The 126876-nt window shown below is 46.4% G+C and overlaps 9 protein-coding genes and 2 long non-coding RNA genes across 25 annotated transcripts in view; 5 read left to right on the top strand and 6 right to left on the bottom strand.

Annotated features, from left to right (window-relative positions):
• Positions 1–3385, bottom strand: part of LOC111850875 (E3 ubiquitin-protein ligase RNF152) — a 21944-nt gene extending 18559 nt beyond the window's left edge. The window contains exon 1 of one of the 3 annotated variants that reach the window (XM_023825226.2): positions 3342–3385. The gene's annotated coding sequence lies outside the window, so the exon portion shown is untranslated. Of the gene's footprint in view, positions 1–1801; positions 1971–2409; positions 3308–3341 lie in introns of those variants that run through there. The other 2 variants (XM_023825225.2, XM_023825227.2) reach the window with 2 other exon arrangements.
• Positions 3386–21461: 18076 nt separating this feature from the next.
• On the bottom strand, positions 21462–27217 carry LOC111850880 (uncharacterized). Of its 4 annotated transcripts, none has more exons than XM_072710479.1 (6): positions 27104–27217; positions 26003–26242; positions 22503–24392; positions 22172–22279; positions 21971–22063; positions 21462–21579 (listed from the first exon to the last, which is right to left on the bottom strand). In XM_072710479.1, the coding sequence occupies exons 2-6, from the start codon at positions 26238–26240 to the stop codon at positions 21566–21568; spliced, it is 2343 nt and encodes a 780-aa protein (XP_072566580.1). In that variant the 5' UTR covers positions 26241–26242; positions 27104–27217; the 3' UTR covers positions 21462–21565. The 4 variants fall into 4 exon arrangements, with proteins under 4 accessions (XP_072566580.1, XP_072566579.1, XP_023681002.2 ...); XM_072710478.1 differs by lacking the exon at positions 27104–27217 and adding an exon at positions 26367–26517 and having other exon boundaries at positions 22019–22063; XM_023825234.2 differs by lacking the exon at positions 27104–27217 and adding an exon at positions 26367–26517.
• Positions 27218–28568: 1351 nt separating this feature from the next.
• LOC111850881 (bucky ball-like) lies at positions 28569–32385 on the bottom strand. Its single transcript, XM_023825239.2, has 7 exons — positions 32155–32385; positions 31996–32065; positions 31549–31710; positions 29757–31358; positions 29344–29454; positions 29159–29263; positions 28569–29074 (listed from the first exon to the last, which is right to left on the bottom strand). Exons 2-7 carry the CDS (start codon positions 32000–32002, stop codon positions 29043–29045), a joined length of 2019 nt encoding a protein of 672 aa, XP_023681007.2. The 5' UTR covers positions 32003–32065; positions 32155–32385; the 3' UTR covers positions 28569–29042.
• LOC111850882 (kelch repeat and BTB domain-containing protein 2-like) lies at positions 32355–41775 on the top strand. Of its 3 annotated transcripts, XM_023825243.2 has the most exons (5): positions 33033–33249; positions 34950–35607; positions 38336–38501; positions 38720–39957; positions 41053–41775. In XM_023825243.2, exons 2-5 carry the CDS (start codon positions 35435–35437, stop codon positions 41252–41254), a joined length of 1779 nt encoding a protein of 592 aa, XP_023681011.1. In that variant the 5' UTR covers positions 33033–33249; positions 34950–35434; the 3' UTR covers positions 41255–41775. The 3 variants fall into 3 exon arrangements, with proteins under 3 accessions (XP_023681010.1, XP_023681011.1, XP_023681009.1); XM_023825242.2 differs by lacking the exons at positions 33033–33249; positions 41053–41775 and adding an exon at positions 32355–32375 and having other exon boundaries at positions 38720–40906; XM_023825241.2 differs by lacking the exon at positions 41053–41775 and having other exon boundaries at positions 38720–40906.
• Positions 41776–42358: 583 nt separating this feature from the next.
• Positions 42359–59266, bottom strand: LOC111850883 (late secretory pathway protein AVL9 homolog). 4 transcript variants are annotated; one of them, XM_023825246.2, is made up of 17 exons: positions 59174–59266; positions 58623–58925; positions 56130–56250; positions 53897–53982; positions 53262–53333; positions 52504–52593; positions 52291–52357; positions 51679–51719; positions 51529–51567; positions 51356–51425; positions 50378–50838; positions 49663–49797; positions 48947–49166; positions 48738–48855; positions 48299–48352; positions 43927–44015; positions 42359–43829 (listed from the first exon to the last, which is right to left on the bottom strand). In XM_023825246.2, the coding sequence occupies exons 2-17, from the start codon at positions 58704–58706 to the stop codon at positions 43714–43716; spliced, it is 1863 nt and encodes a 620-aa protein (XP_023681014.2). In that variant the 5' UTR covers positions 58707–58925; positions 59174–59266; the 3' UTR covers positions 42359–43713. The 4 variants fall into 4 exon arrangements, with proteins under 4 accessions (XP_023681014.2, XP_023681012.2, XP_023681016.2 ...); XM_023825244.2 differs by having other exon boundaries at positions 59048–59181; XM_023825248.2 differs by having other exon boundaries at positions 58807–59181.
• Position 59267: 1 nt separating this feature from the next.
• lsm5 (LSM5 homolog, U6 small nuclear RNA and mRNA degradation associated) lies at positions 59268–61177 on the top strand. The gene is made up of 5 exons (XM_023825255.2): positions 59268–59417; positions 59936–60031; positions 60185–60212; positions 60593–60665; positions 60919–61177. The coding sequence occupies exons 1-5, from the start codon at positions 59372–59374 to the stop codon at positions 60949–60951; spliced, it is 276 nt and encodes a 91-aa protein (XP_023681023.1). The 5' UTR covers positions 59268–59371; the 3' UTR covers positions 60952–61177.
• Positions 61178–62730: 1553 nt separating this feature from the next.
• LOC111850879 (E3 ubiquitin-protein ligase RNF31-like) lies at positions 62731–76263 on the top strand. 2 transcript variants are annotated; one of them, XM_023825231.2, is made up of 24 exons: positions 62731–62871; positions 63837–64036; positions 64225–64371; positions 64585–64740; positions 65161–65232; positions 65500–65650; positions 65868–66017; positions 66140–66293; positions 66451–66596; positions 66730–66881; positions 67277–67504; positions 67979–68245; positions 68348–68533; positions 68634–68840; positions 69133–69306; positions 69427–69525; positions 70738–70827; positions 71169–71283; positions 71807–71919; positions 72127–72237; positions 72945–72993; positions 74101–74197; positions 74285–74450; positions 75631–76263. In XM_023825231.2, exons 2-24 carry the CDS (start codon positions 63839–63841, stop codon positions 75679–75681), a joined length of 3279 nt encoding a protein of 1092 aa, XP_023680999.1. In that variant the 5' UTR covers positions 62731–62871; positions 63837–63838; the 3' UTR covers positions 75682–76263. The 2 variants fall into 2 exon arrangements, with proteins under 2 accessions (XP_023680999.1, XP_023681000.1); XM_023825232.2 differs by having other exon boundaries at positions 65871–66017.
• Positions 76264–76861: 598 nt separating this feature from the next.
• Positions 76862–88500, top strand: irf9 (interferon regulatory factor 9). Of its 3 annotated transcripts, none has more exons than XM_023825250.2 (10): positions 76862–77003; positions 77406–77536; positions 77668–77790; positions 77923–78103; positions 81266–81387; positions 81500–81581; positions 82621–82674; positions 82864–83250; positions 83661–83776; positions 85980–88500. In XM_023825250.2, exons 2-10 carry the CDS (start codon positions 77477–77479, stop codon positions 86109–86111), a joined length of 1257 nt encoding a protein of 418 aa, XP_023681018.1. In that variant the 5' UTR covers positions 76862–77003; positions 77406–77476; the 3' UTR covers positions 86112–88500. The 3 variants fall into 3 exon arrangements, with proteins under 3 accessions (XP_023681018.1, XP_023681021.1, XP_023681019.1); XM_023825251.2 differs by having other exon boundaries at positions 76888–77003; positions 77451–77536; XM_023825253.2 differs by lacking the exon at positions 82621–82674.
• Positions 88501–97350: 8850 nt separating this feature from the next.
• On the bottom strand, positions 97351–99430 carry LOC111850892 (uncharacterized). The gene is made up of 2 exons (XR_002839901.2): positions 99158–99430; positions 97351–98685 (listed from the first exon to the last, which is right to left on the bottom strand). It is a non-coding gene; the product is annotated as an uncharacterized lncRNA (long non-coding RNA).
• Positions 99431–99486: 56 nt separating this feature from the next.
• Positions 99487–108471, top strand: LOC111850891 (myelin-associated glycoprotein-like). Of its 2 annotated transcripts, none has more exons than XM_023825258.2 (8): positions 99487–99795; positions 100035–100113; positions 100482–100838; positions 102111–102425; positions 105407–105673; positions 106433–106541; positions 106913–106949; positions 107415–108471. In XM_023825258.2, the coding sequence occupies exons 2-8, from the start codon at positions 100068–100070 to the stop codon at positions 107634–107636; spliced, it is 1353 nt and encodes a 450-aa protein (XP_023681026.2). In that variant the 5' UTR covers positions 99487–99795; positions 100035–100067; the 3' UTR covers positions 107637–108471. The 2 variants fall into 2 exon arrangements, with proteins under 2 accessions (XP_023681026.2, XP_023681025.2); XM_023825257.2 differs by having other exon boundaries at positions 99488–99795; positions 100038–100113.
• Positions 108472–112586: 4115 nt separating this feature from the next.
• LOC111850887 (uncharacterized) lies at positions 112587–114371 on the bottom strand. Its single transcript, XR_002839897.2, has 2 exons — positions 114198–114371; positions 112587–113726 (listed from the first exon to the last, which is right to left on the bottom strand). It is a non-coding gene; the product is annotated as an uncharacterized lncRNA (long non-coding RNA).
• Positions 114372–126876: the final 12505 nt, after the last annotated feature.

Below are 126876 nucleotides of genomic sequence, written 5' to 3' on the forward strand. Positions count from 1 at the left end.
GCACATCCCCCCCCCCCCCCCCCAGCCCCCTGATGTACACGCTGAGAGGACATCGACATGCCTCACTCTCCACCTAGTGGCCAAAGCAACAGTATCACCTCATACACCCAGCAATTCCACTTGGTGAAACGCGATCGGCAAACCCGGAGGAGGGTAATACTTCCTACGTGGAAACCAGAGCATGTCCTGAGACGATAACAGCTGGCATGTCTTCCAGGGTGAACCCCAGCCTTATACTGCCTAAGATGGGCTCCAGATCCCGCGCAACCCTCGCCAGGATAAGCAACTAGAAGATGGGCAGATGGATGGTCAATACTAACAAAAACAACAACAATAATAATAAGGACAATAATAATAATAATCAAACCAAATCGATTCATGATTAAGGACAGACTGAATACTGTCAGTTTGCGTCCAATAAGAATGTTCATTGTGTCAATGAATAACAGGATTAAATTATTTCTGTAAAAAAAAGGGAACCATCACACATATAATCTAAAACAAACACAGACATTTTGTATTTTTAAGGTTGATACCGCCCCAACCCACCCCCCAGGATCAGAGGCTGGTCAAGGGAGTTCAAAGGAAAGGCACCGCTGAAGTGGGACCGCGACCGCGACCTGAAGATTACCATCGACCAGGGTCGTTTTGGGGCTGGGTTAGGGGATCGGGCTGTCCTTGGTACGGTTTTAGCTTTGACTTTGCAGGGAGACGGAGGAAGCGACGACACGCATCATTAGCAACGGTCACCCACACCATGGGCACAGCGGCTGATGTGGCCCGGGCTAACTGTCCCCAGTCTAGAGTAGGGATGCTGACCCATTTGGTGCGCTTTGTGTGACCCAGTTGAAACCGACGAGTTGTTTACAGAAAGCTAATCAAGGCAGCGAGGTCGATCGCAGTGCCACCGTTTGTCACACGCACACAAGTCGCTGTATAATAGCTAACATGTGATACACTTAATTGTGGGACCTTCCATCATATCTCAATAAAAGGGAAAAACATTAGGATACACAATACATCTAATAAAACCCATAATCAAAACTAGGACGGAAAAGGGAGGGAACTTGTGATTTTTTTCCCTATTGTTTCTATTATATGTCTTAATCGGTAGACGTCAGAACGAACAAGTATCAGACATCTAGGGAGGTTTCGCAAAGGAGCCGCAAAACACAGACAGGTGGCGCTATTTCGCGCTCGGACCTTTGTGACCCAGGAGACCCCCCCCCCCCCCCCCGATTATACCCGACGGTCGGAAATTTTGATGGGTCGAACATGGACGGAGCCGCCGGTCTTGGCATGTGCTGATAAGGTGAGAAAACAACCCCGCATATTCAGTTACCATTCGAGGGCTGCAAAAGCACACAGTTCTGCCCTGATCGGAGTCGGGTCCGGCCAGGTGAAAGTGAGATACAGCCAGCGCCGACCACCGAGGTCCTACAAGCGAATGCCCTACTCTACACACCCACCTCTATTAAAGGGGAAACGTGCACCTGAAGAGAAAATGGCCTCGTAAATGTTTTCCTGAACTCCAAAAATGAAACTAAACTGCGAAGCTGGCAATTAAAAACAGACTACAGTCTCGCAATACGTAATGACATAGTCGACAAAATATTATACTGACTTCCTACCAACCAAGATTACCCAGGTATCCTAGATACATTCCCATGAAAACCGCACGGAGACGATAAACAGTAGAGTGTTTCGAACCAGGGCACCGCTGCGAACGCCAGTACAATGCAATGCAGCCCCTAGCCTATGCAGCCCAGTGCATACGGAAAAAGGAGGCTTGGTTTGTCACCTGGTTATGTCATTGTTTGTCCTACGTCGGCTAGACTGAGGAGATGTTCAGTTTGGTCCTGCAGACTGGGGGGGGGCAATGACAATGACAGATCCCCGCGTCCCCGATACGCCACACAAAGAAAGCTGCACCACTGCTGTTGCTCTTTCTTCTGAGACATTTCAGGCGACTTGTCACACGCGATTTCCCCCCTTACAACAACGAAGGGGGGAGGGGGTACGATACAGTTGCACTCCCGTTTGGTCGCAGCGTTCCCCTGCGGTTCGTCTTGGTAAAATAACCAGGTCGATACAAAAGCCGCACGTTGCGGAAGAAGAGATGACAGGTTGTAAGTATATACAGTTGCAAACGGGTGCAACTCGAGGCAGTAACTCGCAACACAAAGACCTACAGGCAGGGGAATAAATCACAAGTGACCAACGCACCGTGCACTTCGTTATTAGCGTTGCGGGTAACGTGAGTATGACGCTTCCTTCCACAACACAGGACTGCAAAAACACTTGAGGACACGTCGAGGCAACCTGATGTGAGTGATCGGTTGACTACATGCACACCGGGGTGGGGAGATCCGATTCGGATCTGCAAGTTAAGCCCAAACGCAGGCTTACCTATGAAGCGCTTCAGCGTGCATGACCTGCGGGTCCACCTCCGACGCCGCTCTGCTCCGCTGCTTTGTCGCTGAACACACGCTCCCTCCGATGCTTAAACGTTTCGTTCGTGTTCCCTCTCCCTCTTTCAATCCATCCACAGCGATGCTCTCCCAGCACCAAGCTCTCTCAGTCCCGGAGCAGATGGACTTTAAATGGGACCGCCCACGTGGGCAGGCCACGCCCCCTGGCGCTACACGAGCGCTATATCACGTCCTTACGTGCATGTGGGAACTTATATATCAAACCGATTACACATAATAATTAGCAGCAGTTGGACATATGCAAATTTGAAACATGGTGTTTATGGATATTATAATATGAAACGAGGTTCTTTTTATTCCAGGTTATTTATAATTTAGTTTCTTTGTTAAGGGGATGTAACTTTGGAGATTTTCATATTTAATGGTACACCAGCGAGTTCCTTCCAGATTTTGGCAAGATAGCCTTCGGGATTCAGCACTATGCAGCAAGCTTTCTCTTTGTTTTTCTAACACGATTCTGCATCATTTCTTTTTGTTTCCCCTACTGCCGATACATGCCCATTATTCCAGACTAGCTACAGATACCTGATGTTTGCATTTCCCTATACGCACATCATTTTTTAACACGAGGACATCTGCCCATGCATGCAATGTATGGTCGTAGACTGTGATTAAAATATAGGATCTAAGTAGCAATCCATCCCAGTACACAACATGCTCACCGGCTCGTGTGCGACTGAAATCTCAAACAATGGGAAAGAGATGCATGGCGTTTGCGAATAAATTACGCATTCGTTACCCGAGTGCACCACTTAAGCTTTTAGGTAAACTTATTTTTTGTTTTTAAAATAAGAATTTGTTTTATAGGCGTTGCATGTTAAATAAGGAGGCGATAGCCACATTATTTACCCGTTTCAGTCTTATCAGATGATCGGCACAGCACTGATTCCTATTGCAAGTGGGAAAATGGGCACAAAATGCAAACGGCGTTTCCACGTCACACGATTTGCGTGTTCCAGCAATTATCTTTCTTGCTATTATCGACGGTTTATGCCTATAATATTATAAAGATAGAACTACTACGGATGCATGTTCTATGGATGTATTAACATAAACAACACTTAGTTGTTCAATCATGTAAATCTGGTGAGTTTATTTAGATACTGTCGAGTTTATGTTCAAGGTTTGTCTCAGAAAGAACACAAATGTATTGTGGGTAATCTAACCTTTATAATCCTCCCACATTCCCGGTTATATCTTAGATAGAAAAATACCAAGAGAAATGCATGTAAGGGCCATCGGGGCTGCCACGGCATTGTACCGCAGTTCGTTCCCTATTAAAACAGAGAGGCACTATGGTATTGATTTATTTATGATAATTAGGCCTATTTATTATCATGTGGTCGTGCGATATGTAAGGCGCCTGTTTGTGCCACACCGCCGACAGCTCTCTGCGTCTGCGCGTGTGTGGAGAAACCTGTCAGACCGTCATTCATTCGGCCCAATTACCGGTCGGGCAAATTGGCATTTGGGGCAGAGTTCACCCCCACCTCCATGCTTCCCTATTCTGAATGCATCTGGGTCTATTCCTCTGTATTCAGAAGGGGGCACCTTACCTTCCACTCCTTAGCGAATCGTTGTTAAGGGCCAGGAGGATTAAAGTTGCAACAAGCTCTATGTCTCAAAACCTTGAGAGATTTATCAGATTTTATTATAGAGCCCGTGCTACCAGCCACATAATGTCTCATGAAGTATAGTGACTAAGGCTGGTTTTATATTGTGTTATACACGGAGCCAGGGCTGCAGATGGATTAAAAAAAAAAAACAGCTCTGGATTTTGGGGGTCACATGGTAAATCTTGTTGAGCCAAGTGGTGGTGGGGGGGGGGGGGGGGGGTACACAATTTATACTGAGAAATAGGCATTTTTGTAACATCCTGTAATAGGGTGAATGAATTCTTGTTTTAACCACCCACAAAATTGGGATTCTTTATCAAGCAAGCTGTGGGATGAAAGGCAGGAGGTGTAATACATTTTATCAAATTCCATTCATGGTTATGCGTCCCACAGACTGACTATGCTGGTATCACATAGCAAAATCCGTGTGTCCCCATATTGCGACGTGGACGTTAAAATCGCATGTGCTGCCACCTTATCGCAACAACCACATTTGCATTTGGCCGCTTTATCGAAAGCCACTTAAGGTTTTTGCCCAGATATACTGCCCTGATTCATGGGAGCACAACCGCACAGCCTGAATATCAAATCCAGTGCAGTTAAGGGGACAGTCCCTTGTTTAAAGTGACACTTTTTTTTGGGAATCGAACCCATGAGGCATGCCTCAAGATCGAACTGCATAGTTTGCACTTTTTTGCAACCAAGCCAGTGAGGGAGGGGGTGGTGGTGATGCCTCTGTATCAGTTGTGAGTGGGGGAGGTGGGGGGGGGGGGTTGGTAATGCCTCTGTATCAGTTGTGAGTGGGGGAGGGGGGGGGTTGGTGATGCCTCTGTATCAGTCGGGGGGGTGGGGGGGGGGGGGGTTGGTGATGCCTCTGTATCAGTCAGGGGGGGTTGGTGATGCCTCTGAATCAGTTGGGAGGGGGAGAGGTTGGAGCAATCGCCCGTCTGCCCACATCACATCATCAAGTCGGGATTGAGGCGGCGCAAGCAGGGATCACGACCCCAGGCTTCTGTGGGCATTCCAGCTGGCTTTTCTGTGAAGTCTCCATCACAGCAGAAGACATTGAAGCGAGTGGCAGGAGATTTCCAATGAAATGCTGGGAAAACTGGCCAAAGTATCAAGTGGATTAAATACATACTGCTGGATCAGTGACGTCAGCCTGCAGGACTGTGCCCATAAAGAAGACCGCCCCGATCCAGCCTACAGCACCATTCTCCTCCTCGGTCGTAGCGACGCCGGCCGGGGAGATCCTGAAAAAGTACTTCCATCCTCCTCAGGAGACAATCTGCTGCTTCCTTTACATTTTCATCCAGAGTGACTTCATTTTTTTCAACTGGAGGAATTCAGGTTAAGTACCCTTTTCAAGGGTATAACAACTTGGCCCCTCCTGGGACTCAAACTAGCAACCTTCTGGATGCAGGTCCCCCGTCCTGACCCACTACAGTACCTGGCGCCCCAGTAAGAAAAGAAGCACACAATCATTTTCGGTCTGGCGGTTCACTGTTCCGCAGATTAGCTGTCGGCTTCATCTGAAGCGAGTTCCCACTTTTACCTGCCTGAAGCTGCCCACAGCAGGATGGATTTATTTTTAATTCATGAGGACCTCGGTCTGCCCGTATCAACGAAAGAGCTTGAACATGAGCAGAGAACCTGCAAAACTGTGTGCTGGGCTAAAAGGCAGCCCAGCCCCACAATACGACTTGTTACTCAGGGGAACAACATCGATCTGAATGTTTATGTGAGGAGACTCTAACTGGGCGTTTCGCTGTTTGGTTTAGATGGCGACTGACCTATCAGGGGGGAAGGAATAGGGTAAGCAGCTGTTGTTTTTGACGCGCGGTTCTTCGGTGAGGTTTCACGTGAACACCTTGTTTTCCTGGATCCCTCAGAATGGCTTTCAGTCATCATCTGCCACATCCCAACTGGTCATTTATTTTAAACTGGGGGGGAGGGGGGTATGGGCCAGGACCATGCAGAGGCGACGTGGTAAGGGCCATCATTAAGAAGTAAGCAGAATGGAGAACGGCAGCACTCCCAACCCGAATGGCCTGATTGGATCTCCCGTGCAGTTGACAAGCTGTCATTATCGCCGCATTCTCACCTCTTCTGAGCAGGAAAAAAAACACACACACACAGGTGCTAAAAACAGGCCACGGTGACAATACGCCAGACGGATGAGCCGCCCGGTCGACACGACCCTCGTAATGGCTGGCCACCTGCAGGTCCGCCTCCTGAGGACATTCTCACAGAAGCTACCATCTGAATGCTCTAGGTCAGTGTCAACGTGCCTGCGGCAGCCGGGGAGGGAATGAGGACAAAGAAAACCAGCCGCGGGAGCCTGTCCTGCGATAGGCGGCATTGTTCACAGGTCCATTTCAACACACATCTCCTTACAGTGTCTTGTTAATGGCCCCTTGTTATGCTTTCTCATCAATGCCTACCTCGTTACGGTTTTTCGTTAGTGCCTACATTGTTACAGCTTTTCGTTAATACATTTGTTACGGTTTCTCATTAAAAGCCACCTCATTACAATATCTCGGTAATACCTATCTCGCTATGGTTTCTCATTAATACCAAACTTATTAGGCGCTTTCACTCTGCAGGAAGCTTTTTCCAGAACAAGGAACTTCTGTCGTGTTCACACTGCAGGAACTCGGTCCGATTGTAGTTCCTCCCTTTTTAGTACCTACTCCAGTTAGGCACTTTGCGTTCGAACACGAACTACCGCGGAGGTGTTTACAGTGACAGGTTGTTAATTGGTTGACCACAAGCACCAGCACTAATTTAGAACTTGGAAGTGCGGTGAAAAGAGATATAATTAACAGAGCAAAAATTGAGTAGTTGAACTTCAGTTACATTTGTTTGCCATATTTCTACATCAGAAAATTTGCTCGATAACTAATATACTTTTGTCTGATATCGTCGGTGCCGGAGGTGAAACTTGCCAGAGCATATTAGCGGAATAACGTTACACCGTTTTTTTCTTCCGTGAAAAGTGAAAGATCGATATGCTGGCCAGATTTAATAATGAAAAATGAAAACATGTTGTGGGTCTTATGAATAAAATATGAATAAAGGCTGTGTACTATTTTTATCACAATCACCCCCAATCCCCAATGACTAACAAATAACAACAAGATAACTTGTTAATTTTCCATTGTTATGAGGTGGCAGTGTAGTTTTGAAGTATGTGTGAAGTTAACCTACGAGCTTTTTGCGTTTCCCATGCTTATTTAGCATAAAGGTCATAGTTCTGTACAGTGTTAAAGAAACACTTTAAAAGTCCCGTGTCAAGACAGATCGGAAAGATATGAGCAGGAACCAGGCTCTGGAACTTCGATGTGAAAGCACCTGTTATATTTTCTCGTTAATACCCACTTTGTCATGATTTTTTGTTAATACTCACATTCATTATAGTTTATCATTATTACCCACTTCATTACGATTTCTTAATACCCATCTGGATATGGTTTCTCATTAATAACCACCTCATTATGATTTTTCATTAGCACTAACCTTATTACGATTTCTCGTTAATACCCAACTTGATACAATTTCATGTTAATTCCCACTTTCTAACACAGGGGTACCCAATCCTGCTCCTGGAGAGGTACCACCCTCCAGAGCTTAGGTACAGCCCTAATCTAACACACCTGATACAGATAATCAGGCACTTCAGTATCACCTCAGTATTAGAGTCAGCTATGTTCTATGTTGAAGTTAAGCTGGTTCTCATACTGAGATATAACTGAAGGGCCTGATTATCTGTATCAGGTGTGTTAGATTAGGGCTGTACCCAAGCTCTGCATGGTGCTAACTCTCCAGGAGCAAGATTGGGAACCCCTGATCTAACGGTTTCTCTTTGATACTCTTGTTACTGTTCCTCATTAATTAATACCCAGTTCGTTATCATTTCTTGTTAATACCCATCTCATTATGGCTTTCCGTTAATATCCACATTCATTTCAGTTTCTCATTAATACCCACCTCACTACGGTTCCTTGTAATACCCAACTAATTAATATCCACCTCATTGCGGTTTCCTGTTAATAGCCAACTCGTTCTGGTTCCTCATTAATACCCACCTCATTATGGTTTCTCATTAATGCCGAACTTGCTGCTACTAACCTCATTTGGTTTAATAGCCAGCTAGTTACATTTTGTGGGAACAGAGAACAGCAATGGGCAGATAAGGCCTCTCCTACTACGACACACCAGAGGCCCGCATCACCCTCTTCAAGGTCGTTCCCCCCCCCGAATGCCGCGTTACAGCAAGCAGATGTGTCTCTAGCATTCAGGAATAGTCGATACATTCTGTCAGAAAACACACAAACTCCCAGCGGTCAAATAAACCCCAATCAGGGGAGTGGCTGGAAACCAAAGCATCCCTTCTGAGTCTATACTGGTTTGCAGTTTAGCACGGTAACCAGCCCAGATACTGTAATCATCTGCTTACCCGGCACCTCTGAGGTTCTCTAGCTGCTCTGAGTATCACTGTGTGTGGTACTGCTTTCATGCAATAAAATGATTGTGCTGAAAATGAGTAGAAGGCACAGCTGGAACAGAATTCGGTTCTGGACAGATTAGGGACAGTTTTGCCATTTAAGGTGTCTTCAGTTCCAGACAGGTTAAAGGCAGTGTGAAGAAGGCAGGGCTTACATCATGCCCTTTTTTTAGCTCTGAGGTAACAGCAAAGAAAAGTAGTTAACTAGGCCATCAGAGTGTGCGTTAAAATGTATATTTCAGCGTGTGTGGGGGAGGGCTAGCCTGGTTTGACGTAAATGAAAAATATGTAAATTACCTTGGAGTTTTTTTGGGGTTGGGGTTAGGGGTGGAAGGGATTGGGGAGGACATGGGGCGGACTGGGAAAAGCTACGTCAGTGGGGTCCCAGTAGGGGCAAGGACAAAATAAGGTTGTTATCAGACACCAGCTGATAACCCCAATCAATTCGATAAGGAAATGAAAAAGCCTGGCAAAGTGCATCGCCCACGCGAACATCGACATCCCCTCCCTTGCTGATTTGCATCCCCTCAGGATGAGTAATTAGATTAGACCTCCTATGCATCTTGAATAACAATGGACAAATTAACAAGACACCTGTTCCGGCACCACCCATGCTGTAGGGGACGCTGTTGCCTATATCTGAATTTTATTATTTTTTTTCCTGGGTCAGAGGAAGGTTTCCTGTATCTCAGTGTCTCCTGATGCACCTCAGTGCACCTGCCCGCTCTCTTTGTTGTCTGCTTGTCATAAAACACTGCAATGCAAGTCAGTCAGTCAGCTGGAGGTCAGCAAACAAGAAGCCCTTGGTCGACCATGCAAAGTTCTGGAAAGGACACATCCTTTCCTCAGGTGGTTCCTCTGTTGCCGTGGCAGTCGGAGCGTGATTAAACCAAACGCGCCGTCAAGTTATAATTAGAAGTGAAACGGTTTCTCCTCTGGCTCCAGCGCTGATAATCTTTTTACGGCAGTAGATTAATTGCAACAACCGAGTGAAAACACAATTAATAAGCGCAGCTGCTCCGAGCAACGTGTGACAAAACCCTTTAGCGGCAACGATGTCATTCAGGTTGGAGAGGACTGGCTGGCTTCTGATTGGCTGTTAAAATGCTGAGCCCGCAGTCAGGATCTTCGGTGAATGTTCTGACAGATCTAGTAAGTTTTGGACATCATGCTCCCGTACCTCCTCTCGGAATGCTTCCTTGAATTGGAAGACGCCATTCCATGAAATAGGAACCTGAAGTGGAAGGGATAAGGTGGCCAAGATCATTGATTAACACACAACAAAGAATGGGGTCAACGAGGAAGTCGCTTTTCCCGGTAAAGATGAAGCATTCCTAATCCAGTTTGTCCTTGTCGGAAGGGCCAGGGTATACCGGCCCATCTCTGATGGGATACATCCCAGGATCCTTATGGGGTTTCCGTGACTTTGGTGTCTGTCATTTCTGGTGTCCCTTCACTGGTCTTCACGACTTCTTTTTGATGAAGAACAAGCAGATTTTGTTTTTACGCCAGATCTACGATGCAAGTGAGACCAGGACCAGCTGCTTCCGTACTAACAAGCGATTAAAAGCACCTTAATATAGCACAGGAGTGACAAAATGACTCACCGAGTGTCACTGTCATCACATGGTGGTCGGTCTCCATCTGGATTTCAGCTTGATCCCTACGCCGCTATGGTCCGTTTGTGTTGTTTTGTGTCCTACATGTGCCCCAGTTTCCAGTTACATCATATGCATTGAAAGGGCACACGCAGTGGCCGGTTTAATAAGTACACCTGTTTACTAATGCAAGCCACCTGCTTCTCAGAACAGCCAGTTGCAGTTGTGGCTGCAACTGAATATATACAGCTCGCAAGCAATTTTGAACAAGGTGGGATCATAAACAGCCACCTACCTGGGACCTTCTTACACGCTACGTGGTGTAGGGTTTACAGTGAATGGTGTGATGAACACAAATGGAAAGAAACCGGGGGCCAGGGGCATCTCTCTGGATGAAAACACCTTGTTAATGAGGTCAGAGGAGAATGGCCAGATCGTTAAAGCTAACAGTAAGGCCACAAGTAACTGCTCGGTATAACTGGCGTGCAGAAAGGCTTCTCTGTATTTACAAATCACTTACCCTTGGAGTGGGTCTAGAGGCAAGTCACTATAGGTGCTAGCTAAGCGTACCTGATAAAATGGCCACTGTGCGTATATTCACGCGGACTGATAATTGAATTCATAAAATGGCCAGCTGTTAAATCTCAAACTGAAGATGTATTAAAATTTTAAATCCTTCATATGTCACTAAAAATCAGCAGGAACATCTAACGCTGTAGCCATTAGATGCTGAAATAAATCGAACCTGCACCCCCCCCCCCCCCCCCCAAAGACATGTGGAAATCGCTTTATCATACGGCTGAGGTAAGATCAAAGGCTGACATAATGATGAGCTTCAGCGGCTCGACTCGACCAGGTCGGGGGGGTGGGCAGATGCATCGATGCACGGGTTATGCAAAATCACAGAGATGATTTTACGCTTCACGCTTACGGTGAGTTCAACAAATAAATGGGCAAGTCTATTAGCGTGAGATCGATTCCATGCGCATTTCACTGGAAATACACTAAAAGCAGATAACTGGTATAGGATAAAAGAGATTACATCTGTGCCCGTCGCTGGTAGCTGGAGATTTAAAAGCCTACCGCTGTTAATGATTTTAATATAGCGCCTTTAATCACCCCCCCCCCACTGGCGTTTCCTTAAGACAGCACACAGTGGCTGGGGAGGTGGTACATGAGGCCTAGAAGCAGGATAAAGCTGTTCTGCCGTTAAATTCATCACACCCCACCCCGTATCTCACCAGGTTTCACACCCTCCTGCTCTTCGTGGGACGCTGAGGACTTTAAGTCCAACGCCCCGGGCTCCAAACCATCAACGAATGGCATTTAAAGAAAAACCGCAGTGGAAATTCACACGTGTGTGAAATTCGTGCGAATGGGTGGGGGTTGTGCATTTTAACACCTTGTTTTTGTAATCAATGGAGCAAATTGCCCGCAGGTCCCAGGAGAGAGAACTCCTGGGGTCAGACGGCCGGGACAAACTGGGAGGAGGCAGAGTCTGGGGCCTTTTCGGGACGCGCTGCACAGAAAGCTGCAGACTTGGGATGCAGCAGACGGGCAGGGATCCGGGAGGCAGTAATTGCACATTAAATCGTTTAGAAACATAACATTCCGGCACCTGTTTCCGATTAACCACGTAACAAACCATGTAATAAATGCGCATTACATGTTCGTAATGCTGCAGCCATACAGCTGTCATATGTCTTATTATACCGTAATTTATTGACAGTATAAGGCTACATCCTAACATATTACCGTTAGTGAGTTAGTAATAGCATGACGGCTTTTCTTATTTTATTTGCGTGATATTTCTTTGATATTTTAAATATTGTCTGGAGATGTGTCTTTTAGGAGTATTTATTATGCGTTTTAAATGTTTAGGGACAATTTATTTGAAAAGGAGCCATGCATTTTCTCGATTTTAGGGAGTCCCCAACAATACAGCTGGGACTATTCCCTGTATACAAATTAGTCCAGGTTCATTGGTGCTTTATGCAGTCATTCACCACATCCAATAACCTTGGCCCCACCCCCTCTTGACCCCACCTTAAAGAACATCACATGACACCGCACTCGATTAGCATAAGCAATTTAGCATAATACACAAATGAGGTAAATGAAGTTAAAAGCAATAACCTTGGAGCCATAATTAAGTACCATGATTACGAGTAGACACGTGGCACGCTGCGTAAACATTCGTTGGTGCAGTAGCTAATCGCTCAGGCAAGACGAGCAGTAATTGTTGATGATAATTAGCTTCCCTGGCTCTGCTACACTTTTCACTCGAATTGAAAATCAATAACAGGTTGTTATGAATTCACCGGTGATTAAACGAGTATCGTCCGCGGCAAGTGGAACAGGGGAGTGAAGGCGAGGTACAAATGAAGAACGGGACCTTAAACTAAAAATACTACTGAATTACCGAGGATTATCACTGTTACTATTTTTATCGAAGAATGTGGTACAAGAATGAGCAATGGGAGGAAAAAATTGCAGGTAATCGCAGTTTTTGTTGTTTTGATTTTATCAGTTTCGTCAGACCCATGATTCAGATGATTAGCCACATCGTAACCATATCGGCTGAAGCCTGAACATTTCCATGCTGGGGGGAGTGACTTAACCAGACAGAACGGAGGACCCCCCACCCTGAGCGATATCTGATCCTGGAAGGTCTAATTGTGTGTCCCAGCCCATTAGAATGTTGTGCCTGTGATTGTAAAGTCACTGGTTTAAATGCCTGGGTAAGCAGAGTGATGTCACTGCTGGGCCCCTGAGCAGGGGCGTTGCTAGAGATTTTGGGCCCCATGAAAGCATATCATATTAGGCCCCCCAGTCCAAACCAATCCAGTTATTTTCCTAATTTTTTAGGGCCCCTGTCACTCAGGGGCCCTTGGAATCGTCCTAGCTTTCCTCCCCCTTATGGCGCCCCTGCCCCTGAGCAAGACCCTTCACCCCCAGTTGCTCCAGAGACAGTCTGACCCTGCTTTCTCAAAATAAAAAAGTATAATAAATGTGTATAAAGCGTTATAAGTGAACTGTAATCTCTACCAGTAAGTTCTATCTATTTACATTTATATTCCCCTATTTGGGTAGATGTGTACATTTCAGAGCAGGGAAACACATTAGAGCAAGACCATCAGCACTATGACATAATTATAGCACAACTTGCTGTGCGGAACAGTAAGATATTACTGTACAACAGAATACCTGCAGCACCTGGGATCCGAGGTCAGAGGAATGCAGCCTTAGAATCCAGGTAGGAAGAGCACATGCCGCACTCTCCGAAGGCCCTAGGATGTGCACTAAATTCAGTGAGATATTGGAAATTTATTGGTCTTATAACACAAATCATTACTCTATTCATTTGTTTACAGAAATGTATCACATTAGAAATAACCAGCAGTTTTAAGTAAAACATTCATTTCAAGTACTAATAAATTGAAACCACCGCTTCAATAACATAAAATACCAAAGTTTAGTATCACTTTGGGAGACAATGAAATGGCAAAAACAGAACTGAATGAGTCAGTCAAAAAAAATTATGACAATAAAAAGAAAATGACTGCCGAAGATACGTACAGATGTAAGACATTGTTTGTTTGTTATGAAACTAATAAATGTGCAACAATTTTACTGAATTAAGTAAAGCGTCCCAAACAAACACACACACATACATATACACAGAAAAGAAACTGTATAGACTCTGGAATGCTGTCAGGTGGCTGAAAGCAGTTGAGTTGTGAGATCTTCAAGAGCAGCTCATTCCACACCATGCAGGATCATGAGGTCAAAAGCAGGGTTTTGATTTTCCTGACCCATTCCCACCAATGATCTACAACAGACAGCAAGGTCCATTGAGGGACGCGCCAACCTCGAAAAGGCTCCGGAATTCGCTGACATCTGGGAAGTGTGGAGGGCCTGTTCCCATGGCAACCTGCCACGCCAGTAACGAAGACTCAATGTGAGCTCGAACTGGTAGTCAGTGGGAGAAGAGACACACAAGCTTTCAGGGAGGACAGACAACGTTGGCAGTGCCATTGAATCAGCTATGGTACAGTAAAATTAGCATACATGTGGTCAAGTACAGCACAAGAGGGTATATAATTCCCCATAATTCATATAGAGGCCAACTTTATCATTAGCCAATGATACATTTTGAATTGGTGAGTGACTGGGGAAGGGGCACTCCAGGTGCCAATCAGCTTTCAGCTTGGGCCAGTGTGCCTGTTGCCCCGCCCCTGTGTACAGTGTCTGTGCTTGTGTGAACGTAAATGTAAAGAGCTAGCGTTCTCCTTCCTTGCCAACACTCGGTTTATCTTTATTGTTTGAGTCACCCAAGCAGACTGCAGAATGCAATAAGACACAGCACGGCCTCGTGGGACTCGACCCTCCGCATAAACAAAACCAGGAAGCGTTCAAGTGTATCGTGCACAGGCGAAACCAAACAAGGCGAGTCGCCCAAGTGTCCTCGGTCAGAACTTTCTATTTTTGTCTCACTTTCTGGGAACCAAATCACATTTCAAATCATCACAGTGAGAAACTCGTCCCGCGTAGCGATCGAGCCCAAGCACGAACACGAACACTTTATGAGAACCAGCCAGATAATATAGCCGTTAGGGGAAGAGGCACTTTGCAGAGCTGGTGTGTAGAATACACACCCCTGGGCGTTGGGGTCGATTAAATCCTTTCTGCTGTTTGTTCTCAGAAAGGGCACTAGGCCACACTCTGCCTGGCGGAGGTTTGCGGCTTTCCAAGCTGTATCGTCACAGATCGCGTCTGACTGCTTCTAAGAAACCAGGAGAGACACAGGGTGTGGACGAAAAAATGTACACAAATGCTTCCGGAAATACGTCATAACAGCGTCTACTGTGCCAAGTCAAATGGAGGTTTATTACGTCTCTAGGGTTCCGTGTTTTTTATTTTTAACTTTACATTCATCCATTTCTACCAGCAGAATATGTACTGAATCAAAGCAAGTGGTGAACATTATGGTTCAGGGGACATGCGTTGTTCTCCAGGGTAGGACGGCTTACTGCTGTCCCGTTACTCATGGACCTACCTCTCAAACTACTCAACTCTGGATTGGCTACTCCCTCCTTAATCGGCGAATCAGAGCCGACGGAGCTGCCTTAAGGGCCGTGTGGCGACTTTATCAGGGGTAGTAGCTTTCCTTGTAAAACCAAAACAAAATTCCCCGCCCAGTTATAGTGCGTCAAGTCAGTGACCATCGGTTAGGGGCACACTTTCAATCGCTTCAGTTTTTCAGGCAAATGGGGCAGATGTTCAGGGGCCCCCAGCCATCCTGCACGTTCCCGCCAATATGACTGCAGAGAAGAATGAAATGGTCCCCAAAAAGCTACAGAGACTCACAGTATAACCATATTCAATGGATCCCAACAAGATAGTTTCACATATTTTAAGGTTACGTTTAGGGAAGAGATTCCAAGTGCCAGATTTCTAAATATGATTTCAGAAACAAGAGCGGACCTCAAAACAGTGAGTAGAATATAGCGAAACTCAATGTTCTTGTTCTTTTTTTCTCTACACCGCTTGCATTTTACTAGTATTATATTCTACTTCTATTGTCTTGGATTATAATGTAATTCTTGTATTTGTACTTGTATTTCAGTACTTTTAAGCATGATGAGAGATATGCCATGGCACAACTTCCTTCAGGATAAATAAAGTTTTATACACTCACCTAAAAGATTATTAGGAACACCATACTAATACGGTGTTTGGCCCCCTTTCGCCTTCAGAACTGCCTTAATTCTATGTGGCATTGATTCAACAAGGTGCTGAAAGCATTCTCTAGAAATGTTGGCCCATATTGATAGGATAGCATCTTGCAGTTGATGGAGATTTGTGGGATGCACATCCAGGGCACGGAGCTCCCGTTCCACCACATCCCAAAGATGCTCTATTGGGTTGAGATCTGGTGACTGTGGGGGCCATTGTAGTACAGTGAACTCATTGTCATGTTCAAGAAACCAATTTGAAATGATTCGAGCTTTGTGACATGGTGCATTATCCTGCTGGAAGTAGCCATCAGAGGATGGGTACATGGTGGTCATAAAGGGATGGACATGGTCAGAAACAATGCTCAGGTAGGCCGTGGCATTTAAACGATGCCCAATTGGCACTAAGGGGCCTAAAGTGTGCCAAGAAAATATCCCTCACACCATTACACCACCACCACCAGCCTGCACAGTGGTAACAAGGCATGATGGATCCATGTTCTCATTCTGTTTACGCCAAATTCTGACTCTACCATTTGAATGTCTCAACAGAAATCGAGACTCATCAGACCAGGCAACATTTTTCCAGTCTTCAACTGTCCAATTTTGGTGAGCTCGTGCAAATTGTAGCCTCTTTTTCCTATTTGTAGTGGAGATGAGTGGTACCCGGTGGGGTCTTCTGCTGTTGTAGCCCATCCGCCTCAAGGTTGTGTGTGTTGTGGCTTCACAAATGCTTTGCTGCATACCTCGGTTGTAACGAGTGGTTATTTCAGTCGAAGTTGCTCTTCTATCAGCTTGAATAAGTTGGCCCATTCTCCTCTGACCTCTAGCATCAACAAGGCATTTTCGCGCACAGGACTGCCACATACTGGATGTTTTTTCCTTTGCACACCATTCTTTGTAAACCCTAGAAATGGTTGTGCATGAAAATCCCAGTAACTGAGCAGATTGTGAAATACTCAGACCGGCCCGTCTGGCACCAACAACCATGCCAAGCTTAAAATTGCTTAAATCACCTTTCTTTCCCATTATGACATTCAGTTTGGAGTTCAGGAGATTGTCTTGACCAGGACCACACCCCTAAATGCATTGAAGCAACTGCCATGTGATTGGTTGATTAGATAATTGCATTAATGAGAAATTGAACAGGTGTTCCTAATAATCCTTTAGGTGAGTGTATCTTAGTCCTGGTGCCCCCCTTGGTTTGCAGAGAGCACAGCTAGCGGGAGAGGCTGGAAAAACAGTTTAAAAACCAGTAACCGAAAACATAAACTTGCAGGAATCCCTTTAACTGGCCTAAAATCTCACAACAGACACTCAGGAGTGCTAGCTTGGGATTTAACTCACACACACTCATGGTAAATGAAGGAGCTATACAGGGACAGGACCAGAAGAAGGAATGACCCCAACTGAATGCTGATTGGCTGCTGCAGTGCCCCCTACTCTGCCACTCACTAATTCAAAACATACAACTGGCTAATGATAAGGTTGGCCCCTCTTACGTCACCAACCTTAAAAGATCCCAGCATCACCGCTGTAGCTGTCTCATCTCTTCTCCACATCCAAGCTAATTTGGCATCCCAAGGACAGGAGCCCACTGCACCATCCTCCCTGCACCGCGGGGCATCGTGCAAAGCGACGTGGGCTTAGAATGATGAGTCAGCTCCCCCCCCCCCACACACACACAAACACCAGGAGAAAAAAATAAAAGCACACGTATCCGAAGTCAGCCAGGATCATAAATTATATTAATCTTCACCAAATACGCACATCTACCCCGTGTGACCCCTGCAAACCAATCACTGTGATATAACAAATTAAAATCCTGCAGGCTAAGGGAGCTTAAGTGATGTCATTAATGAGGCAGATGGCCCTGCTGCCCCTCATCTGTGGTCCTATTCTAGGCCACGTTCTTGGATCTCTGTGTTACTGCCACCAAATAAGCACCCCCAAAATCCCACCCCCTCCTACCCATCAGCCCCTGGGTCATTAAGAACAAATACGAGTCTACAAGTCATTCACAAAGGTGGAAGCGGGTACCAGTATCGCTTTAATTCGAGCCATTAACGCAAAATACTTACGTTTTTTCGTAACCCTCGTCTACTCAGGAATGATTACTTGTTGCTCTTTCACATTATGCATCCCAAGATGGTGCTGATGGCAACAGTAAATTACGGTAAACAAATATAAAATGTTTGCTGGGGAGGATGGAGTGGGAACAGTCATTAACCCGCTAACCGCGTTTAGCATCGAAGAGGGAGCTTGCTACAGGCCAGTCTGCTCCAGGCACCTGGTACTCCAGCCTGGCAGACTGCTTCCTCAGACCATGAGGAAGCCATAAGACTCACTATGGGGTGAGAGCCATCAGCAGGGCCCGGCCCACACTCGGCCAAGCCCGGCCCGGCCCTGGGGGGAGTGCCTCCTTCCTTTCCCCGAATTTCAAGAACCTTCAGCTATCACCAGATCTTGGTTGTAGCCCAACAGGTTTTCCAGCATCTTCAGGATGGTTGGAAGGCCCCAGCAGGAATGTGTGATAGTGTGCAGCGTAAAAACAACATATAGAAACAACATATAGACAAAACAAAACAACATATAGAAACTTTACTGCGTTAAAGCTCAACTAACAGAAACTAAATAAACAGATAACCTCAGGTCATTTATAACAGAAATCAGTAACAGTACTGGAAGTTTCACTATATATTCACTTTAAATATTGCTTATTTAATATGGGCAAAAAAAGTGCTGCTGTTCCCAATCAAAATCTGTTTGGATCCTTGGTAATGAGCATTTCTGGTTTCTTTAATGATACACAATGTAATCATCCCACAGTGTATTAACCAACCGCATAATTCATTAGCTCATTATAGGGAAACCAACCACGCACACGCACACGCACACACACAGACACACGCACACACACAGACACACACACACACACAGACACACACACAGACAGACACACACACACACACACACACACACACACACACACACACACACACACGATGTTATAGCACATTCTGGTATTAAACTACCATGGTGCATTGAGCAGGTGAACAGGCCAGTTGTGAGTGCTATGCATAGACCCAGACAGAGACGTACTAGATTTGCACATTTACCATGATTTGTTTTGTGTATTACATGGCATTTGTACACAGATCCAAATTCAACTCCACGGTTAACGAGAACCATTTTGTTTTGTAAACATATTTTAAATTTTCCACGCCTTTGTCTTAGCGGCGCCTGTCAGCCCACTCTGATTACTGCATTGTACTTTTAATGCAGTCAATTATGCCCCAAATCCAATTAAATCGACTTCAATATGCTCTCATCACCATACTGCCAGATAAGACTAACACACGGCAGACGGCGGCCTTTCGGTGAGACGGTCGATGTTTCTGTAAATGTGGACACGCGGCCGTTTTACGCTTTTATCCAGTCACCAGTAATCAGAGACATAAAATGGGACAAAGAAATTCCAAATTGGACGACAGGTTGGAGAAAGGCAGCAACTGAAAAACACTGGTGTGCATACCTAAACAAACATCAGCTCTGAGAAGGCCACCTGCTCCAAAGCAAATGGAGATGGCCTGTCTGATGTTTCATCTATTCTTTAGGGTGATGTTTTATACATGGCTGGTACAGATCCTCAATAGGGCCCCTAAACACCAGCTAACCACACCCTAATCCAAGCCTAAAGTGACTAGATTCTTTGTGGATGCACACAGGCCAAAAGCTGACATCATGAATAAACAGGTCAAACTAGGGGAACAACTCCCATGGTTGGGCACCAACTGATGCAAATTACAGATCAAATTACATAAACAACCTGAGGTGCGAATGAATAGTGGATTTAATTTGATAGGCTTTCGGTCATCGAGAGGTGACTGAACATGATGCGCAGGCTGCGAGAGACGAGGGAACGTCTTGACCACAGCCAGCACTCTGGCAACTTCAAAGGAGAAGGCAAGTGTTTCCAAGCGGCACATCCTGGAAGCAAAACGGCTGTGTTACTGAGGGAGCCACAAACAATGTGCACCAAGTGACACAGCAGCCTGTCAATACCTACCTTTACTTTCAGAATCATCCCCAGCAGTTAGGAGGGGGAATTACGGTGAAGGACATTGTCATTCTGCTAGAGCCTCCCCCCCGCAAACAGCCAGGCCTGGAGAGCCAAGCTTCAAGGAAAGGAAGGAAAAAAAGCCGCCATTATCTTAGAGGAAGAAAAGAGGGGAAAACAAAGCTAGAGGCGCTTGTTTTCCCAAAGTGTACGAGCAGCAGGCCTCCGTGCCAGAGCTGCACTGTAGGGGAGAGGCAGACAGGCAGAGACACTGAGGACATGACAGGAAGTGGGCTTTCCAGGTGCCAGCTACATGCCCATAGAGCAGGACTCTTCATATCTGGACCTCAATTCCAAATCCAGGCCTTGTTTTCAATTCTCCCAGGTAGTTAGTTTAATAATTACTGATTCTGATTGGTCAGAGGCTTCACACCTGACTCACAGGTAAAGGAAGGCTGGAAAACCAGCAGTGCTCAGATCTCGAAGACCGTGATTTGAATAACCCTGCCATAGACTATGGACCCCCAGAACACGCAACCAAGAGAACCCCCCCCCCCCCCCAATCATAATGCATTGAATGGGAGGGTATTGGAAGATCTGTCAAAGTACTCTGATCCAGCTAAAATGCTCTGACACCTTAATTTTCCCAAAATCAATCATACAGTCAGCAATTCTTCCCATTACTAATTCCATTTCAATGTGTCTTGTTAGAGAATCCCCCCTCCCCCTATTTGCATAAAAAGACTGCAGTTTAGAATCATGGATGAAGTACAAGACCCCCACCCCCACTGAAAGTTTATTTCAAGGTCAGTCAATAAAGACAACAGCTGGTCAACAGAATCAGAGATTCTCAGGCTGTCACTAAACACGCTCTTAAGTGAGGCAAAGGACACCCAGTGCTAGAAGGAGCACGGTCCATCTGACAGCCAGGAACCGCAGGGACCGAAACCCTATTTGGTGTGGAAACAGCACCCCCTGCAGGAATCACACAGTATCACAAAACCCACACTGGCAAGACTGCATACTTTGCACAGTATCCAGTCTTGGTTACAGAAGGTCACACACAGGCCAGCTATCCAAAGGCTTAACACCCCCATTGCAGCCAAAACAAGGGGGCTGCTAACTCCCTAGATTAGTGACTGGAGGCCATTTTATCCCCAGCACTGATGCCAGCAGGAGGACCTACCAGGGTGAAGAATGAAGAGGAGTTAATGAGGAGGTACCATGTGATGTCACCTACAGCCCAATGCCCACACGCTTCAGGCTATTCCAGTAACATGAAGGTCCAGAACAGGACCATCGCAGCAGTGACCAGTTCAGATTAACCCAGAACCATCTGCTCACTCGCTGCGACTGGGTCAGCGAGGATGATCCCAACCTGGGATATTCCCGGCCAGCTCACTACTGCTTCCAACAGACCCTGACAGACAAAGGACAACCACAGCGAAACTTGACCAAAGCAGTGTTTATTCACAAAAAGGTGGTTGTGGGTTTAGAAATGGTGCTGAAAGTCTTCGTTTGTGTGTGTGCGCGTCTACAAGAACTTCAAGACAATCATGTGTAGCTTCCTGAGGAGAGAAGTCAAAAAGGAGTCGATTAGTGACAGCGTTTTTTTTTTTTTTTTAAAAACCAAACCCATCATCAGCACAACCTCCATTAGATAATTCATAACAAGGGTGATTTAAGGATTTCAGGTGGGGGGAGGATAATTCAGAGGCAACCTTGTCATTTGCTAATAAGAGTTTTGAATCAGTGTGAAATATGAGGGGGCACTCTGGGGGCCAATCAGCTTTCAGCTAGGGCCAGTGGCCCTGTGGCCCCGCCCCTGTATACACCCTTGATTCAAAAGTAATTCAACATTCGTGGAATACCCTGGCAACAAGTAGTAATGCAAAGACATCAAGCTACAGTCAACACAGATTCACTATCGTTCGACATGTAGACAACGAAGCGAAGTACCGGTGTTGATCCTGGTGAAGGTGCTGGAGTAATCCTCAGCAGACTTACTTTTGTGCGTCATTAATGCCGTGGTCTTGCTCAAGTGCAGTTTCTCTGTGGGAGGATGAAAATTAGCTTTCAGGGGCAAAACAGGCAATGAGCCACTATGAAGCACTTAGCAGGCTGGGGGTGGGGGGAGGGGTGTGTATCATATGATCCTACCTTGTGAATGTGTGCATTGTTTTTTCTGTTTAGTTGGGGTCCTTCGTCTAGCTGCAATCTCACTCTCTTTGTCAGACATCGTCACCGCTGCTCCTCTCCATGAGGTATCTGCCACAAAAGAATCTGTATTTGAATCACACCGTTGTCGCCACAAAACATGTAATTATACCTCTGCTCAGCAATTACATGGACCACTTTGCGGATGCTCTGAGATTTCAGTTCCTCTACAATTAAACTATAGATGACATGTTTTGCGAAGGCTGACAATAGCCACCACTGAATGAGAATTCAGCCTGGATGGCACAGGTATTCTGAGCAGCTCTGGCTGTACCTGCTTGCCGTCTCCGCACAGCACACCGTCGCTCTGGAGTTCCACACTTGTCCGAGGCAAGGCTCATCAAAGCCACGTTCTCCTCATTGTGTCTCACCCCATCAGTGTGCATCCACCAGTTTCCTTCATCGACCGGTGGTGCACTGTACTCCTTGCAGGCACAATTCTTCTCCTGAAGCTTTGAACACTTTACTGAGCATTTCTCGGAGTGCCTTCTCAGAGGAGCAAGGCCTCCGGTTCCAGCGCTGCGCTTGCCCTCACTGCCGGGCTGCCGCAGCATTGCTGAGGGGGCACTGTTCTCCATCTCCTCTCTGTTCTGTGAGGAGACATTAGGGCTGCGCCCCTTCCTGAGAACCTTCCCCACACAACATCTGCAGGATATGCGGGCCTGAGACTTCGGGTCACCAGTGGACAAATGAGTAACTCTGTGGCTCCTGCTGGGAGCTTTCAGGTTCACACCTAGAGAGACGTCAGCTTTGGCCTGACATCGAGGGCAATTCCTCTCTCCCTTGTCGGCAGTGCTGGACACATTTTCGAGCGACTGGCCGAGGAGGTTCTTGAGGTTGACGTGGCCTTTTCCTTCCATCCCCCTGACATGCATGCACTTCTTGGTCCTGCCACCCGTGCTGTGACCTCTGAGGTCACGGGTGGGCTTCTCTCTCACCGCTGGAGGCTCTGAGGAACTGCTGAAGTTGCTCAGGTGTGCTTGCATGCTCGGGGGCATCTTGCTGTAATAGTACACGTTACCGAAGTCTGCTAGCCAGCTGGCAGAGGGAAGGTAAGGAGACAGCGGGGTGGCTGGACAGCTTTCCAGAGGAGATGTTGGAGTTTGGTTGAGGTTTAGCCCCTCAGGTGCCTCAGTCTTCTCCACCTTCTCAGCTTCCGAGAACTCATGCTGGACCATCCACTCCACAGAGGGGACCAGTGGCTCTACAGACCACACCGACGACTCCACCTCCTGCACTTCCTCCAAGTAGTGCATCTCAAAGGGCAGTCGGACGATTTTGAAGCAGGCCTCCTTAAGGGTGCTAGCATGATCAGCCACTTCCCCGTCTACCTTCTCAAGTTCAGTGACCTTATTGGTTGCCATCTGCTCAGCTGAAGTCTCGCATCCCCCATTGTGAACAGCCTTGAGTCTCAAGTCAGTGCCACTGGTAGGGGATCCACTAACCAACAGGATATCCGGGTATGAGGGCAAACACTGCTGTTCTGTTTTTCCAGAGTCACATGTCACCCCTTGCCCAGTGGTGGTATTGTCATTGGCGGAGGAGGAGAATAGAGGGATGACGCCCTTGCTAGAGCTAATGGAGTCATCACATTGCACCAGCAATCCAGATGAATCTTGCACAGACTCAGCAACACTCTCAGATGAGGGGACAGTCTTGGAGTCCAATGAGGAACCTTCAGCACCCATCTGCACCTGATCCCACTGGAACATGTAAGCTCCCTTGGGCGTGGCAGAAGCTTGAGGCGGCGTGGATATCAAGTCCGCATCCACATCTAGGCTTTCTGCTTTTCCTGGATGGGAGCTTGATTCTGAGTCCTGAGAGGAGGAGGCATTCGTGCATCCACTTCCCTTGCCGGAATCAGATCCCATGGAGTGGGTTCCTGCAGAGCAGGATGCCGAGCTACAAGACAGTTGGGAGTTACTCGTTTCTTGGAGGAGAGGCTCCGTCTGCACCTCCGAGCTGACCATCTCCCGCGGGACCATGACATGCTGACACCGGAACCTGCGTGCATGATAAGCCACCGCTGGAGGAACCTGCGGGTTCAGCATCCGCCTGTAATCAGCCAGGTGCAGCTGGGCATGGGGCATGATGTATCCAGGGGCCTCCATGTATGGGTTTGGTGGAAAGCCATACAGGTTTGGTGGCATAATCATATTATAACCTGTAGCATGGGGGAACAGGAGTTAACCATGGGCAAGAGACAGGTACGGTACCAACATCTGCTTCATTCTCAGCATAGCTTCCAACATCACTTCATATTCCATAACCATTTATCCAGGAAGCAAAGGGCACAATGTAGGGGACACCTAGACACCATCAGCCAGAGAAAAAGGTGGGGCTAATCCACAGAAAACCTATTCACTGTGGACTACAGACTCAAACAGGTCCAGAGGCAGGAATTAAGTGCTACAAGGTATTTAATAGACTAAGGCAGGACTGCGCAACCCTGCTCCTGAAGATCTACCACCCTGCAGAGCTTGGGTACAGCCCTAGTTTAACACCTGAGAGAGATAATCAGGCCCTTCAGTATCATCTCAATATTTAGGTGAAACTTAGCTTTAACAAAACTGGTTCCAATGCTTATCTGTATCAGGTGTGTCAAATTAGGGTTGCACCCAAGCTCTGCGGGGAGGTACAGCTCCAGGAGCAGGGTTGGACAGCCCTGCATTAAGGTGCTCACACTCAAAAGCAAGCTTGCACTCCTTCGAAGCCGGCAAGTTTGTCTTTAAGCAACAGACGCAATGACACTCAAGCAAAAGCAACACTTGTGTTTATATCCTAGAGTTACGCCCCGCAGATGCAAGGGAAGCAGGAAAAAAAAAAGCCAAACCGAAGTCAGCAGATCGGCTACTCTGATCTGAACTGAAACATCATTCGCCTCCTTCATGGCCGAGAATACTTGGATAGGGGAAAAGATACCAGAGTCCAACATTTTGGCAACTTGTAAGCATCAGCAGCTAAAAAGTCTCACTGAAAGACCTACACAATGTAGCCCATCGCTAATCCCTTAAAGGCTGCATATTCCATCACAAAGCATGTCCAAAGTGCTCCAGTACTTTTGGCCGCAGTCCTATTAAGGGAGACAGCATTCCACACATACTATGGATCAGAGAAGTCTTAAAATCCTGTGTTTGGGGTGCAGACATCTATATATGGATGTAAACGCTACCGATCCTGCTTTGAATCATTCAAGACAAATCACAGCCACCCAACGTGCTTATGAATAGGAAAGTGCATTACAAGTGACCTTTAGTTATTTACTGTAACATGGAAGCCAAAACATGGTCCAAATGGACTAAGGGTATTCTTTAATGAAACGCAGAGAGCCTGGGTCAGCCTGAACACCTCTCGCCAACCCACAGTTAAGTAGCTGAACTCAATTAGAAAACCAGACACAATTTGATAGTACTGAATATTAATACCCTCATCTTCCATTTCAGAGCTCACAAGATCACGAAAGAAAAAAAATCTTGAGGAGACCATTCAAGCCACTGTATGTTAATCAAAAGCCCACACAGCACTGCAACACAAACCACATAGGAGAAAGTGCACGAGGATTTCCATAAGAGGCTCAGGCAACCTAGGAGCTGAGAAGGACCCGGCTACTCAGAAGTTCAGGTAAGCAGCAGTCCTCAGCAATCATCAGGGGACGAATACAGTCCCACACACCTAGGATTTCAAATTAATCAACACAAAAAGAGCTTAAGGCCACCATGCAGAAGGATCATCAAGTAACACCTTATGCCAATCAAGAGAAGTGGCATTCCTCACCGAAACTGGGTAATCCACAGTATGGGTTGTAGGGTAGAGGTACAGGCCACTGGTAGGGCATGTAGGACTGGGAGGGTTGTACATAGAAGAAAGGCCGCAAGTGAGGGGGGGGCTGATTCTCCGGATGAGTGGGACACGAGGCCTGTGCCAGGTGGGGCCCCTCAGGTGGGTCAGGGGGCCGATTGGGAGCATGCTGACTGCGAGATCCTGACGCTAGCGACTGACGGGCAGTTGCCATACCTAGAAAGGTAAGGCCAAGCAAATCTTAGACTCTACACATACCGTATTGGGCCAGACACAAGACCACCCCCCACTTTTTGGCAACTGTTTTTAGAAAAGATGTTTTTGGAATACCGAATCTTACCTTCATAAAAGAAAAAAATATATATTTTACCCGACGAGAACATACAAGTTAAACAGCGACCACAGGCAATCTTATCACGATAAATGTATTGAACGGCACACATTTAAAAAAAAAACAAACAAAAAAAAAAAAAAAACACACAAATGTATTGCTGGGGGGGGGGGGTACATAATGAATACTACAAACTCCACAATTGTGGAGAAAGGCTTAATAACCGGTTGAGCCATATTAATAAAAATACTATCAATAGTAATAGAATAAAGTCACTATCGGTTTAATACTAGTAGCGGCACAGCCAGGGAAGCCAACAATTAACACCACACTCAGGGACACTGGCTAAACACAGCAGCGTTACCAGCTCACGCTTTCAGACTCCCATAAGCTATCTTATGGCAAATTTATATCAAGGCAAGTCAAAGCACTCGTTACAAAATATCATATTTGGCGCCGTCTGTTTCCTTTTAGTCTAGACCGCGAATATAAGACAACACTTTTTCAGACATATTTTGAGGGGAAAAAACCCGTATTATATTCGTGTCAACACGATAATAGTCAAACTGCAATAATTTACACAATAAATGGGAGAGAAACCAGGGGAAAAACCAAACAAAGCCCGCCAAGTGAAAACAGTAGGACATGCCAAATAAGTACAAAAAAAAAAGCCAAACGCCACTATAAAAGTTCACTAATTAACCAACACAATAGATAAACAGCTTTTGTCAAAATAATTCACATACTTGCAAAGAAGAAAGCAAGTTACAAAAACGGAACGAAGCCTTCACAGCGGAGCTTAATTAACTGCTTGAGAAAGGCGGGGCTTTGTCGTGTTACCTGCAACCTATCCGCTTTCAGAATTTTCCAATTTACCTTAAGAATATTATAAAATGACCTTTAACTGGCTAAGACAAGTCCCCAAAATGCTAGGACCTATCAAACGTCTTCATGAATACTACGTTGATTCAGTTATAAGCAGTCGGAAGTCGTGAAAGCTGTTTCACCACGAATGTATGTGCTACATGTCAAATACCCGTTAACGTAAAAATTTTTTAACAGTACATAAATGATTACCTGTCGTTTACCGCAACACCATGCCTACCTATAAAAGCATTTTCAAGTACCTTTTTGTCACTGTATTGTAATGTGATGTAGGAGACAGCCATCTAGTGGTTAGAAGATGTATTACAAGACTATCTTGATGCATTTGACTTGACACAATGCATTTCAAGATAACCCAAAAGTACATCTATGGATTCTAATCAGATCCAGGCACAAGAAGCAGGCCACACCAGTCTTATTCACTGGCAGCCAGTAGAGCAGATCTATTAATGCTACTTAGTGACACTTACTAGTTACGAGACCAAACGCTCCATGATACTCGGTTGGTACTCCCAAGCTCTTAACGGTGACTAGCTTCTGGCTAAATTAAATGTATTATGCCTTGTATACTGAATAGTGCTTGGGGATTTGATAATTTTCTGCCAATCTACTAAGGAGAACCAAGCAGAGGGGGATTGTTCAGATCCAGAAAGTAAAAATCCAGACCAAGATTTACTCTCAACCAACCGGTGGAGTACTCTGTGACTGACTCCATATGGAATGGGTCGGTTGAAACAATTCTGGTCTGAACTATCCCCCTCTGGAAGCCAGTGTGTCACACTGTTACCTTACCCCACCATGGCTGGGAGATGGAATCCCACCAACTGCCTGTTCCTCCACTTTCCTTTCACAAGCCAAAATCCAGACCATTAGGGTAACTGTCCTGCCTATATGCATCTATGAGGAGTATGATTGTGTATGTGCAGTCTAATGAACAGGCCTACCCAAGCCAGGTTGCGCTTGACTCCAGGGCCTACCAAACCTTGTCCAAAATAGCAGCTGGAATATATATGGACAAGTATAGGAGAACGGTTTAATATTTAAAGAAACTTGGATTTGATTAGTGTGTGGTGAAGACACCAGGACGGACTATGGTTGTACCAGGCTTACTGTGTTCCTGATTGGTTGCATTGTGGGAGGGAGTAAAAGTGTCAACCCATGAGAACTGGGTTGAGAAATACTGGACTGAACAGAAATCAACACACTGGAAAAAGTGAACCTGAACATAGAGGTGTAACCACTATTAGCCAAGGTCCTTTAAAAAGGAAATGACAGCTCAATCATGGTTCAAGTCCACACAAACAAATGACATGGAATGGAGACCGGTTTAAGAGCAATGCACATATTTTAATGACACCGAAATCCATGTAAACATTGCAATGTGTCAAAACAGTTGCACTACAGTAAGACTGACCCAGTTAGCTGAAATACCAAACTAGAGGTCAGACCTTCACCATCAGGCATTGCCTGGACTTCCACTGCCCAAGAAGTGGCAGCCCAGATGCTAGTCCTCAGTGAACAGCCAGTCTTGACCCTGGCAAGTTCTGGAGCCCCAACAGCAGTAAGGCCTACACCTCCCAGACCAATGCACAATGGCAGAACCCCAGAGGAGGATCAAAACGAGGTCCAGTGAAGACAGCAGCAGGGATTAATGAGCCGAATGCACAGCATCCAGCAGGACATTGTCAAGCAGAGGAAGTTCAGGTCTATAGCCAACTCACCCACTTGTGTTATAGAAAAAATGTGTCATTACTTAATTTTCGGTCAAGTGCTCTCAAGCATTTTTAATGCAGTGATTGGTTAGGATCTGGTGCCTCTTCTCTTGGTGGACCCTAGAAGCAATGTCATCGTTAGGTCAGCAGTCTGCACATCAGGCCAATGAAAGTTGCAGGAAAAACACGAAAGCTTTACTGTACCTCTGCCCCTGTGAAATAGAGGGAAATCCCCCTCATCAGGGTCATTCCTTCGGGTTCTTTGATGCCCAAAATTCTTGCAGGAAGGCCTTTTGTGAGAGGATCTCTCTAGTAGGAGGGAAGATGACAGATGATGGTGTGTGGCTACTACAAAAGCAATAAGTACAGACAGCCCACCCTTCAGCTACCTTGTCCATGTGATGAATGATATCGTTTGCAGGTCTTGGGTCGTCCTTTAATGCTACAGCTCTCCCAGCTCTCCTGGTCAGATGCCACAGTGCACTCTTTCCACTGTCCTTCTGCAATTCAAAGGAGTTTAACCAGGGTATATTGCACACACAAAGGACTCCTAGTTCACTTCCTGTCTCCACTCCCATGCATTCCACAAGGGCTTTGAAACCATCTCTATATATATATATTTTACAGCTAGGAATTAACCATTTCCCACCCTCACAACAAAGGAGATGGGGGCTTGTTGCTCATTTTCATAATAGCCATTTAAAAAAATAAATAAAAAAACCACCACCAATCCACCAGTTGGTACTACTAAGCATTTCAAAGCAAAACGTTCAGTCTCAATCAATAAGAAATACAATGTTACCCAAGTGAGGTTTAGATTGAGCGCTTCTTGATTCCTGCTCCTTGTACTTCTTAGCTGGGTCCTCTGGTCTTTCACAACAGCCCTTCTTAGATTTCTGTCTAGAGGCCTGTTGGCCATGAGGCTGTGAGCGCTTAGTCATATGCGACTTCTTCACGGTAACCTTCAGAGTGTCAGGAATGTCCCTTTCACTGCCACAGACATCCCCCATCTCTTCATCCGTGTCCCCTTTTTCAGAACAGCGTCCAGGAGAGCACAGTTTGCTCCATTTCGTTTTGGACAGGGTAGTGCCACAGGTGGCACAAGTGTTCCTCGAGCACACAGAGCACTCCTCCTCAGATGAGCTCCCAAGCGCCAACTCACCTGGGGGATCCTCAGTGGAACATATGCCATCTGCCATCTCACCTCCTGCCATGTACACATGACCTGGAATCAAATCCATATCTTCCAGATCAGTGGAGAACACTTCATCCCGTGAGGAGAGCTCATCCAAAGATGGACTAAGGATACTCTGCCGCTCCTGGGCAGTTTGAGGGTAGTAGCTATAATAAGCATTATTAATCGAAGACAAATAACTAGCTGGAGGGATAAATGTTGTCAACTGGTCCACACACCATAATGGGTTGTCCTCCTGCGACAGCCCAATTGGGGTTACCTTGTCAAATGGTAATCGAAGGATCCGGTAAGGTAGATCTTCAAAGTCGAGGGCTGGCTGCCCAGCAGCACCTACATCAGCTGCACCTGCTGGAGGTGGCGCCTTGCTGGTCTCACCATTTCCCAGCAAGACCGCTGCCTTGTCAAGCCAGCTGGTAGTATGGTGGGACGGCAGGCATTCCGACGAAGGCCAGATAGAATCAGCACTCCGCTTAGCTGGGTCCTTGCAGCCCTCAGTTGTACTTTGTAACACCATGCGCTCACATTGAGCATTTGCCCCACAACCTGTCTGGTTGCACATGCCGAGTCTTTGTTCACAATCTCCTGGCCCAGCAGAAAGTCCAGTCTTTGCCAGGAGGCAGATTTGTGCTGATTCCGTGGTTTCTGCCAGCACGGCATCCTCACGAACAGAGGAGCCGTCAAAGGGCAGGACAGCAGCCGTCACGCACCACTCCTGCCGCTGCGCCACATTCTTCAGACCGCTTTGTCTCGACTGCATGTCACGGGCACCTTCCACGGAGTCACTGGGTAGTATGATGGGTGGTTGCGGAGGAGCATCCGACAGCTCCGTCACCATGGGTACATGCCCCTCATCCTGCCCAACACACTTTCGCCTGTCTTCCCAAAAGCAGATGTCGGAGTCAGGCGAAACCACACCAGAATCCAGTTGCTTCCCAGAGCCGACTGCCTCGCGCACCTCAAGTTTACCTAGACCTTCAAGCAGCTCGTTTAGCCTTTCACTGGTCTCTGTCTGGACCTCTGAGCAAGCAGTCTCCCGCCGCCCACGGCCTTCATCGTGGCAGAACCTCACATCGTAAGCTGCCGGAGGTGGCATGTACGGATTGGACATTCGTCTGTACTCAACTGGGTGTAAAGGTGCGTGAGGGATGACATATCCTGGATACTGCATGTATGGTATAGAAGATACGTACGGACGTCCAAAATGGAGACCTGTTGAATATTAAAAAAGTGTCCATGTTACACATAATGCTACGTAAGGCCCATTAAATATTGAGTCCCTTCAGTTTGCAAGCACACACCAAGTAGCACAGATCTTAATCCCATATCCTTTAGACCACTTAAAAGTTATAATGATCAGCAATAAGTCTAGTTTCCACATACACACAAGTCTCTATCCTACCTGATCCAGGGTAGCCAAACTGCCCGTACGGGTTAAACATATGCCACTGGTACGTATAATAAAGTTGAGGTGGTGGTTGAACATAGAAAAATGGTCTAGTGTGATGCACCGGGTTCTGTTGCGACTGCCCATTTCCCATAGTGTGTGGAGCATTATTTCCTTCTGGAGGAAAAAAAAAACACCATGAGGTGACAACACAAAAAAGGCCAGAATTACATGAATTTCAAAGCCAATAAGATTCCCCTGAGTATATTCAATTTCACTTCAAATTGTTAGAGCACTTTATCATCAGACACTTCTAGACCAGCTCAACATCAGAAACACACTACCATGCCACGCTAAAAATAAATTTTTGGAATACATTTGATAACGTTAGTCTTAATATACAGACCAAGACGCCACCGCAATACTTAAAATCGTGTAATTTTCCTCGGAGGGAGAAATTACCTTCCATTTTACCCACTTGTGTTTATCAGGACAGAAAAACGCCGCGCAGGATGCTCTGCACCGCGAAATACTGCGGGAACACAAAAATATCATAATTATACACGAATACTCGTCCCTACGATTGTCACACAGAAGTACGCAAACAACATAATTACCAACCGTGAACGTGACTATATAACTTGGTGTAAAATAGTAGACTAGTGCACCTAACTGGGAGACCTCGAAGAAAAAAAAAATAGTCTCTGACGTCATTGTCTCTATGAGATCTTTTATAGGCACCGTGTGCCTCAATTATCCAATAATTACTCTGTATACAAACACATGCTTGATGGCAATTATCTTCTCTGGGGAACAATGTAGGACATTTGTGGCACGACTAGGTAAACAGAAATCAAAGCTACACATAATAACGATTGTACTGAAGTTCAAACATTTAAAAAAAAAAAAAGTTTTATCACTATAGTGGGATAGCCCATTATAACGAGTCGACGAGGCGTATTTATCCGCGTAGCTTCGAGTTGGACAAGTTTCAAATCCAGACTGTTAAATGGATATAATGAAATACAGGCTGTTTGCATTTCATTTACTGAGCGACTGAGCGTATATTATAAAATGCACTGAAATGTTCAGAATCTCTTTGATCGTGCCAACCCGATACGTGTGAAAAGATTCAAATTACTGTGACAATTACTTGTCCTTCTTATTTTCTTTCATAATGATACTGAGCACGATGGGAACTTCTTAAGAAATCATGAGAGGATGAATGACTTTTGTCTTTGCGCATTTTGGTGAGAGTGTTTCTTATTGTTTATTGTTAAAAAATCTCCTGCTGTGACATTATTCTTGGAGCCTTACGACGCTGAGCCGACGATAACCGCATTTCCCCTGCAGAGGTCAAGCTTTCCCACTGGAAACATGTGAAACTTGGGCGCCTCTGCTTATACGCACGCGTAGTGTCCTCGGCTGGCCTCTGACGCGCACCGGCACGCATGCGCAATGTCCTCATCTGGCCTCTGACGCGCATGCGCACACGGCAGGAAAGCAAATAAATAAATATATTGGCTGAGGGAAAGAGAGAGAGAGAGAAAAACGGTTCGGCGCTGCTCGGTCCGCCTTGATTGTGTTGATTAAGATTCCGGACTCTTCGGTTCGTGTGACGGCCGGAGGATAACGCAGCGTTTCCGTGTCGAATGTATTAACGAGCACCGGGGGACACCGGCGACATTGAGACGGCCCGGCAGCAGCGCCCGCACGGTAATGCTCGCCGAGCTAGCCGGCTCACCGGCCTCGGCCCCGGCTACCCGCGACTGACTGTGCGACTGCGGACCGGCGGCGGGTCACGGAGATCCGGGGGGGTGCGGTGCGGACTGGCGAGGCTGATCCCGTAGGGGTAGAGGGGGTTAGTAGCCGGCATCTGGACTGATGGTTGGGAGTGGAGAGGCGGCTGGGGCTGTGAAGCTGAGATACCGATCCAGAGATGAAATCATATATCTGTATGGGCGGGGAGTGGGGATCGGGATAAAGGTACAGTCACCTCCGTGGGGAGACGCCCCCCCTTTTTGGGCAGAGGGGCCGTGATCATTTGGCAGCGAAAGGGCGGGGGGCGTTGCCGTTTCAGCCGGGTGCCGGGGTGGGGAGGCATAGGTCTGCCTTCGTTACAGGGCGGGCTGGCGGGGGCAGTGTGATGTTACTGTGCCGGTGTCATAAAACTGGTTTGATGAATAAAAATAATAAGGAGACCATTAACCTATAAAGGGTAAAAGCACAACAGGCAGTGTGTAGCTCCCCCCGTACATCAAAAACAAGAATTTGTGTCTGTCTAGTGACGCTGTATGCGTCACCTGCATCAGGCGGTTGAATTGCTATTTTCTTTACCTTTCACATACTCCGGTGTGGTTCTGATTGTTCCACGCTGCAGATATAAAATCCAGTGAAATAAACAGTACTAAAGTTTTGCTGCCATTAAAACAACAGGCTTGGTGGAGTTGCCCTCCCGGTGCTGACAGTTTCATAAGATCATTTGCTTTATTTGTAGGAGACACTTCTGGGTTAGTAATGCTGAAAAGGGGTTAATAACAAGAAAAGGGGGGCTGACTGGTCTGTTGTGTTTCCTGGCTGGGAAGCAGGGCTCGAGTGGTTGTAGCCCTGGGTGTGATTTGCATGTTGTGGTATGCCAAAAGCAGTGTGGGCCAGCTGCTTTGGGTGGGTGTTTGTGGGAAGTGCACCGCCACGATGATCTGGTCAGCATGACGGTGCCTCCTAAGGCCAGACAGCCCAGGCAGATGCCTCGTGGGAAAAGCAGACGGCCTGACACTTTCTTCTCATTTTCTCACACACAAACACACACATGGTGAATTGTGCCGCTAAGAAGTAGCTCTGCGTGGGCTAGGGTCAGATGCCAGTTGGGATGTTTTAGGGGGTGTGTGTGTGTGTGTTTGGGGGAGGGGGGGGGGTCATTTGATGAGCACTGATTGGAGTTCCTGCAGGAGGAAACTGGACTGTTGATGGTGCATGTGCGCTAGAGGATGCTGAAGGTGATGCTCCACTGATTCACTGCCTGGTGTTGTGCCGTAGAGGGTGATTCTGTGCCGTGAGCATTAGTCTGTGAGTCCAGAGCTGCTCTGAATGGGGAACAGAATCTATGAGAGTGATTCTGTCAGTAGCTGTAAGGGTGGCAGAATAGGGACCGGATTGGAGCCTGAAAGGAGATAAATACGTATGGGACGGAGTAGTTGATTGCTTGCCTGATTCTTAATGGGCCACAGACCTGCTCCTTCTCCACTGTGGGCAGACAAGCTGTTGAAATAATGACTTCAGCCAATTAGAAGCTGAAGCAGAGTGAGCACAAGTGTACCCTGTGAGTCTTGAGGCATGATGGACCCCCCCCCAGCTGGTCATCTTTTAACCTTGTCATGCTTTGCCTGCACTAACCCGCTCCTCCCTCCTTTTCCCAGCACGCCGGATGAGCACCGATGCGGAGACATCGCCGGCGGGGGCCCTGCATCAACTTCCAGCCACTTGCGGATCCCTAGAATGAGTCTGTGTTGTGCTGGGCGCCACCAGCCTCCCTCTGCACCCCCGGTGCCCTGGGAGGAAGAGGAGCTTCAGACGCTAATCAGCACCAAGTGACTGCGGAAGAGGAGCCGGCAATAAAGTAGGAGGAGAGAAGCCGACTTGCGAGTGTCTCGGGCTGCACCTCCCGGCAAACCCACAGACTGCTCCTCACAGTCTTTATTGGGGGCCACCAGAGTCCTCCAGCTGCAGATATTCTGGACTTCATATATACTTTCCCCTGCCATTCCTGACTGTGATTGGTGGGAGGGGTTCTTTTTTTACCCCTGGCTGGGGGAGGGGGGTTTGAGTGCTGGGTCCCTCCCCCCCCTTCCTTGATTCTCGGCAGGCTAAGTGACAACTCTGGATTTTTTTGTGTGATGCAAGCATGTCGGGTGGCGGCAAAAGTGCCCCCGTCAACACGGACTATGCCGTGTCACTGCTGGAGCAGCTGCGGATTTTCTACGAGCAGCGGCTGCTGACGGATGTGGTGCTTCTGGCCGAGGACGCCGAGTTCCCCTGCCACAAGATGGTGCTAGCCACATGCAGCTCCTACTTCAGGTGAGCGTTCCCTCGCAGGCTTTGCCCCCTACTGGCCTTTCCTGGCCAAAACTACCTCCTACTTCATGTGTGTCTGCAGCAGACGCGATTCCTTCAGCATCCTATGATCCTGGCTCCCCATACCTGATGTGTTTTAAATGAGGAACATTGCATCCACACAGGCACGGGCCAGTTTCACCAGAAGGCTGCGGGTTCCAGTCCCCTGGAGCCGTCCTGTTGCTGAAGCCATAAATAGAGCAGTTTGCCTTCTGTAATGTAAAAGCTTTAAATGTGTAAATACTGCAAAATGTGTAAGGATGTAGTTTTATTTGAGTAATGTCTCTGTCAGTGTACCTTTGGGTGGGGAAGGTTGGTCCCCACCTGACTGAATAACTGAACAGCATGGAAAAATGTGAGGTTGGGGGGATTTAATGAATATCTGAGTTAACAGAATTGAAGTAAAGCCTGACTTGCACCTGCAGCCTTCGTGCATATGATTGCCTAATGTGCCTTGTTTAGGTGACTAGATCTATGAAGATCTAGGCCAAGCTAGAGTCCATTTCATTTCCCACGCTCGACTTGGAGCTACACAGTGTTCTTATAACCGCATATTTTAAAAAAAAAATCCCCTAATGCTTCTCCAGGGCAAAAAAAACCCAAAACAAATTCACACAGGAACTGAACAATTAAAAGCAAATGTAATGCAGGGGTTTTAGAAAAGCAAAGGCGTTAGTTTAGAGATGTGGGCTACAGGGCGTCCCCAGACGGTGATTGGGAAACGGCCGCAGACTGAAGCTGCCACCGGCCTTGCTCCCCCACATCCTGCATTTTCCCACGTGCTGAAGTGCCGCGTACACACACACACACCCACCCCTTTGAGAGGTGTTTCCCGCCCCTTGCTGTTGGCTCCCATCCCTGGCCTCCCAGGAAAGAGGATACGCTGTGTCAGCTGAGAGCTAGAGGAAGGGAATCCTTCGCTTTGGGCAGCTGGAGGTGGGAGGAATCGCTTTGCAGAGAGCCCTGGGAGATGGAATGGGGGGGGGGGGGCAGAAGTCAATATATCTGAAAAGCTCACTCTGCGTGCGCGGCTATTCATATCAAACAGCACTGCAGCTGCAGTGGACAGAGATTGGGAGGGAGATAGGGGGTGTGTGTGTTGGTGTGCGCATGTGAAGAAAGATGTGCAGCAGCAGGAAATATGTGGGGGGGGGGACAAGAGAATGAGTCATCCCCCCCAAAAAAAATAAAGAAGGATGTGGGGGAGGATGCGTGGGCGTCCAGAACACCAGAGGCATGACGAGGCAAACGTGGAGAGAAGGCCGGATGTTCCAAAAGCTGTGCCACTGTCCTGTGTGGCGGACAGGCCAGCGTCTTCCTTTTCCTTCCTCGGTAATGGGATGGTTGAGCACAGAAGGGCACCCAAAAGCTCTGATCGGGATCCTAGAAAGCACTCTCTTTGATCCTGAAGGTCATTTTTATGCCTCCTTACCAATAATGCTTGAGTGGTCTATGGGATGCTGAAGCTCACGCAGACCTTTGAAAGGATGGGAAGGTGCAGGAACCTAGTGTCCTTCTATCGAACCTCATTGGTTACGTTTCCCAGTGGCCTGTGAGCAAAAGCAGGTTGGATTAAACGAGCATCTTCCCTGGGACCCAGAACAGCCCTCTGTTTGGACTGGCTACTCCATGATCGTAGCTCGAAGAGGCAGTGATTCCCACACTTGTATCTAGGTGTAAGCTCTGGTGTGGAGGCCCCATCACCCCAGAAGTTGTTTAAGCAGAGAAAAGAATCTTAATTTTTAGCAGCTTGAGACTTTTGACAGTGTGAATGCATGCAGGATGCATCCTTTGCTTTTATCCAACAGGTGTCTGATTTCACAGCATGACCTCCATCTTAGCATCTCATCTACCTGCCCGTTATCCTGTTATCCATCTTACAATCTAACATGGGTTGGGGTGCTCTATGAGGGCCATCTTAGCATTACTGGCTCTTAAGTGGTGGTCACAAAGTTCTCACAAGTCCAGAGGGTATATTTCTGGCACTTTTCTACTGCAACCAAGGAACTGAACCGAACCCAACCCATATCACGAACTGGCGCGTTTCCATTGTTAGCCAGACTGAAGGTTTGACTCAGCTAGTTGCGTCATTACTATCCGATTGGTTGAAATGCACAGAGATACCGGTGTTCTGCACAGGGATTATCTGAAGGAAAAAGCATATATTCTATATATGATTCGTAATTAATAGTATCGCACACTTGAAAATTTCCAACCTCTTAAATAAAACATACTATAGAATAGTTGAACTGAATGGATTCGTAATGCACATTTACACAACCGAATGCTAATCCTGCTGGCTTTTCATACTTGCATAACACAGTGAAATGTGCTAGTGGAAATTAGTGCACAGTAAAAAAAAATATAATAATAATTGCACATAGTAAATCATGATGTACACAGTGTGATCAGGAAATAAGCATCTCTTCAGTTTTACATCACTGTCGCTCTCCAAACTCTGTAACACCTTTACCGATCTGACCCTTCTGCAGTGGAAAACTGAAGTGAATTGAAACCGTGCTGGAACTAGTCTCAGTTTGGGGTATGGGTCGGCTCCTGGCTGCCAGTGGAAAAGTGCCATTAGCTGACTAGTTTGGTGTCCCCCGCGTTAATTGCCTTTGTGGCTGCAACCATGTATCTAATGTCTAGATGCAGAAGCCTTTTGACTAACGGAACCTGTCTCGTCTTTAAGGGCCATGTTCATGGGCGGCCTAAGTGAGAGCAAGCAGACCCACGTCCACCTGCGGAATGTAGACCCAGCAACCCTTCAGATCATCATCACCTATGCCTACACGGGCAACCTGCCCATCACGGACAGCACTGTGGAACCCTTGTATGAGACAGCCTGCTTCCTACAGGTACATCCTTCCACACAGGATCTGGGTTGAGGGTAGATGTAGGGTCTACCGCAAATGTCCGGTTTGACACAACATATGTGTCGGTCTTTGTTGATGTCCAGCCCAATCCTTAGTCTTTGCGACACATAGCAGCCATTACCTCTTGGGCAGAGCCAGTCTTTGAGGAATTTGAAACAAGCTTCCTAGAGACTAGCTAATGTCATCTCTGATCCTCGCAGGTGGAGGACGTGCTCCTGCGCTGCCGCGACTATCTGGTGAAGAAGATCAATGCGGACAACTGTGTGCGCATGCTGAGCATTGGTGACCTGTTCAGCTGCACTGAGCTCAAGCAGAGCGCCAAGCGCATGGTGGAACACAAGTTCCCAGCCGTTTACAAGCAGGAGGCCTTCCTGCAACTGTCTCACGAACTGCTGCTGGACGTGTTGAGCAGCGACAACCTCAACGTGGAGAAGGAGGAGACGGTGCGCGAAGCAGCTATGCTATGGCTGGAGCACGACATGGAGTCGCGGTCGCAGCATCTGTCCTCTGTGCTCAGCCAGATCCGTATTGATGCTCTATCGGAGGTTGCCCAGCGTGCCTGGTTCCAGGGCCTACCACCCAATGACAAATCCGTGGTTGTGCAAGGCCTCTACAAGTCCATGCCCAAGTTCTTCAAGCCACGCCTGGGCATGACCAAGGAGGAGATGCTAATATTCGTTGAGGCGGCGACGGAATCGCCCAGCGACGGACCCGCAGGGGGCCCTGCTCATGCCACCATCTGTTACAGCCTGCAGGCTGAGAAGGTCTACAAGCTGTCCAGTCTGCCAGGAGACCTCCAGAAGGTAGGCACGCTCGTCACGCCGGATAATGACATCTTCATTGCTGGTGGCCAAGTGCCGTTGAAGACCTCGGTGGTCAACCACAGTAAGGGCAGCAAGCTGCAGGCTGCCTTCCGCTTGGTGGACAGCTTCTTCTGGTTTGACGCGCAGCTCAATGTCTGGGTGGCCAAGACACCCATGCTGCGGGCACGGGTACGGCCCTCGTTGGTGCACTGCGCCGGGCACATCTACGCTGTGGGTGGAGACAACACGGGTGGTGAACTAAGCCGGCGCACCGTGGAGCGTTATGACTGTGAGAAGGACGAGTGGAGTATGGTGAGCCCACTGCCATGTGCTTGGAACTGGAGCACCTGCGTATCAGCACGTGATTGCATCTACCTGATGACACACGACCTGACGTATCGCTATACCCCGCGGACCGATGCCTGGGTGGAGATGGCTTCCCGGCCCACGAGCCGCTGCTTCGCCTCAGCCGCCGCCTTTGGCGACCTCATCTTCTACGTAGGTGGCCTGCACGTCGCAAGCAACTCAGGCCTCCGGCCGTGCACAGTGTCAGCGGACGGCTCCTCAGTCGACGTGGAGATCTACGACGTCAGCAAGAATGAGTGGCGCCGGGCAGCCGGTGTCCCCATCAAGCGGTATGCTGAGTCATGTGTGTGGGCTGCCGTTCTGTTGGACTCGCCGTGCATCTTTGTGCGCGAGACGCATGCCAATGAACGTGCCCGCTATGGCATCTACCAGTACGATGCTGAGGCAGACCGCTGGCACCCTCGGCAGGCTGTTTTTGAGCGCGTGCTCTGGGACCTGGGCAGGGATTTTCGTTGCGCCGTGGGAAAGCTCTACCCTTCCTGCTTGGAGGAGTCCCCCTGGAAGCCGCCCACATACCTTTTTGCCCCTGACGGCTCAGAGGAATTCGAAGTGGACGATGCAATAGTGCCCCTCCCTCATGTATAGCTCACAGGCAGCATCCCCTCCCCCCAAAAAACAAAAAGCTCCACAGCTTTAGGTTGCTCAGCACCATAGCGCCACGCGAAATCCCACAGCTGAAGTGTACCCCGCCCTCACCTCCTTTGCTACGCCACAGACTGAGTCAGACAGCGCACCTGCCTCTCCCTTTAACTAGTGCTTTTCTATTTAAGAACAATCACTTAGGTTTTTTTTTTTAATATACGCTCCCATCAAGCGCTGTTGCGCTGCGTAACACACACACACACACACACACACGTCAGAGACCCCCCTCACAGCACCAGAGGGTCCTGAACCCATATACCTTCTCTGCCACTGACTGCCGGTTTGTCATTCCACTTCCGGCATTTACATTGGAATGGTGGTTGGGGGTGGGGCCGGGGAGGCCCCGCATCCACAGAGGCGACTGCAGGTCCAGTCGGGCCTCGCTTAGGCTCCGCCCCCTCGGCTGCCACATGTCCCCAGTCCACCAGTCCCTGGATGCAGGTCTTCCACATCAGCCAGCAGTTCTCCTTCTCTCCCGTCACATATGGCTGATTTGGGGTCGTCTTTTCTCGAGGATTTACCACATCATGCCTCCACTATCTGTAATAAATGCCTATATGCTGCTGATACCGAGAATATCTATTTTTCATGTGTTTAAATGGTTTTAGTGTGGAGGAGGGATAGAGTAAGTGGGGTTATTTTGTATTAGTTATTTAATATCGGAAATTACTGTAGTGTGATTGTGTAGATTATTTCTGTTTTTATTTTTCTTCTCCTTTGAGTGAACTCTCGAGCCGTCTTGTTGCTGTATGGGTCTGGACACCGACTGCAACTTCCTCCCCCAAACATGACTCCAGCGACAGCCCTGGCAGAGGCAGTGCCACACGCCCACTGTCACATGACCGGAGGTGCTTCACAGCGACTGCTACCCAGCATGCTCTGCTGCATCGCGTTCCTTCAGCACTGTACTCTCAATGGCGTTAATTTATTCAAAAAAAGAAAGAAAAAAAAAGACTTTCCGAAGTCTTCTATAGCACCCCCCCCATGTGTATTCTTTAACACGTCAGGCTCGGAAATGCATGTGTAACAGTGTCTGAGTAAATCTGTACCATGCACTGAGCAGCTTGTGCCTGATTGGACAGTTTTGTTTTCCTTCTCCATGAGGCCATGCTGGTGCCTCTCGTTCTTACAGTAAATGCAGTGGTTAAGGTAAAAATGGTTAAAGTCCTGGGCTGAGTTTTTTTTTTTCTTTTAAAAAAAACACTATACTTACCCTTCATTGGGTACTGGCTGTTTTTAAGTGTCACAGAGGGCAAGATGTTTTTTTTAAGGTGCCTGGAAGCCTTGGGGCATGGATTTTCTTTTGTACAGGCAGCTCTCGACTGATGCGAGTAATCTGTCCCAAACCCTTATGTAAATCAAATTTTAAGTAAATCAGATTTATCCCGCCATATCATTCGAGGCAACCTATACCAAAAAAAAATAAAAAATCAATAAGCCAAAAATATACTAGCAATACGTATGGAAGAAGACATTAAATAAATGAAAAGGTAACGTGTACATTTCCTTATAGGTGTATGTCGCCTTTTTGCGCCAGCCCTTCGGGAAGCTGCGTCTTGGATAGTATTTTGCATGAGTCCGGATTCACGCGAGTCGGCGTTCACGCGAGTCGGCGTTCACGCGAGTCGGCATTTACGCGAGTCGGCGTTTACGCAAGCCGAAAGCTGCCTGTATGTGGGAGGGAGTGGGAAGGATCCGAAGCATAGAGCCAGTACTCCAGCAGAAGGCACTGAACTCTCCATAAGGATGGGAATAACTCCTCCCCACACCCATTGCGGGCTGAACGCCTTACGGTAACTGTGTTAGCGCGTGCTGTGTTTTTTTAAAAAAGACATGTGGCGCAGTGATACCCGAGGTGCTCGCCTGCTGACATTCTTTCTGTGTGGAGAGCGCCCCCCCCTCCCCCCCCCACCACCACCACGTGGGTTCCTGTTTTTGCCCGGCTGACCTATATTTGAGCGGCGACACTCCGTTTTGCAGTCATATTTACAGCGACACACAGAAGGGGGGGGGGAGGGGGAATAAAGATGTTTTCGGCAAATAGACTCTCTTTTAATGTAAGAAAATGACTTGACCTTCTTTCGAAAGGCATCTGTCAGTAAATATAGGTTACATTTCATCCGGTTCACATTTGAACTTCCATACATTCAATATTTCATATTGGAATATCTTTAAAAAGTACAGCAGGTTTAAAATTACGAAGTAGTCAACAATAACACAGTTTATCAAAACTGACTCTTAACACCAACAGAGGTCAATGACAACTGATAGGATATAAATAAAGGATGATAACCAACGAAGTATCACACACACACACACACACACACACACACACACACACACACACACACACACACACACGAGACGTTTTCTCTCCGTGGGAATGGATTGCCTGTGGGGGTTAGCACAGCGTAATGCACGTGTATTCTGATCACAGTAGCTTAAGAAGGTGCCCCCCCCTCCCCCAAAATACAGCAGTTGTCTAAAAGAGTGCACTGGTGGTCATTAAGAGACAGGAACAGAGTTGAGAGTTTCAATTTAACCTTGCGGCAGACCTGGCATTCGAGGTGTTTGGAATCATGGGCGTGTTCTGGAACATGTGAACCGTTGCGTCCAGCATGGCTTAGTGTGATAAAACGTGCACAGTACTTCCTAACCCTGGTCCCAGTGGTCATCTTCAGTATACATTAGCTTAAACTTGAATGACTGAGCTAGGTCTTGCCTGGATTTGGCACGCCACCTACCACACCTTAGGCCTGCCCTTTTCCAGGACGACCATGGCCCTGAATGGAATGTCAGTAGAATTAAACTTAATATTCTATATCTTTCTATATCGCGATAAAGTATTTCAGTCAACATTTTTAGCTAAGGTGCTAGAAACTCTAACTTGATCAGCATACATTTAAGGTGGATCAGCATACATTTAAGGTGGCGACTTTTAAAAGGACCACAGACATCTAAAAAGGGCCTAACCGTAGGATCTACAGTGATCCTGACGCAGAAACGTTCAGCAGGGGGCTGTCCAGCGGCCCACTGAGCATGCCCAGGACCCTCAGCCCGGCCCCTTCCATACTGCAGGGTGGCGTGATTCCGCTCCAAATACTGCACCAGTGTGTTAGCAATGACGACTGCTACTGACTGATAATGCAGATAGGACGTGGCTGGGGTCTAATCTGGCAGAATGCAGAAGGAAGGGGGGGGGGGGGGGGGGGGAGTACGGGAAGGCCCACTCTCAGTGCCACCAGGTTCACCCCTTACTGTGCTGTCCGCTTCTTCATCTCTAGGTGCGTGTGTGGGGTGGGGGGGGTGCAAGAATGTCTTGCATGTGAAAGAAACGGAGAGAGGAGAGGAAAGGCAGGGTGGAGGTGTGGGGGAGGGGGGGGTCACAGCTTAGTCTCGGGCGGAACCAGGCTAGGCATAACGGTCGGCTGGGCCAGCGTGGAGAACCAGGAGGACATGGCAGACTTGGCGGTAACCAGGGCCCCACCCACTGACTGGCCTGCGGACAGACACACACAGGGTCCCGTCAAACCACGTCCCCAACAGGCGCCGATACACCACCTCACAGCCGATAACCAGGGCGGGGCCTCGCTTACCCACAGCCTTTCCCGTCTGCACCACGCTCCGGCTGGTGGTCATCATGGCGTTGCCGATCTTCTTCCCCCGTTCGCTGTTCTGCACGGAGCTGGAAAAAATCAGAATACAGGAAGAGACACATCAGGCGGCCTTCCACAGTCTTCCCAAAAAAAACAACAGCCTGTTGCTTTGTGTGGGCTATATCTCGGCACCACTCAATGATACAATAGCTTGTCCTTCCTAGGATACATGCCTTCAGCCAGGTGTCTCCATCATTAAAATTCCCATAACAAGCTCCCCACAGATTCCCAGCCGTCCAGCCACAGCACTTGGTACCGTGGCCAAGCCCCGAGCCTGAGCTGACATCACCGCTATCCCTAGGGTAGAATCCACAGACCTCCTACCTTGTGGGCAAATCGCCCCCATGGCCCAGACCACCAGCCAAATACCACCCTCATCATGACACTGTTTGCCTGTCCTCGGAAGACACCGAACTGTTGGCCCTGGAAGTGCCTTTCGGGCAGGAAAAAACATATCGGATCCCACTCTACTTGCGGCCACTCATGCCGCGTGATCGGTAATGGAATTAGGGAAGACGCCCGGTACGGGGCATTCCGGGGGAAAGTTCTGGCCAACGGTGGTAGTGGCAGTTCGGGGCAGCCGTACGGTTTCTCTCGCCAGGGCGGGGCTGGGCCTGATGCCAAATGAGCTGGCACACAACAGAAGCGACCTGGCTGCCTTCAGCATGGTACATCAAACGCACACGGTGGCCAGATGACAGCTTCGGCGCCTGGGGTGCCAGGTTCCAGTTGCGTTAAAATGGAGTCAACCCTCATATCAATCACCCCTAAACCGCGATGTAGACAGGTCCAGGCGTGGGCCCTTAACCCTGCGGGAGCTGCTTGCTCTCTCATTCACTCGTTCATCCGAAATCAAAAGTGAAGCCTGCTCCTCTGAGGTCCGTGTAGACGGACAAAAACAGGGAGCGGGACGGGTCCGGACTAAACCTTCTGCAGACCCGCCGGTCGTCCCACCGAGCCTGACCCTGGGAAGCTGACGGCTTAGCGCCCAGACCATTAGACCCGATACCAAAATACTGCTGGAAATTCAACTGTACGTCTGACAATAAATATGCCCATATGAAACAGAGGAGCCTGGAATTTATTAGTAGGTTTTAGTAGCTGTTGTACTTATGACATAACTCAGAAGGAAATGCCCTGTCATCTTTTAAACGGTACCATGTGGCAGGTAGCGCCCAAAGTGTTTTTATACATGTAGCTTATCAAACGTGGATAGAGACAGTGAGCTGGTCCCCCGCCTTGCCTCGACAGATGTGGGAGGATCGAGTCTGGGCCTGGTCATAGAGGACAGGGCCTCCCCTCCACCCCCCAAGCGTGGTCTGCTTCAAAAACAAAAACAAACATGAAGGCCGGCGACAGGATTGGCTGTGGCTGAGGCGGCCTGACGGGAAGCTCTAGGAGAACGAGCCAATCCGTGGGCTTCCTGGTGGGATGCTCCCAGATCGGCTGCAGCTCTGCCCGGCGATACTGATCCGGAAAAAGGGCTCGTGGCCTGACCCAAATAAACACTCGTTCAGAAAAAAATATATATAATAATAACACCTCGGGACGTGGGCAGAGTACAGCGATAGTCCGTCATGTGGCTTTGTTTTGATTCTCCCTGTGTAGGGAAACGTCTCCCAGGCAAGAAATACACACACAGCTCTGCCCTGAAATGTCTCCCGGGCAAGAAATACACACACAGCTCTGCCCTGAAATGTCTCCCAGGCAAGAAATGCACACACAGCTCTGCCCTGAAATGTCTCCCAGGCAAGAAATGCACACACAGCTCTGCCCTGAAATGTCTCCCGGGCAAGAAATGCACACACAGCTCTGCCCTGAAATGTCTCCCGGGCAAGAAATACACACACAGTTCTGCCCTGAAATGTCTCAGAATTAGACAAAATCTGTCTTTATCGTCTCCCAGCAGTGAAGTGAATCAGCCCGATTCCTCACCATAGTGGTGACGTCATCCAGGCAAACTACATAAGTAAGAGAACCACCCCCCCCCCCACCACACACACACACACACACACACACACAGACACCCTGCGAGGGGGCACAGGAAATGTAGCACATATGGTACCCCATTTCCTCCCCCATCACTATCCCCCAGGTCAGTGCCGCAGTCGGGGGTCAGGAAGTCCCCCCCCCCCAACTGAGTGCACTCTGTGTTGCCCGCCTCGCCGGTTTCCATGGATCCTGGCCTCCTCTGTGCTACGGCCCCCTCCCTGGCCCCCCCAGTTCCTTCCTGGCACTGCTGTGTTTTGTTCACCTTCCACTGACACACCACGGCTGCATTCCCTTCATCTGTCTCCAGGAGGCTGCCCGCACCCCCTCTGAAAACGGGGGGCAGCCAGAGACCAGCTTGCCCAGCTAATGGCCCGCGCGCGCCTGAGAACCTGCTTCACTGCTCCCTCGTGTCTCACAAAAGGTCACGAAGTCAATTAAAAAAGAACTGTTTCAAAACAGATGGAAACTGTCAGCATACCTACCACAAACATGCGAATCAGGGAAACTATACCCTCTAGTGTCCAAAGGGTGCATTGCACCTAATCCCAAAAACACGCACACAGAGCAGGCTTTGCTCACAAGCAGTGCAATAAGTCCACAAACAGCTTTGATCAGTTTAATTTCCAGCTTCCTAAGGAAAACGGCAGCCCCGTCCGCGCTCAGGAGCGCCACCTGGGGTTCGGCAGGACAGGTCACCAAGCAGCACGGTCCGGATACCGCCTGCTGAGCCAAGTCAGCAGACACCACGGCAGGGACGGGGGGCACCACGAGTGCTGGGCTGGGACAGCCCTCTCCACAGTCACACTGAATGCAGGGATATCAATAGATGGGGGGGGGGGGGGTTAGCCCCCTGAGGCTACTACCGCAACCCTAGAGGGCCCCCTCTTAATGGGGAGCAATGCTGGTCTGCCAGATAACATTTCCTTCACACGTTCCAGGCTGAAACGTTACCCGCATCATTTTCAAGAATAAAACGTCTATAATTAATTGATGACATGTGAAATAAGAGATGGTTTATATTTATGTCTGGGTGTGTGTGTGTGTGTGTGTGTGTGTGTGTCTGTATGTGTACACTAAGTGACCAAGGCACTTTCTCAGCAGCAACGTTATAGAACTCGTGCTCATATGTGAAAAACAGTACCAGTCAAAAGCCTGGATACACCTACTGAAAATCGTTTGTTTTTCAACGAGGTAACGACCATAAGCACACCCCGAGGTTATGTGAGCACTGTATTATCTTGTGAACTAGGAAGGAGATGGCGTGCTGTGACAGATGACCTGGCCCCCACAATCCCCCGACCTAAAGCCTACGGTGCTGGTTTGTGATGAGTTGGATGAAAAAGTACAAGTAGCCAACTTGTGGAAACTTCAGGATTATCGGAGAAGCATTCCAGGTGGCAACATCTGGAAGCTGCTTGAAGGAATGCCAAAAGTCTGCAATGCTGTCGTCAAAGCAAGAGGGGGCAATTTTGAAGAGTCTAAAATTGCACTATTTGATATGTGATATGGGGGCGGCATGGTGGTGCAGTGGCCTCAAACCACTGGGACCAGGGTTCGAGTCTCCGCCTGGGTTACATGTGTGTGGAGTTTGCATGTTCTCCCCGTGTCGTTGTGGGGTTTCCTCTGAGTACTCCAGTTTCCCCCCACAGTCCAAAGACATGCTGAGGCTGATTGGCGTTGCTACATTTCCCTTAGGTGTGCATGTGTGAGTGCCTGGTGTGCGAGTGTGCCCTGCGATGGGCTGGCCCCCCGTCCAGGGTTGTTCCCTGCCTCGTGCCCGTAGCTTCCGGGATAGGCTCCGGACCCCCCGCGACCCAGAAGGATAAGTGGTTTGGAAAACGGATTGATGGATATGTGATACTTCGTAGCCTCAAGGCCTTGTACTATACGTTAAATAACATAGCTAACAAAGACAAATGCATTAAAAACAGGTGAATCCACACTTTTAACTGAAAAGTTTGGCAAAACTGGAATTTAGCTGAGGATGAGCGAGAATAGTGGCGGTGCCTCTATCATTTCGCTGATAAACAATTCTACTGTAAGTACAGCCACAACAGACACAAGTACAGACACAATGCCTTAAATTTACTCACACCCTGAACACAAAAGATACAGCAGCTGATTGGGAATGTCTGTAACACAGGTCCTGCAATGTCACACTCAGGCAAGAGAACACAAAGATGACCCTTCACCCCGAAAAAGAGTGACTGTCACTACTGCTCTTTGTCACCAGAATGGCAGCAGTCACACATCCTTCGATGCAGGAAACCTGAAAACATCCTTCACCCTCCCCCACCCCCCCCACACACAAATTACTCACTGTGAGAAGCGCAGTTTTACATCGGTGACACTGTAGTGTCCTTGGAAAGGGTGGCTGGGGAAACAGGAAGTCTACATTACTCATCGGCGGCAGGGCCAGAGACTAGACATCTCATGGAAAGCAGGGCTGTTTTGGTTTGTAAGCAGATGTGCAACTCCTTCGCCGGGGGTAAAATGGGGGGAGGGGCACTTCCAGTACAGTAAGGGGCAGATTTGTTGTTTCTGGAGTTTATCCCCCCCAATGTAGTGCCTGTCTGTGGCCAACAGGGGGCCCCAATACACACTTATTTAATATTTAGTGCAGTGCCTGTCTGTGGATGACAGCGGGCCCCCAAACCTCATACAAACGTGTGTTCTGAACTCCGCCATTGTGTTTGAGATGCTCACAGTCTTGGGCACGGTTCTACTGTACAGCAGCAGCATCAGGGGGCTGCACTCACCCAACGGCGACCTCTGACATGGCCTCGTGTGGATTGCTGTGCCAGACCCTGTAGTTATGGGTGACTTTCCAGGCGGAGACGAAGGGGGCGCCGTAGTCGGCCATGAGCTTCTCGTTATCTGTGGAGGTGGGGACAGCATAGGAAGACCTTCAGCCTGTGACTCAGCCCCGTCTCTGGGGGCGGAGCCGGCGGCAGCCCCTCCCCCGTACCTTGCTGCAGCGAGGTGGCGAGCAGCGAGTGGATGTAGAGCCCGAACTGGGCGCGGATCCACTCGTCGCCGCCCTCCCAGCCGGTGCCGTCCAGAAAGACGTCCTGCCGGTTCTCCGTCACGTGCTTCACCAGGTAGTCGGCGAAGCGCAGGTCTGCCGTCGACAGGCTCACCAGCCGCCGCAGCTCGGGGTCCTGGATGAGGATGCGGGCCTCCTCCACCTGCCGGAGATGAAGTCCCCCCCCTGTGAGAGACTCCGTTACCACCCCCCCAAAAGGGTGAAGCCATGCATCGGTTATGGAGGTCGGGCTTCTGCGGTGGGGGCCTGTCTGATGGGTTACTACCAAGGGAATAGGAGTGAGCTTGATACTGGGGGGGGGGCACAACTTAATAATGTAAATACAAAGGTACATGTATGGGGGGGCAAACAGGGGCCAAACCCCCCAAATATTTAATTTGAATTCATTCATCCCCCCCAAAAAAATAGACCTTTCACATTGTTGTGTGCCCCCCCCTACAATTTCGCTCTCCTACACCAGTGTAGATGAACAAAGTCAAATTAAGTATTGGGAGGTACACGTCCACCCCAGTTCCTATACCTAATGTCAATAGCTGATTGTGGTAATTGTGAATATAAAGCCATTTAGTTCGTATCTTGTTGACACGGACATATTTGGACACGTGCACATGAATCAGCGAGGAAACCGTGTGACTCACTTCAACCACGGCATCGCTCAGATGCCTCTGCTGGCGGAACAGCACGTTGGTCGCCCCGGCGACGAAGCCACGCACCGTCACGTCCGACAGCAGGTGGTGCTGTTGCAGAGCCATGTAAGGCAGACACAGGTAACCCTGGCGACGCACAGAGTCACTGAGGTGAAGTGTTGGGGGTGGTACATACAGGTATCATTTATTTCAGATTTAAGGGACAGGGTTATTTAACTTCCCGGCTTAGCCCATGTTTATACAGCAAATCCAGCACTTCATGGCGCAAACAGGTCACACCCAGAATAAAGAGCATGTGATGATTTCATAACAGCAACACATTTCATTTCCCGGCCTCACTGGAACACTTAGAGCATTCAAAAGTCAACCACATTTGGCACGGCGATGACACAGCAAGTCACCTGCTCATCCGAGGCTAAAGGCTAAATGTGCTTTAACTCATAGCTGGAGGAAATGGGTGACGACAGGGACGTGTGTGTGCGTGTGTGTGTGTGTGTGTGTGTGTGTGTGTGTGTGTGTGGGTGGGTGGGTGGGTGGGTGGAGATGGGGGGGGGCTCCCACTCCTGAGTGCTCCTTTTCATATTTTAACCAGGGGTACCCATCCACTGGCAAATTTTACTGGTTGACCTGCCCCTTGAAAAGTCTCTGCACGGCCCTGATGAGGACAGAGGCCCATGTGCCCTGCGGGCGGGGAGGCGGGAGGTACCTTGGTGAAGATGGCAAGAGGCTGGCCGTACTGGTCTTCCTGGAGGCCCGACACAATGCCCTGGTCCGGGGCGGCCTGTCCGCCGCTCGGCTGCGGCTGCACCGTGATGGCCGAGCCCGACTCGCCGTCTGTCACTTCCCCCACCGCCGCCTCCACAGGGCTTCGGTCTTCCAGCACCCCGGGGTCCAGCGTCTCCCAGTCACTCTCCGATGACACGGGGGACGACCGAGATGGCAGCTTCAGGTGCTGCTTCTCTGCTTGCTCTGGGGCAGCTTCAGGCACGGGGACGCCCATTTCTTCTGAATCCTCCAGCGGCTCCTGGGGGGTGCCGTCAACGTCCGTGACGGACACAGAGATGAACTCCTCGGGGGCGGGGGGAGCCGTCACGGGGGCGGGGTCCTCGGACACGCTCCCCCTCGGCCGATAGTGGGAGGAGTCTGCCAGGCCGTGTTCGATCATCCCTGCGGGTGAGGAAGCCGCAATGAAGCCTGTCGCTCCCAACACCAGCCACTGATCCATCAAAAGTACCTCCAATTATTTACCTTTTTCATTTAATTTTTTTAGCAGTGAGTTTTATCGACAGTGATGCACATTTTTTTGAGGAAGCAGGGCCAGACGGTCCCTGGAGCAGCCGGAGTTAAGGGCCTCGCTCAGGGGGCCCGATGGTGACATCACTCTGCTGACCCTGGGATCTGAACTGGCAACCTTCCGATCACAGACACAGCATCCTAACCCACTGAGCTACACAGTGCCCCCTCTTATCAAGGCGGGTCATGACAGAGGACTGAACATCAACCACAAGGTGGATGTTCTTACAGGGAGGAGCAAGATCCTCACATTAGAAAATCAAGCTAGAATCACACAACCTATTCTATTGCCCTTCCATAAAATGTTGTCTTTTCTGGATAACGAATAAGGAAAATAAGCAATTAATCTACAGAAGAAGATGCCAATCTTTGAGAAAAGACGACTATTTACCGGGAAAGAGTGACAGGATGGTCATTAGTGCCTCCACAAGTCTGCTGACTGGTGACACGTAGAAGAGGACCTAGAGGAGACCATGAACAGCGGGGGGAGTAGGCTCGTTATTTCAGCGATGCCGTAACCACATGTGACATCGGACGAACACGCAGTCGCGCTCCCGATCTTACCTTCCTCTCCAGCAGGATCAGTTTGAAGAGGATGAGGATCTGTGCAGAGAGAGGATCAAAAGCTCATCATGTCAGAACACGTACGAAGATGGCCGCCCCTTCTATCACCCCTGTCAATAAGATCAGGCATTTTATCTATTCTGAGGTTACCTTGTGCCGAAAGCGGAGTATCAAATCCCTCGAAGACATGCCTAGAAAGTAAACAAAGCATCGAAATATCAGTTCACTTCCAGTTTCCATCCGGGGGGGTGGATGCTGTCGAGGCGGTAATCTGGCAACCGGCACCTCATCGCTGTAAAAAGGCGTACGACCCGTAAGTCACTCTGTATGAAAGAATCGTGATCAGCACCGAGTACCAACATTTCAAATGAACAAATCTTTAATACCGATAAAAGAGAAAATGGCAGCTTCTACTGTCTTTCTAGAGAAAAGCAATGTAAACAATGTTTATAAGTGGCGCTGTGAATTTTTATAAGCAGTAAGGTGAGTATTCAAAAGCAGAATTATGAGGTTTTCTTTACAGCAGAACTAAAAGGGTTTATAAGCTGTTTTATGAGTAGTATGTTTATAAGCTGTACCATGGTCAGAGATGGCGTGTCACTGAGGATTTGAGCAGAAACATTAGAGATTAACTTTGAATAGTGGGGAATTCCCTGGGATCCAAGCCCACTCAATAGGAGTAGGAAGATGGAGTATGTGTCCCACTGACTCAAGAGCAGCTGCCGGTGGCGGCCAGCAGAGGGCGCTGTGTGGACGTCTTACCCAGGTAGACCTGAGAGCCCTCTGGGACGGTGCCAGGCAGAGAACCATTCATGTGCTCATACAGCTCCTGCGGAGCGAGGGAAGGAGAAGGAGAGAGAAAATATATTCGGAAGATTCCCACTGGTCCCTCGTTCTTCGTCAGGAGCAGGTGACCGTGTGCCGGCAGGCTGAGGCCAACGCTGCAGTCACACATCACGGTGCCCCGGCACTCACCTTCAGGATGGATATCTGCGAGAAATCCTTCTCCTCGAAGTAGGCGTGTGTGATGAGCTGCAGCTTGGCTTGGAGCAGGCCGTACAGGGGCTGGGGGGCGGGGGGGGGGGGTAAGAGCCTGCGGTCACTTCAGAGCAAGAAGCACCACAATGCCACACAATGCCACAGAGTTTCCCTCCTGGGCTGGAGCCCCGCGCCGACTACTGAGCAGGGTAATTATCGAACGAAAACTGAAGGAAAACGTCAAACGGAAATAATAGAGTAAAATACTGAGACAGAACTATTAATACTGCGTCAAATATTTTTAAGAACTCAAATACTTCCCGTTTTCAATACTATTTAAAGAAATAATCTGTTTATTTTTAATGACCATTAATATCATCTGCAGAATGTTTTGTCCATTGTGAGGACTTCAGCACATAATGCACACAGTATTCATGTAGGATTCTCTAAAGATCAGACACATAAAACAGTTCTACAACTTTCAGTCTCCCCCTAGAAATTAAGTTACTAAAACTTAAACTGAAATATGAACACTAAATATCTTTAAAATAAGAAAACTTATAATAACTAATAAAACTACACTGAAAGCTAACATTAAACTATTTCAAATGGAAAATAATAATATCAAATTAAAAACTAAGAAAAAAAATCTGAATTGTACCCCCCCCCCCCCATTGTAATAGCACTACTGAGGAGTGATGGGGGGGTATTTCTTTTAAAGCAGACAGAGGAGCGGTCAGGCGGCCGTGACTCACCACCCTGCTCAGGACGCACACGCTCTTCTGCACCGTTTCCCTGGTGACGTCAGCCTGCCGGACCTTCAGCGCCTGGGGGGGTGGGAGCGGGGAGGGAGGTGACTATCGCAACCGAGCGGCCTGCAGGCAGGGTGCCCCTGGGGTCGCAAACCCACACCCACCGCTTACGGCAAGAGCATGAATAAAACACGCAGTTTAGGGAAGGATGTGGAAGCGAGAATTTCCGCCCACGGCACGGACGGCGTGGAGATTTACTCGCCCCCCCCTCCCCCGTCACGCATCTCGTCGTCCACGGCAACTGGGCGAAAAGCCAGCTTTCCTTTCTGTTACCGTAAAAGGACGTTCTGCCCTGTCGACCGGGCACGTCGTTGGTAACCATGGCTACAGATTCAGAACTTGGGCTCAAGATTTACGGCTAAATACTTTACAAGTATCGGCAGGGGGGGGGGGGTAAGTCACACCCCGCACCAGCGACACCCTAACCCTCATGCCGGCATCCCTTATCATTCGGGGGGAAAGAAAAACAAGGCAAAGCAAAACAAAACATGTTCCACGTGTTTAAAGGCGGCACAGAGAGGAATTGTTCCGACATAGCGAGGCGTGAACGCAAAAGCCTTGCGGCGTGTCAGTCTTACCTTGGCCTCTATCTGCCGGTAGCAGGAAACGGCATATACACACTTCATGTCTCCGTTCAGGGGGGGCAGGTGGAAGTAGATGGTGTCTGGGAGAGAGAAGAACACATGTTCAAAAGAATGCTGGCGTGCCAGTCAGACAGAGCGGACAAGGTAACACACAACCGACCCCATTCTGGTTCAGTATGTCACTCAAGGGTTCAACAGCAGCTTTTACTTATTTCATGCAGGCAGAGCTTACAATCTAACACACAGCCAATCCCATTTGTGTTTAATGCTACTCAGTGGTTCAAGAGCAGGTTCTGTTTAGGTGATGGTTTCATCTAAAAGCAGAGAGAGTGTACAATCTAATGCACAACCAAACCCATCCTGGTGAAATATATTACTCAAGGGTTCAACGGCAGATTTCTGTTTTTCACTTTCTCTATCCGTATTTAGTCCCTTAACCAGCATGCCACCTGATGGCCATATCACCGTGACCCTTTGGAGCAGGGGTCTCCAACTCCGGTCCTGGAGAGCTACTATCCAGTAGGTTTTCTGTCCCACTTGGCTTCTGATGAGCCACACCTGTTCCTCAGTGTTCCACACTCATAACTGAATAGGCGGGAATCCTGCAGTATACATGCACAGTTTAAGTTAAAAAGAAGCCATCTCAGCTCAGTAGGCCAGTCATAAAAGCACACGGGTTTGTGTCGTGCTTAAAGGGACAGAGGTAACAATCGCCAATCGCGGGCCGAGCATTCCGTACTATTAAAGACACGCATACACACACACACGGCATGGTGATATCATATGACAGGAATGCTTAGAACAAGGGACAGGGGGACCATACCATAATTACAAAAGCGTAGGGGGGTAACTGAAAGTGTAATGCCGAATGAGCGTCTAAGGCAATCTTATGGGAAGAACTAGGTTCAGTCAATAGCTGTTCATATAGTGATAGGAATAAAATTGGATACACACACACACACACACACACACACACACACACACGCATACGGTACCAGTCAAAAGTGGGGACATGCAAAGCCGCCTACAAAGCAGAGTGATAGTGTTGCATCACATAAGCATAGAGATGGTTTGGGAGGAGTTTCACCAGAGAGTGATGGAAAAGTGGCCAATGAGAGCTCAGCATATATGTGGGACCTCCTTCAGGACGGCTGGAAAAGCATCCCAGGAGGCACCTCATGAGACTGGTGTAGAGGAGACAGTAGGGTCAGTCAGTACCTGGAGCAATTGGGGTTAAGGGCCTCACTCAAGGGCCCAATGGTGGGATCATACTGCCAACCGTGGGATTTGAATCGTCCCACAAAGCTTTCCCCCCTCCCACACATCAAAGTTTTGAATACTTTTTTGGTCAGTGCATAATTCCGTAAATGTTATTTTAGTGTTGATGATGTCATTGTAATTATTTAAAATGTTTATATGTACTGTTATCTACCTTTCTGTAAGTAGGTGTGTCCAAACTTTTGATTGGCACTGTGTATGTGTGTCTAACTATCCTGACCCCCGCAGACGCAGTCCCCTCTCCGCCCCCCGCAGACGCAGTCCCCTCTCCGCCCCCCGCAGACGCAGTCCCCTCTCCGCCCCCCGCAGACGCAGTCCCCGCTCCGCCCCCCGCAGACGCAGTCCCCGCTCCGCCCCCTTATCTCCCGCAGACGCAGTCCCCGCTCCGCCCCCTTATCTCCCGCAGACGCAGTCCCCGCTCCGCCCCCTGACCTCCCGCAGACGCAGTCCCCTCTCCGCCCCCCGCGGACGCAGTCCCCGCTCCGCCCCCTGACCCCCGCGGACGCAGTCCCCGCTCCGCCCCCTGACCCCCGCGGACGCAGTCCCCTCTCCGCCCCCCGCAGACGCAGTCCCCGCTCCGCCCCCTGACCTCCCGCAGACGCAGTCCCCGCTCCGCCCCCTGACCTCCCGCAGACGCAGTCCCCTCTCCGCCCCCCGCGGACGCAGTCCCCGCTCCGCCCCCTGACCCCCGCGGACGCAGTCCCCGCTCCGCCCCCTGACCCCCTCGGACGCAGTCCCCTCTCCGCCCCCCGCAGACGCAGTCCCCGCTCCGCCCCCTGACCCCCCGCAGACGCAGTCCCCGCTCCGCCCCCTGACCTCCCGCAGACGCAGTCCCCGCTCCGCCCCCTGACCTCCCGCGGACGTAGTCCACTGTGACTGAGATAAAGAGCCTTGAAGGCCAGACTCGAGACACCAAAGAAAAAAGGCGGGAATCTGGAGGTCGGCCCACCTTCTTGGTAGTTGTGGGCTCCATCGGGTAACGCCAAGAAGGGCAGGTACTTCCACTCCTGAGGGAGTAAGCTGCTGTCATGGCCCTCCTCGGGGAGGAGAGGGGGGTAGGAGAACTCCACCTGGGGGGAGGGGGAGGCACCAGAATGAGAGCGGGAGGGAGAGAGAGAGAAGTAAGGGAGTCCAAAGTCAGCACCATGCGGTCGAGTCACACAGTGGAGCACTTGACCCAGCAGGATATGAAAGCAACAAGAAGGTTTGCTTTCACAACACTGGCTGAACACATCATACAGGCACTGTGGAGAGGCAGCTTTACGCAGCTCATCCAGGACCAGGGCTGCCATCTTTGGTCAGCAGAATGCAGTGAGATTTTCAATTCCAGACAAGTCTGCACACACATTTATATGTATGAAAAGTTTTACTACCTTGTAAATAATCTGCAGGGTGTGCAAACTACCCCAACACTTTTGATGCAGCTAATTTTAGGTTTATAATGGAATAATATAAATATGCCGTAAGATTGCTTGTGTGAACGTGAACGTTTGAAAGTGTGAATGTCACGCCAGATGCGTGAGATCTGGCAGCCCGGGTGACATTCGTTATTCGTTATCTGCTCCTCATCCTACAAAGTGAGCTGCCTCATCCCCATCTCATCCTCTACCAGATGGACTTTGGGGAAAGTCGCACCTCCAATACACCCGTCCAGCTCTCATGGGCGCCTCAATGGCGTGACTTTTTACAAACTCCCTCCTCAGTATTTCCAGCTCCGCATGTATAAATAATAAAGGTCAAGCCGGACCGAGAGCACCAGCAGGAATTATTAAAGAGCTCTTCAGGGTCCGTGACCGTGGAAATCAGCACAAATATTCACGCCGGAACGCATTTTCGCCAACCTGATGTTAACTAGGGCATTGTGGGAAATGTGGGTCTCGCCGTTCGGCAGTTAATGAACAGGCTCCACTTCACAGGTTCAAGCAGTTCAATACAGTGAATGCAGTAACACTGCCAGTAACTGTGAAAGTGACCTTAAGCAGGTGATTCCACCCCACAGGGTGAGCAGTGGACACAACACACTCCCCATGCAGATGTGGCCACGCCAAGTTCTCTGTCACATAAAACAAATTTAGGGGGGATCTTCCCCTCCCCATACAAGCCACGATGGAGCCTACACTTCCATCAGCGACAGGTGGAAGGTAGGCAGGGGAACCTTATCAGGAGCAGGAGGGAGACCAGCAGTCCCTCTCAGGTGACACTCAGCACACGCTCTTCTCCATGACAGGAATTGCGTTACCTGGAACAAAACCACCCCCATGTATTGCAGTCCCAGTGGGGACTTGGGCTGTTTCACATTGAAGCAGCTTCACCAGCCCAACTTTCCCCCTGCTGGTGGGAGTCCACCTGAGACTGCTGGAATCTCTCCCGGGAACTGAAGATCCCATCTCATTTGAATGACTGACAGATGGCGAGTGGCGCTGAGGCGAAACAGATCTGGGGCTGAATGGCTGCCGATTATCGCGGCATCTGCGTTGCATAATGACCATAACATTTGTCAGGTGCAAATGCTCCATTCTCACTCGGCTTGAAACCGGATCTAAGATCATCGTGTTTAAGTGCTCTGCTCTTCAGTCAATTCTTGGTTGCATTCAACGGGCCAGCGGCTCACATTCAGTCAGCATTTTACCCGGATATATTACTAGAGAGACTTTTGCGGGCTTTCCCCATGCAGAAGACAACAGGATGTCTCGACAAGCAGGCAACACGGTAGCCAGCTCCAAGCCTAAAAGTTACAAAACCCTAAGCTAACCCTAAATTACCCCAGACTCCTTTCGCTCATTGCCTGCACCCTGAAATTCAAGATGCCGTTCAGTCTCTCTCGCTCTCTGACACGCCATCCATTCTTTATGAGGTGTGAGTGAAATCCTCCCATCTTTCTCGTTTGAGTCGTTCTCACATCTCCCCAGTTCCTCTTGCCTGACAGGGTTTGCTTCTGTCTGTCATCATTACGCCGACATGCTCCTGTTTACCCCTAAGTACTCATATGGCTGGAAGGTATTTGGAAACATTACAGTCCGCATTTCAAGTTACAATGCAAACAAAACAAAGTTACGTAATCATTTCGATTACTAACGAAAACCATGTTTATTTTGCGTCTTCGTTTGCTTATTAATGCTGATTTTCTGCAGATGTTCCAATGGGAAAAGAGGTTCCTGTACAGTTGTCGCGCTTATTTCTCTACGCCTTCGGTAGCTATAATGGGCCAGGTTCCTGTAGAGTCATTTATCCGATTTAACGTTGCTTTCAGCCCATGCACAGTGTCTGCCATCCTCACCTCTCATCCGCCTGTTTTACAGTCTAATATTTTCCCGCGTTATTGTCTCGTTAAATAAAATAAACAGGGCTGCTGATATCTGGATGGACTTTGATAAAGCTCAGAACATCCCTCATCTCGAACTCCCCGGCAGCCGAAGCCCAGGTCCTACCCCCACGATCTCACCTGACAGCCCTTCTTGTGATGAAATCCAACCACCACAATATGAAGTACGGGTCCCTTGGTTTCCTCTTTGCTCTGCGCCTCCATGACCCCTGCTTAGGTAGCGATGTTTTGTATATATATGCGTGTGCGTTTTATTGCTGCTTTCTGGCCTGCGGGATCAGTTCATACGCAGAGCGGCACTAACCCGTTGGCTGCCCGTGACAGCAGCCCCAAGCAGCGGGACTCCGCTTCCGCTCCGCCTGACTGAAGCCCCCTGACGTCAGCGGCAGAGACGTCTCCAGGAGCAGCACCACCGTCCGGCCACTTGTGAAAGTTATGGTGAAAACAAGTTGTGTAAATGACTGCTATGTAAACAGCACGCAGGGTTTGCTTTCGATTTACAAAAACCTCCGCGTTTCCCGCTTAAAATTAAACAGTAACCATACATAGTTTATTCAGATTTTTGTCTGTTCATTTGCCTCAAAAGTGGAATAGTCATTGCAGGTCACCGTTGTGCCCTATAATAGTAAAACAAATGTAAGGTTCAGCTTGGTGCGGTGATAGACACACACAATACAACTCAATGAAGTAGAATTCCCGCAATGATCGATTATTGTTGTCTAACTCGAAGGGTGCTTTTCTTCGATCGATAGCACGCCTTACTATCCTTATAACATGACGACAGCTGGCCCCGCAATGATCTATTATTACTGTCTGACCCGACGCGCGCTTTTCTTCGATCGATTGAGCGTCTCTGCTCCCCTTCTAACATGGCGGCGACTCAAGCGACGAATCCTTCGCAGCTGCTCCCTCTTGGTATGCTTGTCTTCTGCGTTTCAAGATAATTGTGGCGGTGTTTCAAAACGGGTTTACGGGTACATTAAGTCACCTGTCTAAAGATACTCAATCAGTAGCTATCCTCTATTAAGAATTGTTTCTGAGAGAAAAAGGTACATCGGCTAAGCACTGTAGCCCTTTGCTAAAAGAGGGTCCGTACATCTCAGGTACCATCCAGGCCATTTATTTCAGATATTATGTCGTGGAAACCCATAAACTTCATTCCACGGTAATTAAATCTGTGGGCGTTCGCTGTTCACTTGGTTTGCCAATGTGCTATACATTCATTTGTATTTCCATCTAATTGTATACCTATGTTTTGTAAGTCAATTAATTTGAGGGGTCGTATTTCAATCAGTTATTTGGAAGGATGCTCTCCACCTTTGATTTTAAAAAATCTGCATACCGAACTCATCGATCAGGTCACTCCCATGTCTTCTGCTGAATGCTGTGCGCTGTTTACTATCGCTATTCATCTAATAATGATTGCCCCACAGAGCTGGTGGATAAGTGCATCGGCTCCCGCATCCACATCGTCATGAAGAACGACAAGGAGATTGTCGGCACATTGCTGGGCTTCGACGACTTTGTCAGTATCCTTTGAAGAATTTAAGTTTCTGAGTCATCTTTATTTTTTAATTTTGAAAGTTTGGTATTAGTTTCAAATGACTACTATTTGTTACTGACTAGACTCTTAAATTGGCAGTTGTGATCCATTAAGAAACTTCCTTCACCTCAGATTTAAGACATGGTGCTTGAAGATGTGACAGAATTGTGAGTAGTACTTTTTTTAATGCTGAAAACAGTTTGAGTATAATACAAGGTAGAAGGCAACTTGCCAGTTCAAGATTATTTGAACTCCAGTCAAAAGTATACTTAATTAGCGGTTTTAGTCCATTAAGAAACTCATCAGTAAGTAATTGTTTCCCCAGTACATGGTTTTATTTTAAACCTATGGTGATGTTTTTCTATAAATGTTATTAATCTGATTGACACTGCTTATCAGTGGAATGTGTGTGTTGCTGTCAGGTTCAGGAGTGGTTTTCTCAATGTTTTGTGGGTCTCTGTGCTGTGGTGCCGTGTAAAAGGTCTGTTTTTGGTGGATCATGAGACTGGTTTTCGTAAGAGACAACTGACGGCTCTTTCTTATCCAGTGAGATTACACCAGAAGGAAGGCGGATTACCAAACTCGACCAGATCTTGCTCAATGGAAATAACATCACCATGGTAGGTAGAAGTGGATTCTCCTCCTAATGTTTTAATCTCACATCTGCAGTGTAACCTTTGACTCTTCAGTCTTGAAGAACGACATATTGATGCATACCACTGTTTGGTAGTAACACAAGATTAGTAGTTTTTGCTACTTTTTGATGAAACAAGTTTCCCACTTGGATGTTTTGGTTATTCTGGCTTTTAATGTCTTTAATATATTGTACAATTTAATAATGGTGCATAACATTTTTCCATTGTTTTCCTTCAGTTGATTCCTGGAGGTGAAGGACCTGAAGTTTGACAAGATGTTCTGTTGGCCCTTTTTGCTGTGTTTGAGGACTTTTCGGTCCCTGTTCCCCTGATTCATTTTGGTTTTTAGTTTTCTTTGGATTGACAAGGAATTATTTTGTAATGAGTGAGCTGTTGATTTGTGTTGTATAGAATGAGATGAAGACAAATGTGCAGTGTAAATGTACAACATTTAACTGCCTTTTCTTTGTTACAAATAAAATGCATTAAGAAATGCACCCTTTGGTATGTTTGTGTTTTACATCTATCCTCTCAACTCTGTCAATGCATCAGTTTTAGAAAAGCAAGTTGGTACAAGTTATGATAAAAATCAGGGGTGAGTTTCCCAAAGCCGCCTTAACGCTACGTCGTTTGTTAGTTCTATCTTTTAATACAGAACTTAAGAACGACGTAGCGTTAAGAACGCTTCGGGAAACTCACCACAGGTCAATATTCTAGCCCCTTTCACTCAGGCTGTTTTAGGTTTGCTTTGTTTTTTCAGTTTTAAACTCTGTTAGTGCATCCTCTTGTTTTCAGCCCTCTGAAGGCGCATCACAGCTTTAATTGCCATAATTTCTGAATAATTATAATGTAATTGATAGTTTGTCAGGGAAGGGACTTCATGACACGGCTTTGTGTATAAAATACACAGACGAAATGAGGAAAACATTGCCTGGGTAGCAAATGATAGTCCAGATAAAGTGGCTAGTCGATTAAACACTTTAAAGTTTAGGTGGTTGGTGGGGATTTTAGCGTGGAGAGGAGCCTGACAGTCTGGATGAAGAAGCTGATACTCTATCAGAAGAGGTCTGGATGCTGTGATACTTTTTACAGGGGATAGAGTCCATTGGAGGGGTTATCCGCTGTACTCGAGGCTTTGTGAATGCAGGGTGTGCTGTAATTATCCTGCGTGGAAGAGAGACAAACCACAATATGTTTTCAGCTATTGTCAATAGATCCTGCAGTCTTGTGATCTGAATCTCTATTATTCCCTTATCAGACAGTAACACTATAAGTTGTCGAGAATCCGGGTTTTCTATCGTAACATTAAAGAATACGCAATTACAGGAACTGATGCAGAACATTTGCCGACATAGTTGCAAAACAGGTGTTACGCCGAAAAAAGCATCCCTGCCGTAGAATGCATGCCTGTCTCCAGGGGCGCCGTAAGGGGGAGGAAAGCTAGGATGATTCCAAGGGCCCCTGAGTGACAGGGGCCCTAAAAAATTAGGAAAATAACTGGATTGGTTTGGACTGGGGGGCCTAATATGATATGCTTTCATGGGGCCCAAAATCTCTAGCAACGCCCCTGCCTGTCTCTAAATGACCGATTGGTCGCTGATCTGAAACGAGTTGAGCTACTTTATCGAGTAAGGCTACCGTAGTGCTAATCAATAGCCCCAAAAAAACCCGTAAAACTCTAACCCTAACCCCCAAAAAACCTGTAAATCCCTAACCCCCAAAACCCCCCTAAAACCCTAACCCCCAAAACACCCCTAAAACCCTAAGCCTAACCCCTAAAAAACCCCTGACCCCCAAAAACCCTTAAAAGCTCAACTCGTCGGAACACCGGCATGCATTCTAAGGCAAGGATGCCTTTTTCGGCATAACACCGGCAAATCTACACTAGCCCTTTAAGAGCCGTCATTTCGGCTCTAAACGACTGCGCCTCGCTCCTGAAAGGCGATGCCACTTTGACACAAAATGGCTCCACACAGGACACAGTTTCCAGCCTGAAACGAAAGTACATTCTGAGCTATCGAAACAAAAACAATATCCTTACCTGTTCCTCCTTTACGAAGGCGCTGGTGGTAGAACTCTGGCGGTTTTTATTTTTGGACTTTTTAAAGTATGTAATACGTTTTCTGCTATCCCAAGCAGATACCGGAATTTAAGGCAGTCACATATGTAAGCAGCTATAAGCCAAAATAAGGTAAACTCTACTAGGCAATTATTGATAAACTTGCTTTCATATTCCTGGTTTAATATCTGCTGTATATTAAGAAAGTATATCGCATATGTATTTAACAACTTACTTTTTTTGTAAGGGTGTTTCAACTCCTTGGTTCAACAACCAAAGTTTGGTGTGTTTACTTTTATTTTACATTACTTTTTTACTGACTTTAGTTTGCCGTTGTACTTGCCGTTTGCCATATTTATATAAATATGCATGTATGAATGTTTTTAGTTCATATGTAATAATAAATTCAACATAAGATAAAGAATCGCTTTCAGCAGGCGGGGTACGGTTGTTACATGTATTCCAGGAAATACTTGCTGATTACAAACGTCCATAGCTGTGCACTTCTCAGTTGCGCTGCGCATAATCTGTCATTCATCTGTAGGTCGTATTCATATGTTGCCAGTTTATTGGGATCAGCTCCTCGTTAGTGCAAACACCCTGATCCTCCAAACAGCAGTCATGTAGCCGCAGCGTAATACATGCAGCTCCCAAGCAGGCAGGATATGTTCACTGACTGCTCAGCGAAACATTAAAAGCTTGATCCGAACGTGGTGTGATTGCTGGTGCCAGATGCCGTCATTCCGGCATCTCAGGAAGTGCTAGCTTCCTGGGATTTTTACAGATTACAGTGTTTGGAGTTTATAGAGAATGGTGTGATGAAGAAAAGGAATTTATGTCAGCAAAAGCAAGTTATTAATGAGAGACTCCTTAAAGCTAACAGGAAGGCCATAACTGTTAAAATAATCAGCTTGGTATAACTTTTGTGTGGAGAATTACTTCTCTCAATACACATTTGCCCAAATTTCTCTGGAGTCAGTGTGGGTCCTATACTATCTAGGTGTATGGCCATTGGATATAGTTTTTAGGTACTGCTCCTGATACTGGCTAGTTAGTGTTTATGTGACAGCGACACTTCCACTGCTCTGTATCCCCAGCGATGACAGACGTCTCCAAGCGGCTGGAGGAAATCCGGAGCAGGGCGGAGACTTCCCTCTCGTCCAACGGGTCTGCTCAGGAGGTGAAGGATGACGTTCAGGCCATGGCCAACATGCCCATCCCGCTGTCTGCCAAATACTGCCATATTCCTGCAGAGATCATGGTGAGGGAGAACAGCGCTGGGGACTCCTGGCAGGAGGTAAGTTGTCTGTGAAAAACCTGTGGAGCTTGATCTTAAAAGGCGCCTGTTCTTCAGTGATGCAGAGGATGAATAGGGATAACTTAGGCATGATGTCACTCTGACCTGCTCACTCTTCTTCCTCTTGCTTAGCATCCACTCTTCTCATTCTGTCTTTTTTCCCCTTCTTTTGGTGTTTCTCCTATCAGAGTGTCACCTCCTTGGGGAAGCTCTACACGGCCCTGAGCATCCTGGAGAAGTACGGCCTCAACCTGACCAGCCCGACCAGGCCCAAGTACTGGCGTAGCGTCAAGTTCAACAACCCCGTCTTCAGGGCCACCGTGGGCTCTATCAAGGTAAGGCGCCTTATGATGGCCCCTTGCAGTGATGGCCCAATTGACTTCTTGTCTTTTGTCATCCATCTAATAAACATTAATGGTAGAAGTTGGCGGAGGCAGGGTCCATAGGAACCAGGGGTGATGGGGGTCATGTGTACCCCCTAGTATTTAATTTGACTTCATTTGACCCCACCCCCAAAAAAAACCCTTTATATTTACATGCTTTATCAGGGTGGAAAAGAGGTGCTCCATCTCTACGGATACTGCAGCGAGCAGCCGGATGGGCTGTCCTTCCCTGAAGACATCACAGATCCAAATGTGAAGGAGGTCGCTGCCTTGACTCTGGAAGTGATGACCCTGCGACTGGAACTGGACATGCTGATAAAGGTCGAGGCTGCTCTGCTGTCATGTGACCTTCCAGCAGATATGCTCTGATTTGGTCATGGGTCACAGAATAATTAATAGATGTATGAACGGAGAGTTTTCAGCAGTCACTCATGTTACAGCTGTGTGCCCATTACTGTAGGACAGGGCTATTCAAATCACGGTCCTCAAGGGCCGAGCACTGCTGGTTTTCCAGCTTTCCTTTACCTGACAGCCAGTTGTGAAGCCTCTGGCCAATTAGAGCCAGAAATTATTAAGCTAACTGCCTGGGAGACTTGAAAACAAGGCCTGGATTTGGAATCGAGGGCCAGATTTGAATAGGGGGGGCTGTAGGATTTCCACAGCATCGCAAGAGCAAGCACATCCACTTTGCATCTTATTCCATTAAGTGTCTCATTAACTCTATTAAACTTTTCATTTCAGAATACTCACTGCAGTCCAGAGATCTTTAAGGCTATAATTCCTTACAAGGGAGCAGAGGATGTGCAGGAACAGGTAAATGACTGTTTTTGGCTCTGTGCTGCTTAAAAGACATTTTGTCTTCGTGTGTAGTTTTCATAGGTAATATAGTGGCACATTTGTGCAGATAATCAAGTGAAATGTCCTGCACACTTCATTCATGCCCAGTTCAAATTATGCTTAAATTTGCGGTTATTTGTTTGAAGGTAAAACTTGAACCCAGAGCTACAGCCCTCGGGGGAGGCTGACCATGCACTCGTCATAAGGGGCACCAGTTTAATGGGAATCTTGCTGATTTTACAGAAGTGGCCCCCTTCAGACGCTACGTCCCTTCCCGGCATCGGGGACACGCCTGATGGGATGCCACAGCCGCAGTCCCCAACTCCCCCGGCCAAGCAAACCCCGAGTCCTGGAAGCACACCCAGTCCTGGGGCACCCAGTACAGCAGACACAGGTACGATCCTCTACTCTCAGGCTTCACAGCGTACTCCACTCGCTTCACAGGACCGCGCACGTAGGTGTGATTACTGCGCTGTTTGCATAAGGTCTGATAACATAGAATTAAAGATTTTTTTTTCATGTTTTGTTTGTGATAGGTGACGAGTTTATCGTTATCCTACAATTCTCAGTCTCTCTCTCTCTCTCTCTCTCTCTCTCTCTCTCTCTGTAAGTAGGGGGATGTAACATGTGTGGTAACACTCCCACAGTCATGTGTGGGGCCTGTTCCTCCATTAAATTCTGCAACAACTGCGACCTGGTCTACCACCGCCACCCTGACAGAGCCAGTCACGTACGGGAGGCCCTGCAGGCTCCTGTCCTCGGTGAGCTAAAGGCGGGGGGAGGGACGTGCGATTGTCCTGGGAGGAAAAGGCTTTCTATGTGACTAATCAGGTTTCTCGTTCTGTGCCGTGCTCGGAATTCCTGTCGCCTGCCTTCCCCGCAGATAACTGCACCATCTGCGGCAGCTTCCCCGTCTGGGCCTACTGTCCCACTTGCAGGCAGAGGCAGTGTGAGACCTGCGACAAGCTGTATCATTCTCACCCGGAGCGCCGGGGCCACAACAGAATTCCAGTGATGGCTCCGCCGAAAAGCATGAGGTAGGAAAGGGGATGAAGGTCCAGCTGGAAGTGCACTGAGACGAAGAGCACTGCTGCCTAGAGGGCATGCGCATTTTATATTGTCTATTCATTATCTAAATCTCAGTCACAGTCGATCAATTTCTCAGTCAATCTCAATCAATTCCTCTCCCCGCAGATCCTCGCTATCTTCATGGGAGTGCACTTATTGCACAACAGTGAATGAGGTTCAGGCGGTGCTGTGTGGGACCTGTGACCGACCCAGGCTAGCCTCTGCTGCCTCCACTGTCCTGGAGGACTCACTACAGGCTTCCATCGTCTCAGGTCAGCAGCTTTGGTCTGACTCAAAGGCCAACTGAATCAATTCAGTTCAGCTCAGGTATCATCCAGGCTGAAAGTGCAGGAATGACAGAGACTGTCGTATGCAAAGTCTCCCATCTGCCTTCCCTCCCCCCAGAGTGGCAGTGTAAAAGCTGCACAGTGATGAACTCCAGCAGCAGTGTGCTTTGTACGGTGTGTGAGCGCCCCCGCTTGGCCACGCGTCCACCTGTGACGTCCGCACACCCGGCGACAGCAACCCCAAAAAGTCTGGGAACCGCAGACACACAAGTAATTATCGGCCACATTGAATTGATCTGCCCGTGTTGTCTTTTGATCGCAGCCTGTAGATCAGTCTTCCTCAAGGCAGTCCTCGGAGAGCCTCAGACATTTTTGCTTCCTCTCAGCTCCCAGCACAGCTGAATATAACAATCAAGAACAAATCAAAAAGTCAAGAATAGTGAATACCTGGTGCAAGTGTGCTGGCAGCGGGAGAAGGGGCAAAGATGTGGACTGTCTGGGCGTCGCTAAGGACTGGGTCGAGAAACACTGATGTGGAACATAAGTTCATGTCTTCTCAGTTCAGTGCTGGTTCATGGTCAGCCTAGCTTAGCTCTGACTGGTTCAGAGCAGATTCATGAGCGAGTGGCACGGTGATCGAATTCTCGTCTCCACCCTCTCTTTAGTGGATGTGCCAGTTCTGCACCTATGCTAACTCCAAGCCCGCTGACACATGCGAGATGTGCAGCCTGCCCCGCACGGGCCAGGCGCCCAAGACCCCCACAGCCCCCATGCTTGGCACGCGACTGAATGCGCTCTCCCTGAAGACTCCGGCCCCGGCCATAGAAAACTCCGACTTGAAGAGGCAGAAGCAGATGAGGGACGAGGGCCTGAAGCTGATCCAGGAGATTCGAGTGGGTGGAGCTTATGAAATCTCACTGAACTTCCGTCTCACAGGTTATCAGTGGTCCACCCGTGCAATCCCTGGGTACATTAATGGGTAGTGGACAGACATTAGCACAGCAACCCTGGAAGTAGTGGGTGCTGAGGGTGCTTCAGCACCTCCTCTGGTTGTTGGTGGTAATGCAGTGTCAGAATACAGTTTTTGTCTACAAAAAACAGCGTTACGTTAATTATCTGCAGTGAGAATGGTTGCAGCCAGCCTGCGTTTTCATGCTTGTCATTTTATTGTAAGTTGTTGACAGCTACCGATAATGCAAACAAATTTCAGTGAAGGCTATCGGTCATTCCGATTTCAGCATAAATTAAGCTCATGCTCTGTTTACATTGGATGCTCATAGCTTTGACTGTAGAACCCGTTAATGAAAATGGATGGATGGAAATACTAACAGCTTGCCTGCCTTCCTGTTTCCGGCTCCTTCTTGCAGGAGGGGGAGAAGAGAGGGGTGACCCCCGAGGAGGTGTACGCCGCTGTGTGCGTCTCCGGGGGCAGCAGCGTGAACCCCTGCGACTGGCTGCACTCGGAGCTGCCCCACCTGCTCGACGAGATCTGTGCCATGGCCGCCTCTGTCCAGCGGGACCCGGGCGACCCCAGCGTGCGGCTGTCCAGGGCCGAAGCGAAGCGCGCGTGGTTGGCGGCGGGCGGCGACGCCGAGAAGGCCGTCACCCAGGTGCTGAGGAACAGGTGGGCCAAGGTGAGAGGGAGAGGAGGAAAGCGAGAGATGCCGGTGCTCCCATTTCTGCGCGTTTAAAGGGACTTTCCGCCAGGTTCAGCCACTCACTCACCCCTTCTCCAGATGGAGGAGCTCTCCTCTCTAGGGTTCCGGGAGGCAGACAAGTGTGAGGAGGCGCTGAGGATGAGCGGAGGGGAGGTGCGTGGGGCCCTGTCCTTCCTGCAGCGTCCCCTACTGGAGGAATTCCACAAGCGCGTGTGGAGCGACCTGCCTGAACCCACGATCGACATCAAAGACCCAGACAGACAGGTGCCGGACTGCAGGGGAGGGCCTGATCCCCGTCAGTGCGTCAGTCTAGCAGCCAGTCTGATCGTTTTTCCCTCTCTCAATCCCGCCCCCTGGCCCTCAGCGGATGTGCCGGCGGCTCCTGGCTCTGTACAGCCTGCCGAGCTGGGGGCGCTGTGAGCTGGCACTGTCCCTACTGCAGGAGCCCGACATCCAGTACTCCCTGGAGGACGTACTGCAGGCTGTCCGTGAGTCACATGACCGTGACTTCATCCGCCGGGTCCTCGCCAAGGAGTGCCCATGCTGCCTGTCTGTATTCCCCCACAACAAGGTACCACCACCTGTCCATGTGTCTGAAGGGGGCCACGGGGTGTATTACTAAACTGATCATCACCTATAAGTAAAATTTAAAGCTACTAACGTTACCCAACATGAATCTCTACCTATGGCTGTTAATCATAGAGCTCAACCAAATAGAATCAATAAAAGTGCACTGATATAGTTGCATACATCATAATTTAATTTGCGATCAATTATAATTCAGTACATTTGTAGTGAATCTCTCAGCTGAGAAGTGTCAGTTCTGAACAAGCCTCACCTCCTAATCTGTCTGTGTGTCTCAGATGCGGTCACTGACCTCCTGTGAGTGCTCCGTGTGCTGTGAATGCTTCAAGCAGCACTTCACCATCACAGTGCGAGACAAACACATCAGAGAGATGGTTTGTCCCGTGTGTGGAGGTCCGGATATCAATGACCCCGAGCATCTCAACACCTACTTCTCCACTCTGGATATCCAGGTACATGGACAGGGTGTGTAGTTACACCCGGACAGGTACATCTTGATGACTATGCGGCAATAAATGCACTAACTGACCTGCATCTTGCTTTCCCCAACGCATGTTTTCCTACGCGCTTAGCTGCGCGATTGTCTGGAGCCCGAGGTATACGAGCTCTTCCACAAGAAACTGATGGAGCACTCCCTCATCCAGGACCCCAAATTCCTGTGGTGCAGCCATGTGAGTGGAGCTTAGCACCGACACTCGCCACTTAGCACCGACACCCGCCACTTAGCACCGACACACCCGCCACTTAATACCGCCACCCACCACTTAGCACCGACACACCCGTCACTTGGCACCGACACACCCGCCACTTAGCACCGACGCACCCGCCACTTAGCACCGACGCACCCGCCACTTAGCACCGACGCACCCGCCACTTAGCACCGACGCACCCGCCACTTAACACCGACACACCCGTCACTTGGCACCGACACACCCGCCACTTAACACCGCCACCCACCACTTAGCACCGACACACCCGCCACTTAGCACCGACACCCGTCACTTGGCACCGACACACCCGCCACTTAGCACCGACACACCCGCCACTTAGCACCGACGCACCCGCCACTTAGCACCGACGCACCCGCCACTTAGCACCGACACACCCGCCACTTAGCACCAACACACCCGCCACTTAGCACCGACACACCCGCCACTTAGCACCGACGCACCCGCCACTTAGCACCGACGCACCCGCCACTTAACACCGACACACCCGTCACTTAGCACCGACACCCGTCACTTGGCACCGACACACCCGCCACTTAGCACCGACACACCCGCCACTTAGCACCGACACCCGCCACTTAGCACCTACACACCCGCCACTTAGCACCAACACACCCGCCACTTAGCACCGACGCACCCGCCACTTAGCACCGACACACCCGCCACTTAGCACCGACACACCCGCCACTTAGCACCGACACCCGCCACTTAGCACCGACACACCCGCCACTTAGCACCGACACCCGCCACTTAGCACTTAGCCACTTACATTAAACGAACAAATGGAATGGCTAGGGTGCCTGTGAGGAGAGGTTTGGGAACCACAGTGGGGTTCATCTAGCCATCCAACAAGGTATCAGTAAGTTTTTGGAGAACAGAAGAAATTCTTACTCATTTTTGTTATGTTACTTATAGTTTGCACAAGTTCAAATGCTAAATTGTGTTTTTGTTCTGGGCACATATACACTTACTACCCAGATAACGACCTTCAAACATTTCCTTTGGCTGCCTAAGACACAGTAACTGTATATCTCAGGCTGGCTGGACAGATGACAGGCAGATACATCAGTGAGACCCCAATAAAAATGTGCAACACTCAACACTCGTGTTTCTCTGGCTCCTATGGTTGCTAAGCACTGTCTGTCTCCTTGCTAGTGCTCCTACGGATTCATCTATGATGGAGAGCAAGCCAAAGTCACCTGCCCTCAGTGCAAGAATAGCTTCTGCGCACAGTGCAAGAAAGCTGTGAGCATGTCGCCGGAATCACAGCCACTCTCACTGTGCTCTGAGACAAGCGATAAAGTCAATATCACCGACTGGGCCAATGTAGAGCTCCTGTAGCTCAACAAGTAGGGCGGTGTGCTACATCACAAGGGTTGTGGGTTCGAATCTCAGGGTGCATACATGATTTGTAATAAACTGTAAGCCGTCCCTCTGCTGTAAGTAGCAATAACATCAGTTCAATTTCAGTTTGCAGCTTATCGGTCTGAATATTTGACTGGTAAAGCGTACTAGTTTTCATACTAGTTTCCTTACCCAACATGCTCTCTGCCACCTGTCTCTCTGTGCCCCTCAACCCCCCACAGTGGGAGGCCCAACACGCCGGCCTCTCTTGCGAGCAGTTCCAGGCCTGGAAGCGAGAGAACGACCCTGAATACCAGAAGCAGGGTCTGGCCGGTTATCTCCGTGACAACGGCATCAGTGAGTCCCTGGCACACGTACACACACATGCATACAGTGTGTGCCGATCACGGTTTCAGTTTCTAATGCCTCGCAGCATCATTGAAAATGCAGACTGCTTTACCCATGGTGCATCACTTCCTCTTAATGACCATAATAATTATAACCATTTTATTAAGCACGGTGTCTCTTTAACAACACAAATTAACTGTAAAAGCTCACTCCGTCTTTGCTTGGGTGGAATTACAGAACAGTGTTAGTCAACCCGGGGACCACCTGACAGTCTACATTTTTGGTGCTTCCCAACTCCCAGCATACCTGAACCAAGCAATCAAAAATGAACCAAACGATCAAGGATGAACCAAAACCTCAAGAGCGCTGCAAACTTGGTACAGGTGTGCTGGGAGCTGTGGAGGGAGCAAAGATGCAGACTGTCCGGGGCTTCCCTGGGACTGGGAAGTGGCTGGGAAACACTGTTTCAGAAATAGAGTGGAAAGCATCATTAAGCAGAACGAGCTCGAGGTTCATTCTCTCTCTGTCTCAGCTTGCCCCCACTGCCGGTTCCAGTACGCCCTGACCAAGGGAGGCTGCATGCACTTCACCTGCTCCCAGTGCCGCTACCAGTTCTGCAGTGGCTGCAACAACCCCTTCCACACCGTAAGTGGCTGGGGAAGCCATGGCAGAATCACTGCGTGTCAGGAAAATGTCTGCAGGTGCTGGTGGTATTTGTTACAATAGATGGGCACTTGTAGCAGTTTGCGAGTGACAGTACAGTTTACAAACTGGACAGTGAGCCACATTTAACTGTTTATTGACGTCGGATCATGTGACTTTATACTTTGACCCCCCCCCCCCCCCCCCCAGACTTGCTCTGTGGCCCAGTGCAGCGTGTCGGGGCTCCATGCACATCATCCCCGGGACTGTCTCTTCTACTTGAGGGACTGGGACCCGGTCCAGCTGCAGGCTCTGCTTCAGGTACAGTGCAGTGCGTCTCACTGTGCAGTGACCAGCATGCACAGTGTAATCATCCACCGACCTGATCCTGTCCAGGAACATCTGATCGCACTTATGACCCACCAGGGCTGAAAGTTGATGTGGTGGGTGTTAGAGGATGTATTTTACCACGTTATATAGCCCCCCCATTATATAAATATTTGCTGCTTGGCAGAATCTCCCAGGCTGTTCTTTGTGGCCGGTCCATCCCTGGAGCCGCCACTGCAGAGAAATAGTTAAATGTGTGTAATATTATGTTACACAGTATATTTAACCGCTCCTATATTGAGCAAGATACGCCATGATTGACTCACGTCCTCACTTCGGGGATGAAACCCAGACATAAGCTGAGGTATATCTGTACTGTGTAAATGTCTTAAAGCATTAAAGGAGATGTTTAAGCTAATTATCTGGGTAGTAAGCATATATGTGCTCCATGTATCCCTTGCAGCTCACTAAATTAATGAATGAAATTACTTTAAAAAGTCAGTGAGGTATCGATTCACCAAACACAGGTGGGGTAGTGCAAAATACATGTGTGTATTGGACATTCGCTGCAAATACTGGGGTGACTTTAGGAGCGGTTTTGCAGTGGCTAAGCTGACAAACTTTGACAGACATAATGAAATAGTTTCCATTAGTTTTCATCAGCCGCTCATTTACGCCTGTCCTCCCGTATGGCTTTGCAGAAAAATGGCGTGGAGTTCAACACGGACCCCCCCCAGGGAGCACAGCCAGGTAATATTAGCCGCCTGCACAGCGTATAATGCTAGAACAAAAACACACACACACGCACACTTATACACACACACACGCACACTTATACACACACACACGCACACTTATACACACACACACACACACACACACACACGCGCACGCACACACACAGTTTCCCACCATCAGTGTTCAGAGTGGATTGTACTAAATAGCGTAGAGTAGTACTTCATAATCTAAACACTGTATTACGCAAATAATCAGAAGTGATATTTTTATTTATTTGGAAGATGCCTGTATGCACAGTGATGTACATTTTTGAGAAAGCAGGGTCAGACAGTCCCTGGGGCACTTGGGGCTTAAGGGGTTAAGGGCCTTACTCAGGGGCCCGGCAGCGACATCACTCAGGGCCCCGGCAGCGACATCACTCAGGGGCCCGGCAGCGACATCACTCAGGGGCCCGGCAGCGACATCACTCAGGGCCCCGGCAGCGACATCACTCAGGGGTCGGCAGCGACATCACTCAGGGGCCCGGCAGCGACATCACTCAGGGGTCGGCAGCGACATCACTCAGGGGCCCGGCAGCGACATCACTCAGGGGTCGGCAGCGACATCACTCAGGGGCCCGGCAGCGACATCACTCAGGGGCCCGGCAGCGACATCACTCAGGGCCCCGGCAGCGACATCACTCAGGGCCCAGCAGCGACATCATTCAGGGTCCTGGGAGTGACATCATTCAGGGGCCCGGCAGTGACATCACTCAGGGGCCCGGCAGTGACATCACTCTGCCGGCTCTGGGCTTTGAACTGGTGACCACACAGTATTGTGCTACACAAATGGCATATAATGCGACACAAATAGTATAGACCAGTGTTTCTCAACCCAGTCCCTGAGACCCCCCTCCCCCCAATACAATCCACATTTTTGCTCCCTCCAAGCTCCTAGCCAGTCAAGAGCTCTGAATTCCTGGTGCAGGTGTGATGGGAGCTGCCTGGGGCTCCCTGACGACTGGGTTGAGGAACACCAGCATAGTGTGTACTACAGAGCCTGTAGTACTGAAGGGGGCTCCGCCTTTGCCCTTTGCACCGCCCACCTCTCATCCACCTGATGTTTGCTCTCCCTCCTTAGGGCAGTGTGGCGTTATGGAGCAGAAGGATGAGGGGGGGCAGCAGCTCGACCTGCCCTGTGGGGCCCAGTGTCAGGCGGGACATGCGGGGCTCTGCGAGTGAGTGATGTCACCATGACTCTTTCTGTCAGGCCACTCAGCCTTCTCAGACTATTAAGCACAAATGTTTTGGTGTCTACGCTCCAGGAAGCACTACAAAGAATACCTGGTCAGTCTCATCAATGGCCACTCCCTTGACCCCGCCCCCCTGTTCGAAAAGAATGACATCGTGGTGGCTTGTCGGAGATACCAAGTTGATGAACGACGGGGGGAGGTGGAAGACGACAATACGTATTGTGCCCGACTGCTGAAGGTATAACATTACTGTTTGATTGATGGACTTATCATATGTGTATGTGAATCTGTGTGTGTGTCAGTGTGGAGTATGTTTATATTACATAGTGGGGACCAAATGTTCCCCACAATGTAATAAAAACCTGTTGTTTTATAGTTGTGGGGACCATTTTTCAGGTCCCCACAGAAATCTGTGAATGCAACAAAACACTAAAAATGACAAAAGTCTTGTATTTACTTTGGTTACTTATGGTTAAGGTTAGAGCTGGGTAGGGGTTAAGGTCATCATGCTGGGATTACAGTTTTCCCCATAGAAATGAATGGAGAGTCCCCACAAAGATATAATCACAAACCTGTGTGTGTATATATATATATATATGAAGATGTGCATGTGGGGTGCAGGGATAAGCCAGACTTGTGTTGCAGTACTTGCTCTAATGTAGGGGTTCCCATCCTTTTGATGCCCACAACAGAGGAGAGTTACTAAATTTCAGTTTTTTTAGATGCGATCAGAATGCACAAATGTCAGGGATTGTTAAAAAAAAAAAAAAGGCATAGTTTGAAAATGTATAATACATCCTCTCCTCGTTTAGCGACCGAGTTTCGGTACAGCGACCAGCAAATGGTAGCTAAGTGAAAATCCCGGTAGCCAAAGCGTCACCACGACTGCTTACGGCTCTGCTTCAGACTTCCGTGCTCATTTTCTTTGATCCTTTATGAAGTGAATACTACTAACAATATTTTGTGCATTCTGTTACCGAGATCTCTCTCACCCCAGTGTACGTTATCAGGGGTACAAAATTTGGTCGTGAATGCGCGCATTGGTCGGAAAATGAATTTTCTTATTACGATCGTATTTGTGCGAGGTCGCTAACCAAGGTGGTCGCTAAACGACAAGTGGTTGTACTTAGCTTCTGGAACCTGACCACCCCCTCCTCAAAGCCCCCAGTATTCCCCAGTCCCGTGGAACGAAGCAGGTTGGGAACCCATACGGTACTTAGACTGGGCGCGCCGACCACATTCAGCTCAGGCGATTAGCACTCAGTGTGATGCAATCTTTGGCTCGGACCCCTGTGCCCCCGAGCGAGAATTTATGGTCGATTGTGAAATGCGTTAAGCCACTTCCTGGAGCATTTAAACAGGTATCTCACTTTTGGGAACAGGGAGTGACTTTAATCACATTTCTCCCATTTCCACAGAAACTGATGGACGAGGTGCCGATAGGGGACAAGGTCCCACGGATGAAATGAAGCATCATGTTGCTGTAACCTTAACTGTTCTAAGCCCAGCTAAAAGGTTTTCTTTCACATATTCTGTCGGGGCATCTTGTTTGCCTTCATGTAAACCTACAGGGTGATTGGATTACTGGAAATCTTATTTTTCTTATTCTTAACACCTCTGATCAAACTAGGAAATACATTTAATCGCATTTACAACACATGAATTGTTGCAGATTAGCAAAAATTTTAGAGATCATTTAATTAAACATACGTCGGCTAGAGATGATCTGCACTGCTGCTAATAGGGCCACCATTACAGCTGGAGCTCAGCTATAAACACACACAGCAGCATGTCACAACAACAGTCACCTGCCCCTGTCGGTGGGTTTCCTGAAGAGCTGCTTCTTGCACCATCTGCACATTAGAGGGCCCTGTCTCTGGGACAGTGAAGCCAGCACCCTGCCCTGCAACTTCGGATCTTCGCAAGCCGGAAATCCTCACAGGAGCCCGACACAGCATTTCAAAAGCAATCACACCCAACTAATCAAAAGCTCAGTTTTATGCCCTTTTCCACCATTTTGCTATTCTGCTAAATAAAGTTCTCAAATAAAACCAACAGCTGAAATGGCTCCTTTAATGGTCAGTGTACAGTGTGGCACACTGCGTTTTCACAGCTGTTCAGTGTGCTTTTTATTAATGTACCACTCTGAATCTCCACACCAAACCCAAGACACCGACAACCTCACAATGCTATAAAGCTGAAATACAGCCGAAAAATCCGCCCCTGACTTCTGGCTAAATTAAAGAAGGCAGGTAGGAACCAAAGTAATCAATTAAGAAAAGGGGGGCTTGAATGGTATACAGATAAATAATTATTCAATAATAAATATTGTGTTCTTTACTGGAGGTATACAAATATTTCTCTGTTTTAGGTACATACACAGTACATCTGTGTAGTGATATTTCTATTAAACAAAAGCCAATGCACTAACATCTAATACATTTCCTTCAGCATTAAAGAGTTTTGCTTTTTGCAAATGAGGCAAGACTCGAAATAGGAGGACGGACTAACGCATAACTGGGGATTCCCTGAAGTGACACTCTTGGCAACCGCCCTACCTTCTTTTGTTATCTACGGGATTAGTAGGCAGCTTTGGTCCAGCTCGAGAGCTCCCCCTAGCGGCAGAACGCGGCGTGCGACCGTCGGGCGCTTCAGTGATGTCACGTGATTTTTAAGAAGCGGAGCGGCTGGGGCGGCGCGCTGCATAGGATCTGGGCTGGGGGCGGCGTCTTCGCAGCCAGTCCACAGACAGACGAAGGACGGGTTCGTGCGGCTTCTTTTCTGTGTACAGGTAAGCCCGATCAAAGTATAATCTGCACTGGATATCGTACTAATATTTGATTGATCATTGGTTTAAAACGGTGGGAACGGCATTTACAGTAATTTATTCAAAAGTTTTTTTCTTCAAATGTGTAGCGACGTCACTAAAACTGTTGCCCGTGATCTTTAACTTCGTTTTGTGCATTTCCGGTGATGTTTGTATTCGCGTCATATGATCGGAATTCTCTGTACAACCACTCGACAAGTTTCGGGCATTTTTACTCTAGTTTTCATACACACAGTTTTTCTAAGTGCCATGTATAATAATGGTCAGCAAACACATTTATGACATCTGTCAAAAACTGCTCGCGAGCTCAGCTCCAGGATTGTCAACAAATTGTAGACAGCACTTCCGTGCATTTGGCCGCCGTAGGCATGACGGCACTTTGAACCGTGTTCGTCCGGCATCGTTGAATAGGCAGAAAAGAGACATCCATCCCAGGCATGGCTACAGGGGGGAGAGTGCGCTCCACACGGAAGCTACGGTCCTGGATTGTGGAGCAGGTAAGTCTGCTGACTTTTTCCGATTTTAAACTGTTAATCTTCTGAATGAAACGACACCCCCCCCCCCCCCCAATAGTTTCTGCAAAATAATTCAGCAGCCAGACTCAACTTATTTCCTGATCTGCGTGCAGGTCAGCAGCGGCCGGTACCCGGGTCTCGTTTGGGATGACCCCGCCAAGACCATGTTCCGCATTCCTTGGAAACACGCCGGCAAGCAGGACTTCAGGAGCGACGAGGATGCTGCCATTTTCAAGGTTTCGATGCTCTAAAAAGACTGCTCCCAACTTAACATCTCGTCCCGCTGCCAAAGCCTTTCAAAGGCAGTACGTGGTACTCAGTGACACCAGCGACACACTGACACCCCCCCCCCACCCCCCTGCTGACAGGCATGGTCAGAATTTAAAGGGAAGCTCACCGATGAAGGCCGTGCAGACCCTGCCTCCTGGAAGACCCGCCTCCGCGTTGCCCTCAACAAGAGCTGCGAGTTCCGCGAGGTCAGCGAGAGGTCACAGCTGGACATCTCCGAGCCGTACAAGGTGTACCGCCTGGTGCCACTGTCCGAGCAAGGTGAGGAAGATCTCTTCCACACACAAGAACACGCACACACACCGGTGTCAGAATAACTCACGCATGCTTATTCACACTGTCACCAGGCACATATTCACACATATGTAGCAGCACATGGTAGCGAAAAAAGCTATAGTACACATAGAAACTGTGTTGGTTGTACTACTATATACTTGTGCAGTCACACACACACAATCCACATAGGCCACACTTATCTTTCTAGCCTCAGTGATTATTAATGTGTGGGCTTGGTTAAAGGACTTCTCCCTGGGATCAGTAAAGTATATCTTATCTTAATGATCACCAAAGTGAAAATGTCGGATGCAGAAGCACAGTCCCACGTTTCTGCTTGTCTTTCGAATGGGCATCGAACATGCATGCAGCAGAGATAAACCGTGTGTGAACTGGGTTCTTCTGACCACCTGGAAATACAGACATACACTCATGTGGCTAGCTGATACCATGGCAGGGAATGTGTTAACGAGGAAGGCCTGTCCTCGGGACCCACTGTCCTCGGGACCCACTGTCCTCGGGACCCGGTAATAAGAACTTGGAAACAGAGGAAGTCTAGATGATCGACAGTGATAACTCCATGTCAGCAGAGTCTCGTGGCTGGGGAGTGAAAAACTAATGATTGCAAAAAAACAAATAATAATAATAGACCTTTCAAAACTCCGCTTTCATCCCACGGATGAGCAGAGCCCCACCCGTGTGAGTAACCCTAACCCTAACCCTAACCCTAAACCACACAGCTATCGAGGCTGCAGGGTGGCAGCCGGTGTTTTTCCGGTGCTGCTCACTTCGCCGTACGACACTTTCTACTGACGCTGTGCAATGGCAGCATCTACCCAGCCACCATTCCAGTAGCTATTGTGAGCGTCAGCATCTCACACATTATTTAACAATGAATCATAGTATTTTTTTTTCTGTTTAACCAAGTAAACTTGTATTGATTTTAAATTACTAGTATTTAGTTAGGTATAGTAATTATTCACGTATTCAGTGACTAGTTATTTAGTCACTTACAATGTTTTCCACTTACAATGGGTTCACTGGAATGTAACCCCATCGTAAGTCGAGGAGCATCTGTATTGGGGTGGAATCAAGAGGAATGAATGGGTATGTTTTCATAGGTGTTCTCCTTTATGCGGGTTCTCTTTCCTTGCTCTACCTTCTCATCCGGGTGCTGTGCCTGAGGCATAGCGAAGGGGATTTAAGTTCTACTTGTGTTTACCTTATTTGAGGTGGAGTTGAGGATTGTCGTCATACACGTAAATAGTCACTTAGCAGCAATATAGCATAATCCACAGTGCAAAGGAGGAAATAGTCAGAGAAGCATTGCATAAGGACAGCTCAGGTATGGTCAGGGAACCCAATTACAGAGGCCATTAGCTTTGCTAGTACTGTAGAAGCTACACTGAAAAACAACTTGATCTTGCTGCAAGAAAATTACTTTGCATCAAGGCAGCAAGGAAGTAATGCAAGGGTGAGATCAGCCATGGCGCACTGAGGAACTGCTCTACACTTGTTTTGTGACTCGCATCAGCATGATATGAGTTAATACCAGACACCCTAGATCGAGTTCTCAGTCTTGGCCTCACAGCTCACCTTGTATGCTATTAATTAAACAGGCTTCGTTATGCAAACTTGTGAATGCATCATGCTAGGGGACCTGAATTTTTAGCTATTGTAAGATCCAACTGTATATAAACTGTATATAAATCTAACTGTATACAATACTGTGCAAAAGTCTTAGGCAGGCAAAGAAAATGATGTTTAGATTATCCTTGTGTTGGTGTAAAACTATGATATTATGCCTGTCAAAGTGTGTCAGCGTAGCCATTTCAGAACCTCTGCTAAAATCATCCCAGTATTTGCAGTGACCGTCCAGTGCAGCCATGTATTTTTTGACTTGGCCACTAGCTCACCCCATACAACTAGTCAATCTGTCACTGACTTTTTATACCAATTTATTTAATTATTCAATTGAGCTGTTGGTGAAATTTAACAAAATCGTGGAATGGCTGAGGTGCCCCTGAGGAGAGGTTTGGGAACTGAAGCGCTGTTCATCTAGCCATCCAACTAGATATCAGGAACTTTTTAGAAAACAGAAGAAATTATTACTAGTTTTTATTGTGTTACTCTTAATTTGCATATGTTCTAATGTTAAATTGTGTTTTTTGTTCTAAGCCAAAGTACACTTGCCACCCAGATAAACAGCTTTAAACATTTCTTTGGACTGTCTAAGACTTTTGCACTGTATTGTTTGTATAAAATACTTTTATGTATTTATATTCCCTATGATCACCAATTTAACTAAATATATTTAGGTTTTTCTTAACACTGTTTAGACCAGGGATGGCCAATCTTATCCACAAAGGGCCGGTGTGTATGCAGGTTTTTTGGATAACCTGTAGGTCAGCTGTTCAAACCCAGGTGTGAGGACTCTTCAGCCAATCAGTCCTCTAATTAGTAATCTAATTAGGAAGTTGCAGCGAAAACCCGCATACACAGCGGCCCTTTGCGGATAAGATTGGCCACCCTTGGTTTAGACTGTTCTGTTATTCAGGTAGTTCTATAGCTATAGATCATTAATCATTGATTAGCTGAAATACACGGTATGTTCTGTTTAAGGGGCAATATCAAAAAGATTTACTAGTCTATTCTCAAAATTTGTAATTCTGAGCACCACTGTGATCTGACGTGACACTTAAATATACCAAGTAATTTTGTTTTGGGGGGGTGCCTTTTCTAGATATAGCTGTGGGGGGTTTTCTCTGTCTGACTGGCTGGTGCTAGAGGCATTGAAGTAGCAACCATTCCTGGAACTAATTTATTTCGAGACGTGGATATAATTGAGAAGGATTCTAAGCTGTGAGAATAAATGTACATGTGTAGTGATGAGCACTTACCAATGTGTACTGATTCGTCATGTTGGACAAAGCATTTGGCAAATTTGGCAATGGCCGAAAAATTCAAATTCATCTTGCTTCCAGGAAATTACCAGGTAAATATAAAGAAACGGCCAAATGTTCTTCTTCTAGGTTGCAATGGTAAGACCACCTAGTGGTATCCAGCTACAGCAATAGATACGTTTTGCTTGCATTCACCTGCTGGCATCTGCCACTTCAATGACGACCTCTGTGTCCCCTTCCCCTTCAGGGATGGTGGAAAACAAAAAAAAGACAGGAGAAGGAAAGAGAAAGAGATCCCAGTGTGGCAGAGAGGATAAAGCGATCAAGGAGTTAAAAGAGGAGGAGGCTGCCGTCCAGCCAATCATCTCAGTAGGTTTACCCGTGATCTGCAGGGTATCATCCCTCTGTACCCGCCCATTGTTATACTCTTAGCCGCACTGGCTGCATAAAAGCTTACCTAACCTACACACTCAATTCTCAGTCTGTCCAGCAGGTGGGTGATGATGATAATAGCCCACAGACGGAGCAAAGCGATTCAGTGATTGTCCTGAAAAACGCCGATTGTAAGTCCTAGCCCCCCGGCCCTGTCCTCGTGTGCTTGTCTGTGAACCATGCACGCTATTTTCCGTTCCTTTTCCCCCTTGTTTAAATCAAACTGTCAGAAAGACCGCTCTACTTTGCTCAAAATGTGCAGTTGAGTGAAGACCTGGAAAGCGACATGGTGTAGATGACATTTAGTCCAGAACACCAGAGGCAGATACAGATTTCAGATTCGGCCTCCAGAGGCGAGTGCACAGCGATGAGAACCATTTCCCAACAGGAAATGCTCTCTCATAAACTTTGGTACAGTTTGTTTGGCAGAAAATTAAACACTAGATTACCACAAAAAGGGAAGGACAGGCATTTCGAATTCATAAACGGGTGCAGCTATGGTCAATCTCCTAACTCAAACTTTTAATATTTCTGGATCCCTTTTGCTTTTGAGGGCTGCATTTTCTTGGATATTTTTCCCTTTCCTTTACCGTCTTCTGCAGGGCTTTTGCAGAGCAGTCTGCTCACTGCGGCTCTGATGGAACCGAGCCGCTTGATGCTTTTATCCTCCTTGGTGTTAACCCCAAGTGTGACTCAGACTCTGAGTATGCAATGTTAAGTCTGAATAACGCTCAGGGCGGGATTCTGCTGCCATTTAGTGGTCTTTATTTATTTGTGTGTTGCTGACTGTTTCGAAACGTCACACAAAGGACACATTCCAAATTCTGCATCGGCACAGCAACGCACAGCAGTCATACCGTTCCTGCTGTAATCATGCTGACATTTTGGTATTAACATTTTTCTGTCACAAGTAATAAAATTTTCCTTGCTGGGGAAAAAAAAATGCGACGGTTATTGGGCGTTTTTTTTTTTTTTCCTGGGGGGCAAACTTAACACTAAGGAGGTTAAAAGACTGATTAATAAATGCTGATGCAAATCACTGCATCCAGCTATGCCAAACGGTACCCTGCTCAGCCCAACCCTTTCCCGCTTAGGCCCCTGTAAAAGCAGGCTAATATACTAGCACTGACCAATTAACACGCAGCTAAGAGAACTCTCTTTTTCCTGTAGTGGTCAATGAGCTCCAGGTGAACTTGATGATTGAGACGGCGCCTCCTCTTGGAGGTAATGACCACCTGCACAATAACAAACATGTCGTCGCCGTGAGCCTCCTGGTGTTTCCTTCATCCTGCTCTTTATCTCGGCTCGTCCCCCCTCCACACTATCTCTCTTGCCACAGATTCATTCGTACTTCTGCTGCCGCTTGGTTCTCATAATTGCCGTAACCCATTAAGTATTTTGTTTTCCCTCCAGGCCAGCCTTGTCTCATCATCACACTTTACTACTTGGGCCACGAGGTTCTGAAGCGCGAGATCTTCGGGAATGATGTGCGGATCGCCCACTTCCCTTCTTCTCATGGTACCACGGGCTCCCTGGGTTTGGTGGGCATAGAGCGCATCGCCCTGCCCAAGCCCCCACCTTCCCTGTTCACGGGCAGGAAGGAGCAGGCTTTCGCCTCCTTGCTGCCATACATGGAGAAAGGTGTGATGCTGGCCTCCACCAAGCTCGGCATCTACGCCAAGCGCTTCTGCCAGGCCCGGGTGTTTTGGACCGGGCCGCACACTTCCGAGTCAGGCCCGCACAAGCTGGAGTGTACAGACCACCCAGTCATGCTGTTTAGCAGACAGGCCTTTCAGCAGGGTGAGTACTAAGCTGTCCGCGATCGTCACACTTCTGCTAGTAATTCTTACCTTTGTTAGCTAAGTGGCACGACGCCGCAGACGACTCCATATATGGCATTAGCCGTGGCGGTGCCGGCAGCGCTTTATATAGCGATAGCCAAATCGAAGCTAACGACGGCATATTTGATGTTAGCCACGGCACTGCTAACAGTACCATATGCAACGCTAGGCCACAGTGCCACTAACGGTGCCGTGCGTAACGTTAGCCGCGGAGCTGCTAGAGCTGCTATCTACCCCATTAGCCACGGCTCCACTAGCGACATATACCGGTGTATACGCAGGCTGAGCATCCCTGCGTGATATATGGCGCCAGCCGTGGCGGTAATGTGACGTAAGGATGCCGTTGAGATAGTGTTTGTTCCTCCTCAGAGCTAGCGGTGTTCAGCCAGAGCGGAGGAGCACCGCCGAGGTGTGGGGTCACCCTGTGTTTCGGGGAGGAGCTTTCTGACACGGATGACCTCTCCAGCAAACTCATCACTGTCCAGGTACCCAGCCGCCCTTGTCTCTTCAAGACACTGCAGCCACTCGTCACAAGACGCCCTTGGATTAAAATCTGATCCTGGTTTGACTTATCAGACTTACAAAACTGGATGGAAATACCAACAAGCCGGGTCTGCGGGGGCTTATTGAGGTTATCAGCCAGGGATATGGCTTAGATTTACTGAAAGGAATTGGGGACAGGCTGTGTCTCTCCTGGGGGAATAACGGTACAGTTTCCCCATGGTTCGGGATGTATCACGCATTTTGGACCATTGTAACAGTATAGTTTCAGTGTTTTTGTAGTTAAAAAGAAAATTTTAACAAATGACCCTCTGATTAAACAATGAACTCTTTATTATTCCGTATAACAACTCTCCATTGTAGAAAAATGGCAGCATGACTAACTAGGCCAAGTGTTTGTCTCTACTATATGAAATCAAGGAGAGAAAAACATAAAAATTTAACTTTGACAACCTGTAGGTATTTTTTAAATGGACGGTTTACCTAGTATGTACTGTCCCTGTACAGGCAATATTAAATTAATGTTTAAAGAATTTTTTTAGAATACCAAATCTTATCTAAGGAAAAATATTTATTTGACAAGAACATACCTGAAGCTAAGTATCACTGTTAAAAAGCGACCGCAGGGAATCACAGCACAGCAAGTGTAGAAAGTTAGTAAATATTACAAACCCCACAGCCCAAGAGAGCGCAGAATGTTTCTGATGCAGCAGAGCCGCATAAAGGGGGCAAAAAAAAACCGTATTGTGGTGAGTGTCATTTTAATAAAGGAGATGACGGCTCTTTCAGAATGAAATGCTTCTCTTATTAGCAGCCACTGTGGGTTTAATACTAGCAGACAAACAGACAAGGAAACCAACACCTTACATGACATTCATGGTTATACTCTAATGAAACACACGCATTCCACACAAATAGTGCACAAATACCCATATTAACTCACACCATTTGAAGATACGCACGGTGTGGTACAAAGAATGCCGGCTGCTGATCATATTGTCACATTATGTCAGCCAATTGTCGACAGTGGGTGGGATCACCGCTCGTATAATGTTGTATTGCTGAAATGACGTCGATTATGTTTGAAGTATGTGGCTACCTTTACCTCTGCTGTTGTATAATGACATTTAAGTTGTAGCCCTCGAAAATAAAATAATTCTAGCCCCAGTTTTTTAGATGGTAATTTTTCCCAAAATTGGCTATTCGCAGCAGTACGTCTAGGGAAATGACAGGCATATCGTAATACAGCGGTTCACGCATAGGGGCAATAAAAGACCGTGTACCCCTAATTTCTCCCATGTACACAAAGTAGAGAAAGACCCAGAAAGAGCATAGCCACTTCTGGGAAATAAAATGAAGGCCCCTTCTTCTGCAGGAAGAATCTTCTCAACCAGTCAGATATGTATGGAATAAAGACATCGAGTGCAAGTCAAAAGTCTGGACACTCCTGCTTTTAATGTGTTTCTCTCTATTTTGGTTATGTTATTCGCCTTGTAGTAAAAGGCAATGGAATATCGCAACAACCAAGAGACGTGAACAACATCTCACAATGTTTAGGAAAATTACCCCCTTTTGCTTCCGTGACAGCATTGCAGACTCTTGGCATTCTTTCAGTCAGCTTTCAGATGTAGCCACCTGGGATGCTTCTCCAGTAGTCCTGAAGGAGCTTCCACAATTTCTGGCCACAAGTTGGCTACCTTGCTCTTACTCAACTCATCCCAAAGCAGCTCTTTGGTGTTTAGGTTGAGAGATTGTGGAGGACGAGTCATCTGTCACAGCACTCGATCTCTTTTCTTGTTAACATCATAATACAGTTCTTGCATAACCTCAAGATGTGCTTAGGGTCGTTATCTTGTTGAAAAACAAATGATTTTCACTAGGTGTGTCCAGGCTTTTGACTGGTACTGTCCTATGTAACTGTACCACACTGCCAACATAGGTGCTAATCTTGTGATCCATGAGATATTTAGATAGTAAACTGGGGTTACCAGCAAAACTTCTACATGAGATATACTGTTTAAAACATTTCTGGAAGCCTCATCCTTCTGCCAGTTTCTTATCACTGCTCTCCCTGGCTGTTGACCGATACTTTACACTCATAAGATATTCCACATTCTCTTCAGACTCCGCTGCAATACTTAAAGCTCTGGTACCTGCTCTCCAGTTCATCACTCCCTCCTTCCTCAGATCTCCCTGCCGTGGGCCATGCAGACCATCCAGCAGGCCCAGTCTGTCCAGAACTCGCTGGCTATCATCCAAGACCTGACCAGTCAATCTCCGCTTGGCGAAGTCACTCTCAACCTGGTGTCACTCCAGTGAGAAGACACTTCTGGCAGCAGTGGAATGGGGATCTCATAGTGTCTGCCCAATTTCCTACTGGAATCAAGGCTGGGGTCCTGACACACCTGTACCAGTCCAGCTGCTGGCCCTGCCACAAGAAAAATCCTACTTTCCATTATTATTATTATTTCATACTGGATAGCTGGATTGGTACACATAGAGACCTCATAAGAGCGCCCCTCCCCCCCCAAAAAGACATAGCGTACGCAATCAGATGTCATGGAGAATGCACGGATTGTTGTCCTTTTGAGATCACAGGGGTTCGAGTCCCAGCAGGACATCATCAAAGGACATACCACCAGTAGAAGGAATATCGAAGGGCTACCCTGAATCTGAATGCTCAGCCTGTTGGAGGATAGAAACCCACAGCCTAGCAGATGAAGTATGCAATGAGGTCTCGACCCATTAGAGAAATCATCATACTCTCTGAGCACTTGCATGATACTTTATCTATAATGTGGTATGTTTATTTCATAGCATATTATCAAGATTAGTCTGGCCAGATTTAGCTTTTCAGTTAAAAGCCCACATTAAACCACTAATACAAAGTAGGGACGTTACATGCATAGTGGTGAGAAATGTAAGATACTTTGTGCTGGGCTCTGAGATGAAGGTCCAAGGAATGAGAAAGTGCTGCAGGTCCATCTCACAAGAGGGAATCAGCAGGGGACATCAAGGTTTTTCTTCTGTGGGTTCCTGCACTACTAGAGACCTCAGGCATGGAGGCTGCCGTTTTGTGACTCTGAAACGCGACCCTGCTATGCCCAAGCTGCCGATATGTTGGGGATTGACAGACGCCCCCTTCAGGCAGGCCAGCAAACCAGGCCCTGCCGAAGAGAGGGACTGCGAATCGAGCGTTTGTCGCTAATAGTCGTGTGCAAGTCGTACAAGCTGTTTGCATGGTATTTTGCAGTGCAATGTGGTGAAAGAATAAGAAAAACCTGCGCACGATCATTTTTTCATTGAATATTGCATGCAAGTCACGAATATGCATTTTCCAGCATAAGTTGGAAGTTATGAGGGGAAAAGAGATACAAGCAGATTCAAGATTCTTTAATTGTCACGTACATAGTTACACAAAGTACAACACGTAGTGAAATGCATCCTGAACCGCTCTTTTGCAGACTGCGCAAGTTGCTAAAGTTAAAAAGTGCAAAAAGCAAGCTAAAAATGCAAGCAGAGGAGTATGTTCAACATGAACGTAACCAGACATAAAAGTGACCAGTGTAACAGTGCTGATTTGGTGAGGGGTACAAGAGCCCAATGTACATCAGGGTGTGAGATGCAATGGGACGTCCAGGTTCAGAAAGCTTATGGCCTGGGGGGTAGAAACTCCTCCTAAGTCTCTCAGTCCTGGTCATGATGCTCCTGAGTCTCTTTCCTGATTTCAGAAATTGAAACAGATGGAATTATTATTGTATGTCAATTACATTACATGCATTAATGAATTCTTTTTTTTGCTTGCATCTCAGTTTTCCAGCGTAGGATAACAGACATACTTTTGTCTAATATACCCTATGCCAGCTTTGAAGCTTGCCAGTGCTTATTAGCGGAATAGCGTTACGTCGTGGAAAACTAAAGATCGATCTGGTGGCCAGGTCCTGTACCGCACCGTCGATCACCCCAGTACTTAACAAAATGACATGTTCACCATTCCATTACTTTGGGATGGTGATGTTGTGTCGTATGAAATAAAGTTATATTTACACTTTATCCGAGTGTTTTTTTGCATCTTTCTTGCTTATTTAGCATGAAAGTCACAGTTCCTTTTATGCGGTGGGTAAGCAACACACAAAACTTGACTTTCGAGACGGCCCAGCATCTCGGGACCAGGAACTAGGTTCCTGAACTTGGACTGGGAAGCACCTATTCATTCATAATTTAAATAGAGGATTATTTCAAGTACACAATCTAGACCAGGATAAGTGGTTAATGGATGGATTTTTATCAGTATGGGTTGTCATTTCAGAGTAGTTACGGTGTCACACTTGTAATTTATGCCATTTTAATCAGCACCCTAGGTAATAAGTTGTGAATTCAGTATGTATGTAACTATATAAATGACTTGTAATCTGTAACTGTTTCAACTTCCTTTTGCTAAACAAAGCCTTTTGAATAATGAACAGGACTACGGAAACCTAAGTGTCACACACGGGAGTGTAACCAAGCACCACTGGGAAGTGTCGAGGAGACACTTTTTTTCTCATAGGCTCTTTAACGTGGTTAGGAAACCCTGTGGTGTGGTTTCACTGATCCTGTCTCTTGTACACTGGTCCTCAGGTGGTTTTTTGCAAGGGAAGAAACATTATATATAAAGAACTGTCTATATTATGTGTACTTTTTAAATAATAAATCTACTACAATTAAATATCTGTATATTTTTTTCTATAATTATAAAAGATGTGTATTAAACATACTGACCTGGACAAACTTGTTGGTATCCTTCCACAAAGGGTAGAGTGTTGGCTCTGAGGCTAAGGATCTGTGCCAGCAACTGGAAGGTTATTTGTTCAAATCCCATGAATGCCCGGAGTCGTCCTACTCCATTGGGCCCTTGAGCAAGGCCCTTAACCTGCAATTGCTTCATCCTGGGTATGATGTTAATCTACATCAAGCCCTATAAGGAGGTCCTCCAACTTGCAGGGAAAAACTTGGGGGTTGGTGGGAGGATTAGCACTCCAGTCACCAGAAAAAAAACACACACTGGTCCATGTGGACTAGTGTGGTGCTGAGGTATCACCTGCCACATGTCTGCACTCAGGTTCTCACCCCTGAGGTGGTTTGTCATGCGGCGGGTACAGCAACGCACTGTAATCAGTGTATGCTCCTTACACAATGTAATCAGTGCATGCTCCCTACACACTGTAATCAATGCATGATCCTTACGCACTGTAATCAGTGCCTGCTCCTTACACACTGTAATCAGTGCATGATCCTTACGCACTGTAATCAGTGCCTGCTCCTTACACACTGTAATCAGTGCATGCTCCTTATGCACTGTAATCAGTGCATGCTCCTTACGCACTGTAATAAGTGCCTGCTCCTTACGCACTGTAATCAGTGCATGATCCTTACGCACTGTAATCAGTGCATGCTCCTTACGCACTGTAATCAGTGCCTGCTCCTTACACACTGTAATCAGTGCATGATCCTTACGCACTGTAATCAGTGCATGCTCCTTACGCACTGTAATCAGTGCCTGCTCCTTACACACTGTAATCAGTGCATGATCCTTACACACTGTAATCAGTGCATGATCCTTACGCACTGTAATCAGTGCCTGCTCCTTACGCACTGTAATCAGTGCATGATCCTTACACACTGTAATCAGTGCCTGCTCCTTACACACTGTAATCAGTGTATGCTCCTTACACACTGTAATCAGTGCATGCTCCTTGCCCCTCTTCCACAAAAAAACAACTATCGTCAAAAGTTTATTGGCATCCCTTATTGTTTATTCCATATTTAACACAAATCAGACTTTGCTTTTGATTATTAATTCGTTTATAATATTTTACATAATGTAACATGAAAATGGCACAGACAAAAAAGATGGTACCCTTAGTTTAATATTTAGTGGCACCACCTTTTGCAGCAATCACTGCCAATGAGCGATCTCTGTACTTCACAATGAGACGTCTGCATTTGCCAACAGGTAGTTTGGCCCACTGTTCCTGAGCAAACTGCTCCAGCTGTCTTAGGTTTGAAGGGTGGCGTCTCCACACTGCAATTTTTAGATCTTTCCATAGATGTTCAATAGGATTAAGATCTGGGCTCATGTAGGACCATTTAAGAATAATTCAATGTTTTTTTCTCACCCATTCTTGAGTGCTTTTAGCTGTATGTTTTTGGGTCATCATCCTGCAGGGCCCATGACCTGCGACTGAGGCTGAGGTTTCTGACAATACTGTATATGTAGCGAATATTTTTATTTTCTATTTGGACTAAGAAACAACAGTAATTCAGCTCTATATACAATCTTTCCCTTACAGCACACTGATGATAGACTTTGGATGTGACCCAGGGCAAAATAAACAAAACACAGGCTAACAAAGAATAACTCCCTGAGTAGCAAACAAAAGTGAAACAAACAGACAACACAGAGCCAAGCCCTCTCAGACAGACATACAGCATACAAAGCAATGCAAGTTGTAACACTGGACACACACATGCACACAATAACAAGTATTGAGGCAGTGGGCACAGATTATTCGAAGCAATTGTAGGACCTTCAGGAGGACTTGGGTTACTGCATATTTCAGAGATACTATTGTCTTTGCAGAACATTCCATCCTGAGTTATTGCACCTGGGCCCAACTTTTAAACTAATTGGCACTCCCTAGGTTGGGAAGGATGAAGGATAGGGGAACAAAGGTGGGTTTCATCTTTATCTAGGGTTATATATCACAGTGGCATACTTTTATCACACCCCACTGTGGGTGCGAACAGAAACGACTCTAATGAGTGTAGGATCACACATGCACATATCACAGAGCTTAAATTCCAGGTGGCCTGAGACAAGGCCGAGCCTGGTATGAGAGGCACAAAAGGGGGGTTAGTGACCCCATACACACACACACACACACAGATAACAAGGGAGGCCAGCACTCCAACTTTTATTGCCCAAAGATTTAGGGACCTACAGACAAGCAGAGTGGACCTCAAGGACAGGGGTCCCTCGACTTGGCACACAACCCCCTCCCCAGACATCCTGCCTTGCATACCACTCACCGAACAGACCAACACCCTAAAGAAAGTTTCATTTAAGTTTGGCTTTTGTATACCCGGTATATTGATTTACTCACGACTACTAGCCTCAATATACAGATAGGTTATGTTTGTATGTCTCCTTAGACAATCTTAGTGTTTTGTGTGCCACCCTTATAACCATGTTCACGGAGTATCACCTATTTTACCCCTTTGCACTTGAACACATATAAATTTGAATAAATAAATAGGTATAGCTATTATTGTATATATATTTGTTCTCATGGTATACCAGAAGAATCTGGAAAATTAGTGTAACCAGTGTGTCCTAACTTTCAGAGACTCTTCTTCCGTTGTTTAACCCCCCCCCCCCCCCTTTTCTTCCTCCACATTCCTTTGTTGTCCTTATCTGATCTTGGTACCTTAGCAAGCTTCCTTTGTTCTACCGTGCTATATTAAAAAGAACTGAATTAAGGTGTACATTATCCATTTTGGAGAAGATCAATTGGAATAAGCCACACCAACCAAGATATGTTGAGTCCAGATGTGCAACTTATCTTGATATTACCACAAACTAACGGCCACGCCTATCTATGGATAAGATGTGCTGTTTGTAATATGAATATTTGATGTAATGTCTGCACAAAGTGTAACATCTGTTGAGGTGCAACCCAAAACACCTGTATCATATACTGATGTGAATCAGTCACATACATAAAATAATTAATTGTTTAATCAATTAATACAATTAAGACAGCTCTGAACCTGTGAAGCTAGTATGGCATGTTTGATGTCAAACTGATGGACAATCACTCCTGATTCCAAATCTGGTCAGTGGTTACCATGAAAGTGGATGTATGAAAAGTTATACTAGCTTAATGAAAATCATCAGTAAAGGGAGAATCAGTCGGGCCATAAATCCCAAAAGGACTGATACAGACCCCCTTCCGAAAGCCCGCCAAATGGATGGCCAGCCATTGGGCCAGGAGTCGAATTCCTGGTCATCCCTATTCATGAACTTTAGACCATAAAAACCTGGCACCTCAGAAAGAGAAGGGGAGAAAGATTATCGGGAGCAGGAAAGACCATCAGCCGAAGGAGCAGAAAGAACATCAGCCCAGGAGAAGAGAAGCCCACAAGAAGCCCTCCGGTGAAGGCCCAGCTAGACAGAGAACTGCAACCAAGACAAAGCTTCACCAGGAGAGAGAATCCAAGGGGCTCCACTCCACTGCTCCAAACGCCGCGCCTTCCTGAGTGCCATTGTTGGAGTACGCCGTCTCCACCCGGTCCGTGGATGAGAAGAGATTCACAGCTGACACGGGGAGAAGTTGCAAATCACCGGTTTATTCTCTTGACTGATTATAATCAGGGAGCGGCCGTCTGACATACATTCAGCATGTACAGGAGGAGGCTCTGCCATATGTATCAGCTGTATCCCTTTTAAAGCCCTTTGGGCATCCCTCCCCCTCTCGGTACCTTCCGTCTACGTGACAACCACATGTTTGACATTTACTCTAGTTAGTCGGTTAGTACTTGTCCTTCTGGAAGGCTAAAAGATAAGTAGGGGCCGCTGACGTTCTCTGTCGCCCCCTCTATCTGTTCCGATTAGGTAGCCTTGCCTTGCCGGCGCGCCAGTCAGCTCTCGTTTCGATTAGTTACAGCCTTATAGAATCATTCCCTCAATTTCCCCTTATAGAAATATTCCCTCACCATCATCCCATCAGCTCATCAGCTCTGCAACCAACTGCCAAGACCCCCCCCCCTACTCAGCAGCCAAGTAAACCAACTTCCTTTCATTCTAACAACTTAAGCTGTTCTGTTAACCTGCTATATGACTTTAGGGTCGTGTTTCCACAAACTGGGCTTGCTTTGCAGAACAGTATTTCCTTTTTAAAGTTACTCACTTAAATCCGGTCATTGCATTTCAATATTTACATTGTTTGTTTCTATTCCGTTATTTCGTGTTTGTTGTTTGTCTTAAGTGTAATGTCTGTCTTATGTTAGTTGTAGTGTGTTAGGATGCATGTCTTTTACACAACTTCAGCCTCCGTTCATTGAGTGCTCACAATAGTCCCTGCCTCTGTGCGATCTTGCTACATGCTCTGAAACCTCAAACTCGCCTGAAATATCGCGAGACTCTCTCTCATTGGTCGTGAGGGGAGCTTCGCTACCAATCGTGTACATTACCTGGTGATGCAGCTCGCTGGACGAGCCTTCTAACCCAGGTTACTAAGCGATATTGGTAATTAGTGAATCCCATTTAAGTCTTACATTAACAGACCCACAGGGATACTGCAATTGAGTTTGGAGGAGCCGACCATTCGGCATAACAATTGGTTAATAATTAGCAGTAAATAATAATTAATTAAACTTTAATTAATTTCAAACATATTGGTGGAGATATTAAAAATTACCTGAGCTAATAATTCCTACATGAGTACAATTTATAGCTGATGTACCCTTAAAAAATTAAGAAACCACAAGCAACATTTTTAGTTTCACTTATTTCTCAATTTATGTTAATGCATCTGTGTAAAATACACATTTTTTTTCAGACTCCAACCTGGCTCTTCACTGCTTCACATTGATGGGCTTCTTCCTGGCTTTATGGGTCTATAAGGGGAGTCCTAACAGTGTTAACTGTCCTGGTAGTGCACTTCACACCCCTTTATGTCCTCCATTCTTTTTGAAGGTCACATGAGGTCATCATCCAATGTATGAGGCACTGTTGGATAAATTGGCAGTCATCTCTGGCATTAGAAAGTTGCTTCTGCCCTCTACCAGGCTGGTTTTAGGTCATTGCCAGTGTCTCATGCTTCAATTTGTTCTTGAGTACTGCTGTCTTAGAAAGTTTGAGCCTGGAAGCAAACTGCTGCACAGTGTGGCCTTCTGGCAGCAGAACCAGGATAAAACCAGGATTAAAGGAGCATATTTTTAAAAAGGCTCCGGACCCACGACCCAGAGTAGGACAAGCTTTTGCAGAAAATTGAATGTATTTTTTGAAAAATATGGAGTGGTCTCGATTTTTTTCCAGAGCTGTACACACACACACTCTGATACATAGATTCAATTCAGTTTCATTTACAGTATATAGCCTGTTTTCATATTTCATTATCTCAAAACACTGAGACCAGACTCAAAGGGGGAGCCCATCCACCAGGGGGCAGCAAAGGAAGTCAAATGAACAAGATAACAAAATCCTAATTTATAGAGTCCAAATTTTAAGATATGTATGTATGTATGTATGTATGTGTGTGTGTGGGTATATACACACGCACAAAACAGGAACAAGTATCCAGTGGTTCATTAGAATGTTTTTTTTTTTTACCTGTATTCACCTTATTTTGGAATACCGATATAACTGAATTGCAGAACTATTTTTCCTTCCTTTAATTCCGTTTTTAGCCACAAACTAGTGATGAGCCGATAAAGCTTCATGAATTCCCCATACTGTGTCGGACCGTGTTTCGCATCTTCGAACTTTTTTCCCCAAACATAGGGAGACCACTTGTGGGTTTCGGCAACACTTCATTGAATCTGAAAATGCACGTGCACGCGCAATTGGAGTGTTAGTGACGAGGGTGACAGTGTAGGGGCTGGATTCAGTTTAACATTGGACATAAGAATCAAAATTAGCTTTATTTACTGTTGTGTATTTTGGGCTGGTGAAGCCACCGTATCAGGTATTACCAAGGGCTTTATGGGTAATGTAGTTTGTTCATACCAGAGAGCACTAGTATGTACGAAGCGCGCGCGAAGCTGAACTGTTTACCTGCTGCAAATGCATTAAAGGGAGCAATAACAACGGCACCTCTGAGTCCGTGTATCTCTTCGTTATTTACAGTAATGCCGCATTGCTTTTTACTGTGAATAACAGCAAATTGTATTGTTGACAATTGTTGGAGTAAGCAGTCTCCACCGCGTGAAGAGATTCACAGCTGACACGTGGAGAAGTTGCAGGTCACCAGTTTATTCTCTGACAGATTGCAATCAGGGAGCGACCATCTGACATACATTCAGCATGTACAGGAAGAAGCTCAACCATATGTATCAGCTCTATCCCTTTTAAAGCCCTAAACCCTAAAACCCTTACCCTACCCAGGAGTGCCCAACTCTAGTCCTGGAAGGCCAGAGCCCTGCACATTTTTGGGTTTCCCCTCATTTAACACACATGATTCAACTCCTTGTGCTAATTACCACACAGCTCTTGAGCTGAATCGTTTATGGTGGAACAGGGAAAGAACTAACCTACACAGGGCTCCGGCTCTCCAGGACTGCAGTTGGGCACCCCTGACCTAACCCCTAAAACCTAACCCTAATCCCAAGACGGTGGAACTGCACATGCGCAGAAAGGCTCGATAACACGTCTGGATCGTCAGAACACCGGACACCCAAAACACTGGCAAGCGGTTCATAGTTGTGACATTCTTTCTCAGTCTTTTTTGTTTGTACCAGTTAATATGGCATCCCCTGACAGCACACGTAATTAAACCTTTTCTACAATCCATAGATTCGCAAATAATCTCAACACGATTTTGCATAAGGGAAAGTGTAGTCAGAAGTGGGTAACCGGATGTTTTATTCTCCACACTCAGATGCATTTTGTGCTACAGCAATCATCAAGCAAACAGCACCTCTAGCGGAGCTGGCGTAAAGCGGAGAACAAACAAGCTGGTGTTTTAAATATTAGCTGAACGAGAATGCCCCCTGTTGTCTAAAAAAAGAAAATACAACTGATTTTACCAACATTACAAGTGACGAGGTACATATAACTGTCTAGCAGGGAGCTCGGAGTGAGCAAAATATTGAATTACGATTTACAAGCTGTACAAACGCAAAGAAGAAATTTGTGCTTCCGTTACCTTTGTTAAGACAAACATCGTTTTTTAGTTTTTAAAGAAAGAGACTCGACGAATTTAGCTACCGTTTGCACAGATAATAGAGATTTTCCTGTTCATGCTTCGACTCTCGGGCGGCTGGTTTTGAGATGCTTTCTAGGCTGCATTGTATAATACATAAAAAGCAACAGCATCCAGTTGTGACAATCAAAAAAAAACTTTAATGGTCAGTAGCAGACAATGAACTAGTGAGGGTAAAGAGTTTTATTGCCATGTATGTTCAGAGGAAGACAGCTGCAGAGGAGAGGACAGATAAAGGGTGGACAGTAGAGCAAACAGTCATGAAATAACAGACAACATTGCAGTATAAGAATGAGTGAAGAATAGGAAGAAGTATTTTATAAACCTAAAGTGAAATTCTATTGGCTCTGTCTGTTGTGATGTGAAGCACTTTGTGCTGCCTGGCTATACAAATAAACTACTCAACATGTGAGAGTTTGGTGAAACAGGAAACATCATTTTCACGGCTTGGGGGCTCCTACTCTCAGACCTGCTTCTTGTTTATCAAGTGTCACTGTTGGCTTCCTTGTGACGGTCATGTGACATGATTTAAACTGCAATAGTGTAAAAGGTATTTGGAGACCCAGCGCAGATGGGATTGCTGTGCACTATAATCCTAATTATGCAATTTTGTCATCTGGCTTATGCTATTTTTAGCCAGAAAGCGACTGATGAAACCAGAAAAATTCACCCATTATAGATTTGAACGTGTTTGAAAGAAAGATCTGATACACTTAATAAAGCATTCTTGTTGCATTCTTTTACCCTTGCACCTTTGAAACAGCAGTATGTGCACAGTGGTGGAAATACCACGGTTTCTCTTCCCCTTTCTAAGTACAAAAATATGACTGCTGCACAGAGATATCAAAAGTACGTTTGACAAAGAGGAAAGTCCTTCACCACAATTGAGCTGGAGGCCTGTTTTGTAGCCATGAGACATGGAATGTGGTGACTTCAACTTCCTTTACATCAGTTAAGGGTAACCACACAGTGGGCTAACAATTTCAAATGCGTTTTTTTCCTCTCCCAGTGGGGCTGAGTAGGTACTGCATGGTTTCTCCTTTTTTTACTAGCCGATTAGAAATGCATTTTTTTCTACTTGCAATGGACACTACTTGCATCTCATTCTGTAATCAGAGAAATCTAAAGATGTTTCATAATCCTAAAAATAAGTAATTATGTGAATATGCAGTACTTCCCCTAAAAATGTAAACAAACCACACCCCCTTTGAAGCTATATCACACAGGGGCACAGTAGGGGCATGGATCCCCTGGCAGAATTAGGGGGCCAAGCACTTTACAGGAGATCCTGAACAGGTGAAATGGAGGAAGGGGGTTGATTTTCAGCATTTTGCATATTTTACAGTGGGAGACCCCCACCATTTGAATATTTTGTGCAGCAGGGAAAGAATCCTCATAGCAAAGGTCTTTGAAGTCCTCACTTAGGGACACTACTATTTTAATAGGTAATTTCTCCAACAGTACAGCAAATATGTATCTTCAGTCAACTGACCTAATTGGTGTAGTCATACTCAACCACCAAAACAATGTTTTCTAAGTGAAATATGCAAGTGCCTCCGTCCCAATAGAAAAAGAATTACTCAACCAGCAAGTTCACTTAAATTGATTGATTTACTAATAACACACTTAGAACAAAGTTAAGCACAATGTTTACTGTGACAACTTGCATATTTAGGGGTCATACAATGCATCCCTCAGTCACTGATACACAATGGCATTAATTTCATATCTTGTTATATAACTCCACCTGTGGCTTCTACGTTTTTGAGTTAGGACCTTGTTTTGCAAGTTTCTCTTGGTCTTCATCACAGGTGTTTTGCACGTTGATGGGCTGGTCCAGCGGCCCACACTCTTGGAAGGTTTCTCCAGCTTTTACCTGCTTGTCCCATGTGCTGAGGTCATGCTGGCAAGTTTTTCCTAACTTGATGTCAGTATTCTTCTTCGAGAGGGAAGCTTTCCTGTTGGATAACCTTTGATGTACATCTCTGCTATTCAGCCTGCGTCGTATAGTCGAGTCATGAACGTAGACATCAGCTGCAGCAAGTGAGGCCTGCAGATCCTTGGATGTGGTCTTGGGGTTCTTTTGCACATCCTGGATGATCTTCCTTAGTGCTCTCTGGGATAACTTTGTCGGACGGCCACATCTAGGTAGAGTCTCTGTTGTCTTAAATTTTTTCCACTTGTAGACTATTTGTCGTACGGTGGACCGATGAATCCCGAAGCGTTTGGCGATGGTTTTATAACCCTCTCCAGACTGGTGAGCATTTACAACACTCATTCTGACATCCTCGGGGGTCTCTTTTGACCGAGGCATGACCTTTACATATGAGAGGACCACCTAGAGTTTGTCAAGGGGATTGGCTCTTTAAACTGTTAGCATAACATTCAATTAAGATGCATGGTTTTACTTATATGCCCGACTTAGGTGATTAAACAAACATACTTATTTTTTAGCCATCATATACTCATACACAAAGTTATTAAGCATAATCTAGTATCTATATTATTAAACAAGGATTTCATGGGAACACCTGAACACAGTGCATCTTGAATGTGAATACTGCAAAAAGACAACAGGGAACAGGGAAAAAATAAAGGATGCGGTCAGCAGTTCAGGACTGAAATGGAAACTGAACAGATTTGTCAGTCCTTTCTTGAAGAGAATTGCAAAGCACGGGCAAAGTTGGCTCCACCACACAGGGGGCCAAAGTTGGACTGATGACACCTGATTCCCAAATGAGTTGACGTGCTGGACTGCAGCTACTTTGAAAAACATATAAGGTTGAGAGATCTTGTACATACGATTAAATTGCTGGACCATATATCTGCTAATATGTGTTCAAAGACAGTGAGGTGACAGATGGTTCGTAACACAAGTAGCGTCCCCTAGCTGGACTAGAGGATGAGAGAACCCAACTTTGACAGCCCTGTAGGGAACAAACAGGGAGTTAAATGTTAATTTAAGACAAACACAACTTACAAATACTGCCTAGGAAATGCTTCAGAAATATAACTAATATAACTGGATACTCCTGACAAATCATTACACTATTCTAAAAGATTAAATACGTTTAGCTAGTCAACAAAGCTTAACACATTAACATCAGAAAAAGACTAACGAATGTCCTGTATAATACTATATATATCAATCCTCAATAATAATTTCACATAAATGCTAATGCTACGGCTACTTACAGCATTATGTCTTGAAAATAACATGGGCGGATAACTAGCTGCATGACGTACGTAAAAACAATGAACAGTTTCATTTAGTCGCCTTTATTGTGTAGAATCAAAAGCAACAATACGTACATTTTATATTCATCCCTATCCTGATACCGACATACAAAAAACCTAGGCTAGTTCATATTTATCCTTGACTAGTCCGCATATACTTACCTTTTAAAATAAAACGTATACAGAAAAGACTGCAATTCGAAGCGTTCCTCTTTAGCACATACAGAAACATAAACAGGTAAAGTTATGTTGAAATATTTAACAAAACATTTGTAATAAACAGCATGAACAGTTATACCCCGCAGCGTTTACTCTCATGTGTTTCACATTGTCACGTTGGCAGCCCACGTGTCTGAAGCCTATTCTTATTGGTCAGGCGTTTTGCATTTAAAAACCCGCCCTTGATTCTATTGGTTGTTGTGTGTGACAATCAGGGCACCCGGAAAATGCGGTTCATATTATTGCAACCACATAAACTCGTTATTCTATTAGTATTATACGGTACACCCTAATACAATAAAGTGGTCTCGAGTTTCATAGGGCAATTGGATGACAATGAACTCGAAAAGTTCTAATTCTAGTTCTTTAATGCACACGAATTTCTGTAGTGCTATGCTTCCTCTTAAAACTATTCTTAAATTAGTCAGGGCACTACGATTAATGAATGCAGAACTGCAATTTCCCGACAGCTCGGTGTCTAAAAAAAGCTTACTTGTCATCGAGTCAGCGGTCGACAACTGTAAGGAAGACACGTATTATATTTATGCCTATTATTCACCTTTTATGAAGGATGTTTTCAGGTAAGAAGCTTAATAATGATAATAATAATAATAATAATAATAATAATAATGATAATAATAATAATAAGAGAACATACGATAATAAATTAACTTGAATGTATTGATAAGTGTTCATGCTGTCAAGTCCCGAGATATTGCAGAAAATTAAGAAACTAAATCAGATGACCCACCCAGTTCATTCCTGCGAAAATAACGTGGAGATTATTGTCCCCATTCCCTGATCATTTTTCCACACGGAGAAGCTAAACGCTGATCGTCGTAGATATTAAAACATGGGGGGAAATCTTCGACTTCTACTTCTCAGCTTTTTGCTTTCCGGTAGGTCATATTTCGTTAATCTGCATCAAATGAAATTATTATTTTCGGCATTTGAACTCGTTTAGTGAGACAATATTTTGAATTTATTATTTATGTGCTAATAGTAAGTTAAACTATAAGTATAACAATGACAATCATAATTACATCAATAATAATAACAATAATAATACTATTCATACAACAATTGCTTGGGCTGTTGGAACCAGCTGCTGTTGAATAAGATTTCATTTTCATGTTCCTGTAGATCTTGCCCTTCCGCTTTTAAGATGCAGGGTCTTTTTAAGAGTTTCGTTTGAGTGCATATATTAACGGTTGCATTGAACGCCTGTTAATAGTTGCACTGATTACAACCTTTGCCCCGGTTTCAGGTGTCCGGTGCGCTGAGTGGTCTCTTTGGGTGCCCACTCACTTGGATGCCCTGGAGGATTCCTGCCTGCTCATCCCTTGCGGTTTTGATTTGCCTGATAATTACCTTGGACAGCTGAGTAAACCGGCAGGCGGGGTGTGGAGGAAAGGCTCGCCGTGGTTCACAGGCAGCGTCGATGTGTTCACCTCCTCCCGCAGCCGCAACTTGCTTCACGGCGAGATTATCGGAGACCTATTGCAGAAGAACTGCACCACCATCCTCGACGGACTCCACCAGAATTACACCGACAAGTATTACTTCAGAATTGAAAGTGGATTTCTGATGACTTTCCCAACGGAAACACTGATACAAATTACAGGTAAGAGACAGCTGAACATAAGGACACCTTAATATCAAGTTTTTATTGTCTGATGTATTCTAGGAAACAGTGAAATTATTGTGCTACGGGGGCGGGCAAGACAACCAGCAGTGCAATACGTGCTGAGACAGCGCAAGACAAAATACAGTCAAATATGGGGAATGCAACAATAAATATGGAATAAATAGGTGGTTTATTGGGGATGGATGTGCAGATAGCCAGAGAGGTAGAAAGTTGGCTACTAATAAAGTGCGGAAAACGTGGGATATTGACAGGCCCAGAGTGGCAATTCCCAGTGGGCCGCTTAGCTGTTGTGCCGGTCAAGAACAAAATAATATGACAAGCTTAAGACTGAGCCGGTCGGGAGCAAAATAATTTTATAACATTAAAATTTTACAACAACGCTTTGGAATGTTAACCAGCGAGTTCTCTCACGCGCACACACAATAGATCACAATTGCTCTGCATACAGAAACGCGGGAATATGCGGCACGCGCGTGAGGTTGACCGCCTGCTGTTTAAAGCTGAGTGACTCAGAGTGAGCGCAGCGCGCGGTCGCGGAGGTGTCACAGCTAAGCGCGTGCCATGGCCAATCACTGGAAGTTTCTTGAACGATGGATGGTAGAAAAATAGAAAGAGACCCGGTGGGGCTGAAAACGTAAGACTGCTTAAACACTCCACTATGCATTTTATTATTAATTTTCCTCACGAAATGTCAGTAATATATTTATCAGAATATACTTGAATTGTGGCATCGTTTATCAAAGCTCCCCCCAGAAATGAATGCAAAACGGCCAGGGTTTGGGCATAAATCCCCACTTAGTCCGACTCTGTGCCTGGATATTGAGAACAGTGTGCAGTAGGCCTGCAACACGATGCAATACAATTGATACAGCGAGGACAGATGCAGGGCGCTAGTTTTTAGCAGCCTGATGATTTGGGGCAGGAAGCTGAATTATGTGAATACTATGCTGGACATATCTTTAAACTTTACGGGCGTCGCAAGAATTCCTCAAAATGAATGTTGCATTTTGTCGTGTACATGTTATTTACTTGTTTGCTTAGTCTAGGGGAAAATGTAATTGTATTTAGCAAGATCTTTATTTGATAGGTTCTTAGTTATTTTAGCCTACTGTTTTGCGCGTATTTCCCAACGACAAAAATACTGAATATTTTGAATAATATGTCTATATATATATATATATATATATATATATATATATATATATATATACTGTCTCTGAAGCGTCAACACGGGTTCCTGTCCCACAGACACTCCACCCAAACCACGGTTGTCCCCGGTGTCGGTGGCGGCCGTGATGGAGGGCACCCTTCTCAATCTGTCCTGCACGGCTCCGGCCCCCTGTCCCCGCCTGCCGCCTGATTTAATATGGACGCCGCTTCTGGGAGACGCCCGCGGAGCGCTGGTGACGAACGAGGACGGCACCTTGACTGCGACCTCATCGCTGGAATTTAGTGCGTCGCACCTCCATCACGGGCTGACCATCTCGTGTACCGCCGCGTACGCCCGGCAGACGAACGGCAGCCACAGCGCCACCACGCGGAGCCCCCCTCTCACGGTTTTCTGTAAGAGTCTGGTCGCTTCGCTGATGCTTTATGCGGACATGTAGTTTGCTGAACTGCAGTCTTTAAGTTGCCCGTGTGTGTGTAGGGCGTGTAGGGGAGCGCGGGGCACAACCTAACGCGGGGTTAAATGTCACAATGACCTTTTACATAGCAGCACAGGGTACAGCATGGCGTGCTTCCGGTCAGTTAACCACATCTCTAGCAGACGGTTAACGGGTAATTGTAAGAGTTTTTGGTCGAGTTTTCGTGAAGATATACAGCAAAGAGTATGAAAAGTAATTTTCTTTATCAATAACTTGTTTTTACTGAGCTGTGTCTGTCACTTTTTGGTGCAATTGTACAAGAATGCCAGTTTCTTGAAACAAACCTAAATTGTTTATTTGTAGCAGAAATGTGTATGTTGCTTTTATAAAAATACCAAAATGTGTTCGGTTGTGCCTCGCACTGCTCTATATACCCTGTGATGGACTGGCATCCAGTCCAGGATGTACCTAAGGAGTTTGTACTTGCCTCTGAATGGACACAATGGAATTTGGATATTGGATACAATGACGTTAAAGAGAGAATCTCTTCCAACACATGCACTGTGCATGCCATGAGGGAGATTGCATCCCGCAAATGGGACCTATAATCTTAACTTGACTCCAATAGCTGGAAAATAAGAAAAATAGGAAATGACTGTAAATCAGATCAGTAAACTACATCAGTAAAATGGTCGTGATGATAGATAGCCAATGACTGACTTGGTAAAGGACACCAACTAGCTCGCATTGATCAGTTCACTCTGACTGAGTGACTATAGCTGTGTCCAATTTCAGGGGCTGCAGCTTGCTAATAAGGCTGCGCTCCAAGACAGAAGGCATCACAGCGGCGTGACAAGGCTGTCCCATTGCAAAGGTTCCTTTAAATGCGGCCTAGAAATGCAAAGGTTCTTTTTCCGGTCTTGGACTGAGGAAGAAACTGTCTCTGAATGTGAAAGTGTGAGTGTGGATGGACTATAGGCGCTTGCAGGAGAGGGGCAGTGTTGGGTGGCTGGAGTCTCTCAAGATGCTGCTCACTAGGACCGACGGGAGCTGTGTGCCCGAGATCCTCTGTGCTGTCTTGACCACTCTCTGCACCATCTTTTGGTCCTGTGCTGAGCAGGTGTCATGTGATGCATGTATATACGTACACAGGGAATGCACAGTGAAACTGAAACACCTGGTTTTTGATCCCAATAATGTATTTGTATGGTGGAGGGTTGGGTGGCACAGTGGCACAGCAGTCAGCACTGCTGCCTCACAGCAAGAAGGTCCTGGGTTCAGGCCCAGGTCCTTTCTGTGTGGAGTTCACACGCTCTCCCCATGTTCGTGTGGGTTTTCGCCGGGGGCTCTGGTTTCCTCTGAAAGTGTGCAGGGTGGGCTGATTGGTGAGTCCACATTAGCCCTGTGAGTGTGTTGGCGACTGCCCAGGGCTGGTTCCCACCTGCGCCCATTGTTCCCAGGATGGGCTCCGTGACCCCAGTCAGGGTTAAGTGGTTTCAGAAAATGGATGGTGTAGGGCCTCCTTTTGGGGCCAGTACAGCATCACTTTGTCTTGGGAATGACAGACACAAATCCTGCAGAGTGGCTAGAGGGATTTTGAGCCATTCCTCTTGCAACAGTGGCCAGGTCGCTACGTGATGCTGATTTGCAGAAAACATTTCGGCTTCTCCGAAACATCCCAAAATGGCTCAGTAATATTCAGATCTGGTGACTGCAGGCCATGGGAGATCAACTTCACTTTCATGTTCATCAAACCATTCTGTCAGCAGTCTTGCTGTGTGTATTGCTGCTTTATCATCCTGATACATGGCACCACCTTCAGGGTACAAAGTTTGAACCACTGGGTGGACATGGTCCTTCAGAATGGTTTTGTTATTCTTTGCAGTGATTTGTCAATCTAGAACAAGTAGTGGGCCTAGAGAATGCAACGGTATTTCAGCCCAAACCATCATTGATCCACCTCTGTGCTGCATGATGGGTACACAACACTCCGGGTGGTGAGCCTCTTTGGAGCTTCTCCACACCGTAACTCTCCTGGATGTGAGAGACAGTGAAGGTGGACTCATCAGTGAACAATATATGTTTCACAAGATTTGCACAGCTGACACCATTGAAACTGATATTGGCATGAGTGACCAAATGTTTGGCTATAGCAGCCCCACCAAATATTGACCCAGTGGAGCTCCAACCAACAGTTTTGGTGGAAACAGGAGAGTGGAGGTGTGTATTTAATTCTGCAGTGAGTTGGTCAGCTGTGGTTTTATCTTTTCAGATACAATCCGGTTTAGTACCCCGACATTCAGACATCTTCCTCTTGCATTGTTACTCCTGCTGGTTGTAGTCCATCCTTCATGATGGTATGCCGACATTATCCTGGATACCGTGGCTCTCGATACACCACTAAGACTTGCTGTCCTGGTCACAGATGCACCAGCAAGACATGCACCAACAATTTGTCCTCTTTTGAACTCTGATATGTCTTCCCTTGTATTGTTTGGATTGCCACATTTTATGTACAGCTGTGCTATTTTTCTGCTAATTCAGCCTTCACACTCTGCTCTTACTGATGGAATGTGCGATCAGTGAAGCTTGGCCACCAGGTTGTGCATATAAAGTTGTGAAACCTCAAACACTGTTTTGGCCAGTGTTTCAGTTTCAAATCCCTGTACATAGGCGCACACACATACAGACACATACACACATACAGGTTTGTAATTATATCTTTGTGGGAACTCTCCATTTGTTTATGTGGGGAACACTCTAATCCCAACATGACACCCTTAACCCCTACCCAGCCCTAACCTTAACCATAAGTAACCAAACAAAATACAAAACTTTTTACGTCACATTTACAGGCCTCTGTGGGGACCTGAAAAATGTGTGATTTTATGTGTGATCGCATCAGCTTGGGAGTCACATAATCCCATCCTTTTACCGATGTCCATCACCTCTGAACAGACCCCCCAAGAAACACGAACGCCACCATCAGTGCGCCCGACCCACTGACAGAAGGCGACCTGGTGACTTTGGTCTGCACCAGCGACGGCAACCCGCCCGTGGAGAGCTACGCCTGGTTCTGCCAGCATGGAGATGGGGCTGAACGTCTCGGCTTTGGGCAGGACTTCGCCTTTAATGTGACACCCGCCCACACTGGTCTGTACCTCTGCCAGGCTCAGAACGCCCACGGCAGTCAGAACTCTTCGGTGATCCAGCTCTGGTTGAAAGGTCAGTGTGTACCACTGCGGAAGAGGGTGGGGTTCACAACTTGAACGACGTCGTTAAGCTTCAGAGGCCTCACAGTATGAGTTTGCACGCGTAAATTCAGAAATGTCGCCTGTCCTTGTAGAAACTGGTTTGGGATCTGGCACAATATAATTTATCGATACCAATATTAAAATGTTTAGTATTTGCCAATAACGATACCATTTTTTACCCCTTTATCAACTACTAAGCATTAATACATATCAATTGCTGTAGTGTTGTGGCGAAATTTTTTGAGTATGCTAAGTAATATAATGTATTAATATAAATATAATGGTCATGTTCCTCACACAAAAGCTGCGCCGCTATGCTACAGGAAGAAATCCACGGCCAACATGACTTACACAAGTCTGCTTCTTTGTTTTATTCAGTAACAACTTTCACAAATTGTGCAGTCTACTACCAAATCATAAACATATCACTGTACCCCTTTTCAGTTAAAAAGTACACATAAGTCTCCAGTACAAAATATACAACTGAGAACAAATAAAATTTCTTATTAGTAATTAACCAAACTTTAGAAAGAATGACTAGCCCATTATTATGTGAAAATCACAGCCTATTTGTTGAGGCTCACCTTTATTCTTAGCCTGAAAATAAGCATAGTCAAGCTAAATGTTTTTCCTTTATGGGCATAGGAGCGGGATGACAAGCTTCTGCGGGTGCGGGCGGGAGTGGGACAGAATCTTGCGGGTGCGTGATTTAAAATTCCATCCCGCACAGACCTTACATTTGTAGGAGAGGAGACGTCCACTGTAGGTCTGTGGCTGGCAGGACTGGGAGGACTGCTGTTGGTCCTGCTGTTGCTGGGACTAGTCCTATGTCTCTGCAGGTAGGATAAATTCTTGTGTTTATGGGATATTCTAGTTCATTGGCAGATAGACAGCTCTAAAGTTATACTGTTTAAAATTCATAACATTCTACATGCAGAGCTGAGCGTAAAGGAGTTGGCTAACATTCCTGCAGTGCCTCTTTAAGAGTCCTTTTGAACACCAAGTTCAATGTTTCCCTATTAGCAACATGAAGGTGCACAATGGCACAACTGCAGAGTGGACCTGGGATTGTTAATCTGTGATGTTCATGGGTATTATGGTCTGCAGCTGAGTAACAAAGTGTTTTTCTAGACTTGAGATATATGCATTGAGTAACATTCATTATATCTTTTATTTTAAACTAAAATTGTCTGTTTTGTCCCAAACGTAGAAGATCCAGGGACTCATCAAGCTCTGTAGATATGAAGGTAGGGTTGACTTTCCCACACACACTAACATACATGCTTGACAAGCAGGGTTGCTGCATATCGACAGGATGGTAGATTTGCTCCAGGAGAGCTCTGACGGGGTACTGACTGTTTAGTGTTCCTGCTCCTCTCTAAGCATTTGTGAAAATGGTCAGTGGTAAGACTGGCTTTTTTTTGTTTGCTCCTTTAGTGCTAAGTTGAGCTGCCTGTCATATGAGGTTCACTAGCTTAGGGGTGGAAGTAGTGAGATGCTTGTGTGAAACCAAAGTGATTTCTACACACAGTGTGATTCAGAAAATTCCACGCTCTGGATAGACACTTTTCTGTCAGTTAAAGTTCCACCAGAAATATTATGCTTATTTCCTCTTAAGAATTTTATTTCTGTTTTTCTGATTCAGCTGAGTTGTGGAGTGAAGGATAATTTTCTCTTTTCTGATTTTTTCCCCCAACTGTTCTGTATTGCAGGACCAAAAAGTTTACGTTAACATGCAAAACACTGTTCACTCAAACGCGTACCTCTCTAGCAGTGACCAGTCAAGATGGGCCACGGATGAAGAAGTCTATGACAATTCAATAATGTTTCACCTTGAAAAGCCTAATGACTTTCCTGACCAATCAGAAGATGACATTGACAATATCTATGCCAATTCTTTCGCAGTTGACAGCTTATCAACCCAGTGTAGTTAGTCCTCTGTTGTGGAGATGACAGCTCTGATTGCAGCAGAACACCTTGATAGTGACACTTTCGCAAGGCAGTAATGTAGTAAAGTCATGTGTTGCATAATGACGTTTTGGTCAATGACAGACCACATATACAACAGTGGTCCTATAAGAATGAAATAAATGAACATTGCATGTATTTTTTTAATACTCTTTGTGAGGAACAAAGTTAAATGAAATTCAGGGACACCAGGTGAACTTTAGTGATATATATGAAAATGCATACTATAAATAATGTGCTGTCCTGTGGTGGACTGGTGTCCCAGTCGTGGTGTACCCCCGCATTGAAGGATAGGCTGCAGGCCCCCATGACCCTGGCCAGGATTGGCACTTTGAGGATGGATGGATGGATGGGACACAACAGCTATTATAAACAAAATGTCCATTTTCAGTGATTATTTTTTTGTTCTTTGTTCCCCTGCTACTAGTCCCACTGTCAGAAGAAACAAGCACAAATGTCTAAAGACACATCCTTTGTATTCAGTATAACGTTCTTTTTAAATAAACTTCCTGAACACATGGACAGTTTACCGTGTATCCAGTTATATTAATATTTATATACTTTAACGTGCAGTACCGTAAATTATACGCAGGTGGGATCCTCTTCACTAGTGCTTTGCTGCCCCCTGCTGGTTAAATGTACCCCATTAGCTTTCATTCTGTTTATTTACAGAACTTACACAAGGAAATGCAATGTTGCTTTTTGGTATTCAATTAAATTCTTTTATTAAAAACAATGTTTTGTCATATTTTATTTAATTATGAAAGTACAAATGAATCATTAAAGAGCTTATTAAGATAAGATGCTTATTTTGAAAGTTTTTACAATTTCTGGATTCATTTCGTATTTTCCTGGAGTTAGTGTTAGGTAAGCTGAGCAGTAAAATAAATAGTTATGCTAACTGCAGTGAGACCTGTCTGAGGGGGCCCTTCTCATTCTGTCCAGCCATTTAAACACAGAGAGGTTGATGTGCAGTGTTGGATTGTCTGCTGGGAACCTGTACAGCCAGTGCTTTGTGCCACTGATGGCCTCTTCTTCACAAGCACTTTGCTGCCACCTGCTGGTTAAATCCAGTCTTTCATTCGATTCAATTTTGAGTTGGTTGTCTTACCACAGCAGTACAAATGTTTAAGAATGATTTTTTTTAGTAGTAAAATTCATATTACATTACTTATTAATGCTGAAAGATATTTTATGCATGTTTATCATCATTTGTTCTGATAAATGTTCTAATAAATGATCGATACATTTGTACTCTGCCATCCACCACCATTCCTGCTGCCTCCTCCCTCTCCAAGACCAGGTTACAGCCTGTGGTCCGATCGGCTGAAAAGCTCACAGGCTGTCAGCTGCCAACACCAGAGGACGTGCCCACTGCCATGGTAAAGAGGAGAGCAGGGAGGAGTGCTGCTGATTCCACCCACCCAGGCAGACTATTCCACAGCTGAGGAGCTATTGGAGTGTAGTCTAGTCTAGTATTAGATGTATGTATTAGTCTATCTGAATCATGAAAGGAGAGCAGCATCCGAAGCTTGGCAATGTTCTGTAAATGGTAGAATACAGTTATAGGAATGCTTCTTATGTGGGCATTGAAACATAGATCTAAATCTGCTAGGACACCAATATTTCTGACCACTTGTGCTAAGCTGAGTAAGAAGACCATCAAGGCTGAGGTTGTCAAACTTATTCTGAGCAGCCTTGGGTTCAACTAGCAGTACTTCTGTTTTTTCGAGACTTAACACAAAGAAAGTTTTAAGTTTATCTGTTAGAATCTCTGTAATGAAACAGCAGGCTGGGGACTCGGGTGTCTGTGTCTGTGTGTCTGTCGGGGCTGAGAAATGCAAACAGCACTCAGTGTGACAGGACGGCTGATAAGGCTCAGGAGAGAAATACCTCCAGTCACGGAAGCAGACCCTTCAAACCAAATGAGTGATGTCTCCCACCCTCCCCCATCCTGGCCACAGCCATCCTGTGACACCTTGTCTGCCTCCCCCATCACCAGCCATGATCATGGAGTGAGAGGCATATTCTGGAGTCAGATCAGGAAGGCAGCTGCAACATGTCACCTGCAACACTCAAGCACTGCGCTGCTCCGCTGGCCTCCATCGTTACTGACCTCTTCAAAAAGATTCTGAGCCAAAGCACAGTACCCGCCTGCTTCAAATCTTCAACCATCATTCCAAATCCTAAAAGCAAAAACACCTGCCTAAATGACTACAGATCAGTAGCCCTGACCTCAGTAGTTATGAAGTATTTTAAGAAAATTATCGAATGCTCTCAGCACCACAACTATGACACAACTTGTTCAGCTATTGTAAGGAAGTAATCCAACTGGTGTCATGATGTCCAGCTACCATAAGCAAGTAAGCCAACTGGTGTCACGGTGTCCAGCTACCGTAACGAAGTAAGCCAACTGGTGTCACGGTGTCCAACTACCGTAACGAAGTAAGCTAATTGGTTTCACGGTGTCCAGCTACCGTAAGCAAGTAAACCAACTGGTGTCATGGAGTCAAGCTACCACAAGCAAATAAGCCAACTGGTGTCATGCTTATGCAGCCTCTAAAACAATACTCACATACACACTCACTCAATAAATAAATACAAATTGCAAATAACAACAAAAAAATAAAAATTGAGTCCCATTGTGTTAGAATCCTTTTTAAAATGCCACTATACGGCTGGGGGGGCATGTCTGTCCAGTTCTGCTATGGCCCTGGGAATAAAGCTATTTTGTAAGCTGGAGGTGCGGGCTTTAAAGGCCCTATAACACCTCCCAGATGGGAGCAGGGAAAAGAGTGGGTATGAGGGGTGTGTTATGTCCTGCAAAATGCTGTTTACCCGGCAGAGACAGCGGGTCTTAAAGATGCTGTCTAGAGAGGGCAGGGGAAGTCCAATGATTCTCTCCGCAGATCTTATCACCCAACTGAGAGACTTCTTGTCCTTGTCTGTGCAGTTGGCATACCATGCAGTGATGCAGTATGTGATGACGCTCTCAATGGAGCATCTGTAAAAGTTTTTAAGCAGCTCGGCAGACAGGTTACATTTTTTTAGTGTCCTTAAAAAGTAGAGCCGCTTTTGCGCCTTTTTAACCATGGCTGTTGTATTGGCCTCCCATTTCAGGTCCTCTGTGATCAAGATCCCCAGGAACTTAAAACAGGAGACCTTCTCCACTTCTTCTCCATTGATGATGAGGGGGTGTGGTGGGGTTTTTTTTAGAGATCAGTGGTCATTGTTGACACACCACAGCACACAACATCAAAATGCATCGTTTGTATTTAACTCACAGGTGATATAGCAGGGGGCAGCTAATTCAGCGCCTGAGTACCTTGCTCAGGGTACCTCAGTGGTGCTTTGCTGGTCAGGGATTTGAAACAGCAGGGATTCCCTCACCATCAAGACACCACTGCCCACAAACCTTTTATTCCCTGAGCAGGAATCAAACCCAAGCCACAGTGAGAGCATTGAATCCTAACCCCAAGACCACCAAGAACGACAACAGGAAGAAGCATTCTATAAAACTAGAGTGAAACTCTGTCGGCGCCGCCTGCTTTGTGCTGCCTGCCTATAGAAATAAACTACTTAACATGTGAGAGTTTGGTGAAACAGGAAACATTTTCATGGCTTGGGGGCTCCTACTCTGTCAGACCTGCTTCTTGTTTATAGAGTGTCACTGTCGGCTTCCTTGTGATGGTCACGTGTCATGATTAAAAGTGCAACAGTGCGTCAGACAAGTACGTTTGACATAAAGGAAGGTCCTTCACCACAATTGAGCAGGAGGCCTGTTTTATAGCCATGAGACATGGAATGTGGTGACAAGCACTGACTTCAACTTCCTTTACATCAGCTAAGGAAGTGTGACCACACTGTGGGCTAACAATTTCAAATTACTGGTTTCCCTCATTTTACTAGCTCATTAGAAATGCATTTTCTTCTAATTGCAACACCTACTGCATGCATCTCCTTCTGTAATCAGATAAATCTAAATATGTTTCATAATCCTAAAATTAAGTAATTATGTGAATATGCACTACTTCCCCTAAAAATGTAAAGAAACCACACCCCCTTTGAAGCTATACCATACAGGGGTACAGTAGGGACATGGATCCCCTCGCAGGATTGGGGGGCCCAGCACTTTACAGGAGATCCTGAACAGGTAAAATGGGGGAAGGGGTTGAATTTCAGGTGATTTTTCAGTTGAACCCTCATAGCAAAGGTCTTAATAGCTAATTTCCCCAACAGCAAAGCAAATATATTCATAAAGTCAACTGACTTAAACCCTTAATTGGTGCAATCATACTCCTCAACCACTAAAACAAACTGAACTGTTGCCTTCATATGTTGGAAGATCCTCCTTCCAACTTGTGAAGTCGGGATTACGAGTATGTCATATTCCAGTGCTTTGTGGTCTCAGTGAAATGAAGAAAAATGACAGATGCAAATATTTTTCTGACTTATTTCTTGGGAAAATCCTATTTTCAATAAATAGTTCAAAGGTTGCCGGTCATCTCGACTTCGCAACTCGGGTATCAAAATTAATTCAGAATTTCCCAGTCAAAACTACGAGTGGAAAGGGTGTTTATCTGCAACTTGTATTTACCATAATTCCTATGACATGCGAGCCAGTTTAACTCTCACTTCGCATGGCTGGGATTAAGGGAATGTCCCTGGAATAACACATGCGCCTGCAGACGCGCACACACGCAGAAACGCGCACACACACATGCAGACACGCACACACGCAGAAATGCGCACACACACATGCAGACACGCACACACGCAGAAATGCGCACACACATGCAGACACACACACACACATGCAGACGAACACACACACAGAAATGCGCACACATACAATGTTTTCTAAATAAAATATGCAAGTGACACCCCAATAGAAAAAGAATTACTCAATCAGCAAGTTCTCTGAAATTGATTCATTTACTAATATCATACTTAGAACAAAGTTAAGCACAGTGTTTATTGTGACAACTTGCAACTTTAGGGGTCATACAATGCATCCCTCAGTCACTGATACACAATGGTATTAATTCATATCTTGTTATATAACTCCACTTGTGGCTTCTAAGCTGTTGAGTTAGGACCTGGTTTTGCAAGTTTCTCTTGGTCTTCATCACAGGTGTTTTGCACGTTGATGGGCTGGTCCAGCGGCCCACACTCTTGGAAGGTTTCTCCAGCTTTTACCTGCTTGTCCCATGTGCTGAGGTCATGCTGGCAAGTTTTTCCTAACTTGATGTCAGTATTCTTCTTCGAGAGGGAAGGTTTCCTGTTGGATAACCTTTGGTGTACGTCTCTGCTATTCAGCCTGCGTCGTATAGTTGAGTCATGAACGTAGACATCAGCTGCAGCAAGTGAGGCCTGCAGATCCTTGGATGTGGTCTTGGGGTTCTTTTGCACATCCTGGATGATCTTCCTTAGTGCTCTCTGGGATAACTTTGTCGGACGTCCACATCTAGGTAGAGTCTCTGTTGTCTTGAATTTTTTCCACTTGTAGACTATTTTTCTTACGGTGGACCGATGAATCCCGAAACGTTTGGCAATGGTTTTATAATCCTCTCCAGATTGGTGAGCATTTACAACACTCATCCTGACATCTTTGGAGGTCTCTTTTGACCGGGGCATGACCTTTACATATGAGAGGACCATCTAGAGTTTGTCAAGGGGATTGGCTCTTTAAATTGTTACTAAAACATTCAATTGCGTGGTTTTACTTATATGCCTGACTTAGATGCTGAATCATGTTTATTTTTTAGCCATTATATATTATACACAAAGTTACTGGGCATAATGTAGTATCTGTGTATTATTAAGCAAAGATTTAATAGGAAAACCTGAACACAGTGCATGTAATTTCTGAAATGCTGGACTGCAGCCACCTTGACAAAAATATAAGGTCAAGTTAGATCTTGTACATACAGTGAAATTGCTGGACCATATATCTGCTAATATGCGTTCAAAGACAGTGAGGTGCCAGATGGTTCATCACACAAGTAGCGTCCCCTAGCTGGACTGGAGGACGGGAGAACCCAACTTTGAAAGCCCTGTAGGGAACAAATAAGGAGTTAAATGTTAATATAAAACAAACACAATTTTCAATTGCTGCCTATGAAACGCCTCAAAAATATAAGTGGACACTCCTGAAAAACCACTAAACTATTCTAAAAGATTAAGTACGAATAACTAGTCAACTAATCTTAACACATTCATAACATCAGAAAAAAATGAACGAATAGGCTGTATAATACTATATATCAACCCTTAATGATAATGTAACCACATTAATGGTAATAATACAGCTACTTACAGCATTGTGCAAAAAAAAATTATGAAAACTAACACGGGTGGATAACAAGCTGCATGACGCACGTAAATACAATTTAGTCGCCTTTATTGTGTAGAAACAAAAGCAACAATACGTACATTTTGTATTCATCCCTATCCTGATACCGACTTAAAAAAACAACACTACCTAAATAGTTCATATTTATCTTTGACTAGCCCGTTATGCTTACCTTTTAAAATAAAACGCATACAGTGATGAGTGTAAAATAGCAGCGTTACACTTTAGCACATACAGAAACATAAACAGGTAAAGTTACGTTTAAATATTTAACAAAATATTTGTAGTAAATAGCATGAACAGTTATACTCCGCAGCATATACTCCCATGTGTTTCACGTTCTCACGTTGGCAGCCCACGTGTATGAGACCTATTACTGTTGGCCAGACGTTTTGCATTTAACCACCCGCCTTTGATTCTATTGGCTGTTGTGTGTGACAATCAGGGCACCCGGAAAATGCGATTCATGTTATTGCAACTGTATAACCTCGAAATTCTATTAATATTATACGGTGCACTTTAATACAAAAAAGTGGTCTCATGTTTCATAGGGCAGTTGGTTGACAATGAACTCGAAAAGTTATAATTTTAGTTCTTTAATACACACGGATTGATTTCTGTAGTGCTGTTTTTTTGCCTACTAAAATCGTTCTGCATAGATATTGAAACGGAGGGAAATATTCGACTTCTCTGCTTTATGCTTTCCGGTAGGTCATATTTTGTACATATGCATCAAATGAAACAATTATTTGCAGCATTTGCACTCGTTTGGTGAGATTTGTGTGGTACTATAAGTTACTCTATAATAAAACAACAACAGCAATACAATTGTTGAATAGGTCTTTATATAAATTTCTCTCTGTCTCTCTCTCCAGTTATATCTCTTTACCCCAATCAAGGGGAATCAAATACACAAGCACTTTGTAGGAGATATAAGGTGCAAACATAAAAAAAAGAAAAAAAAACTTTTTGTGTGAACATTATAAAACAGATTAATACATATTAATCAGTTTGAAACTTTACATTCCGACCTACATCAGTCAGAAAAAGCAGGCGATGAGCAGCCCAACCAGCAGCTCCATCTCTGATTGTACAGAATCCCTGGTCAGGGTAACTTCTGAAGTCATGACTAAACTAATTTCCCACTCTGCCTTCAGCTTCACCAGTTAGATTAAACTGATCATTGAGGAGGGAAATACAGTCAAGCCTCACTGTGAAACCATGAGACATACTGGGGTTAAATGTATTAACGTTGACTTAAGTAGCTGAATTTTGTTTATCCTCTAGAGGGCAGCCACACGTAGGAGATTCTTTAATAAAGGGATCTGATATTAAAGGGCAGCACTAGAAAGGAGAAACCCAGGTATGCCAGTGAGGAATGGATAAAGAGCAAACAGATCCACCATCTGACTGTAACATATAGTACTGAAACTTGATTTCAACACAGAAATATAATAGTGTCAGAGTCAGACGCATGATATGTGACATTTTATGATTGATGAACCTTGAAAACCTGAATATAACTGAGGACACGGGACCCCATTATGTATGAAACATCACAGTGGTTGCATCACTTCCTGTGTGATGTATAAAGTGACCCTTCCCTCTTTCCCATGACTGCTGTATGTGAACATAGAAAAGAAGCAAAGTAATGGAGAACCAATATGAAAGTGTCCGTCCCCACAGATCTGAGATCAGTGAGACACACATAAGGCTCCTCTGATGCTCCTGTTCATCCTCTGATGGGCCTCCAGGTGAGAATCACTTACTCTGGGATGATTGTATTTCTGCTTCCTGTTTGTAATGGGAAGATGACATGGTGGTGCAGTGGTTAGCATTGTTGCCTCTCACCTCTGGGACCAGCGTTTGAGTCTCCGCCACGGCTGTGTGTGGAGTCTGCATGTTCTCCCATGTCATCATGGGGTTCCTCCTGGGTGCTCAGGTTTTCTCCCACAGTCCAAAAACCTACCGAAGTTAACTGGGCCTGCCAAATTGGCCATCGGGTGTGTGTGTGTGTGTGCCCTGCAGTGGGTTCACACTAGTGTTGTAGTCAAGACCGCCTAAACCGAGACCAAGACATTGCCGAGACCGGAGGGTATCAAGACCAAGACACTGCCGAGACTTGAGGGTACCAAGTCCAAGACCAAGACCAAGACACACTAAGGCGAGACCAAGACCAAGACTGGTCGAGACCAAGACCAAGACCGAAAACAGACTAGGGCTAGAATCGACATCACATTACCCAGATCAACTGTAGAGAAAAAAGGCATTGCTGTAAAGTGTCATTACTCGTTAAATCAAATTCATGTTATCTTTTCAATTATATTGTCCGTATGTCCATATGTCTCTCATTTAAAATATCCCAGATTTGTCATAGTTACAAGGCCTGATGGAAAATAATATTCTCAGCAATTCCTATAACCATTTTATCAGACCTCGTCAAGGGAAAGAGATGGGATGTACCAGAAAGATGTTCATATTAAGTCTCTTATACCAGGGAGAGAGGCCTCGGGTAAGCTATGAATACAGCTATGTAATGATCCTTTGCTTTGAATTGAAGAGAATGAGCCTCCAGATTGACTTGCACCTCCAAGACCGTGCTTTCTAATCAATGTAAAATACCTTATTTATTTGAATTATAACTATGCTATAGACTTCGCGGACATTTTCGGACATTTTTTTGCCGATGTATGATACAATGTGTATGATGTTTGTGGACTGTGAAGCACTGGCAGTGTCCGTGGAGAAAATGTATAAAATGTAACGTTTTTGAAATGGATGCATCTGACTGGTTGCATTTGAATTGAGGCGCGTAATAAATAATGATACTGTTCTGTGAGGATGTGCAGTTTTCTCTTTTTTTCCCCATCCCATCGAGACCGCTATGTCCGAGACCAAGACAAGACCGAGACCAAATAGAGTCGAGACCAAGACAAGACCGAGACCAAATAGAGTCGAGACCAAGACAAGACCGAGACCACAAAAAATTGGTCTCGAGACCGGTCTCGAGACCAAGACCGGTCTCGAGAACTACAACACTAGTTCACACTCCATCCAGGGTTGTTCCCTTCCTTATGTCTGTCGCTTCTGGGATTGGCTCTGGACCCCCTGCGACCCTGAATAGGACATGTGGTTACAGAAGATGGATGGATGGATGTTTGATAAACAGCAGACATCCTAGGAAAATGTATACATGCAGTATAATTTGACAGCACGTAGTTCTGCCCTTAACTGTGTATGAGCCTCTGATGGACGGGCATCTCCTATGGATTAATGTCAGGTAAGAGGTTATACTCAGAGTAAAGACGTCTGGGCTGACTGACTGATTTTAGAATTGACTTTTCTGTGTCCACCATGTGGCAGCAGTGCACAGAAATGTTCTAATTCTATCATTACAACTGTGGGATGAGATCAGAATAGATGAGATTCAACTTCATTCTTATTGCACAAAGTACAATAACTCAGACAATAGAATTCAGCTTGACATCTAAAAATAAAAAATAGTGCAAAACTGCAAGAAACAGCTGTAGAGTATATACATGTGTGATAATTATGAAGTGGGGGGGGGGGGGGGGAGCTGGGCACCCATGATGTACTGGCCAGTTTTCACCATCTACTGCAGGGCCTTCCAGTTGGGTACAGAACAGCTGTTATACCACACTGTGATACAGCTGGTCAGGATGCTCTTGGTGGTACACCAACACCGATATAAGCTGGCCAGGATCTGAGGTAACAATTAAATTGGTAATTCTTTCTATAAGTCAGCAAATGTTGTGTGGGCATGGCCCTTGACATGTACAATCAAGGGTAAGTAGGTCACAGACTTGTAAAGTAAACTTAACATCAAAATATGTTGCTTATATCCATTTCATTTTATTGCTCAGGAGATCTAGTGGTAAGTGATGGAGTGACTTTCTTTAAAACAATCATGTCCAACTTCAGTATGAGAATCATTTACTTTAGGACAGTTGTTTTTTTCACCTCCTGTTTGCAATGACGAGGCGGCACGGTGGCACACAGTGACCTCTGACCCTGAGTCTCCGCCATGGCTCCATGTGTGTGCAGGTTGCATGTCCCCCCTGTGGTTTCCCCCCACACTCCAAAATCATGCCAATTAATCAGGCTAATTGGAGTTACCAAATTGCCCATAAGTGTGCATGTGTCAGTGAATGGTGTGAGTGCTCTGCAACAAGTTGGTACCCCATCCAACCCACGCGCCACCTCGGCCCCTCTGATGCGAAGGGGGCTGTGTCTGCTGTCTCCTGAAGTCCACAGTGAGCTCCTCAGTCTTCCTGGGGCTGAGGGCTTTGGTGACAGTTTCTTTATTGTCCATAAGCTTAACATAGAAGTGGTGAAGCTGGTTGGCGTTGCTGGTGGAGGGAGCAGATGGCTTGAACGCCCGGCCACATGCATCATGGCTCAGAGTGTCGGTGGAGTTTTAATCAGTCTCCCGTTTATAGCTGTGCTTTGCTGGTTCGATGCCCCTCTCCAGGTCAGCCCTGGATGTGCTGTAGGTCGCATCTGAAAGCTGCATCTCGGGCTTTCAGCAGAAGATTTACCTTAATGTTCATCCAGGGCTCCTGATTTGGAAATATTCTTACTTTGCAGGTGGTGACAGTATGAACACAGCTGTTATTATAATCTAGAGGATGTGTTTAGATCAGTGTCTGTATGGGACTTAAAACTAATATATTTTGTCCAATCTGTGTGGTCAGACTGGTGCTGCAGAAAGTAATCAGCTGGACAGACTTTAGCGATCCTCACTGCTGGTTTCTCATGCTTGATGATGGTTGGATACTTGGGCAGTAAAACAGCCAGAGGGTCAGACTGTCCCATGCAGGGGAGGGTAATGGCTTGCTAAGTGTCTGCAATATTACCACAGACATGATACAAGGTATTCTCTCCTCTGATGGAGACGTCCTGGTTCAGTTCTAAGGCTGAATCGAATAAATTCCCCCGCTGTGATAAAGGCTCCATTCCTGTGTGCATTTTCCTGTCTGCTAATAGCCACATGAAGTACTTTCATGGCTAGCCTAGCATTAGCATCTGGAGGTATGTACACTGCAAGCGCAACAGCAGTTGTAAACTCCGTTAGCAGGTAAAACACTTGTTCGTAAGATATTTCAGATCAACGGAACAGAACAGTTTTGTCTTTCTTCTTCTTTCTCTCCTTCTTTCTCCCAATGTTGACATCACCAGTCTCCTAATCGCACCACCGGCGTTGGGTCGTCCAGTGTCCTGAGGATGGGTCTCCGCTGGCCGCTTTCCTGCCTACTGATCTCTCCTGCTCTGGGCTGGACCAGCCGGCAGAACCTGCTTCTTCTAATGCATGACACCAGATCAGTGTTCTCTCCTACTCATACAGACTAAAGGGGAAAAAAAGACAAACAAACTCTATCCTAGACAGGGGTAGCAGTTCGGTGTGGTCTGCCATGGGGGGGCGCTGTCCTGGGGGCTCCACTGCCTCTTCCTCTGCTCCGCTCACGGTGCACGGCGGCCCAACCTGCGTCGACCAAACAACAACCTTCCCCCCATCAATCTTCCTTTTGCTCCCACCTCTCCTCTCTTCCATCTCTACCACCTGATGTGTTGCTTTTATCTTCCCCAACACACAGAAAGACGCAAACACACACATGCTCACACACAACACATGCCCACCATTAAGGGGGAAGTACAGTATGCAGCCTCAATAGTCTACACATGTTCACCACATCACAATGCCTAATAATTGTATTATTCATATTATTTAGTTGATTTTATTATTCTTCTATTTTTCCTTTCTTCTGTTCTGTCTTTCCTTCTGTATTTCCCTGAAAAAAAGAGCTTATAAGACACATATCCATACATCAAGACAGGGCCTGTGGTTATTTGTCTGGTGTTGCCGTGTAATCATTTGCTAATTCATTTGATATGTGACTTGACCTTAATTTATACAAAATAACTATAAGTATGTGAGGTGTTTGCATTGTATTTTATTTTAATAATTGTCGTATTATTGTTAATAGTGCTAATATCTTTTCTTCTTTTTTGTTTTCTTTCCCCCAGAGTTTCCATGCTATCTGATATTTGTTCTATTCCTTATATTGTTGTATATCCTTATATGTTTGATATAATGGCAAACCAAACCCTAATTCTTGCTGTCACCCTACTACACATTACCTATAATAAAAACCCTAACCACATCCCTAATGCCAGCTGTATGCCAAACTCTAATACAACCAAAAAACTGTCAGCCCAAACTGTCACGTCTTTCCCGTCATGTCTGCCACACCCCCTCGTTCTCCTCGCCAGCGTGGCTGTAACAAACCCTGCCTATATCAGTCAATCTTCTCCTCGTTCCTTCCCCCATGTTAATCACCTCCCGCTGTCTCCTGTTAACTTCTCGTTTCCTTTGCATTTAAGTGCCTCTTAGGCTTGTAGTCCCTAGTTCTGTCATTGTTACCTGTTCGCGCTGCTATTCTCATCCAGCCTGCTCAACAAAGTCCCCTGTGAGGGAACCACGGCTGCAATCCTACAAGCGTAACGGAATGACCGAATTCTGCAAATGACCCTGCAGCTGTCCAGGAGATCATTTAGGGATTTCCCTATGGGCGTGTTCTCTCGTCCTGACTTCAAGACCTCTCACCAAGCCTATTGCTCCAGTTCCCCACTTCTCTCTAGATGACCTGCAGTCGGAGGAGCCCGAGTCTTTTATTTCGAGGGAAGATTCGTTAGTCTCTGAGTCTGACTGGCTCTGGCTCCAGATGACAGGAGAGGATGACAGCCTGTTGGACGCTTCAGACCACGAGTTCAGCAAAGTGGCTCGATGCGGCTCAGCTCGCGGCCTCCTAGTCTGAACTCGCGAGCTAGGAAGCCAAGAGCTGAGCCGCTAAAGCTCATTTTATTATCATATCTTATTTGTCATTTTAATTGCATTTAATGGATGTTCTTTGTATTAGATATTTCCATAAATTTCATTTTGTTGCTTCATTAGTTTCTTTTTTTCTTTGAATTTGATTTGTGTTTTTACTATCATTCTTCATATTAGGTCTTGACAGTCAGTGAGAATATGCATTGTGCCTAATATGACCCCTAGACTAATCTCAAAACTAACCCTAAACTTAATGCCAAACCAAACCCTAAATCTAGCTGTCACCCTACTATATACCACCTATAATAGTAACCCTAACCACATCCCTAATGCCAGGTGAATCCTATAGACTTTTAGCATAATACCACTATTGTCAGCCCAAACACTAGAGTACAAAATAAGGACTCTTAACAGCAATCACGAAACAAGCATTTTATACGTCACCACACTGTTTGGGGGTTGCCAAATTTTACATCCTCTGAGTTGCACTGCCCCAGGTAAAAACATATTTATATTATTGCTTTTATTTTTTATCATCTTATTTTATTCTCTTATCTTATTTTAATTAATTTTATATCATCATTCTTCTTATTAGGTCTTTCCATTTTGATTAATAAAAGTATGGGAGGAACCCACCGAAATATAGGGACAGCAAGTCCATGTACACAATGTTGGGGTCGGTTAGGACCCCGTGATAGTGCAGCTGCAAAGTAAAATCGCCAATTACTAAGACGCGGCAGTGGAGCTCCAGACATTCACCATCTCCACCTGAAATTTTCTAAAACTAAGCGGAACATCTGGTACACAATCAGCTGAAATTCCCCAATGCTACAACTTTGTCTGTCTTCATTGGCTCCGTATAGGTGCTTGCAACATGATTTTAATGAAACGGCACCTACCGGCATTCGATCCCTCTATGGTCAGCATGCCAACCTCACCTGCTGATCCTAATGTCTTCTGTTTGAGACCAATGTCCCGGTCCGGTCATGGATATATTCCACAGTGCAGCTCACATACTTTTTCCATCTCCATCGATCCGAACCGTTCAAAACTAAGAAGTCTGGTATTCAGTCAGCCCAAATGCTCCAATGATACACCGTACCTTGTCTCTCTTCACTGGCTCTCTGTAGATGCTGGCATAAAGTTCAGGGTGATGGAGTGGCACCTAACTATAACAATATAAACAATAAATTAAACACAAATACATAATAAGGCTAATCAGTTTTATGTGTGTCATTTAAAGGAAATTAAATCAATTAACTTACCTGGGATTTTTGGTAATTCTGATTCTAGAGAAAAATAAAACTAAAAAGATTATTTTAAGAATTCACTTAAAAAATACACATTTTGCTCTTAATAAACATTATTATTAATAAACATTCCACATGTACATACCATTTATCCAACACACATCCATATCTACACCACCAGTTTATATTAAATTAAATATGTGAATAAAACAAAATGTGAAGAAATAACATCTGAAGAGATGCTGCTCACCTTTGCGTCATCTGTCTGTCAGAAAGTTTATGTTTAACCTGCAATGATCTTGTTTCTATGGAAACCACCTACATATTTAATTAGCCGAAAAGGATGAAGAAATGTATTTACGTTATGTTCAACCAATGAAAACGAGAATTGATTATCAGGGAGGGACAAATTTGAAGCTGGTCCAATCAGAAGCAGCATCTTTAGTTGGTGCTTATTGTATGTGCGCATGATTGGATATTGTTGATCTAACTGCCTTCAAGCCTGTAAGCCATGTATCTGTCCGTCTAAGGGAAACCACACGGCTCTCTCTGTAAAATCTGTCTGTAAATCCTTATGCCTTTGCTAGGCAGTATTATGGTAATGCGTAATACCGTGGTTTTTAGGGTAAATATGTGTCTTTGGAGCATTGAAGCATGTAAATCTATTCTAGTAGACCCTGAAAATAAAGTTTTGAACAGTGAAAATGAGCATAATAAAGCCTTTTTAAGGAAAATGCCCTTTAAGCAACACTAGGTTGCTGTCCATGGTGCTGAAAACCTGGGTTGGCAAATTTTACATTAAATATCTTTAGCTAATTTAACTGTAACCCTCTTATATTGTTGCCAATGATGCTCTTAGAAGTCTACAGAGGTGGGTATAGAAAGGATTACAGTGGGTAATAGGTGATTTAGATGAACTTTAGAACATCAGTTCAACTTTGGACAATAACGCCTCCCAAAAGCTTGTCTCTGTCTCTCTTGCTAGTTATTTCTCGTTACCCTCCAATCAAGGAGGAATCAAATGCACAAGCACATTGTAGGAGATATAAGGTGCAAACACATTAAAGTTTTGTTTGAACATTATAAAACAGATTTATGTACATTAAGCACTTTGAAACTTTACATTCAAACCTACATCAGTCAGAAAAAGCAGGCGATGACCAGCCCAACCTGCAGATTGTACAAAATCCATTGTCAGGGTAACTAAGTCATGACTAAACTAATTTCCCGCTTTGCCTTCAGCTTCACCAGTTAGATTAAACTGATCATTGAGGAGGGAAATACAGTCAGGCCTCACATTGAAGCCATAAAACACACTGGGGTTAAATGTATTAATTTTGTATGAATTTTGTTTATCCACTAGAGGGCAGCCACATGCAGGAGATTCCTTAATAAAGGGTCCTGATGCTTCAGGAAGTCAAGTCATTTATTTATAGAGCACATTTAAAAACAACAGGAGTTGATCCAAAGTGCTTTCCAGGCTAGAGAGAACTGATTAGCAAGTACTACATTCACAGTAAAGTATATAAATAACATTATATGAAAACATGTATACAAGAAATAAGAAAATTAAAATTTATGTAAATATAATATAATAAGCAAGAGATTAAAAAAGTAAGAGATTAATTAATATTAAATTAAATGTGTCATTAAAAACTTTATAGTGGACTTGACAAAAAACATAGGAGAACATTGAAAGCCAGAGAGAGAGTGTGGATCTTTAATTTAAGATTTAAACTCTTCAATAGTAATACAGGACTTAATATGGAGACTATTCCAAAGTCAGGGGGCAGCCTTTGGTTTAGACGTGAGTGAAGAACTGAGAGGGGCTGTTGTGACGATGACCTAAGTGACCGGGAGGGGAGGGGGAGGGTGAAGATGGAAATAGCAGATCTGAAATGTACTGTGGGGCTAATCCATTGAGTGCTTTAAAAACAAATAGCAAAGTTGTAAGGAAAGCACAGCAGAGAGAGACCCTGGTATTCCAGTGAGGAATGGATACAGATAAAATAAAAACAAAATATGGCACAGAAGGTGAGACTGACCTCAGGCCTCAAGCTGATGAAGGAGGGATGTCTGCCTCTGAGCTGCACACTCAGCCCACTGAGCCACGCGGTGGCCTGACTAAGGCAACATCAGACAGGGAAAAGGCACAGAGTACAGGGCCAGACGGGCACCGACCCTGACAAGTAATATTACAGTGTCAAACTCATGATGATGAACCATGAAAACCTGGATATAACTGAGGAGGACCTGGGACCCCATTGTGTATGAAACATCATTGTTGTTACATCACTTCCTGTGTGACGTGTAAAGTGACCCTTCCCTCTTTACTGTGACTGCTGTATGTGAGCATAGAGAAGACAGAGAAACAGTGAAGTTACGGGATCAGGATCAGGATGTGAGTGTCAATCTCCACAGATCTGGGGTCAGTAAGATGCATAAAAGGCTCCTCTGATGCTCCTCTTCATCCTCTGATGGGCCAGCAGCTGAGAATGACTTACTTTAGGATGGTTGTTTTTTCACTTCCTGTTTATAATGACTAACAGCAGATAATGCATAATAGCAGAAAATGTATAGGCCTACATGCAGTATAATTTGATAGCATGTAGTTCTGCCCTTAACTGTGTATGAGCCCTCAGATGGACGGGCATCTCCTATGGATTAATGTCAGGTAAGAGGTTATACTCAGAGTAAAGACATCTGGGCTGACTGACTGATTTTAGAATGCAAGTCTTTTCTGTGTCCACCATGTGGCAGCAGTGCACAGAAATGTTTTAATTCTACCATTATATCAGAATAGATGAGATTCGACTTCATTGTTATTGCACAAAGTACAGATGGCGCAGAATTCAGCTTGAGATCTAAAAATAAAATATATAGAAACAGCTGTACAATATTATACATGTGTGATAATTATGAAGTGGGGAGGGGGGGAGCTGGGCGCCGATGATGTACTGGCCAGTTTTCACCAACTGCTGCAGGGCCTTCTGGTCGGGTACAGAACAGCTGAGTTACTGTGATACAGTAACTCAGGCCCCTACTTTCCCTCAGCTCTCTGCCTTTCAGTCAGCCATTGGCTGTGCTCATAGGCTGAACGGCCGTCAGAAAACTCTTCACGCCCCCCTCCTATTATCATGCACTTTACTGATTTTTTGTAGAAGAATCTCTTTTTTACCAATATGTTAGTGCTAAAACAGCCGCAGCTAGGAAAGTGATGAACCGGCGGCCCCTGCACCACCCTCCGTGGTTCCAGTTCCTGCTCTGCGTCCCGTGGTTCCTGACCTGGTGGCCACTGCACTGGCCTCCTAGGCTCCAGTCTCGGCGGTTGAGGCGCCACCTTCCGAGGCTCCAGTCTGGGCAGATGCTGCTCCACCCTCTGAGGCTCCAGTCTGGGCAGATGCTGCTCCGCCCTCTGAGGCTCCAGTCTGGGCAGATGCTGCTCCGCCCTCTGAGGCTCCAGTCTGGGCAGATGCTGCTCCGCCCTCCGAGGCTCCAGTCCCGGCAGATGACACTCCACCCCCAGTGGTTCCTGCGGCGGAGGTCCCGGCCCCAGTGGTTCCCATCCCGGCAGCCCTGGTTCCTGACCCCTCGGCTGTAGCCTCCTGGGTTCCCTGACCCTCCGGTCCCAGTACCCCCGCGGTCCCTGACCCCTAGGCTGCAGCTCCCGTGGCTCTGGACCTTCCAGTTCCAGTCCCCCCTGTCGGTTTCAGTCCCCCACATTTCCGACCCTCCGGTTCCTGTCTCCCTGGCTCATGACCCCGCTCCCGTGTACCCGGCTTCCATGGCCTGAGTCCCTGTCCCCGATGAGGTCCCTGATGACCTGACCACCGCTCCTCCCTCCTTGATTGACCTGGGGGAGGTCAGCTCCAGGGGATCACCCCAGCCACCGCCACCTCATTGCAGCAGATCCCAGCCGGTTGCCCATCTCTCGGTCTCCCGGAGAGGGAGAGGACACCAGCGTCGGGATCGACTCCCTGGCCTGCCTTTGCTCCCCCAGGTTTCGGCTCTACAGACGCCTGTGTGTTTTCTGCATTTATTCAGTTGTTGTCTGGGTTCTTGTCCTGTTTGTCCTTTGTGCAGTTGCTGTTCCCTGTGCCCCGTTGATGTTTTTGCTTTTGTCTCCCTAGGTTCCATCGTGTCACCGGTTGCATCTCTTTGCTCCCCTTTGGGCGTGCCTTTGGGGGGGGGGGGGTCCTTGTCCTGCCCAGATCATCAGCTCCTTCCTTGTGCCACGCCCTCTCGTCAACCTCATGTGGATTCCCTGTGTTTACCAGCTGTTTTCTGTTGCTGTCATTAGTTCAATGTATTTAGTCAGTCAGTATGTTTCCCCAGTCCGGTCATTGTATTGTCAGTCTGTGTTCGCCTGCCTTCCCTTTAATTAAAACCCCGTATCTTTACCGACTCCTCGCGTTCTGCTCCTTTGTTTGTGCTCTGTCCGCCATACTCCACGACAATACTTACAGTAACTGAATATCCAAATAAATATAAATAGCCTTTTCTTTTCAGTGTTTTGTCGAAAGACAATGGCAAAAGCGAGGGGAAAAAAGAAGCATTTCAGCAAATGCGAAATGGAGGTCCAGCTCAGTGAAGTGTTTGCCAGGAAAAATATACTGTTTGGTGGCTAAAGCAGTGGCATAAGCAACAAAAGAAAATTGATGGAGTGGCACAGTGTGGCGGAGGCACAAGTTCAGAAAATCGCACTGTGCCTAGATTAAAAAGAAGTGGTCAGATATTAAAGTTGACATGAC

Source organism: Paramormyrops kingsleyae, chromosome 4, assembly GCF_048594095.1.
Source record: "Paramormyrops kingsleyae isolate MSU_618 chromosome 4, PKINGS_0.4, whole genome shotgun sequence".
NCBI lineage: Eukaryota > Metazoa > Chordata > Actinopteri > Osteoglossiformes > Mormyridae > Paramormyrops > Paramormyrops kingsleyae.

Excerpts from the sequence above, each read along its gene's own strand:
- LOC111850880 (XM_023825234.2), bottom strand. The coding sequence starts at position 26,469 with ATGTGTGCCGTTCAATACATTTATCGTGATAAGATTGCCTGTGGTCGC. Across the intron at positions 24,393-26,002 it reads CTGTGGATTACCCAGTTTCG|GTTATAATATGATTATGCCA; the intron begins GTGAGGAATGCC and ends CCCATGCTACAG. Across the intron at positions 22,064-22,171 it reads ACAATGCACACATTCACAAG|AGAAACTGCACTTGAGCAAG; the intron begins GTAGGATCATAT and ends ATCCTCCCACAG.
- LOC111850881 (XM_023825239.2), bottom strand. Across the intron at positions 29,455-29,756 it reads TCAATCTAAACCTCACTTGG|AAGGACAGTGGAAAGAGTGC; the intron begins GTAACATTGTAT and ends TTTGAATTGCAG. Across the intron at positions 29,075-29,158 it reads TCTATTTCACAGGGGCAGAG|GGTCCACCAAGAGAAGAGGC; the intron begins GTACAGTAAAGC and ends CATTGCTTCTAG.
- LOC111850882 (XM_023825242.2), top strand. The coding sequence starts at position 35,435 with ATGTCGGGTGGCGGCAAAAGTGCCCCCGTCAACACGGACTATGCCGTG. Across the intron at positions 35,608-38,335 it reads ACATGCAGCTCCTACTTCAG|GGCCATGTTCATGGGCGGCC; the intron begins GTGAGCGTTCCC and ends CTCGTCTTTAAG. Across the intron at positions 38,502-38,719 it reads AGACAGCCTGCTTCCTACAG|GTGGAGGACGTGCTCCTGCG; the intron begins GTACATCCTTCC and ends TGATCCTCGCAG.
- LOC111850883 (XM_023825246.2), bottom strand. The coding sequence starts at position 58,706 with ATGGAGGCGCAGAGCAAAGAGGAAACCAAGGGACCCGTACTTCATATT. Across the intron at positions 51,568-51,678 it reads TACTCCGCTTTCGGCACAAG|ATCCTCATCCTCTTCAAACT; the intron begins GTAACCTCAGAA and ends CTCTCTGCACAG. Across the intron at positions 50,839-51,355 it reads CATCCTGTCACTCTTTCCCG|GGATGATCGAACACGGCCTG; the intron begins GTAAATAGTCGT and ends CCTCACCCGCAG.
- lsm5 (XM_023825255.2), top strand. The coding sequence starts at position 59,372 with ATGGCGGCGACTCAAGCGACGAATCCTTCGCAGCTGCTCCCTCTTG. Across the intron at positions 60,213-60,592 it reads CTTGAAGATGTGACAGAATT|TGAGATTACACCAGAAGGAA; the intron begins GTGAGTAGTACT and ends TTTCTTATCCAG. Across the intron at positions 60,666-60,918 it reads ATGGAAATAACATCACCATG|TTGATTCCTGGAGGTGAAGG; the intron begins GTAGGTAGAAGT and ends GTTTTCCTTCAG.
- LOC111850879 (XM_023825231.2), top strand. The coding sequence starts at position 63,839 with ATGACAGACGTCTCCAAGCGGCTGGAGGAAATCCGGAGCAGGGCGGAG. Across the intron at positions 68,841-69,132 it reads CTGTATTCCCCCACAACAAG|ATGCGGTCACTGACCTCCTG; the intron begins GTACCACCACCT and ends TGTGTGTCTCAG. Across the intron at positions 69,307-69,426 it reads TCTCCACTCTGGATATCCAG|CTGCGCGATTGTCTGGAGCC; the intron begins GTACATGGACAG and ends CTACGCGCTTAG.
- irf9 (XM_023825250.2), top strand. The coding sequence starts at position 77,477 with ATGGCTACAGGGGGGAGAGTGCGCTCCACACGGAAGCTACGGTCCTGG. Across the intron at positions 81,388-81,499 it reads CCGTCCAGCCAATCATCTCA|TCTGTCCAGCAGGTGGGTGA; the intron begins GTAGGTTTACCC and ends CTCAATTCTCAG. Across the intron at positions 81,582-82,620 it reads TGTCCTGAAAAACGCCGATT|TGGTCAATGAGCTCCAGGTG; the intron begins GTAAGTCCTAGC and ends TTTTTCCTGTAG.
- LOC111850891 (XM_023825258.2), top strand. The coding sequence starts at position 100,068 with ATGGGGGGAAATCTTCGACTTCTACTTCTCAGCTTTTTGCTTTCCG. Across the intron at positions 102,426-105,406 it reads CCCCCCTCTCACGGTTTTCT|ACCCCCCAAGAAACACGAAC; the intron begins GTAAGAGTCTGG and ends ACCTCTGAACAG. Across the intron at positions 106,542-106,912 it reads CTAGTCCTATGTCTCTGCAG|AAGATCCAGGGACTCATCAA; the intron begins GTAGGATAAATT and ends TCCCAAACGTAG.